The following is a 144,179-nucleotide window of genomic DNA, read 5'->3' as shown; positions in this document are numbered from 1 at the left end:
TGCCACCGGAGACAAACGAGACAAACAACCACACACACGGTCACACTGAACCAGAACCACAGAGGGAATAATTGAGTGCATTGGGTTCATCATCAGTCAGTTTCAGGTCAGACCTCAGAGAGCTCACTGCTTCCCTTTTAGCAGCAGCATCTTCAGCTTTCAGAGATGAGGTTGTACAGTATTAATATTTGCTTTAATTATGTTTCCATGAACACAACTTGTTTGCAAATACAGGAAAACAGGACAATGCGTGGCATACCAGCTTCGTGGGTTTTAATGCTACTTTAATTAAAACATCGTAACACCTTGAAGCATATAGTGTTAACTGCCTAAAACCTCATAGTTAATCCCATATAGATCATATGTTTTAATGTAATTATGATATACAGTGAGTTGCATGCTGTGAGGTGCACATTGCGTGCAGAAAGAGAGAAAGGCGGCTGAAAAACATTCCAGAAATTTTCTGTTAGTCTTTGTGGTGAAAGCCTGGGGAGAGATGAGCAAAACAAAAATCAAGTCAATGCGTGAGAAGAGGAGAAAAACGCTAACAATCCTTAAGCCTGATTTTAACTCGGAAACTAGGTCGTCTGCGTGTGTGTTGCAGTTAACGCAGACACTACGCAGACACTACGCAGACACTCTGGTGCACCTCCTCAAAATTGTAAGGCCAGGCGTCCACTATTCCGGCACGTCAACGTAACTCGCCGGATTGGATGCCTAGTCTCGCCGTGTTGCTGCTGCAGTGGGCGTGTACAGAGGGGCCTGTATACGAAGTTGTATAGAACATACGGGCTCCGGGGGAAAAGTAAATAACTTGTGATTTTAACCAACCGAAGTTTCTCCCTCTAAAAATTTGAGTTTTGGAGGGAAATTAATGTGTATAAATCGTCAGCAATGGAAAATTATTTCGCATTTCACCATGGCTGTGGATCTGCGAGCGAAGAGAGCTGCTGTGCTGCTGCTGCTGCTGCGACACAGGAGATCACATGATCTACAGTCATTGGATAACGCACTCCGTCTGCCGTGGCAAATTTGCATAAACTTCGAGCGGGCCCAACTTTTTGACGTGCCGCAAGTCCCCCGCTCGCCGTGCCGGAATCCCAGCATGCTTTGCGAGCACGGCGACAACGATCGGCCGGATTTCATTGAAAATGAATTGAATGCGTTGGATACGGCTTGACGTGCCGGAATAGTGGACGCCTAGCGTAACTCACCGCAGACAGTGCCGCAGACATCGCCGCAAGGAGGAGAGAAAGGAGGCCTCTGATTGGTCAACTCTACATCCGCTCTACACTATGCGTATTTCCGGTTTGCTAACCGGCTGACGCTAACCGTGCTAACCGTGACGATTCTTTCGCCTCTCTGCCAGCTCCAGTAGTAGCAATATTTCTTCTATTTCTAGATCGATCAGCTGCATCTCAATCAAAGTGCGCATTCGTTCAGTCGCCATTGTTGTTGAATGACCTCCGTAACCGTAACACCCACAATCCTAGCTTGTTCGTGATTGTACCTCTTGCGTTGTGGCGTGGGATTAACATAGCGCAGACAGCGCTTCAAGGCATAAATCAAAAATAACTGTGTCGTGTCTGCGACAAGCTCACTGCGACACAGTGCTGCGAAGTATACACGAGCCTTTAACTAGGCCAAGCCTACGATGGAAAAGTCGCTGCACATTTAACCTACGACCAAACCCAGTGGCTGAGGCTCACGGATCAGGGCCCCGAGTTTCCCCTGAAGAAGCAGTTTTTAAAAAAGAAAAAGCTCACCAACCGTCCAACTCTGTATTACTTTTGGGTTATTTTAAGCAGCAGGTTGCAGCTTTAATGCAGCAGGATGTTGTGTCTGGAACTAAAATGATTGCACATGTTTGTGTTCAAAATCTGAGGCCATGGTTCTCAACTGGAAAAAGGTGGAAGAGATGAGTTCCTGTCTCAGGTGGAGGAGTTTAAGTGCGAAAGACAACGGGCTGATACCCCCAGTCTGAACATATAATACCAACATTTCTCCATCTGTAGGAGCTGGCAGTTGTCTCACAATTCAAGGGTAGAAATTGTCACAGGGGCTGCAGGAACTTGTCATTTTCTCACACAAACATCTTTCTTTGAGCATCTATTTCCAACCATGCAAAACAAATTCAAACCAGAACTCTTCACAAGTGAGAGCAAAGTAAAAAAAAAAGGCATGAATTATGACACAAAGAGAAGTACAAAGTTGAAATCATTGTGTGGAACAGGAGTCAAACTAGCCATCTCTTACATAGTTTCAGCCATCAGCCCTTTTACTCCCTTGCATTTTTGTATGAGTCAACAGGGCGGTGTCAGAGTGAAAGGCAGATAAATGTCAAGACGGCATCAGTAGTGCCATGAAAGCTGCAGTGCAGTACAGAAAAGGGGAAGGGAAACATAGTAACCGTACAAATGTTGAGCTTTTACAGTAAAACTACAAAATTTAGAGCCAGGCTTCAGGTTGAAGGTTTATACACTTGCTTAAGGTGTTTTTGCCTGTTTGAAAGACTAATCGATGCACAGTAGGAGGAATGAAAACAACTCGTATGACTTAAAAAAATTGAAAAGACGTGACTCATCAGCTGTTTCCAGTCTGAGCTGGTAAACAATAAACTGACTGACCAGTGTCCTCCCAGATATTATATAAAATTCCAGATATTCCCAGAGGTTAAAGTTATTCCTAAAGAAGAGCTCTCTCCATTTTTCTCTTGTGGATGTCCACCACAGTTGTTGTTGTTTATTCCTCCTTTGTTTCTGATTAGGACAACTACTTCCTGTACTGAATTACAACCACTAGTAACATAGCTTGTACTGCCACCCTTTAGTAACTCTACACAGTTTAATTCATTAACATCTAATCAGTTCATGGAAATATGAACTGATTAATATGGTCTAATTCACTTTTTTTGGGGGGGGGACTTTTCAGAAGATCGTTTTGGGTTTGTTTGATTGTGACTGAACACGAGGCAACTGTAACGAACACAGCAGCCAAAGCTGAGGCTCATAACAGGTTTTTTAGCAACACTCAGGCTCTGTGTCTTAAAACAGGTTGGAGACATCCCTTTTATCAAATTAAATCAAATTTATTTGTAGCACATTTCATGTTCAAATCAATTCAAAGTGCTTCACATAAACTAAAAGCATTGCAGCAGGGAGTGTAAGAAGCATTAAAAATACATATAAAGATGGATTTATGGACTTTCTGACATTTAAGAAAGAAAACAAGCCGATGAAGTTTACATAAAGTCATCTTAAAGGGGCCACACAAGGCTAATTGCCACTTTGATTTAGCAATTTTTTAGCAGACAGCAGATTTAAACAGCTAAAGACAAGGGTTCAATAGAAATGAGCACTTATTGTTAGTCGTGCTAATTCTGCAGTAATTACTGTTCAGCATCTTTGTACATCAGTGGTGGAAAATGAAAACGCCACGTTCACCCTCTTGTGGTGCGGCGTCAGCAGTGTTCTCGTCTGCAGCAGTGCATCCGGATGTAAACATGAGGGGAGGAGGCTGGGGAATTTCCTTGGGGTGAAAAGGAGTTTGCGTGCATCTAAAAATAATTTTAACTCCCAACAATAACAATTCCAGGGATGGGTGGCGTCAAAGAAGCCCAGGGCAAGCCGACAGCTCTGCACGTATTTAAAGAGGCTGTGGACTAAATTTAGAGCTAGACTGGTGATTGAGACAGATAGAAAAGAGGGAAATGAGAGCTCATTCCGTTTGGGAAGTCGAGTTTAAATCTAAGAAAGGTACTGTGAAGAAAAATCCTGATAATAATCTTGATTCCAATGCGAGATAAGAGGGCAACTGAAGAGCAGTAGCTCCTGACAGTCTGCAGAGATTTTTCAAGTCAAGACAGGAGCGATAAATTTGGAAAGAGTGAAAAACTGAAGGCAGAGGGAGATAAAAGTGCAAAGGACTAAAGTATCAGATCAGCTGCAGGTGAGAGCTAAGTGGGATTTGATGAGGAAGTACCAGTGGTTCGGCTTTCAGTGACAGAACACAAAGAATAGAACTGAAGAAAACAAAAACACTGAGAGACTGGAACAAGTAGGATCTGCACAGTGCAGCTATGCCTTCCTCCTCCCCCTGCAGACCAGCCCCTGTGGCCCTGGGGCCTTTGGAATCACCCAGTACCCTCACCGTGTCTTCCTCCCTGAATCTCTCTCTGACCCGCTTCCGTCGGCCCCGTAGGGTCCTGTACCCGGCCTCTCAAAGCCGGAGGCCCCCTCCAAGGGAGGCCCCGGACTCGGCCCGCCGCGGGCTCCTGCTCCTCTCTGTGCTCGTGTTCCTGCAGATCTACACCGAGGAGACACACACCTGCACAGGTGGGTTCGCACACATCAACCAGTCCCTCAAATTCCATCAAATTCAGACTCAGCAGTCCTTTGGAAATGTCTTTCAGCCATTTTCTAAGTTTAGCTTTAGTTTATCCTGATTTTATCTACAGACACTTAACATGAGATTAAGATTTAAATGTTGTAACTTCTGTGGATCATGCTAAGGACCTAAGAATTAGAGCAATGTATACATAATGTTCAGGTTGAAAGTGTTTAGAGAGCAATAAGGATGATGATGGTTATACACTGGAAAAAAAAATAAGCAAAAAAATCTGCCAATGTAACTAGTGAAAATCGGCTTGTCAAGATTTCTTGAAATAAAATGTGATATTTGGGACTTTTGAGTTAAAAGTGATCTTGAATTAAAGTGATCTTGAAATTAGCTTAAAAACCTCTTCAAATGAAAAAAAAGCTTGTTTCATGTGAAATATGACTCAAAACAAGATGTTTTCAAGACTTTTTCGCTTAACAAAGATATTCCAGATGTATTGTATTAAAACAAGTCCCTATATCTGGCTGAAATAGTACTTGTTAGGCAGTTGTGTCTTATATTAAGTGTAATGAGATATTCAGTGAGAAAAATATACTTGGTAAGATTTAGATTGTTTCCAGTGTATAGATGAGATTATACACTTGAAAAAAATCAAAGTCTTATCAAGTATATTTGTCTCATTTCTAGTCAAAATATCTCAAGATCAGAGTTACAGGCAGTGTTCAGGATGTAAATGAAATTCTGTAAAACATCACTTACATATTGTTTTAGGGCAGTTTTAGTCCACAGCATGAGTAAACACATCCTCTTATGAACACATCTGCACGACCCAGCTGGGATGTGAGCCCACATTCTGTATGGGACAGAGGGAGGAGACAATTATTTAAGTGATGACTTAACTGTTTCTATGGTCTCAACATCCACAAGCTGACGCTCTGCAGCCTCGGAAATGTCCAAAATAAGAACAAAATTAGAAGAAATGGGGTAATCCTGCAGAGAAACACACCGCAACACACCTGGAGTGGATCATAAGATGTGAACTCAGATGTATTTTTATGATAATTTTCTTATCCTGATTCAATCTGTCAAGCATCTCATCAGTTCAGATAGCAGCTCTAGTTTTCTAAACTGATCATTTTTGGTAAATTCATTCTGTTTTGGGAGGCTCAGATGGTATTATACGTTCCCAATCTGTTGATTTTAATTCTTTATTTACTCATATTTTTTTTTTTTTGTCACCTTTGCCGATCCGATTATCAGTTTAAGTAAACATCTCTTCTCTTGTTGCAGATCTCCAGAACCAGTGTACCGAGCCAGGAACATGCCATCCCCGGGAGGGTGATGGGAGCGTGGGTACAGCACATGGATGGACACGGGAGGAGCCCCAGAGGCTCCACACAGTGGGTGGAGCCTGGGAACATCAGATGGAGTGTGTGGTGGCGTGATGGAGGAGTGACACATTTTTAATTGCACAAGTTTTTTTGGCTTCACAGAGACTGAACACATACACAAGGAAGCAAAAAAGAAAGAAAGACGGAAGGTTGGGATTAATACAGATGAACCTGCTTCCATATGTGTGTGTTCGACCGAGCAGAGACAGTGTCATGTGTCAGGATCTCATTCCTGCAGTGTTATATTGTTGTGGAGTGTGAAGTTTACTGATAAGTTAGTTAGTTCTACAGTTCCAGGTCTGGTTCAACAAATATTCGGGTGTTGGAGATGACCTCTCACTGGAAAAAATGCCCCTCCACAAATAAGTAAAAAAAACAAGGCAAGGCAAGGCAATTTTATTTATAGAGCACAATTCATATACAAGGCAATTCAAAGTGCTTCACAGCTACATAAAATCACAAGAAGGCAATAAAATCATTAAAAAGAAATAAAAAAACAAAATAAAGAAATTAAATAATAATAATAATAATAATAATAATAATAATAATAATAATAATAATTAAAAACCCATTAAAATAATCATTAGTTAATTAAAAACAACAAATACAAGACATTTTTGCTTGATATAAGTAAAAAAATCTGCCAATGGAACTAGTGAAAATCGGCTTGTCAAGATTTCTTGAAATAAGATGTGATATTTAGGACTTTTGAGTTAAAAGTGATTTTGAAATTAGCTTAAAAACCTCTTCAAATGTCAAAAAAAGCATGTTTCATATGATATGTGACTTGAAACAATTTGTTTTCAAGACTTTTTCACTTAACAAGATATTCCAGATGTATTGTCTTCAAACAAGTCCCTATATCTGGCTGAAATGGTACTTGTTAGGCAGTTGTGTCTGATATTAAGTGTAATGAGATATTTTGACCAGAAATGAGACAAATATACTTGGTAAGAATTTGATTTTTTCCAGTGCTGACCTCTGACCTCTGACTGTTGACTTCCGTGTATTTGAATGCTCGAAATATTTCTGAAACACTGATGCTTGGATTATGTTTTAACCTGGTGGAAACTCTAAAGCCTTTAAAGCACACCGACTGTCAACTGATTTGCCGATGACGACGTGCTCTGCCTTTGTTTAATCAGACTGGACTCAAATCAGAACTTCTCGAACACAAACGAGTTCTGCAATACATTTCTGTACAAACTGGAGTATGTTTTTGAGGGTTTATTGTTTTTCAGTGTTTTTAATGATGCATCCATTGTGAGAAATATGTACATTAAAAGGCATATAAATCTTTTTTTCTGATGGAGTTTTCATCTATCCTGGTTTAAAGCTCAGGCATTGAGTCTGGTGCCCTGTATGAGTAGGAAGCACAAAGTTATGCACAGACTAAGTCTTGCTGTGTGAATGGGTGAATGTGGCATGTAGTGTTAGAATGATTAGTTTTTTAAACTTCTACATTGTTATGTTTCTTCACTTACATTAACAACAATAAATGATGACTTAAATCCCAAGAAACAGTGAACAACTTCTTTACTGTTCAAGTGCAAATTCAATCATACATATCAATCCACCAAAGGTGCAATTAACCTGTAACTGCATTTATCACATTAGCAAAAGTAGTGCCGTTTTTCCTATTGAAAGTAAAGCTGTACTTTCTAAACATATTGTATTATATTGAACTATATTTTCAATACATAACATACATTTTATCTAAAAAATGACCAACTGTTTTAGTTAACTAGTTATTATATTTTTGATAGATTATAAGAACACGATTTCACTTGTAAAGCAGTATTTGTACTCGTTACTGTTGCTTTAGTAGAAGATATGAACACCTGTTTCACCGCTGGTGTGCAGTAAAAACTCTGGACTGATTATTTCCTGATTCAACTTGCTCTTTGCTCTGAAACCCGACAGCGTTGCCTCTGTTATGAGCCGACTGTCGCGCTGATGGCAAGGAGGCGGTCTGGTATGTGAGGCCTCAGCATGTGAGTATCTGTGTGGGTGTGTTTGCTCAGAGCAGAGGGGTCTTTGAGCTGAAGCTGTGACTCAGAGAGGAGGTAATCCCTCGTTCCACCCACACAGGCTGCGAGTAAAAAGAGATGCACTGTCTGAAGTCTGAAAATATCAAAGGAAATGTGAGCAGGCTGCTGTGAAACTGAACATCTGTACATGCCAGGTATGGGAACTTGCGTGCACCAGCTGACTGGCCTGATACCTTATTAAAACTTCGATATTTGCCATTGCTGCTCCTAGACTGTGGAACAAACTGCCCCCTGACATCCGCACCATCACTGATCTCGGCCTTTTTAAATCGAAGCTTTTTAGACTGGCGTTCGAACTCTGATTAGGGCCACTATGCATCCATTCTATCCGCTCTTTTTTAATTACAGTATCTTAATTTTATACAAATTTTATTTAATTCATTTTATTGCACTTGTGGAAGGCTTTTAATGCCCTGCAGCACTTTTACCATTTCTGAATCGTGTTTTATGTTTTGTTTTATGTATTGTTGTTTTTATCCTGTTGTAAAGCACTTTGAGTACCAGTTGGCTATTGTAAAAGGCTTTATAAATAAAGTTTGATTGATTGATTGATTGATTGATTGATTGATTGATTGATTGATTGACTGATTGATTGATTGATTGATTGATATACCGTATATGCCAGACTTAAAGGGGAACTCCGGGGCATTTGAAGCGCGTTTCCATTGCTAGAGGTTGTCAAATACTGATAGTAGGACACAGACAGGTGCAAATCTGGGCATGTATTGTTGTAATGTTTTAAATACTTGAACGTAGTTTTTCTAGAGAAGATAATTGTTTTGTATATGTGATTATCGTCCATTGACTCTTTTGGGCTTTCACATACGCGAGCGTACAACTAACCGGTGAGTGACATGCTGTTTATAAAGTTGTTTTGTAACGTCCCCATGCCAGTAATGTGAGAACCATGCATTTGGTTTTGATGGTAAGGCTTGTGACTTTATTGTCGGATGGGTTATAAAGTGGTGTGACGTTTCTGCAGTGTGCAAGTTGTTGTTTTACGTGGAAGGGTTAGCGCTTGCCCCTTAGCCGCCACGTATTAGCCTCGCTTCAAATGCCCCGGAGTTCCCCTTTAAGCATGGAAGGTGAGATTTAATAGACTTTTGTTCATGAAATGTATGTTTGTTTGTTTTTTTTGATTGATTGATACATTTTTTTCTCGAACATGTATAAAAAAAGAAAATGTATGTAACTATTTGTACATACAAAGGAAAGAAAAAGGAGAATTTAAAAAAAAAGATAAAAAATTAAATCACATAAAGTGATAATATATAACAAAACACCGCACATTGTTGGAAAAAGGAATGGGAAGAAATACAAATACTTTTTTAGTTTTCCACCCCTTCTTAACTACTCTTCAGTTTGTAAATATCCTACCTATATAAATATATGCCATATATACACTTCCTAAATATTTAAATAAATATATAATCACGAAAATAAATACATACTACACACATATCCTTGTAAATATAAATGTAAATATGAATATATATATATATATATATATATATATATAACTATCCCCATAAATAAATATATACCATATATATTATATACTAATTAAATTACAATATAACTATTAACCCTATTCTATTCATATATTTATCCCTCATCGTCCCTCCTCTTCCATGTACTTGTTTAAAAATATTTTTTTGTACCCTTTCTTAAACAGAATTATATTTGCACTTTGTTTTATTTCTGTCTCCTCTCCATGTTAGAGGAGCAAACTTTTGATTGGTACAGTAATCATGATAAATGCTCAAGGCTGTGGATCCTTTAAAGTTTTTTAGACCAGAAGAAAAGACACAGATGGAAAGACGACCAGACAGAAATACAGACACACATTAAGAGGCTCATACAGTCATCCTGCTATCAAAATGATGTCGATATGGATTTGTAATAATTCTATTTATTGTCCTGTCTGGTTCAGTCATATAAAGTTGTGCATATGAGCTCATTTAATTTTTTGTTGGTACGAAAACAAACATCACGTCACTGCAGATGAAACCGTGTGATGACACACAGACCGTCTGCAGGGCCGCGCTGTGCTGCTGTAACGTCAGCTTCCCCCACGGGGACAAACAAAGTCTTTTCCCCTCATTGCAGGAGTGTGAAGCAGAAGTTTTTGCAGCCACAAAATTTACAAGTTTGCTTCCAGTCTGCCTACATGCACCAGCATGCATGACGCAGGGTGCAGAAAGCATTCAGAGCAGATCAGCTGGACTTCACTGGATTAAACTGATCTGTTTAACTCAGGGTAAATCTCTCCTTCAGGCTTTAAACCAGCTTGTACTTTCAGGAGAAAATTACAGGGGTTTCTCAGGGATAAATTCTGGGCCAATACCATTACTGATTTGACTGATACCGGTTGTTTTTGTGATTCATTTTCTCTTTAATGCCAGGTAAACAATACAAATCTTTGAATGAGCATTAATTGAGTCATAATTGAGGCCTTTCATATAAAAATATCCTTTCTGTAGAATAAAAAAATACATTTTTTGTACCCAATGACAATAAATGTAAATAAATCATTGCAACACAACCAGAACACACTACACGCAGGAACAAATCTAAATCGTACCAAGTATATTTGTCTCATTGAGTATCTCATTACACTTGATATAAGACACAACTGCCTAACAAGTACCATTTCAGCCAGATATAGGGACTTGTTTGAAGACAATACATCTTGAATATATTGTTAAATGAAAAAGTCTTGAAATCATCTTGTTTTGATTCATATTTCACATGAAAAAAACTTTTTTTTTTCATTTAAAGATGTTTTTAAGCTAATTTCAAGATCACTTTTAACTCAAAAGTCCTAAATATCACATTTTATTTCAAGAAATCTTGACAAGCCGATTTTCACTAGTTCCATTGGTAGATTTTTTTGCTTATTTCAAGCAAAAACGTCTTGTATTTGTTTTTTCTTTACTTATTTTTGGAGGGGCATTTTTTCCAGTGCAGGTAAATACGTGCGGCACTGATGTTCGGCCTATTTATCTGTGCACCTACAGATTTAAGATTGACCAGAAAGAAAAATGTAGGATACTTTTTCTGACTCCCTGTGCAAAATTGAGGTGCTAGGCTCTTGCTCAGGGTAACATGAACCAAAGTATAATCTGACAGCACAAAGTCACTCATGCCAGAACACGTCTCATCCCTATTTTTGGAAACTTTTATGAAATGTTCATATGAAACACATTGCTTTACACTATCATTACCAGCTCACCTGGGACTTTGCGGTGGCACGATGAGTAACAGAACGCTCCGTTTACATAACAGGCTTCAGTTCTGTCATCTGAAACAAGTTCAAGTCGAGTCGAGTCAGTTGGGGAGTATCAGCAAGACCTCACAGCGTGCTCACCTCATGAAAGTCGTCTGGTGCATTCATGTCTTCATATTCAGAAACAGTTTTATCATCATTCAAAGTGCTCCAATCTCCTACCTCCTGATATCTTTACATTCAAAGATCGTCCATTTTCTATACCTGCTTAATCTGGTGGGGGGGCTGGAGCCTATACCAGTGGTCATCTGGCGAGAGGCGGGGTGCACCCTGGACAGGCTGCCAGTCCATCACATGAGACAAACGAAACAAACAACCACACACGCTCACACCTAGGGAGCATTTTAGAGACACCAATTAACCTAACATGCATGTTTTTGCACAGTGGGAGGAAGCCAGAGTACCCAGGGAGAACATACAAACTCCACACAGAAAAGCCCCAGACGGGAGTTGAACCAGGAACCTTCTTGCTGTGAGGCGACGGTGCTAATCACCACACCACCATGCAGCTAGGGCTGAGCAATTTTATACTGCGATATATATCGATATTTTGTTTCCCAATAAAGTATCGAATTTTCGGCCACGAGTATCGATTTTTTTATTTTTTTTATTTATTTATTTATTTATTCTAAAGCAAACTTTATTGAAAAGTCAGACGTTCCAATTAGTGAAAACACAGAACATTAAGGTAATACAATACAATGCCAGGGGGTCACATTCTACAAAACAGTGATAAATTAGTTCTAATTTATCAGCTCTAGATAAATTACATTGTTCTTATGTTTTATGCCTTATATTTCGTGTTCTTACTCATGTACAGCACTTTGTTTCAGCCACGGCTGTTTTAATGGGCTTTATAAATAAAGTTGAGTTGAGAAAAGTTAAAAATGTTGTATAAAGTGCACAGCTCTCAAGTTTGTTTCTGTTTGTCTGGCGGTGTTGTCCTTCCGGTTCAAAGGTCGGACCACCAGTCCAATCAGCGATGATTAATGTCAAATCACACTGTCCCTTTTTTTCAGAAAATGATGTAAGTGTATCGAATTGTATCGAATCGTTGGTTGAATATTGTGTATCCTATCGTGAGATTTGTGTATCGCTACAGCCCTACGTGCAGCCCACATTCAAAGATGTATCATGGAAAACATGAATGTTTCTCAGGATTCTTTCTCACAGATTAAACTTCTTGCAAAAACTCCTTAGATCAACTGTACATCAGGGTAAACACACTCCTATTGTGATTCTTACATTTAGCAAGATGCATACTCATATTTTTAAAGAATCTGGTTATCAGCTGCAGATTTACAAAGAGGTCACATAATGAGTCACAGCTTTGTTTAATGGAACGTCTATGCACTTCTCTGTTATAGATGTTGAAAGAATTCCAGTGTTGTCATCTCAGGAACCAGGAACCGTCACGTAAACATCAGAGGGTGGAGACGATCTGGGAAAATGTCTCAGTTCAACAGAGCCATATTTAAACCAACCCACACACACCGGCTGCAGTTAACGGTTGAGACGACTTTGTCACCTTGAGAGTCACTCCTAAAGTGACTAAAACCTGAGGCCGTGCGAAGAAGAAGACATGACATCATTTCAGGGACAGATGACAGTTTGATGAGCACGGCTGTCGGTTTCAGTCAGGATTTATGTGTTCACCATGTTCACTTTAGGTTTGTGATTTGCATGATGCATTTGCATCACAATATCATTCATCCAGTGGTGTAGTCTATGTTGAACGCAGGTATACGGCGTATGCCCACCTCTTTTTTGGGGGGATTTCCGTATACCCACCTAAAATGCTCAGTATACCCAACTAAAATGCTCCGTATAACCACTTTAAATTTGTTTTTCAATATTTAGAATAGCACAGCCACGTTTCATCAACTATATATATATTTCTATGGTTTCCATTGCGACCAACCAATCAGACGCGATTTTATGTCTCGCTGTCAGCCAAAACAAAAATCTAGCATTGGGTGCGTACGTAGGTGCTTAGTGGCTAAGGAAAGGACTTTGTAAAGTCGAGGCTTCTACGAAAAGTCATTGTACATCTGGAATGGGCTGATACGATATGTTCTCCATGTTCTCACCATTCTGATCGGCTTATGGAATTATCATCAACCCGAGAGTTTGCATTTCCAGGGCACACTTTTCCATGGCTGTTGACAGGTATGGTAGTGATTTATTAACACGTTGTCTAACTTTCGTGAACATATATTATTATTATGACGATGATCATTATTATTTGAAAAGCCTCAATGCGTGATGAAAACATGCCAGTGAATTTCGCTAGGTAGCCGACCACGAGCTGCCAGGTTAAACAAAGCAGCAGCGTTCCAGGTTTTTAGTTGGGGACGACGAGGATCATGGCCAGGCGCAAGGGACAGCAAGACCTTAGGAACTTTTTTAATAAGGTTGCCCGACCTGACGTTTCCGAAGGTAAGTTAAGAGTCAAAAACATCATTCAGGCTTTTTATGAGACTAGTATTGCTACCAAGTTACCCTTCTAGGTTGTTTAATTTGTGGACATAACACGATAATAACACAGGCTAGTCATGCTGTAGTCTAGCTTTCGTTCTTCTCTCAATACTAGCAAGCTAGCTACTCTGATCCACGTTTGCCTACTTAGTTTAAAATTCTGGACGTTTGTTTATCTGGGATTCTTCTTTGGGAATAACTCCTAATCGCCATACCTGTCTGTATATGGTCTACATGATGATATGTACAGTGGCTGTCTGGATTAAGTCATTTATCTATCATAAACTAAACTTTATTTACTAGCCAGAACCATGCTATCTCCATGGTATGCATGGATGGGGAGATGTATCTGTACTTAGGCAATGGTAATTACATTATCTACTACACTGTTACTGCGATATAATGTCAGATGCAAAAACCTTTAGTGCATGTGATGAGTTTACAAAACAGGCTATATTTCTATAGGCCTACATTTAAAAATCAGTTCATTTCATTTTGTTTGGGCTTGACTTGCTGTACTTGATAGTAACATTTTTGATTGTCATAGATGAAAATGCTTAAAAATGAAACTTTACATTGGCCTATTTTTTGTCATAGCTTTTAGAGGGCTTTTCATCTGAACTCCTCATATGAAACAGAGTTGTTCATTTTTTCTATAGATGGCAGTGGCAGTCAGCAACAAGGTGCAAGGGGAGCTGAAGGGGACCTTGACACTGAGATGGTGGACCTGCAGCAGGAGCAAGCAAGCACTTCAAGAGCTGAAGAGGGTATTTTTGATGATTATTTTCTATTGGTGTTTGGTTTGCTTTTACATTTAGTACGGGAACAGAAGGGAGGCAGAGAGAGGGGGGGATAACTGGAATAAGGACTTTGCATAAACAGCAGCCCCTATTTAACTGATGTAGTTGTGTTAAGTATAACACCTTGTGTTTGATGCCAGATGAAATCATTTGAGTATGTGTGTGCAGTGCGTGTGTGTGTGTGTGTGCGCGTGCGCACTTGAGTGCAGCAGAACATGTCATCAGACTGACAGGCCTATTATCTCCTTGTTAGATGATGACATAGACGAGTGCTCCTGGCCAGCCGTGTGGACTGAAAGTCAGGCGAGGGAATTTAAAGACAGGCATCCTTGGCTTGAATGGAGGGACAGAAAGTTAGGTAAATGTCAAGATGTAAACAAGCTGGTTCAAACAGTAACAAAAAAAATCACTGACTAAGAAAATTGGTTAATTCATGTTAATGTAAAAAATTAATTAATTTTAAATAGTTTAAAATACTGTGAAAAACATCAAATGTCAAATAATTAGCTATTGAACAGTGTACCTAGTACCTAAAGTGTGCATGATTCAGAGTAAATATCAACTCTTTCTGTAGATGTTATAGGTAACCCTTAACACGTTAAGACAGCATTATAAATGTGCTGTTACCAGAATGGCAATGACCAAGTCGTAGTGCATTATTAAAAGCCCTGTGTTATGTCATAGTATTGTAGTACTATGGTACATAACTTTTCAGTGACTATTACAGCGCGCCACTGGAGGTACGGTGTGCATTAAGGGGCTACTATTGGTCCCGAGGGGTCCCGAGTCCCGACCCCTAGTTTGATACCACGGGCCTATGACTGGCCAACTATACAGTATACCCACCTCAAAAAGGTAGACTACACCACTGCATTCATCCAGAAAAAGTCAGACCTCACAATCGCTTGGCCCTATTTTCTCTCCCTTCGTATCACTGAACGATTTTGTGATGCAAATGTATTACTCTCATATTGTTTTGAGAAGCAAGATGCTTTATTTTTGTGGCCCCAGCCAAAGCCGGACTTCTTTCGTCAACGCCAAAACGAGGCTGGAACTCCGCTCACAGGACGCAGCAGGGGGTAAGAAAATGTTCATAAATGATATTGCTAATATGGGATGTCATACAGCTTCATGTTAAAAGAGGCGAACTATCCCTTTAATGAGACCAGGCTGGACAAAGTGAGAGATTCTACACCAATAATAACACATCTGTGAATACTATATTGCATTTCTTTCAATAAATAGTTCATATATCCTTGTGCAGCATCTCGACATGATGATATTTCTGTTGATGTATCATGAATTTGTGTGACTCATCAGACTGCTCATGCCCGTGTTTTTGTCTGGATTAAAGTCTTGAAGTGCAACAGAACTTTCCCACTGAGAAAAGTTCGACAATAAGTTCTCATCAAGCAACAGGAACCTGAATCCCTGCAGATCATTTGCCGGCTGATCACAGCCACAAATTGGCACCGACAACAGCAGTTGTTTACGTGAGGGTGCACCTAAAAGCCACACCCAAGTTTCCAGCTTCCCTGTTGAGCTGTGCAAGTTAATTACAGTGCAGAGAAAGTAAATGGCACATTAGTGGATAATCCAGACCTGTCACCAGTTTTTTACCCAACAGGTAACTCATCTCTGTGCACGCCGACCCACATTTCAGCCTGTGCAGCTCAGATTTCAGCCGTTGTTGGCTTCAATTCTGATTTGGCAGTTCTCGGAAACCGTCACACAGTATGGTGTTCAGTTGGGATATTCGGTTTTGATAGAAGTAAATCCAAAAAGCTCTCCAAAGGTTGGGTAATAATGGGATGGAAAGCAGATGAAATCTCATCCCCTGAATTAGCCAGAGTCATGAGATGCGTCCGAAAAGGTTTAATGTTTTGCATGTTGTGGCTGTGTGTGAACGTCTATGGATGCATTGGGCCTACAGTTCAAGGCAGTGGACTTATAATATATAAAAAATAATGATCATTTTATATATATATATATATATGTATACATTCATATGTATCTTATAAATCTTGTTTTTGTCTTAATGGTTAGTGGAAACATTTCTTTTTTTATTCTATAATAAGTCATGTGGACAGTGGTGGAACATCAATCAAACGGACATGATGGTGGGTGTTATGTTCCTGGACGTGTTTCTGTGCCATGGGTACGTGTTTCTGTGCCATGGGTACGTGTTTCTGTGCCATGGGTACTTTAGAAAATGTCTTTACTGATGCTCTGACTGATGACTGAAGTAATAGAATTAATTCTGGGCTGTTTTTTTTTCAGGGAGCTCTGCGGAAATCTCAGTGGTTAAAGGCCAAGGACAGAAACCGCTGCTGGATCAGCTGGGAGCCCTCAGGCAGCGCTGCAGGAGAAACCGTCATCATGGGCCACGAAATGTGCTCGGATTGATGCGTGCGCACAGATTCATACATCCGGATATTTTTGTACGTTGGAGGGCTTTTGGGTTTGAGCGTACGCCATGTTTCAGTAGGAAATCCACGCAAGTCTTTGTACATGAGGCCCCAGCTCGTCTCAGATGGACAGAAAGACAGTGGACACGTGTTCTGTGGGCAGACGAGTCCACGTTTCAGCTGCTTCTGGGAAAAACTGCTGAGAAAGAGCATCCAGGCTGTTGTCAGAGAAAGGTTTAAAGCCAGCATCTGTGATGATGTGGGGGGGCATCAGGGTCCATGGCAGGGAGGGCTTCATCTGTGGGAAGGTGCCACTGATGCAGAACTGGATGTTGTGTGAGCTCCACCGGCCTGCCTGCAGCCCACATCTGTCTACATCTGTCTCCCGCTGAACATGTACGGAGCATCATGAAGAGGAGAACCAGACAACAACAACCAGGGACTGCTGAGCAGCAGGAATCTGGGATTCAGCAGGAATGGACCCAGATTCCTCTGTAAAACTGTACTTTAAGGGCTTTTGTTTCCTCTGAGCGGGCGAGATGATGAGAGGAAACCAGTTGAGCTGCCCTTTAATCACCTGCAGAGCTGTCAACAAGCTCAGAGACTTCGTCATACTATGATGTCTGTACAATCATGATGGACAGACTTTTACTGCACAGCTGTAGTTTAACATGTACGCTTATATATACATTGTATTTTCATAGTTAGCTTTTTATGTTTATTCCAGTGAATTTGTATTTACTTTGGTGTATGAGTTATTCGTAAGTCTGTATGCTGCTGGCAGCAAAGAATTCCATCTCCAAATATTTTTTTAATAATATTTATATAGATATTTAGGAAGTGTATATATGGCATATATTTATATAGGTGTATTGTAGTTAGGATATTTACAAACTGAAGAATAGTTAAAAAGGGGTGGGAAACTAAAAAAGTATTTGTATTTCTTCCCATTCCTTTTTCGAACAATGTGCAGTGTTTTGTTATGTATTAGCACTTTATGTGATTGAATTTAAAAAAAATAAATAAATATTTCTCTTTTTCTTTCTTTTGGATGTACAAATAGTTACATACATTTCGTTTTATACATGTTCGAAAATAAAAATCTATCAATCAATCAATTATGTTATGTGCCCTTCTCCTTTATTTTGTCACAAAATTTCTTCCGTACATGTCGTGTATTTCATGAAGTTCCGACACTTACCTGCACCCCTTTCATACATAAATATGAAGCAGCTTCAGTGGCTGAATATCCTGCAAAGGAATCCCAAAATAAACAGACTTCCTAGTATCACCTCAGCATTTCAAGGGTTTATTCTAGGGCTGGGCAACGATTCAAATTTTTAATCTAATTAATCACATGATTTCCCCGATTAATCATAATTAATCGCATTTGTACGCAAAATCCAAAAATGAATTCAAAAGTAGCACTGGAGGAAATGCCCCTCCAAAAATAAGTAAGAAAAACAGCAAATACAAGACATTTTTGCTTGAAATAAGCAAAAAAATCTGCCAATGAAACTAGTGAAAATCGGCTTGTCAAGATTTCTTGAAATATGATGTGATATTTAGGACTTTTGAGATAAAAGTGATCTCGAAATTAGCTTAAAAACCTCTTCAAATGTCAAAAAAGCTCATTTCATATGAAATCCAACTCAAAACCATTTGTTTTCAACACTTTTTCATTTAACAAGATATTCCAGATGTATTGTCTTCAAACAAGTCCCTATATCTGGCTGAAATAGTACTTGTTAGGCAGTTGTGTCTTGTATTAAGTGTAATGAGATATTTTTACAAGAAATTAGACAAATATACTTGGTAAGACTTTGATTTTTTCCAGTGAGTGTATAGCATTTAGCATTTAGTTTTATTTTAAATGTGCTGCCATATGAATGAAAGTGCCATAACATTTGTTGTGCAAACACACTTTTAACATCAGCATCTTTCTGTAGTTTTTATGTAGAAGCCTCGCTCCACTGTCTGTTTCCTTGAATGACTTGCTGCTATCAGTTGTGTGTTTTGCCTTTAAGTGATATTTTAGACTGAAACATGCGTTAATGCGCGATAAGATATTTAACGGCGTTAAATAATTAATGCGTTTATGCGAAAATAATGAGTTAAGCTCTAGTTTATTCTTAAAGCATCATTGATATAATTGTGTTGTATGCAGCTGAAATATAAAAGCAACCCCTTCTACTCAGACGTGTTTCCAGCTTCTAGATTTGATTAGTCATGACAGGGTGTTGCACATTTAGGAGCTGGTCTGTGTTGTGATGCAGTCAGTCTGCCTTGGTCGCTGCCATCACTTCCAAAGTAACGTGTTTCTGACGGAAACACTCGCATTGATGCTTTTTTTCCTGGTGATCAGTCGGTGAAACCTTTGTAAACTCTAAAAGACTTTCCTGCCGGCGATGTGAATACTTACAAGAATAGGAGGGGGAAAAAAAAACAATGACAAAGCAGGTTCTTTTTTTCTTCCCCATTAGGTGAAATGAGCCGTGCAGGGCAGTCTGGCGTTGGTGTTTTCTGACATTGACTGGAAAGCTGGTGATACTCAGAGCCAGGAAGTCGGGCTTTTAGTCTATTGAGATTGAGATTAGCTGTGAAATGCAACACGTGCCTGGAAGATTCAGCAGTTCTTTGTGAACCCCAAACCGCTGGGATTGGCCAGGAGGTTCCTGTCCCCTGATTCCTTAACCCTCTGCGGTAACTCGCTGCTCCAATCAGACCAAACATAGAAAGCTCTCTGCTCCGGAGTCACGGAGGAGGCGAGCGGCCTGAGCTGGCCTCCGTCCAAATGCAACGCTCAGAGGACTGAGAGGCTCTGAGTGCTTTAAACACAAAACGCACGGAAGATTCAAATGAAGGTTTTGCTTCCACAAAAGGTTTCTGCTGACACAAGTTCAGCTTTGGACATGTGACAAAGCCGTCAGCAATTTCAAGCTGAAGCGCCATGCAGGCCTCCAGTTGGATAGAGTTACACAAAAACCAAAGGACATAAAATGGGAATCATGGGACAAAGATAGAGAAGCAAATGTTTAAACTCGAATCCTGGACTGTATTATGGACTGGATCTGAAATGATTTTCCAGTTGGTGCATTTTTAAAAATGATAGGCTCTTGCATTTTAAATGTGTAAAAATTATGTGTCACTGCGTCTAAAAGTTATCAGAAATATATTGCTGTAGTTTAAGTACTCATTCACCGACACTTTGGGGTGTTTGGGGGTCTGTTTGATGGGGAAAAAGAAATAGAAATGTTATTTTGAAAATGACAAACATGAAATTTTAATGTCAAGAATTCATGTAATTGTTTTATGGGATTCATCATTTTAAATGCAATGTAAAGATAAAGTGTTTTTTTTTTTTAAATCTTGCTTGTAATTTCAAGCTTTTAATTGTATTTTTCGGGTCCTAAAACCAGTCAGAAACTCAGGAGTTATTCACACAATCATGTAAAAATAAAGGAAAGGCCTCATTTCAATGTAAGGTTTTACTGGATTTATAAGGTTTAATCAGACCCTAATAAAAAAATCTGGTTGTAATGAGGTCTTACATCTAGGTTAACAGAACCACAGATGAACAACACGTGATATATTACAGCTCATCCAGAACGCTGCTGCTGGAGTTTTAACTAAGAGATCTGAACACATCACAGCAGCTTTAAAATCTTTACTCTGGTTTCCAGTCAGTCACAGAATAGATTTTAAAAGCCTGCTGATGGTTTACAATCTGTGATCTGTTCAGAGAATATAAAGCCAGCAGAGCTCTGAGATCCAAGGACTCAGGTCAGCTGGTCCAGTCCAGAGTCCAGACTAAACATGGAGAAGCAGCATTTAGCTGTTATGCTGCAAACAAGTGGAACAAACTGCCAGTGGAGATTAAACTTTCACCAAATGGAGACATTTTTAAATCCAGGTTAAAGACATTTCTGTTCTCATGTGTCTATGTATGAAATCTGCACGGTATCTTTGAATTTATCTGGACTGTTGCTTGTTTTTAAATTCATTTAAATGATTTTATTTGTTTCTTTTTATAATCTTTTATGTATTTTTAATGCTTCTTCCAGTCCCTGCTGCAATGCTTTTATTTTATGTAAAGCACTTTGAATTGTTTTGTACATGAAATGTGCAAAAAATAAATAAATAAATAAATAAAATAAATAAATTTGATTTGATTTCTTTCAAACATGTTCATTTCGCTTTGACTTCTTATTCTGGATCATCTCAGGCTGCTGAACTCTGATAAACATAATAATGTGTGTGAACTCTGCACCGCACACTTCTGCTTTTACATTCCAGGGAGCTATTTTCTATGTCTAATCCAATTTGTCTAAAGAGAAAAAGTCAGTCACAAACCACAGAGAAACAGTTTCTGCTTCCAGTGAAAGAAGGCCAAGCTTAATGAAACCACAAATTACTGGAAGTTGAATGAATCAAAAAAGTCTGATATAACATAAACACTGCTAAAAATAAGCATGTGACCTGAACCCCCCAACCCTTTTTCTTCTAAACCCCGGCTGTCGCCTGCCAGGCACGACAAAAAGAAAATTCACGCCCCGATCCGCACGTAGGCGGGTTTTCATGGCTGAAAGCCGACAATAAGCACCACTAATCACAAGTGTGTTTGATCACAGTGACTGCCCACCCGCGACCCGCATCATGTGGCTGACCTGACAGCCGTGTGTGTGTTGGCTCGGGACTCTTTGCCTTTCAGGAAACCAGTGGTTGAGCAATCACATGTTGAAGTGAAGCCTTCCAGTGACGTTTGAAACATGACTAAACCGTTTGCTCACTCGTTTAAATGTGGAAAAGCTGTATTTGTGCAGCTGGAAGTGGTTTCATCTGCATCGTACAGTAAAAGTGGAAAAAAACAGGAGGGCTGCAGACAGCAGATGGAGCTGAGAGGGCCTTTCATCGTCTGTTTTCAATCAAACACACACGTTTCCTTTCTGACGTTAAAGTAATAAGTCAGAACTTCTGCAGGTTACACACGAGCTACTGTAAGAGTGGAAAAACCTGCTGAACCCTGTGTCATCCTCTGGTCTGCGCTTTGACTTTTAATGTTTTCCTTTATTACCGAAAACATAGAATTCCCTGTTTTATGAGAGATTCATTCCTCCACTTCATCCATGCACTTAACCCATATCCCTCCATTTTTCAGGGATGAAGCGCTTCTTTTAGGGCTCAAGGAGTAAATATCTTCCCTTTCACCTTGGCAACGGAGGTCATGTGGATGGCTAACAAAACACCCCAATTTGTCTCACTCTTAGACTTTATCCGGAGCCGATTCCTCTGATGTTAACAACATTATATTACAACATAATTAGTAAATCTAAATTAGATTACATGCTAAAACTGCTCATTATGATTGTAAATGTACCCCCTGTAGAAGCTAAGCCACAGCTTTAAGCCACTGAGGTATTTCGATAGTAAACCTAATTAACGCGCTTGGACCAGACGGATGAATATCTCATGAATGCATCCGCACGGAGCACAAAGTGATGCTGCACAGCGGTCAATGGATAGATAGATAGATAGATAGATAACTGTTTTGGGATAGATAGATAGATAGATAGATAGATAACTGTTTTGGGATAGATAGATAGATAGATAGATAGATAGATAGATAGATAGATAGATAGATAGATAGATAGATAGATAACTGTTTTGGTATGGATAGATAGATAGATAGATAGATAGGTAAGTAAGTAAGTAAATAAGAGGGCTGCACAGTGGTGTGGTGGTTAGTACCATCACCTCACAGCAAGAGGGTTCCTGGTTCAATTCCCAGCTGGGGCTTTTCTGTGTGGAGTTTGCATGTTCTCCCCATGTATGCATAGCTTCCTCCACTTCCCAAAAACATGTTAGGTTAATTGTTGACTCTAATTTGTCCCTAGGAGTGAGCGTGGATGGTTGTTTGTCTCTGTGATGGTCTGGCAGCCTGTCCAGGGTGTACCCCACCTCTTGGCTCCAGCCCCCCCGAGACCCTGAATAGACCAAACAGGTATAGATGGATAAATAAATAAATAATAAAAAAGAACAGACGTCTCACCTTTTATGGAGTATTCAGTTGTGTTGGAGCACTGAGCCGCAGCTACCTGAAGCCTCTGTCGCTGTCACTGCACTGAACTCTTTTCCTGGGAGATCCAACCCTACAGCACCGGACCGGTCTGTACTTTGTGTTCTCCTTTTACTGGATACTCATCTTCTCGGACTTACCTGCGGATCCTTCCGCAGATCCCGAGTTCTCAACCCGAGTCACCTTTTGGACTTGAGCTCCTTTCGTTCCTCTTTTTGAATAAATCTGTTTCCTTTACTTTTTGTCTCTTCTCACCGATGTAATAAAAACCCTGATAAATTACAACATAAGAAGATTTTTAAAAAACACACGTCCTCCCACAGATCTTGTTTGAAAACATGTGGACCAATAACATAATTCAAGACTTCTTCTTATTGGATCTAAGGTTGTATTTATATCAGAACTGGAAGTGAATGGAACAACATGAACAAATATTTGGTAAATCGTTTATGAAAACTGAGGAAAAAATAAGTCAGAGTGGGACCCGTTTAAAAAAAAAAAAGTTCAAAGAGAATTATCCTGAGAACCTCTATGAAGTGGAAGAAATAGTCCTTTAAAGAATTGATGATCTCGGCTTCTGCTCTCTTCTGAATGCACCGCGTACATTATTGTACTCTTTTTATTTGTCTTCATTTATCTTTATTTTCTGGAATATAAACGCTGTATTTGATGCTTTCCATCAGCATTATCATACAACCTGATTCTCCTGATTGGCCAACAGGCTAAACATCAAAGACAGTGACAGCAAGATAAGATCACGGGAGAAACACCTGGATGCTCACTGTAAGCATTGAAAGTCTTAGAAAGCATTAGGTAGTCATTAGTCACTTAAATTCTGATGGGTTGTGGTTTCTGGAAGCATTTGGTTCCAGAGAATTTATTCAGTTACACAGATCAGATACACGCTCCTTACTCAACACTTTGTTGCTCTCGTTCTGGTTGACCTTTAATGGGTTGTGACTAATTTCACATTTGTCAAACCCTTCAACAACTTGTTTGCCAAAACGCATTCGTTCAAACATACCGACTGGGTTTGCAGTTGCATTTTTTTTCCCATGTTGTGATGAAAAAGCAGAATTTTGTGGAAAAAATGCAGCCATTTTGTCTTGTGTTTGCAGAGGTATCAGGACACCTGCAGAGATAGCAGATGTGGTAGCTTTGGTTCTACATGCAACATCAGATCAGATCAAAGTGAACAGAGTGGCAGTGAGCAGAATGATGTGTGGCTGCTTTCCTCCTGTAAAATATTCATATAGAAAGCTATTCTTGTTGAGTTTGGTTCCATTTTACTGACTACAGAAGACAAAATAAGGGAAGAATTTGATTGCAATATTATGAAAAGAGCTTTAAGACAACCCCCAGACTGTGTGGAAGTCTGGGGCTCGACATATAAAACAACTGTCAATGCAATAGTTCTCCTACAGAAACGAGCCATACGGATTATTAATAAGGTTGATTACTATGCACATACTTCCCCCACTGTTTATGAAGTCACATGTTATGAAGTTCAATGATCTGGTATATTACAAAATAAGAGCTAAATCAAAGTTACTCCCAGTCAGCATACAAAGGTTTTTCTCATCTCAAGAAACAAAGAAAAATTTAAGAGACGTGCAAATTTACTGTACCAAAGGCCAAAAAAGAAATGAAAAGGAGCAATTTTTGAGGGCTACAAGTATTTATAATTTGTGAAGGATTTTGTGTTTATTTATGATTTTTCTTCATTATACTTCAATTTTTTTTTTTACTTTATTGGATGCAGTTCTGTTTTTTGTCTTTTCTCTTTTCACTATTATTTATTTTTCTTCTTACTTTAGTATTTGTAAAAATATAGGTTGATGGGAAGCTTAATTTTGTTCAACAGGACAGGCTTAAATATAAGCATATAAGGTATAATCATAGTTAATGACCATTTAAAAAGAGCAGGAACAACCATTAACCATGTGCATTACAACGTGATAAACAGATAGTAACAATAAACCAGCCATGAAGTGAGAAGTCTGGCCTTTACTGCACAGACACACTTTCTGTGTCATCATTTCCAACCTGCTCATAACTCACCCTGATGCCACAATCTGGCCTCTGGATACACCCGGCGAGGCAGAATGGGCAAATCTGACCTCAGACGGCCGAATCTTTCCTGCATCGTGTCACATTTCAGGCGAACATCACCTCAGACATGTTCCATATTTGGAAACGCTGAGTGTGTGAATGCTAGCGATGAAGAAACTCACGGCCAGCTGAGAGAAACAGGTCAAATACTTTGTGACATATCTTCCAACCGCGTCCTCGTCGGGCCACACAGACTTTCAGTCAAGATTCCCACGGCGGTGTCTGTCCGCCTTTATGAGGCGTGTTTGACTTTTACAAGCTGAAAGTGAAGGCGTCTCTGGGCCTCTTTGCTCGTGGCCCTGTGCTCACCTGGTGCATGCTCATACATTTCCTGCCAAATGACCAAATAATCAGCACTATTCTATCTTTACCGGTTAAACGACCACAAGGAAACGGATCTTCCAAGGCTCTTTGTCACATTAAAACTTGTCATAAGGTTTTGGGTTTGTCGTTTTAATTGTACTGAAGCACAGGCGCGTAACGATGTGATGTAACGCTAATAGTTTCCTTCTCTTGCAGAATGCTGATTCTTTCTGCCGAGGCTCGTGGGGAAACAAAGGGAGCAGCAATAGTTCTCGGTATTTCAAACACGCAGGAGTTGAAAAGAAGTTTCACTTCAGAGGTAAATGGAACAGGAGAAAAAATGTGTCAAAGGAATCTTTGGCATTCCAATAATGCCTTAAAGGGATAGTTCGCCTCTTTTGACATGAAGCTGTATGATATTAGCAACATCATTTATGAACATCTTCTTCTCAATGAAAAAAACAAAAACATTTGGGTTCTTTGGTCTTGACCTTGCATGAATCACTTAATCCTAAAACAATGCAAACAGGACACGGGACAGATTTCTGTCTGCAAACAGAAACTGGTGCTTGGTACTAATCTATGATCTATCTAATCCCTTTGGTTGGAAATGCAGCTGCACGAAGTAAGCAGTGTAGGGGTTCTTGTTGCTCTTAGGCTTGTGAGGGGGTTTCCTGCTAACATGTGATGCAACAGCGTATCAGACTGTTTATTCATGAATAAAACTTTCTAAACAATAACTCACATTTTTAGGTAAAAAACTTGAAAAAGTATAATAAATTGGTTAAGAGCAATGAGAGGGGCAGAGAGTCGAGGGGAGCATCTCCTCCCTGCAAACTCAGAACTTAAAACTAAGGTTCGCTCTTTTAGTTCAAACTTGCACATTTTAGACCTCCTTTCCTCTTTGCTGCTTAAACTGGGGAAAAGATTTCATCAAAGCAGTAAAATTACACAACAAAATCTCATAAAAGCTGATTCATGCTCGTTTCCTTCCTCATTTTTCAGCCAATTCTTGTGAAAAACTTTCATTAGATGCAGGGCAAGTACCAGCAGCAGCCGGACGTGTAAAGGCAGAGTGAAGCACCCAGAGCGGGTAGAAGAGGGTCTTACCACCAAAGCTGGGGGCGTTTGACAGTGATTATGATCTGATTATCTTAGACTCAGGATGTAGTTATTTATGAAGCCAACAGAATAGTCCAACAACCTACCGCCTTGTCTCTTTCTTGAGCTCAGTGGAAAATTTCATGAAGTGTGGAAATACAATGCAATACAAAAACCACTTCTCTTAAAAAAGAGACTTTATCACGTTGTTTTACCAAGGCTGTGTCATACGTGTCTTATTAGAAAAATAAGAGAGAACTTCAAGCATCCTTTCTTACAGAACCACCCAGTGTTCGGTATGCTAAATGATGTAATAAAGGCAGAACTGAGGCTTTCTTTGGTGTTTTAGAGAATTAAACCAGCTCTCAGGAACCAGCCAGAACAAAAAGGACCTCCTGGTCTTAAAGGCATGTTTGGTAATCCTGTTCAGATGGTAGTTAAGGTCCTGTTCAATGGCAGAGAAAATGCAGCTTCGCGGAGGTGCCACTTTCAAATCTTGCTAGCTCTCTTGCTAGCTCTCTTGCTAGCTCTCTTGCTAGCTCTCTTGCTGGCTCTCTTGGTAGCTCTCCTGCTAGCTCTCTTGCTAGCTCTCTTGCTAGCTCTCCTGGTAGCTCTCTTGCTAGCTCTCCTGGTAGCTCTCTTGCTAGCTCTCCTGGTAGCTCTCTTGCTAGCTCTCCAGGATTACCAACCATGCCTTTAACTATAGTGGAGGTCACATATGGTCATACACATTTATGTCTCATATTATACAAAAATGTGATGGAAAACGTAACACTCTAATGTACAATCACATTTCGTAGCAGAGATTTCATTCAGCATCAGCACCGAGTGCGTGCGTGTAGAAATAAGAGGCAAAAACCTGCAAAAAAAAAAGAAATGAGGATCTGGCACGTTTACGTTTACTGGTTTGAAGGGAATAAACTCTGTGTGGTGTCACCAATCCAGTAGAAGAAGTAGTTAACCTAACCAGAAAAACCATGACGAGGTAAAAAAGGAACAAGTGGACATCCCGACTAGAAAAATGGGTCAAGCTCTTCTTTGGAAATGGCCTTCGTCTCTGGCAATATCTGGAATGTCATATCAGATTTGGGGACACGTGTTTATTTTTTGCTTGCTCAGAGTGGAAATGGTAGATGTTTCCAGAACTTGCTCCATAATCACAACTTTGTTTTCCTCAGCCTCACAGTCGACTGGGGACAGTTGTCTGTGCTTCCCTGGATGCAATGAAATGGGAAACGCTAATAGCTGATTTGGCATGCTTTTACCAGATCCAGTCAGGCGTGACAATATCCCGGTGTGACCAGTTCACTGCAGAAAAACCAGAGCTCTGAACACAACCTCGTTAATGAATGGCAGTCCTGAAAAGCATGCTGGGACGGAGGGGGCTGAAACACAAGGAGGACCACGGCACAAACTTCCTGCTAATTACAGCAGGAAGTTTGCAGAACTTTTGCTTTGTTTTTGATGCTTGAAGATGATTGGTCGAGCAGATTTGTGTTGAATTGCCAGGTTCACACATCTGACTGGATGGTGTGGTGTTAAGATCCTGACCTCCCCCCTGCATGAAAGGTACTACCTCCTGTAGGGGCCCATAGGCCAGACCCCCTCACGCTACCCGCAGTTCAAATCCAGACTGAAAACATCTCTTTTCCCTGGCCTTCCACCAGCTGTAATGGAGTTTACCTTGGCTTGCTACTTTTATTGTTATTTTATTGCTAATTTTATCTCAAATTTTATTTTTTATCTGTGATGAAGTTATTCTTATTGCTATTTTATTGATGACTCTCTTAATATGTGATGCAGTTGCTATTGTGAAGCACTTTGGTCATCTGAGGTTGTTTTAATGTGCTATTTAAATACATTTTGAATTGAATTGAAATGCACAAACATCTAAGGAGCCTGAAAGCTCCTAAACCAGTTAGTCTTATATTACCCTTTCGTTTATCAGTTTTAGACGAAAACACCTGCTTGACTTAAAGTGAAGCTGGAGCAGAAGGAAAACGAGCCGAAAAATCAAGTGCGTTTAAGATTCATATATAAATCGAATATATCGTTGGAAGTTTTAAACGGCTGATCTCAGAAGAGGAGGCGCAGATAAAGCAGCGGGATATCTGAGATGCAGGAATCTAATGCTCCAGGGCAGGATGAGATCGATCGTGTCTCGACCTGATCTGACTAGAATTAATACTGCACAGGTTCCAGGGAACTGAACCAGTGAAACTCAAATATTTCATTAATTTATTCATCACAGTTCTCTGAAAATAACTATTGAGGAAAAATTGACACACAATATTTTTTTTTTTTTTTACATAAGTTCCCTAAACTGGCTACCAACTGTGGGTTGTTTTTCTTTTTTTAAATTTATTTCACACAAGAGGTAAAAACTCTGTGTGGGTGTTTTAAAGAACAAGCTGAAAACACATGTTACTTCCAGAATGTTTGAGTTTGTAAAACTGTCATTAAATTTGTTTATTTGTGTTCTGAAACGAGACTTTTTCTCATTTTAAAAGGGCTAAAAGTCTGTATTTTTAAGTCTAAAGGTAGAATATAAACAAGACCGTTTTTATTTCACATTTAATTGACATGAAGTTGCCCTGGGTGTCACTTCCACTTACATAAACACATTACATTTTCTTTCTCAAGATTAACGCTGACATCAACCTGGAAGTTCGTGACTTCTCTAAAAACGCGGAACAATCAACACTCAGTCTTTCTGAACTGTAACATCCTGTGATTTCACCAACAAAAATGACCACAAGGTCACAACTCTGAGTGACAAAAAGCCCAGTTTGGAAAATATCCAAAACTCCCGCTTCAAAGAAGAGATATTTTTAGAATCCAGTCAAATTCTGTTCAGAATGACATTTATTTAACCTGTGGCTTTTGTTCAAATTCTAGTTTTGATGTGTTTGACTGTTTTTGACAAACTCCCTGAGAAGAAGGAGGACAGATGGATGCTGTATTCACTCTTATTTCTGTTTCCACAGATGTAGACAGTCTGAAGATTGAAACTTAATTCACTCTGAGGATAAGCAGGATGTGTGGAACACAATAAACCCGCAGAATGACTTCTGTTAGTAATTCTGTTGCATTACAGGTCTCTGCCATTAAATCTGTTAGATTGTCCATTTCTTTTCCAGCTTCTAGCACAGCAGGATGTTGTTTAACTGCACTTTCACTCGTTCTTGTCACTCAGCTTTCCTGCATTGAACCTGAATGTATAAATAAAACTTTAGGGGTTATTTGAAGGTTTCCAGTAGAGCAAATGTCACATATTACTGAGCACAAAGTGCGTGGTGTTGTTTTTACAGTAAACTTTATACCACATGGATGACATGTGAATGTGATGTTATCAGAGCAAACATCAAAAAGATGTGTGAATATATGGCTGGAATAAATAAACCTATTGATCAGATCAAACCTTTTAACTTCACATATATATGAAATGTACGGAAGCCCTAAACGGCCATAGATACATACATTTTATTCCATCCGTTTTCCCGTGATTACGAGATAAATAACTTGTGATCTCGAGAAAACGATAACGGCATGATTGGTGTGTATTAATGTTTGATTCATAGGCTACTTTATTCAGTTTTCAATGAAAAGGGGGTAAAAATGGGTACACGTGTACCCATTTTTAGAAAACGGAGGCAAATTATCTCGTTATCACGGGAAAACGGATGGAATAAAATGTATGTATCTATGGCCGTTTAGGGCTTCCGTACATTTCATATATATGTGAAGTTAAAAGGTTTGATCTGATCAATAGGTTTATATATTCACACTTTTTTTTTATGTTTGCTCTGATAGCATCACATTCACATGTCATTTACGTGTACCTTTGCCAGAAATACATATAAACACATATAAACAGGGGCGGACTGGGGAGAAAAAGTGGCCACCATCTGTAAATTAACTCGTTATCTCGAGAAAACCATCAAAAAAAAAGTTTATACATAGCCCGCTCTGGGCTTCCACAGAAGGTAACATCTGCTTTATGATCTGTTATTATATTAATTACGGTGTAATCATTTAAATTATTAAACAGACTAATCAACATTTCTAATGTGACAATTGTGTTTAAGTAGCTACTAACTTTCTCTGTTTAACTGAAATTCCTCCATATGGAGGCTTCACCAAACCCCGGTGACTCACCTGCTCTGCAGCCTGCACAGGGCGGATTCAAAGCGGCTGCCGCAAAGCGCACAAGTATGCACATTTTTCGGTTATTTTCTCTCTTGAGCAATAAAAGGTTCGCTGGCTCAACCTCAGGGAGTGGCCTGCGGTTTATGGGCGTTTCACACCTAAGATATAAACCTGTGCTCTCGGTGGTTTCAGACACATCTGACTTACAAAGATCTCTGAGAGAGTCAAAAAAGGAAAAACTTGACAGAAAAAGCGACAGAAAACTCCGAGAAAAAAAATGTACACGCGGTCAAACAGCATGACTCTGACTGTTCAGGAGAAATTCGCCTTCTCCGGGGTGGCCACCCGGAGCACGGAGCCCGAGGTGTTCACCTTCGAGCGGATACCGGCCCAAGCCACCGCCGTGCGCTCCTACGTGCCGGTCCGGCCGAAGAAGCGCTGCACCCGGGTGATGTACCCCGCTAAAGTCCGCATGCACCTTCCACCACCGGAGAAGAGTCAAGCCAAGCGCTGGTTGGTGATCCTGTGCCTGGTGGTGCTGTGGCAGATCTACACCGAGGAGCCCTGCGCAGACGCGCCTCTGGGAGTCTCGGACGTCTCCATCAGCGACTACCAGGGCTTCTCCTTCCAGTCGGCGGAGGAGCAGGCGGCTCTGGCAGACCTCAGCGTCAACTCCGAGCTGCTGTCAACCAAGCCGAGCAGCTGTGACGAGGCCGCCTCATCCAGCGAGCAGATCATCGCGGACACCTCCGACAGCAGCGGTGCGTTCGAGCAGAGCGCCGGGAAGAGCTACATGGTGGCCCTGCTGGTCTACCACAGACTGGGCAACGACAACTGAGCGTCCCAGGACTGGTTTAACTGTAACCCGCCCGTGTCTGGGCTCCTGGGATCGAAGATGAACCCAGCTGGAGTTGATCTCTGAGGAACAGCGGTGCGTCCTGCGCGGCGCAGCCGGGGAGGGTGCTCCATGCGTCGGCCTCTCCCCCACCAGCAGTCCCCCTCTCAGCAAAGGATGACCTAACAGCCTGGAAAAGGAACACTTGAAAAAAAAAAAAAAAGAAGAACTGTGAACACTAAAATACTGAAACTTGAACTCCAGAAAACTTGAACTGATCTGTGTGATTTTCACAAAGACTAACAACACTTGTGTTATTTTATTATAAGTTGATTTTTTTTGTCATGAAAACTGTCACACATGTTGGCCAACGAGCCTGAAACTGACACTGTCTGTTATTGTCAATGTTTTATTTAGTTATTTATTCTATTTGCTATTTATTGACTGATAATAATTTTAATTAAAAAAAATTACATTAACTTCCTGTTTCCTGCCCCTTCATTGAAGTGTTTGTTGGGTGTTTTCGGTTGTTTTAACTCAATGTTGAATATCTTGCAGCTGCATCATAATCAGCACATATGCATCTTACATATAATTTAAATCCTCTTCCAAAACAGTTTTATATAACAAACCGCAATAAAAACATGTATTTTTTAAAGATATTTTCTGCTGAATCAGTTTAAATCCCCCAAGGCTGCATGTTTCTCCTCTTTGCAATAACAATTGCCCCCCAAAAATCTAGGAAATAAGGTTTTACATGACATATTAAATAAAAGATGGCTTGTTAATTGAGCTTTTGCAAACACTCAGGAAATATATTTAGCTGCAAGCCACATGCTGAAGCATTGAGCCATCAGAGATTTTAAAAGCAAGATTTAATAAAAGGGATTGAAACATAAAGGCTGCCTCAGTTTTCCTTCGTACGGGCTCTTGATGCCTTCGTTTCCATTTTGAAAACAAAGCTTGCTTTTTCCTCTTTCATATGAACCCCAAACCAAACATAAAATTAAAGAAAATTAAAGAAAATAAATCATAAAATAAAACAAAACAAAACAACTGGCCAGTTGGTATAACCCTTGTTTTTAGGACAATACCAGAATAGTCACCGACATGCTGTGCAGCATTAATGAGAAGTCCAGTACCATCACCTTATTTTGCTGTGGAAAAAAAACTTCTAAATCATTTAGAGAACACATCAACTTAACCCCTGAATTTATATAGCTGTATATAAAAAAAATGTTTTGTGTGTGTTTTAGCCTTTAAGTAGATGGTAAATAATGCTGAGATTATTAATTTGACTTTTGCACAAAAAATAAATAGAAATTTTGGTATGTTGCAAATTTGCGACAACAGGCATAATGGTCAATAATAAGATAACAACAAAGGTGAAAAAACAATGTTTTTTTTATTCACCCTTTTTTTTTTTTTTTACATATTTATTTATATAAAGGTTCCTAGGTCCGTACTGAATATGGACTAACCGGCATTGGGGGAATAAAGATGCTATCTTGCTGGTTGATTGAGTCAAACGGTTTGTAGCATATATGCGACAATAGGCGTTAAGGGGTTAAAGATCTCATTATAAGATATTTTCCTAACAGAACACTTTGTTCCCAAACTGCAGGTTTACTTGAGGTTCCCAGAGTTTCGAAAAGTAGAATGGGAGGCAGAGCCTTCAGTTATCAGGCCCCTCTCTGTGGAATAAGCTGCCAGTAAATGTCCGGGAAGCGGACACCCTTTCCACTTTTAAGACCAGGCTTAAAACTTTCCTTTTTGATAAAGCTTATAGTTAGGGATGGCTCAGGTGATCCTGAAACATCCCATAGTTAAGCTGCTGTAGGCCCAGACTGCTGGGGGGCTTCATCTGTCACACCTTTCCTCACTTTACTCTCTTTTTCCCCCGTTTAATTTCTCAAATGATATTATGTACATGTGACATTATTGTGGTCATTAACTCGTGTTTCCCTGTTCCAACAGATATCCTTTGAATGGTGTTACAGTGCCCCCCCCCCTCCCCCCCTTCTGTCTTCTCAAACCCCAGCTGGTGGAGGCGGATGGCCGCCCTTCCTGAGTCTGGTTCTGCCAGAGGTTTCTTCCTGTGCAAAGGGAGTTTTTTCTCTCCACAGTCGCCTCAGGCACTCTCAGGACGGGAGATTGGACTGAAGACAAGTTTCAGTGCAATCTGTTGGTTTCCTTTGCCAGGAAATTGTTTTTGAATTGGCTCTATATGAATGAATTGGATTATTTCGTAAATAATTATGATTACAATGAATTGAATTCCAATTGTCTTTATTATTTAAGTGCCTTGAGATGACATTTTGTTCTATTTGGCGCTATATAAATAAAACTGAATTGAATTGAAAATGAATCAACACAGAGACAAACACAAGACAATGCAGAACAAAAACAAAAGAAGACAAAAACACACACAGAATTTTTGGGAAAACTTGAGAAGTTTCTACGTCTGATTGTCTGCGGGTGTTGGACGTGAGTTATGTTTTAGAGTCTGAGGTAGACGGCATACCGCTCGGGAGGTTTCCACTGCTGCTCACCGTGTCAGCACAGACATACTGAGGATGTTGGAGGGCATTTGGGATTGTCGCAGCATTCCTGAATGGTTCCCACAAACTGTGGGAAAAAAAAAACGTGTGTCTGCAGAGTCGCTTTCATTTCTTTACAGTCTGAGTCATCATAAGCGTGAACTGCTGCAGCTTCAAGTTACATCACAGATTCATCCAGATGAGTCGTGTCTGGCAGCCCTGCAGACTGTTGTTATTTCAGTGATTAATATCCAGCAACTCATTGCTGTTGCATATACATTGGTCATCATTCTCAAAGCATTACCTCATGGGTTAAGGTATTTGATGCATTCATGCTGCTTCCGCTCTCTGACTGAGATAAACCAATCGCCTCGGGGCATCTGGGAAAGACCTTTTTGGTGTTGATGTTGACAGTTACCATGTGCACGGGATCGTCACTGAGTCCCACTCACACACAGGGAACATGACGGGGCTGGAAGGCATGGGGTGGAGGGCTGAGAAAGAAGCTTCTGTTATTCAAATGTTCCAAACTGGATTTCCTTCCATCCATCTGCGCCACAGAGCTGCTTCCACCCGGATACGTTCCCAGGTGTGTGAACAGGACCGAGCCCCGGTCATCACCCACAAAGTTGGTTTAAATTAAACTGTTACGTAATCAATACAAGAATATCTGGGGTCCAGAGCAGATCTGAAGTCATCTCACCCTCAACATCACAAATGTTTTTTATTAGGGCTGGGCAACGATTAAAATTTTTAATCTAATTAATCACATGATTTCCCTGATTAATCACGATTAATCGCATTTGTACGCAAAATCCAAAAATTGTTAAATTTACAATCTTAACTTATGAGGGCCAGAATGACGCCGTTTTGAGAGAAAAAACTGTTAAAGAAATACCAAAGATATTCCACTTACTGCCTTTTGTTGACAAAGTTGTGGCTCAGTATGAATTTTGGTACAATTTATTGTATTGTATTGAATTTAGATAAGATAAAAGTCTTAGTTTTAACAGACAGTTTAACCAATTAAACACTGACAATAGATGTCTTTAATATCTTTCAAACTGCAGCAGGCAACAGGAAGCCACTGTCAGTCACTCTGATTAAAACTAGGGCTGGGCAACGATTAAAATATTTAATCTAATTAATCACATGATTTCCCTGATTAATCACGATTAATCACATTTGCACGCAAAATCCAAAAATGAATCCAAAAGTAGTGTATAGCTTTTAGCATTTAGTTTTATTTTAAATGTGCTGCCATATGAATGAAAGTGCCATAACATTCACTGCATGAAAAGAGGGATTTACGGATGTATGTGGCCCCTTACATGTCCGCATACGTTGAGCCCCTGCATTTGCGGTGGTAAAAGTGAAAACTTGGCCCAAATTGTCGCAAATTGACCTGGCAACTGCTCCCCCATGCCCCCCTCCCCTCCCCTACTTAGGAGAGCCTTTAATATGTAAATGCCAGTGATCAGGTCAGGAGCTGCCACAGTCATTTTCAAGTGGGGTGGGGTGAGGTGAGGTGGGGGGTGGGCAGGCCTGTTTCTACACGTTCCTGACCATCACCTCCAACTCCAGCCAAGTTTGTTGCTGTGTTGTCTTGAAAAAGAAGAGGTGCACGCTGTCTGCTGGTGACAGGTGATGCATATCTGTTTTTTTTTCCAAACACCTCTTTTGTAACCGCTTTTTGTGGGCAAAATTCAAGGATTCAAGGTTTCAAAGGTTTATTGTCATGTGTGCAGTTAGAAACGTGTTTCCCTGAACAATGAAATTATTTTCTTTGTTGCCCGCACTGGATGTCCAAATGTATAATAATAAAGATAAGATAAAGATAAAATAAGCATGCAACAGCAATATTCTAAAAGGTTTCTTAAATAAAATAGAAATATAGAAATAAAAATATAGAAATCTGGCCTGTATACATAATGTGCAGTAGTGCGCTCAGTGTTTTATTGTGTATGGCTTAATTCGGTGTCATAATGGTCACAATATCGCCGAGGTCTTTTCTTTGTCCTTGCAGAGTCCATTTTTGTGTCAAAACAGTGCAAATTGCCAGCTGTGGTCAGACAACATTAAATAGCAAAAGGACGGGAGGTTGTCTCGCGAGTATTCCGTGTAATGACGTATACGCATATGATTGGTGGAGCTTAACGGCTCGCATAAGCTCTCGTTCAATCACGTATGAGAAACATTGTGTCGTGCAGTGTAAACAAAAAGTTTAAGGAGCAGATCTGGCGGCAGAAAGACAGACAGAGTCCCGTACTGTGAAAACTGCCCTGGTTTGTGGCTGGAAGACGACTAGCTTTCAACTCCCCAGCAACTCTCTGCGGGTCTACAGGTTTGTGTGTTTTTTTCTACTTGCACATGACCATTTGATTGTTTAATTTTAGTCTTGTTGACACTGTACAGCACTTGGGACAGTTCTCGCTGATTTTAAATGTGCTGTATATTAAACTTACTTACTCACTTGCTTACAGGCAGATAAAATGAAAGTCCTGTTGAATGCTATGACCGGGATGTCTCGTATGGTGGCCAGCACTGTGGATACGGTCGTGGAGAGGGTGCTGGATGGAATCGACCAGAGATTCGCTAGGTTGGAGGTAAGATGGCCGTCGAGAACGGACTGAAGTTACATTCCAGAGAAGTTGAAGAGCGCACCCCCAAGAGAAGGCGGATACAGAATCCGAAAATCGCGGTAAGAGTAGGTTATTGACTGTGGCTTTAGGCTAAACTCAACTTAATTGTGTCCATCACGTGAAAACCAGTGTGAGTTGCTTTATTTAAAAAAATGAATTTCGTGTTTTCAATTTATAGGAAGCAGTTCGCCGCCTGCATAACTCACCGTGGCATTATAATCCAGGTCAAGGGTAAGAATAAGTGAATGTTCTCCCAATATCTAGTTGAGTTGGACCCGATGTTACGTTAATGCAGTTTTTTTTATTAACCATAGGCCTGTTGTTTTTACAGGCTACTGTCACCTCACAATATGGATGTAACGAGTCGCTTGAAGGAGGCGGTGGCAAACAGTCCGAACTTCAGAGAGGCAGACGGGGACACTATCGAGGGTGAGCGGCGCTGGCTTTTACCCCGGCTGGCACTGATACTTTTAAGCACTGGTCATTTTATTCATTCTTCTTGTTTGTTTTTTTCAGCTGCGTGACGGACCTGTGTGCTGTGCTACAGGCGCGTCTTGAAGCCAACCCGAAATACTCACAGTCTCACCACAGAAGAGTGAAAGAGAGTAAGAACATATGTCAATATGACTTTCGTTACTTTATAGACAAGTTGTCAATATGCTGTGCATGGATTATTTATTGGTTATTCCAACAGCTCCCAGAAACCAGCTTCTGATCCAGGGTGAGGACGTCTGACAACTCCGCAGACTCTGCAGGGACCGGAGGAATGCGGATTCCAAACCGCGGCGTTTAGACTTATTGTGTATATCGTAGGCTACAGCAGTGTGTGTGTATATAGTTTTCAATTCTTTATTATCAACATGGTTCTTATTACAATGTAAGCTATGTACATTGTGTGGTGTGGCAATAAAAGCGCTTTAAAAAAAAAAAAAGTTTTCTTTTTCATTCTCAAGAGAATCACGTCATTCATGCCTGCATTAGCCTAGTCATAGTGCAGCTTATAAGAATGGCGTGAATATATGAAGTACACAAACATCCCAGAAATATTAGTAATCATAATCACAATTATTAATCATAATTGCTGAATGATATGCCCATATAAAGTATGCATATATTAACCTTATTGGCCAATGGGCGGACAGCTTTACAGGAGCTTTTTTATGTAATCACGTGCCTTTTTCGTCCAATACCAGCGAGGCCAGTGAGAGATCCAGGCACTCTCACAGCGGGGTGCTAATGGCCCAGCGATTAGCACCCCGCTGTGAGAGCCCGCCGCGAGTCGGGTTCGTTTCCGACGATTTTCTCGCTCAACAAACTTAAAGTTTGTCTGCCTGCAAGCGCCCAGGTGCGTCCGAAAATTAGGCAAATTCGCGGAAGTTCACTGCCGTCCACAGTGACACAAATCCCTCTTTTCGTGCAGTGATTTGTTGTGCAAACACACTTTTAACATCAGCATCTTTCTGTAGTTTTTATGTAGAAGCCTCGCTCCACTGTCTGTTTCCTTGAATGACTTGCTGCTATCAGTTGTGTGTTTTGGCTTTAAGTGATATTTTAGACTGGAACTACTACGCTGAGAAGACAATTCAACTTGGCAGAGTTTACAGATGACTTTGGTTCTGTCGACTCCGCCGTCTGGAAGAACTTTAAAATGAAAACGGCCGAGTAAAAGTTCCGTACCCTTCTCCATGTTTGGTGGTTTCGCCGATTACTTATTTTCCAGCAGACAGCAACAGACTTTTACAAAATAAAAGCGTGTGAGCAACAGACTTTTACAATAATAAGATAAATAATAAAATCTGTGTTAATGCGCGATAAAATATTTATTGGCTTTGAATAATTAACGCGTTAACGCGATAATAACGATTTAACTCGAGTTAACTCGAGTTAATAACGAGTTAACTCGCCCAGCCCTAGTTTTTATTTACCCCAACACTTAGCCATCATCACAACTCTTATTGAGGTGAGTCTTTAAAGAATAAATTATGTGGAATTATTTAGTTTTAATGAGGAGTAGGACTTTAGTTTTATATAATGGGTTTCTCTCTCTTCTTCTAATTTCCTGATTCGAACATCATGGATTCTTTTCCTCTTCTTCGTCCTTCCCACTTGTGATGCACACACACAGGAGTCGAGGCATTTAACAAACTGAGTCATCATTTTGGTGATAAATGTGAGTTACAGCTGCATCACTTGTACGTTGTTGTGTTAAAATCAGCTGCTGTGTTTTGCGGCCTCTCTCAGTATTAACACTGTTAGTCATGACTTCATTTAAATTCAATGTTCAGTCTGAGTTACCTCAACATTTTTTAATAGAAAACTCCTGTTTAACCTCACTAACGGCTCCTCTAGCAGCCTCCTCTCTCCTCCAGGTCCATTTTAGGAGCCGAGACGTCCTCTCAGTATGTTGGGGACATTAATTCATGTGCCAGAGGATAAAGGAGAGAGCCGGTAGAAATTTGAGAGCTGTTCCAGCTCAGTCCGCTGGCCTAATATGGCCGTTTGTGTATTTTCAACCAATCAGATTATGCCACATCTTCAATAAGCGCCACATTGGTGTAAAATGTGTCATCCATTAAGACATCCTGTCATTTCTTCTCAGTCTTACAGCTCATGACAGAGCAAAATCAACCTAAATACTCCAGAAGTCCAAGAAAACACGAGTAAGCAACGAGGAAACACGAGCAAAAAGCTGCAGGATGATAATCAGACGGAACAACGGAAACCAAAGAACTTATATCTACGGGGAGGTTTGAAGGATTGGTTACATGAAGAGCACTGATATTGTTTTTAATAGGGCTGGACGAGTTAACTCGTCATTATCGTGTTAACCCGTTAAGTATTTAACGCCGATAAATATTTTATCGCAAATTAACACAGGTTTTATCATTTATTTTATTATTGTAAAAGTCTGTTACTTACAGGCTTTTATTTTGTAAAAGTCTGTTGCTGTCTGCTGTGGAACCGGAAAAGAAAGTAATCGGCGGATCCACCAAACCTGGAGAAGGGTACGGAACTTTTACTCGGCCATTTTCATTTTAAAGTTCTTCCAGACGGCGGAGTCGACAGAACCAAAGTCATCTGTAAACACTGCCAAGTTGAATTGCCTTCTCAGCGTAGTAGTTCCAGTCTAAAATATCACTTAAAGGCAAAACACACAACTGATAGCAGCAAGTCATTCAAGGAAACAGACAGTGGAGCGAGGCTTCTACATAAAAACTACAGAAAGATGCTGATGTTAAAAGTGTGTTTGCACAACAAATGTTATGGCACTTTCATTCATATGGCAGCACATTTAAAATAAAACTAAATGCTAAAAGCTATACACTACTTTTGGATTCATTTTTTGTGATTAATCAGGGAAATCATGTGATTAATTAGATTAAATATTTGAATCGTTGCCCAGCCCTAGTTTTTAATTAAAATAGTCCTTTGATCCTCTCCTGAAAACATTTCTCAGAGCTTGGAAACACTTAGCTCAGGCAGCTCCTTCCTGGATGTCGTTCAGTGGAGCCAAACCAGAATGCAGCTCTTCAGGTTCACAGCCTGAACCTCTAAAATTCCTTCCAGTGTCGGAACACTGCAGATCAGCAGCTCTCCATCAATGGAAGGAATTTTTTAGAAAATGTTTAGTTTCTGGCTGGATGGGACACTTTCTTTTAACAGACGAGTCTTAAGGAATTTATTTCAGTGTCTTCTTTGAACCAACTTCATGGTACATAGAACATACTAACTTACCTAGAATGTGATACGAGCAATACAGTCCAAAAAAGTTGGAATAGAGGCAAATTAAGACAGAAAACTTTCCAGTTATATTATGAAAAGAGTCCACGTTTCAGCTGCTTTTTGGGAAAAACTGACGTCTGCTTCTACAAAGAGAAAGAGAAAGAGCATCCAGGCTGTTCTCAGAGAAAGGTTTACAGCCAGCGTCTGTGATGGTGTGGGAGGGGGGGGGGGGGGGGGGGGGGGGGCATCAGGGTCCATGGCAGGGATGGCCTCATCTGTGTTTGCTTATATTTTCTAAATAGAATGAAGTTTGTCAGTGAAGAAAAAATTAAAATAATTTCCTTCAGACTTGTGTCTGTTGAATAAAAAGTTCAAATAAATTCAATTAAAGGTTCTTTTTTTAAAATTATTTTAGAACTTCCCACTTTATTTAGGACATTTGAGTTGAATATTAAAAAAGATCAATAATAATTCTGAAAGAATAACGCGTTTAAAGTCATTTAAAGCGATCCCAGATCTGTTATGCATTCATGAGCTCGTGATGTAATGGCTTCTCACACCCTCAGAGCCTCTCCTCCTCTCTGCTGCACGCGCTGCTTTGTGTTCAGAGGTTGGAGATGTTCGGGGATCCGGTGAGTCCTGCCCGAACATGTCAGAGCCTCATTACTTCTTGAATGCACACACAGCTGCAGTGGAAAACTTTCAGTCTTTTGGTTAGTTAGAGCTCTGTAAGTGTGTGCATGATTGTGCTGAACAACAACAAAAAAGGAATGTTGAATACAGCCAAGGGCAGATAAATCTGCTCAGCAGCCAATTATTCGGTTTTTACTTCTGATTAACTTTTTCAAAGCAGCTGAAAAGCGAGGTACAAAAATAAGTAAGAAAAACAACAAATACAAGACTTTTTGCTTGAAATAAGCAAAAAAATCTGCCAGTGGAACTAGTGAAAATCGGCTTGTCAAGATTTTTTTAAATAAGATGTGATATTTGGGACTTTTGAGATAAAAGTGATCTTGAAATGAGCTTAAAAACCTCTTCAAATGGAAAAAAAAAAAAAAAGCTTGTTTCATATGAAATCCGACTCAAAACAATTTGTTTTCAAGACTTTTTTAATTTAACAAGATATTCCAGATGTATTGTCTTCAAACAAGTCCCTATATCTGGCTGAAATGGTACTTGTTAGGCAGTTGTGTCTGATATTAAGTGTAATGAGATATTTTGACTAGAAATGAGACAAATATGCTTGGTAAGACTTTGTTTTTTTCCAGTGTAGCTGACAGTTAAACTAATAATGTATAAGTAAACAATCGGAAAGTTAAATAACTGAACTAAATACAACAACAGTTTCTTTTTGGGTTTCCAATACAGTCAAAGAACCTCAGCTGTGAGTGAAATGAATTCAAGTCTGTCATCCTGCCAGCTGCTGCTCAGAAGCAGAGCACATCAATTCCTTTGAGAGTTTGTGGAAGTTTTCCACTCACCTTGACTTTTACATATCTTCTAAATGTGACTCAAAAAGCAGCTGTGGTCAAAGCGTTCCCTTATCAAATCAGTCACCAAATCAGCCTTTTATCAACTTAAGAACATATCTAGAATGAAGGGTTTCATGTCGTACGCAGAGGCTCAAGTGAGATTTACAGAACATGCGTACCACACCAATCCCATCGTAAGACCGAGCGGCTGTTGATAAATCCGGCGGCTGAAATCCATCGTAATGATCCTAACCACGCCTTCTACAAAAGGCTGCACCTCTAGAATTTGCGACATGGAAAGACGAAAGGCGGCAAAGAAACGCTGTTGACAGCCGTCCCAGCTGTCAACAGCGTTGGCTATGTAAATCACAGACCGGACGAGTTATGTATTTTCCCCTACTGTGATGGTCAATAAAATGTGATAAACTCCAGATTAAATGAAATCTAAAATTGACAGATGTTTTACTTTTTCTCCAATAAGATTAGGAAGTAGTGGTCCGATATGAAATTTGCAGCTCTCCGACGCAGCATGTCACAAACGGGGGGGGGGGGGGGGGCTCCGATCCAGGGAGAGTGGCTGGCCTGATCGGAGCTACGTCTTTGCGTATGCGCAGTGTTAAAGCGCCTCTCCTGTACGGCTCATAAGCCACTCATCATTTTCCCGAAAGAAATCCTGCAGGTCCCGGAACACTCTCTCGCGCCTGATGCGCGCGTTCAGGTCCTCTAACAAAGCCAGATCTGCCATCGTTTCGCCATTACCGCGCCGCTAGAATCACCTCTTAAATAGGCGGTTGAATAATGAGCCATCACTCTTCCAATTACGGAGTTGTACTTGTTTAATTTTTTTATTTATTTAATTTGCATTTATGTTTATATTTATGTTGAAGTCAAATAAAACATGGGCCTTCTTTGAAGTGATAAGTCTGTAATTTTAACCTAGGGATTTGTTGCGACTCATGAGGCACGCACTAGTGACGCCGCTGTTTATGTATGCTATTGCAGTCACCGCAAGTCAAAATGGAAAAGTGCGTACACGGCTTCAGACCTGTCGTGGCGATTTCATCTTTCCTGCGCTCACGATGGATTTGATAAATGCCAACCTATGCGCAGAAAAGAACGTACACACAACCTACGCATGTTTTTCGTCTTACGCAAGTTTGATAAATGAGGGCCATTGTGCGACTGCTTAGAGCAAGTCAAAAAGTGGATAAACCAAAATTTCCTTCAGTTAAATCAAGAAAAAACTGAGGTAGTTGTGTTTGGCAACAAAGAGAAGAGGTTTGCTGTCAGTAAACACCTTGAGGCACTGTCTCTAGAAACTAGAGGTGCACCGAATATTCGGCAACCGAAAATATTCGGCCGAAAACGCAAAAAAAAACACATTCGGCTTTCGGCCGAAAGACAAATGAGTGGCCGAATCGGAGGCCGAATAGTGGTGACGCAAAATTATCCACTTCCAGACGGCGGAGTCGACAGAACCAAAGTCATCTGTAAACTCTGCCAATATGACTGCGGCAGTCCAATATGCCGCCCATTGATTCAATGCGAGACTCCGGTTCTTTTCACAGATATATATTAACGCCACATCAACACCGTATAACTAAATGTTCAAGTAAACAAAGTAAAAGACAACATTAGTTGTTGTAATCCTTAAAGAAATAGCATTCTTAGCATTGTCGCTGGTACCAATAAATAATCAAAGTAGTACTGGCCACTTTAGCTGCTTCTCAACCAGCGGCAGAGTCATTCCCCAGAGGCAATCTGCAGGGTCAGAACTAGGATTCTTTAACTTACACTTCTCCTCTGCATCACATTCACACAGTTACAGCAAACACCACGAAGCATGGAGTAATAAAATAAAAATAAACTAGCAGGTAACATCACGCTACAGGTGCTCCTCGGTCTCTGTGTGAAGCTCTCGGAGCTAACCGACGCTACTTCCTGTTTTACTCGTTTATACATAAAAGCATGTATTTCAAAATAAATTAAAAATAAAAACTCCTGCATTTACAGCCAAATTGAATTGTCTTCTCACCGTAGTAGTTTCAGTCTAAAATATCACTTAAAGGCAAAACACACAAACTACAAAAAATGCTGCCACTGTTCCTGAAGGAGCAGGCTACCTAGACTCTATGCCAAAAAGGACACTCAGATAATTTGTTATATTGCATGTTTTTACATTTTTGTGTTGGAACGCTTTTATAATATGTTGTATTTTTTGTTGTATGAAATGAATGAAAAAAAACCCAGAATTAATTGAAAATGGGAATTAATGAAACTTATCTGTAGTTATTAGTTATAGTTATTAGTAATAACTTTTGAAGATTTCAAATAAACATTTATTTTCTTTGAAAAACATGTCTAAACATTTATTGTAAGGCGTAGATTTAAGCAATATTTAAAAATGGTGAAAAATGTAACTTTTGATAACTTAACTGAACTGTAATATTCGGTTTCGGTTTCGGTATTCGGCCAAGTGATTAATTATTATTCGGTTTCGGTTTCGGCCACAAATTTTCATTTCGGTGCACCTCTACTAGAAATAAAGACCAAGTCCAGAACCTCGGCGTGCCGATAGACTCAGACCTGACCTTCAACAATCATATCAAATCAGTCACCAAATCAGCCTTTTATCAACATATCCAGAATGAAGGGTTATAATTTTTCACTGAAGTCCAATCAGCCACTGATCGTTATTCATTCCTGTATCATATGAAACTTAAAACAACAGACTGAGTCAGTGTCCTGAGTTTTGTTACAACTTGTTATCTTTCAATCTGGTTCAATACCCAGTTTCCCAATTTCACGTGTCAAAGTGTCATTGAGCTGCATCACTGCCCCCCCCCCCCCAAAGTGTTTCTCACTGTAAGTTACTCTTTAATCAATGTAAAGTCTTTTTCTGGAACATTTTTTGACATATTGCTTGAAATACTCTTCACACCCCCATTGCAACCAATTAATTAAAAGTTTTGACACAAAAATGAGAAGTTTTAGTGGCCTCTAGAACGTACAATCTAGAAAAAACCCTATCTAATCATACTGAACGGACCGTTAACAATGATTGGATAGTGATGCCGTCTATCAAACTGCAATCTGCTCCTCCCTCCCCCTCCTTCCCCCTGTGCGCGTACCCTGCTCCGTGAACGAATTACGCGCCCAGAAGCTTGGCAGGAAGCTAAACTAGAGCCAGCTTGGCTAGCACCTAGCATTATTAAACGTATAGTTAGCATATACTAAATACTAAATACGGCAAGATTGATGCTTGCTGTCAGAACAGTGCTCGTGCACCTTCGTGCTCGTGCGCGTTCATGTACTCTAGAGGCGTGCCTTCGGGGGGAAAGTGAAGAAAGGGGTTGGGACTTTTTACATGTGTATTTTCAAAATGCAGCTTCGCTGGACTCAAAATCCAGGATCTCCTACCCTACCTTTAAGGAGACGGCTGGCTCAACTGCAGCTCAATAGGTGTTTACACCGAAGTGATCCTGCTGATATAGTCGACTTCATCAGTGACCAGCTGAGGGGACCAGGCCGTCTCCATGGTTACCGAATGAAGCACGAGAGGTGCCGTTAAATGCTTGTCACACCAGCGGGATTTGCTTTGTGCATTTTCACAAGCAGAATTGTTACACAAACGCTCCACATTCCATGTTTGATTCATAGACTATTTATTCAGTTTGCAATGAGAGGGGGGTAAAATGGGTAAAAACCTTCGCCAGAAATACATATAAACACATATAAACAGAGGCGGACTGGGGAGAAAAAGTGGCCTCGAAAACCATCGGTAAATTAACTCGTTATCTCCAGTAAAACCATCAAAAAAAAGTTTATACGTACCAAGTCCGCTCTGGGCTTCCGTACTCACAGACTTCCGTAACTATGACGATGTTTCAGAGCCGGAAAACGAACTACAGCCGGGAAAAATTCAACGTTCTGATCGTAACTGTGAGTTGGGTAAACTAATTCATCAGTGTGTCACATAGTGAGCTGTACCTGCTGGTTTCAGGGGGGTGTTTACTCACTTTGGCCTGCTTGTTTCTGTGGTTTTTCTGTGTTTTATGGATGATGCACCGTCCAACAAACACTTTGAGTCTGCTGAGCTTCAACCACAGTATGATGACACACTCAAACCAGCAACATGCCATTTCCTCGGCGTGTGTCAGCACACGCTCTTACACACTCCTGCCAGCTGCTCACATGAAACTGCTGCAGACACTCTGCAACTAGCTGCTCTTTGAAGAAAAAAAGCTGTGAATCTTTGTGTATGAGAGCAACATCAGAGATGGCGGTGACCTCATAACCCACCGGAAGCTTCGGTCACCGTCCACCTACACGCACGTTAACAGAAACTCTCCACCTGGCCTCATGGCGTGACCATTCTTTAAACACAACAAGCAGCCACTCCAAACACACTTCAGCCTTGTTATGTCACCGGTAAATACACACACAGAGTGAAGACACTTTGACACGGCTTGAAACGTGAACAAACATTTTTCCTGATCTCTGGAGTAGGTTTCGAGTCTGTTGCACAACTTTGGTGCCGGTTGTAACTTGTTCAGTTGGTGATGTAAACTTTGAGGTAATGTTAGGGCAGCAGGGGACAAGTCATACACATCATGTTCAACTTTATACTTCCATTCTCACGCTCTGATGAGAATGTAAACCCTGCAGGTTTTCACCTCTTTTGTCAAACCAGTGGGAAGAAGACACCACGTTATTTTAAACACACCATTGCTCATTTAGCATTTGTCAGAGTTAGGGCTGAGCAACTTTATCGATACTACGATATATATCGATATTTCGTTTCCCGATAAAGTATCGATTTTTCAGCCACAAATATCGTTTTTTGTTTTGTTTTGTTTTGTTTTTTAATCACATTTTTGAAAAGTCACAATTAGTTACAATTAGAGAAAACACAGAACATTAAGGTAATACGATACAATGCTGGGGGGGTCACATTATACAAAACAGTGATAGATTAGTTCATAAAAATGTTGTATAAAGTGTACAGCTCTCACGTTTGTGACACGTTCGTTTGTTTCTGTTTGTCTGGCGGTGTCGTACTTCCGGTTCAAAGGTTGGACCACCAGTCCCATCAGCGAGGATTCATGTAAAATCACACCGTCCCTTTTTTCCCCCCAGAAAATTATGTAAGTGTATCGAATCGTATCGTGTTGTATTGAATCGTATCGTATCGTATCGTATCGAATCGTAATGTATAGAATCAAATCGTAACGTATCGAATCGTATCGAATCGTATTGTATTGTATCGTATCGTATTGAATCGCAGCGAATCATATCGAATCGTATCAAATTGTATCGTATCGTATCGAATATTGTTGTATCGTATCGTTGGCTGAATATCGTGTATCGTATCGTGAGATTAGTGTTTCGCTACAGCCCTACTCAGAGTTGCCATTTGATTCCTAATTTTCAAACCACTTCAGCATGGATGCACATCCTTCACGCTTAAAGCTGTGCTAAGAACAGGGTTGTTCCCGTTCAATTAAATTCAGGACAGATTTTAATTTGATCGGATATAGGAAGTGTTAAATGTGTAGTCGTACCTTCTGAAGGTAATTGTTTATTATTCAGTTTAAACTAAAGTTAAACTTGTTCGGCGTACTCGAGGTGTTCTTATAAATATGGTGTACAGCTCATATCTAAACACACAGGTGTATGGAAACTAGTTACTAGTTACTAATCTGAACTGTCCCTCATTTTGTTTTGAGATCATAAAATCGGGGAATTGTTGAAAATTCCCGGTCTGATTCTTTCAGTTGAGGCATTGGCTTCCATTTGAGGAAATACGGCAAGTTGGTTGTTCATTTCCCTCAAAATGTGTCAGTGAAACAGTGTCCTGCAGTGCGTCAACACTAAATATCTCATTATAGAAAGTCTGGTCTTCCATGTTAACTCTATTGTTGCTTCGACAAAAAAAGAAAACATTGCATTAGCTTTTAGAATTTCCCCAAAGATACGACTGAGTGGAGGCTCTCACGAGAGCTCCAGCAGGAGCAGCCTGGCGCTGCCTTGTTCAGGCTGCAACCAGCTCAATCCCGCCCGAAAACACACGTGACATCATCATGTCAAAGAGGGTAGGATGCAGCCTGAAAAGCAAAACCAATTTGGTAGAAACTTTGGGTGTGATGATAATGCTGCAGAGACTTGTTTTTCTAAGAAGAGGCATAACTTTACCAGGAATTAAGAAAATAAAAACCTGCGCTATGCAGCAGTCTTTTTCCAAAGGGGCCTCAGGTTCATTCCTTTCTCCTGAATGAACTCGACTGCATTGGATCTCCGACTTTCTCCGGTGTCTTTTTGCCCGTCTTCAACAAATACTCATTATCATTTGTTCATCTATAGACGGATATAAGCTTTTAGTTACAGCTGATACAGTAAAATGTGCATCGTCTCAAAACAAATAGACATTTGAATTTAGTTTCACATAGTGTAGTGGACAGCAAACTTAGATATGTACAATTACACAATTCCTATTTCTTCCTGAAGTGACATTGATTTGGACGAGTTTATCAAAAGAAAAGGTCAGCTTACACATTACAACTGTTAGTCCCAATCAAGCTAATCAGAGAGAAGGAAGGCTGTTCTTATCCCTGGTGCAAACATCCCAAATGGGAATAAATAGATGAATAAATACATACATCAAGTTCAGTCAAAACAAAACTGCACAGTCTGTGAACAATGTTTGCAATTCAGCGCTTTCTTGCTTTATTATTTCACCATCTGTTGCTGAAATTTGACATTTTCTTTGCAGTTTCTTCCACTTTTATCCATTTTGCCGACACCGCATATCATTAGCAGACGAGATAAATGCAAGATACCACGAGAGGGTGAAGATAAGAAGTGAAAAAGATTAAGGAAAGAGGTCTTCCTTGCCCTTGACAGTCAGCTGAGGAGAAACCAGATTTTTCTGTTCACCATCGCACTTCCTCCTCCCTTTTTCTTTCTCTCCATACTAACACAATGAGTCACCGCTGGCTGACCAGCTCTAACGGGAGAGTGGGAGGGACTGGAGCTGAAACCTGAGAAGGACGAGGCAGGGGAATTAAATGGGAAAAAGAAGGAGGGTATTCAGGGGAGATTCCCATTCTGTATCACTGCGGAAGCAAAAATTGACCAAGTCAGGATTTCTCAAGAAGGCTGAGCCACCGGCGACGTCACCAAATAGAAATGAATAAGGTTCTTAGTTGTTGAAAGGGAGCCTGAACCAGATAAAGCCAAGAATGCCAGAATCTGAGCGGGGAGTTTTGATGAAGTAGATTCAGACAAAAGGTGGCCAGATAGCGCCTGAAAAGAACTCCCGAAGCCCTCTCTGTGCGTCTTCTACAGTATATGGACAGGGCAACAAGGCAGTTTTGTATTGGTCCCCCTTCTAAACTTCAGTTTACAGTTAGAAACCAGTGTTTATCACGGCCACTGATAACATTGTGTGGTGTCCGATAATTACCAGCTGTGCAGGGGGAAGATGAGAGATAACGAGTCTAAAATAAAACATTCTGGGAATAATTCCCCAGTTAGTGCGTCCAGGGGAGGCTCCATGGATAAGTACGCGTCTTCAAGGTCACCAAAAAACAGGTTTTACCCAACTTAATGTGAGAAGTGAGGCAGATACGGACCTGGTTGGCAATAAGTTTCTGTGTTCGACCAAGTCTGTGTCAGCAGAGTTCTTCCTGCACCATCCACACATCGGCTGTTTTGAAGGCAACCATCCCCAATACACCACAAAGCGCCTATGCCAGCACCTTTAAATCCAGTTGGCCAGAATTTAAACCTTATGGGCCCCACATGGACATGCTGGCTGCCTGCCGGTGCTTTACATCTCAAAATTGAACAACCATGTTGTAAAAGTCGTGCTGAAATGTCTCATTTAACATACTCAGTCCACAGTAGGCGAGGTGGATGGGGACATTAATGTCAGGACTTTAAATCCTAGGACTGCAGTTAAAGACTGAGACGCAACATTTTTGTCAGGATCCAAGTATTTTTGGTGTTTTTTCTGGTTAGTCTCTGTTCACTCCTCCTCTTTCCTCAGTTCCTTCCTGCTAGTCATCAGCTCCGCTTCCTTCACCTGTGCTCATTATCCTCAGCTCTCCCCACAGTATTTAGTCGCCCAGTTATACTCGTGGGTTTCCCCTTCTGTCTTGTTCCTGCTCTGAGTAATGTACGATCTGGTTTTGTTATCTCCTTTGGTGTTTGTTGTTTTTACTAGTTAAGCATTTTGGTATTTCCAGCTTGGCTGTGATTTTCATCTCTATCCGGTAACAAAACGAGTTTTAAGTTACCTCCTGGCTCCTGCCCCGTATTCTGCACCTGGGGCCTCCTTCCTCTCATCCACTGCAAACCGTGACACATTTAGTCACCTCCTGGTTTATTTAGGCAAAAAAAATACATAGTTGGGCTGAGAAAAAGTTCACATTACATATAATTCCCTTGTGTGAATGAATAATCAGGAGTGTTATGTTAGCATTCAGCTAAGGTGGAACAGGTGCTGATTTGTTTGCATTTATTATTGTTTTGGAAGTAAAATATTTGAATCTGGGAATTAATAGCAGGAAGCAATCAGGATCTTGAATGGCCGGGTTCTGTGGTGGTTCGAACCAAGGTTTCTGTTACTTTGCACATATTCAGTCCAGTTGAGATTGATTTCAAACTTCACTGCCTTTTAGATAACATACTTGTTGTCATCAGTGATGTTATCTCTGTAATTTTGTTGCATTACTACCAGCAGCACCAACTTCTCGTGTAATAATCAAGACCAAATGATCTCAAACAAAGTCTAATAACTCTGTTTCAGGAGAAACTGCTAATGTGAAGGGAGTTTATAACAGAAGACCGAATAAATGCGCTCTGCTCTCCCAAAAAACTTCCGTAGTTCAGTTTGTGTGGTTTCTACACATCTTACCAAAATGTATATCTTTACAACTTCAGCTATTTATTCTGAAGTTCCATTTACAGCTTTTCACATCTGTAATTTTTGTCCTGATTAAACAGAGAAGTCCAACTAATTGAATCAGGTGTGAAAGCACCCACATAGTTATTTAACTCTGACGTTGCAAGCTTGCATCTTTGGTTGCTTTGCAACCGCTTTTTAAAACGATATTTCTACACATTTTAAATTTTTCGAATAAGAGAAAACAAGGTTAAAAAGTTGTATAAAAAAATTCTATCTCACTTTATCAGAGCTGACGGGTGAGTTTTCTGATAAATCATTAACGTACGTCTTATTCCTCCACACCAACTCTAAAACATATCCTAACGAGCCAACTCCCAATTTTTACATTGGAGTGTCAGATGGGAACAAACATGAACTTGTTTGTTCACATTTGAATGTGTTTTCTTCCCACTTGTCCCTGTAAATCGGTGCTAAATAGATAAAACTGGATTGAACAGAACTGATTCAGCTCATTTGAACTGGAGCAAACATGCATGATCTCTTCAGAGGCCAAAAAATATATCCAAATAGCCATGATTTAATTTCACAAAGCTGTGAATTCAGCAGCAGATCAGGAAACAAACAAGTGGTTTGACTGTGATTTATTTTGAGACATTTTTAAATCCAGGTTAAAAACATTTCTTTTCTCATGTGTCTATGCATGAAATCTGCACGATATCTTTTAACTTATCTGGACTGTTGCTTGTTTTTAAATGAATTTGAATTATTTTATTTTGTATTCTTTATATTCTTTTATGTATTTTTAATGCTTCTTACACTCCCTGCTGCAATGCTTTTATTTTATGTGAAGCACTTTGAATTGTTTTGTGCATGAAATGTGCTAAAAAAATAAATTAGACTTTGACTTTGACTGTGATATAACGTAAAAACCATGTGTGTCATCACCGAAGGTAAAAATTGCAATAATGATTTAGTTAGATACATAAATTAGGCTTTTTAAACATTTGATTTCATCCCTAATTGGCAGTTTGGGGATTACGCAGCATGAAATCAGAGCCGCATTTCATGAATTCTTGAGGACATATTCAGACTGTGGGACCAATGTAATCATTCGTGTTTTAAATAGCGCAGAAGTATCTGTTTGAAAAAGACTGGCTGAGCGCCAACACTTTGATGTTAGATTTCATAAACAGTATTTTCACTCTACTTCCTTTTTTTTTCTCAGTGTGAAAAACACAGTTTTGTATTTGTTCATTTTGCATATTAACTGCCAGAATGAGTGCAGCTGACCCGTTGCAGTCGGAACCTGAATGGATTTCATTACTGTTTACATTACAGGAAATGTGTCATGAGTTTAAGGAAAAAAAAACTTTCACCTGAGATTTAGAGCAGAATGTGTTTGGTTTGCGCACCTGAAGGTCACACTGACGCTGAAAGGAAAGAATTCATTTCTGATTCTTTGTTCTGTGCATGTTATTCATCATGTATGACAGCTGAATGATCTTCGGATCTTTTAATGAGTTATTTTTACATCACCTGAGCTCATTTAGCCTCAGAGCTAAAGAAATGCAGAATTTCATCGGTATTTCAGGTATTTGACATGTGGGGAACGCCCGGAGGCCCGGCCAGGCGGAGCTGCAATTAAAAGCAAAGTCATGCATCCAACACCTATTCTGTAAACTCTAAAACAAACACGAGGCCCTTTCCCACACTTTCCACTCCCTCAGTTATACATTTTCTCAGGCCAATCAGGAGGACTCATAGTTCCATTCATAGATGAAAGGCCGACATACCTTTGACATGATTACAGGGATGCCGCAAATACCGTACGAGGCAGACAGTGCTGCCATGACACCACAGTTTCTGTGACAACAAAAGAATACTTAAGACTTTACCTGCCAGTTTCACTGGTTTGCAGCAGCTTCCTCTTCTCATTTAAACCTTAAAACAACTGTTGGGGTGTGTCTTTCATTCTATAAATATACTTTTAAAACATACCATCAAATTCTGTAACTTTAGGTTTCCTCCTCCTGCAGGACGGCGAGACGAACCGAAGGCGAACACAACTTTACATGGCTGCATATCCACAACTTTACATGGCTGCATATCCACAACTTTACATGGCTGCATATCCACAACTTTACATGGCTGCATATCCACAACTTTACATGGCTGCATATTCACAACTTTACATGGCTGCATATTCACAACTTTACATGGCTGCATATTTAAATTCAAGTAAAGAGAACTTTATGCTACTGTTTGGACTTAATACAGCAGCACAGGAGCATAAAATCAGTTAACAAACGGTCACATATGGCCACTCGGAAGCACTCTTGCTCAACCTTTTTAACTCGTAATGAGGGTAACTCATCGACACACCCTGCCCGCACTGACAAAAGAACTCAGTTTAATCAGATGAAAGGTGTTCTGCTGTGATGAAACAACCTTTTGACATAAAGATGAGTAATAAACTTCCCTTTTTTTGTTTTATTTCCCACCAAACATTCCTTTATTCACCTTGAAGGGAAAGGAAGAATAAAATCCACACATTTTTCCTTCTCATTTAACGGTTCTTTTAAGCTTCAGCTCAGGTCTTATGTACTTTACTTTAACATTTAACATTATATTCAATATATTCTTTATATCTTTTCTTTGTTAACATTTCTGACAAACCCGTGATGGTTACTGAATTATAAGTGCTAGTTTTACTGACATGAACATTAAATAAAGCATTAAAAAGTCATTTTTATACTTAATTTTTATGTTTATAGCTTTTGCAACTATAATCTTTCATCATCATATTTAACATGCTTTGCAGCCATTCTGACCTCTGATAAGCACGATATTTCAGGTAACTTCAGATGTTTTATTGTCTGAGGTGATTCCTGCAGCATGCTGAGTCAACATTCTGTAAACATGGTGAAACTTCCTAATAAACCTGTGTTCTGTGGTCTTGTTAAGCTCTTATTCAGATAAACCTTGACAGGAACAGCAGGAATGTTGGCAAAGACAGAGAGATGGTGAAACGTGCGGTGCAGGGGTGACTCGCACCCTGAACGGTCAGGTTCTGCCACTGGAAGCGGCTGAAACATGAAACTGGAAGTGATGTCATCTCTGAGCCTGCAGCAACAGAGAGCAGAGGCATGGAAATCTACAAGAGGGACGTTCATCAGTTTAAACACATTTAGTAATACTGAGGTAAAGTATTACTCGCCTCTCTAAACATTCCCTTCTGGTATCAGCTCCAGACTTTCACTGAGTTTTCCTGGGGCTTCTCTCGGGTTTTTCTCGGCTCTCGGATGTTGTGTTGCAAACATTCAGCGCACTCTGACATCCTGCTAACTCTGGGAAATGTTTCCTCTAACAACTGCTTCATGCTTTTCTGCATCCATCCTCCCCTTTAGGTCTACCTTAAAAGTCAGTTAGACAACTGCAGCTCATTCAGAACTCTGCTGCTCGAGTCCTCACTGAGACCAAAGAAGTGGACCATATCAGTCCAGCTCTGAGGTCTTTATACCGGCTGCCTGTCCATCAGAGGACAGACTTTAAAGTTCTGATGCTGCTCTATAAAGCTCTGAATGGTCCAGGACCAGAATGCATCAGGGACCTCCTGACCCAGTATGAACCTTTCAGACCCCTCAGGTCATCTGGATCCGGTCTTCTATCAGTTCCCAGAGTCAGAACCAGACATGGAGAAGCTGCATTCAGCGTCTATGCTCCACATGTCTGAAACAAACTCCCAGAAAGCCTCAGATCAGCTGAAACACTCAGTGTGTTTAAGTCCAGGCTGAAGACACACCTATTTTCAGCTGCATTTGAATAAAGCTCCAAATCTGAAGCTTGAGTTTCAAAATTAATCACATTTTAACTCCTGATTTTATGTATTGTTCTTATTTCTTTCTTTTTTGTTTAAAATTGAAATCATGCTTTTTATTTCCACTGTTTTAATGTCTCTGTAAAGCACTTTGAATCGCCCTGTGGTTGAATTGTGCTGTACAAATAAACTCGCCATGCCTTGGCCCTCGCTATTATTCAGTCTCCCGGTCCCTGTTGCAGAAAAACATCCCCACAGAATGATGCTGCCACCACCGTGTTTGACTGTAAGGATGATTAAGGTGATGCTCTGTGCCTGGTTTGCTCAGCACCATTGGGAATTGTGGCCATGGTTCAGAAGATTTGGCTTCTGTCATCTCCACAACACAACCTCTGGATCTAATCCAGGGGTTTTTACTATCAGGGTTTTTTGTTTTATTCTTGTTCACTTTTAGAAAACGGTTACTTCCACCATCTTAGTTACTTTGCTTCCTGTTTTATTTTGCAGAACTTGCCTTGCCACTTGTTACTTCCTGTTCCTGTTGCTCATCTTGATTTATTGACTGCGACACACTTCCTTTGCACTTGTCTTGAGTTTCCCCCTCAGTTTATATTCCTGTGAAGATTCATGCCTCCTCCTTGTTACTCTGACTGATGTCGGTGTAAGTTTGATGTTCAGCCCCAGGATATCCTGCCTTTTTGTTTATCACAGATGAGCCTTCTGTTTATTCATTTTTGCTGCTTTCCCCTCCACTCAACAAGCATAAAAAAGGGAGATTGAAGTGGAAAAGTGAAACGACTGTGGGAAATGTCCAGAATGGGGGTCAAACTTGTGCTCTCTTACATGAAAGTCTGCGTGATAATTTAAGGATGATTTATGTGCTGTGAGCTGAGTGAGGAAAATGTAGATTATGTAGAGACTGTTGATGCAGGGAAGCTGTTACCTGCTCAGATCAGGCTTTAATCAGACATTAACCCTCAACTGGCAGCTATCTTAACAGCTGTGTGCCTTCTTATTTGTATCTACTGAGTTACTGAAGGTCCAAGTGGACTCTGCTCATGTTGTAGGATCTTGAAGTTTAGGCAAATATCAATTCAGTTATTGCTGATGGACCAATTAAGCTGTTCAACTATTTACCCTCATTTTGTTGAATACGGTGAATTGATGCATCAAGTATTAGTCTGAAGTTTTCATCTGCAACCCTTATTTTCTGTATTGTTTAGGTTTTTATATTATTTTTCAGACTTTTCTCTTAAGTAAAATATACTTTAATATAGTGCACTACATTTTTTTTAAAAATCCAGGTTAAAAACATTTCTTTTCTCATGTGTCAATGCATGAAATCTGCACGGTATCTTCTAATTTATCTGGACTGTTGCTTGTTTTTAAATTAATTTAAATTATTTTATTTGTTTCTCTTCTTTTATGTATTTTTAATGCTTCTTACAATCCCTGCTGCAATGCTTTTATTTTATGTGAAGCACTTTGAATTGTTTTGAATTGTCAATCATCTGCTTCAGAAGAGTGCAGACGTGTCTCAGATTTGCTCCACTTTCTCAAAATCCTGACTCTCTAAAAGAACGCTCATCTCCCAAAATCGGAGAAAGGTATGAGGCTAAATCATATGCTAAAAGGCCACAGAAAGAGCTAACCACTGGGCCTCAAACTCTGATAGTGGGTGACGGAGCTGTGAATGAGATAAAACGTTTTTGCAGCAAGAAAAAGACCAAAATACTCTGTTTTAGTAACGACATGGTGTCTGATATCTCAAAGAAGATCCTGGACATTGTTGCTGAGGATCCAACACTGAAATCTCTCATCATACACACAGGAGCCCTTGATGTTGTGAAGCAACAATCGGAGGTATTAAAACAAGACTTTATGGACCTGGTAAACAAAGTTCGATGCACCAGTACAGAGGTGTTTTTCAGTGGACCTCCACCAACAGTTTGGAAAGGAGATTAGAGATTCAGCAGACTGATGATGCTAAACAGATGGCTCAAAGACATGTGTGCTGCTCATTCAATGAATTTTATTGACAATTTCAACATCTTTTGGGGACGCAGGCACCTCTTTAAGGCAGATGGATTTCACCTTAACAAGTCAGGAGTTCAGTTGCTAAGCTCCAACATTTTTTACTCTCTGCGTCACACACCAGCAGCCCCTATCAAGGACAAGACAGGACAAGACAGGACAAGACAGGACAAAACGATCCAAAACGACAGATAGGACCATGCTCTGGTGAGGGCGCTGAGACAAGGACTGACCATGAAGGACAGCGGATCCAGAAAGAACCTGCAACGTCATCATCCTCACCCCAAGATAAGGAGTCTGCAACGTCATCAGCCTCACCCCAAGATAAGGAGTCTTCACCAGCCCCGGCAGTCCAACAGGCGGAGTCTATGGAGTAAATGGAGAAAAACTAAACTTCAAATTCACCATGACATCTACAAACAAAGTCTTTGTAATTTTAACCACGGGTTACTCCGCGCTAGACAGCAACACTTACCTGAAATGATTAATAAGAACATCAACAACACTCATGCTCTGTTTGCTATGGTTAATAAGCTGACAACCCCCCCAAAACAGATAGTTTCAGAACTCTGTTCCACAGAAAAATGCAATGAATTTGCTTGTTTTTTCAATGAAAAAATCAAATCTATAAGGCTAAATATCAACATAAATCAGCAAAATAATAAAATGACGCAAACCTTAAAACCACCTAGGAATCAATCAACTATGATGTCAGAATTCAATACAGTTGACCAAAAAACCATAGAAGAAACAGTCCAGCATCTTAAACCATTGACATCCTGTCTTGACACAATGCCATCTGACTTCTTTAACTATTGTAAGCTCTGTCCAAACAGATTTGCAGCAAATAATAAACTGCTCACTTCAATCAGGCACGTTTCCTAAACCCTTAAAATTAGCTGCCATCAAGCCACTCCTAAAAAAGACAACATTGGATGCTTCGATTTTAACCAACTACAGACCCATCTCAAATCTTCCTTTTATAGTCAAGATTGTTGAGAAAGTGGTTTTTAATCAACTCAGTAACTTCTTGAACTCCAGTGGACTCCTTGACAAATTTCATTCAGGCTTCCGACCTCACCACAGTACAGAAACGGCTCTTATTAAAGTGTTAAATGACATAAGGTTGAACACTGACTCAGGCAAGGTGTCAGTTCTGGTCCTGTTGGATCTCAGTGCTGCATTTGACACTGTGGATCACAGTATACTGCTGAACAGGTTGGAAACCTGGGCAGGACTCAGCGGGACAGTCCTAGAATGGTTCAGGTCCTACTTGGAGGAGCGGAGTTATTTTGTGACCATTGGAAGTAATCAATCTGATCGAGTGGCTATGACATGTAGAGTTCCTCAGGGGTCAGTTCTTGGACCCCTTCTGTTCACCCTATACATGCTGCCTCTGGGTCAAATTCTGAAGAACTCTAAAGTCAACTACCACAGCTATGCAGATGACACACAGATATATCTCGCACTGTCTCCGGATGACTGCAGTCCTATAGAGTCATTGTGCGACTGCTTAGAGCAAGTCAAAAAGTGGATGAACCAAAATTTCCTTCAGTTAAATCAAGAAAAAACTGAGGTCATTGTGTTTGGCAACAAAGAGAAGAGGTTTGCTGTCAGTAAACATCTTGAGTCACTGTCTCTAGAAACTAAAGACCAAGTCCGGAACCTCGGTGTGCTGATAGACTCAAACCTGACCTTCAACAATCATATCAAATCAGTCACCAAATCAGCCTTTTATCAACTTAAGAACATATCCAGAATTAAGGGTTTCATGTCCCAAACAGATCAGGAGAAGCTGATTCATGCTTTCATCTCCAGCAGACTTGACTACTGTAACAGTCTTCTGACTGGACTCCCCCAAAAGAGTCTCAAACAGCTGCAGCTCATTCAGAACGCTGCAGCCCGAGTTTTAACCAGAACAAAGAGATCAGATCACATCACCCCAGTTCTCAAGTCTTTACATTGGCTCCCGGTCAGATACAGAATAGATTTTAAAGTTCTGCTGCTCGTCTACAAATCACAGAATGGTTTAGGTCCAGAATACATGAATGACATGCTAGCTGAGTATAAACCCAGCAGAGCTCTGAGATCTGCTGACTCAGGTCAGATAGTGGAGCCCAGAGTTCAAACTAGACCCGGTGAAGCAGCTTTTAGCTGTTATGCTGCACACAACTGGAACAAACTACCAGCAGAACTGAAATCAGCCCCAACTGTAAGCACTTTTAAATCCAGGTTAAAAACATTTCTCTTTCGGTGTGCTTATGGTTGAGTTTATATTTTTCTTTTTCCCCTCTTCTTTGATTGCTTTAATTTTTATTCTATTTTAAATTTTTTTCTTTAAATTGCTTGTTTTTATGCTGCTTTATGCTGTTCTTTTAAATGCCTTGTCTTTATGTAAAGCACATTGAGTTGACTGTGGTATGAAATGCGCTGTATAAATAAAGATGCCTTGCCTTGCCTTGCCTTGTACATGAAATGTGCTACAAATAAATTTGATTTGATTTGATTTGACTACATGCTCGAGGTTAAAGTATCCCACAGTGTGTCATGAAAATGAGTGAAAATGGATCAAATCAGAATCATGTTTGTTGGCCAAGTGTGTTAAACCACACAAGGAATTTGGTTCTGGCTGTTGGTGTCTCTCAGGCAAAGTCTGTCCTCGAGGGCCGCTGTCTGCAGGTTTTAGATGTTTCCATCTATCCAGCTTCAACACACCTGATTCAGATGAAATGGATCTCTTTAAAATATTATTAAGTTCTGTACAAGCCTGCTGATGATGCATTGATTTAAATCAGGTTTGTCTAAGCAGGGAAACATCTAAAGGATCTCGAGGACCAGATGTGGACATCCCTGGTATAGAGGATTTTATATACAGATGTGCAATACAAACATTATATACAACATAATACAAAAATGCTGGTAATCAAACAGATATCAAACAGACCTGCAGCAGCTCCAAAACCCTTTGTACAAACATAAATATTATCCATTTGCATTTTGAAGATATTTCACTTTTTTAACCTCTTTCTTAGCAGTAGTAAGTATGAATTAACATCACTATATATCCATCCGTCCATTTTCTATACCCGCTTAATCCGTCGGTCGGGTCGTGGGGCGGCTGGAGCCTATCCCAGCTGTCCATCACGATATAATTATGTAAAATAACAGATCCATCAGTTTTAATTTGTTATTTAAACTGTAGGGAAGAGATGGAGAAATATGCTGTAGCACAAAAATAAATCAAATCAATGTCAACAGAGCAGAATTTTGCAAAAAATGTGCAATAAGTTCATGTATTTAGAATTTATTTAAGATTGAATGAGATTTAATACACTCAGAACATCAAAAAATACACATTGTTAGTCACATTATTCACAGAGCAGATGACCTGACAACTTTCAATACGATGAGTCCACCACACAGTTCTGTGTATACAACTTCTTATGGTCAGTAGTGATTAGTGAATGAGTGGGGGCACAACCAATCTCATCACAGAACACAAAGAAGGACTAAATATTCAAGCTGCCCTGTTTGTCTTTAGAGGTCGGTACGTCTCGTCACCGGTGAATCATACAACGAGTAAATATGTTCCAACCATGCACCGCATGTTTACTGCTCTGATCATTCAGCATGTGTAATCTTTATGTAAACAAAGGGCCCTAAATAGACTGGAAGATAGAATAGAATGGAATAGAAATAGAAAACTACGTTATTCATCCCCCAATGGGGGAAATTCAAATTAGTCAAGTAGCTCAAAAAATGATCAATATTTACAATGATTGTATATAAACAACAATAATAAAACCAATTCTAATAAAAATACTACTACTAACTAATAATAATAATAATAATAATAATAATAATAAATTACTAAATAAATACAATAAAAAAATTTAAAAAATAAATCAATCAATTAAAAAAATTTAATTGGATAAAAGATGGCCCAAATCTGAAAAACATTCAACTGTAAGTGTGGCTGAGGAGATCTGTGCGTCCATCCGTAGAAATGAAAAGCAGAAGCTCCTCTTCCTGCTGGAAACCAGCATGGATGAGGAGCTTGAGCGTGGACTCAGAGAGATGATGATGTTATCATCTGTGCATTTCCTTCTTCATAGAAGATGTCATCATGGATTGTATATGCAGAGAGTTATTACCAATCCGAAGCCGTATTTACATACAGTGACCTCTGGTGTCAGACAGCATCAGTGGGTTCAGCAAAGCCTCTAAATCATTCCAGAGACCATGTCCTGTAATCCTTACGGGTGCAAGAGAGGAAATCATATGACACAGTTATAAAGCCCCAGAGTTAGCATAGGTGCGATGTTGGGATGAATGACTGGGTTGACGAAACATTTTGTTTCTATTAACCGTTAACTCTGCATGACCACTAACTTCCTGTTTACCTGTTAACCGACATAACTGTGTCGTCTTCTAATCAGCTCTGATGGATGTGCATTTAGCCCTGTTTTTTTCTGTTTTGGAGAGTATGGGAAAGGTTTTAGGTCTAAAATTTCAGAGTTGTGAAATATGCATTTGATAAAGGAAGATTCAGATGATTTTACACATTTACATTTGGTTGTGTCAGTTATCAGTAATGAGAGTTGAACCTTTGACCTCAGAGTTCTGTCGGCGTGTTATTTCAGTGATTCAGCTTCCAAACACCTGAAATAACTCCTAACTCTGGATGTTTTTCCCGCATGTTTTTCGGTCCCGCTCAGGATCTGCAGCTGGCTGGAATGTTTCCAGAGGAGTTTTTTCCTCTTGACCCGCAGACTTCCTCCTCCGCTCTGCTTGTGTTGGTCTGAATGAATCAGAAAGTGTTCGTGTTGTCGGTGACAACAGCGTGCGTTCGTTCTTTGAATGCCTCAGTTGGAAACTCTGCAGCTGCACAGCATGAGGATTACTACTCATAACCCAAACATAAACTCCTGTCCTCCCTCATTTTGAGTTAACATTTTCTGAAGACGCAGTCATGACTAAACGACTTTTTTTAAGGCTGTAGAAATGTTGGAATTTCGGAGTGCACGTGGATGATGGGATATTCTAACTCACCCTAAACTGATTTATTTATTTTGCCATCTCCCCTTTTTCTGACTTTTAAAATTTGACTCACTGACTGGGATAACTTTTCTGGTTTACAGAAGCCAGGTTTGAAATCAAATCTAATGTCTCATCAGTAGGGCTGGGCATCGATTAAAATGTTTAATCTAATTAATCACATGATTTCCCTGATTAATCGCATTTGTACGCAAAATCCAAAAATGAATCCAAAAGTAGTGTATAGCTTTTAGCATTTAGCTTTATTTTAAATGTGCTGCCATATGAATGAAAGTGCCATAACATTTGTTGTGCAAACACACTTTTAACATCAGCATCTTTCTGTAGTTTTTATGTAGAAGCCTCGCTCCACTGTCTGTTTCCTTGAATGACTTGCTGCTATCAGTTGTGTGTTTTGCCTTTAAGTGATATTTTAGACTGGAACTACTACGCTGAGAAGGCAATTCAACTTGGCAGTGTTTACAGATGACTTTGGTTCTGTCGACTCCGCCGTCTGGAAGAACTTTAAAATGAAAATGGCCGAGTAAAAGTTCCGTACCCTTCTCCATGTTTGGTGGATCGATTACTTTCTTTTCCGGTTCCACAGCAGACAGCAACAGACTTTTACAAAATAAAAGCCTGTGAGCAACAGACTTTTACAATAATAAAATAAATAATAAAACAGGGGTGGTCCGTGGCGTAGTGGGTTGAGCAGCCACCCCATGTACAGTGTCACACCCATGGACTCACGTTTTTAGTTTCATGTTTTAGGTCATGTTTGTGTGTCACTCCATGTTTAGTTTTTGCCATTTTAGTTTCCCTGTACTCTGGTTATCAGTTTCACTACCTTCACCTGTGTTTTTTCCCTCAGCTGCACTCACTCCCCAATCACTCTCACTCCCTATTTAGTTTCCTGCCTCCCCTGTCAGTTTTGCCGGATCTTCGTTGTTGTTGGTTGATTGTCATGTTTGCCATCCATGTTCCACGAGCCCGGTCAAGCTAAATATTTATTATCCATGCCATGTTAAGTCCTTTGTTTTGTTTTGTTTTTCCAAGTATTTATCAAGTCAAGCATGTTGAATCCGGCTCTGTCGCGCTTTTTGTTTTTACTTTGTTTTTGTGAATAAACCCGTTACCTTTTTTGAAAGTCCGTGTCCTCCCTTCCACACCCTCAACCTGACATACAGAGGCTACAGTCCTCGCTACAGCTGGCCCTGGTTCGAGTCCCGCATCGGATGGCCCTGTGGTGCGTGTCTTTCCCCCTCTCTCTGCCCCCTGCTTCCTGTCTCTCTGAACTTTCCTATCCATTAAAGGGATAAAAGCCCCCCAAATTTTTAAAAAACAATTTAAAAATTAAATGAATAAATAAAATCTGCGTTAATGCGCGATAAAATATTTATCGGCGTTAAATAATTAATGAGTTAACGCGATAATTACTAGTTAACTCGCCCAGCCCTAATAAAAATGGAACTAACCATGTAATGAACTAAAGAACAAAAACAAATCGTCTGCATTCAGCGAACCGAAGAAAGAGGTTGAAGTCAGGAGCGTTTGGCTGACACACATGTTTAGAACCCCAGAAGAAACCGTAAAATAACCTGCTGTGTTTATGTGGGACAGATCGTGTGACTCGGATCAGGTCGAGCTGGTAAATCGTCACATTATCTAACAGATGGCTTCGGCCCAACCGGCTGCAGACTGACACAGTTCTTGTCCTCATTTCTCTTCCTCAAACAAAGACGCAATTCATGCCAAACAGGAACTGTTGGAAAATGTTCTCAAATGTCACAGAAGACAGCATCGTATCAACATTTGGCTTCTCATACACAGTAAACATGGAAAGGGGGAAAAAAAAAAAATGGGGGTTTTCATAAGAATCAAAGCGATTATTCAGCCGAAGTTTACTTTCGTTCACGGATGAGTCCGAGCCAGGTTCATCCAGGCCTCTGTCCTCCTGCCTCCCACTCAGTCCCATTCATCCAATCACAGCCGCTCTTCTCATCGAGCCTGTTTGTCACGCAACTCCACCAACCAGCAGCGGAGCTCTGATCCTCTGCAGCCTCGGCCCATCTGAGCCAAAACATCTCCAACAAATCATCTTTTCATCGGATCCCAAATTAAGATGCAGTGTGCCCTAAAGACACATTTTAAGTGATTTTGTGCTGAGACTATCAATCTATTTCCATGTCTTCACATGTTAATTGAAGCTGCAGCTCCACTAGGCCACTTAATTTGCCCTTTTCTCATGGGATGGGAATGGATTTCATACGTAACTCAATGTTGAATGCTTTTTAGTCTTGTCCCTTTGGACTTTGATCCAATCACACGTTCACGTCGATACCGTGTCGAGCGATAAATTGTACAGGATGCAGCATGACACTCTGTCCAGTTATTACTCTCTGAGTTCTTTTTAGATTTACATTTTCTCTGTGGTTGTTGCTTCTTCCATAACGTCCGAGCCAAAGACCGCGATGAGAACTGCGGCGCATGAGCAACATGCAACAGGGACTTTTGGGTGCGTTTCTTTAGATTATGAGTAGGGCTGGGCGAGTTAACTCGCGTTAACTCGTTGATTATTTAACGCCGATAAATATTTTGTCGCGCATTAACGCAGGTTTTTTTTAATCGTTGCCCAGCCCTAATTTTTATAAGAAGAAAAGCAGCAAATCTTAACCTTTGAAAGAAAGGATGGGGTGTTTCTTAAACTGCGTTCTCATTTATTTCAGATATTCAGGATCTGAGGTCGGGTGGCGGAGGCAAAAGGTCGTCCAAACCGGTCGACCTCCTCTAACATCCTCTGAGGCCTGAGCCCAACCACCCACTGAAGGAAACTCAGCGTTTGTGTCTATGACCTCATTCTCTCCGTCACCACCCAGATCTGTGACCACAAGTGAGGATTGATGTTTTAGATAAGCAATTAGATAAAATTCAGTTTGCAATTTATCTGGATTAGAGCTATTTTAAGAGCTCGGAAGTGTAAAAAGTTTGATTTTTCTCACACTTAGTGCGCTCCTTCAGTAGAAATCATGAAGAATCAGTTTAATCTGCGGAGGAAGTGCCTGTTTCCTGCTGCAGACCGAGCTGAGACCACCACGCTGTGACTCTGAAAGTGAGTAAACTGATGATGAGATTAAGGAGCGATGACGACAATGCTTTCAGCGTGCGGTGAAAGGAGTCGTTCTCATTCAGGAAAGTTCTCAGGAGTGCGTCACATGTAAATATTTAGACAGCGAAGCTGCTCACGGTCCTGGTTTGTTAACGGATGTTGGAGTTTTCCTCCTCTCTGAGGACCCATACCTCTCATTTTATTTGTTTATACCCTTGAATAGAACTCATAATTCTGTCCAGTGCTCATATTCCTCATATAATCCTTTCCATATCAGAGCACATATCATTTAAGAAGCTGCTATTATTCTCATCACATCAGTCACTATACCAGCAAATTGTGACGTCAGTACATGTGTCTGATGGGTCGGACAGATTTTGGACGCCTGCTATTGTGGAGCCAATTTAGAGGACCCGGAAGCATAAAGCAGTCATATGGTGGTGGTTGGATTTCATGAGAAATTCTCACATGAATTATGACGAGCGTGAGGTTAGAAAATGCTTTCATTTGCTGTCAGTGATTATGTCAATCAGCACCTCAATCTGCTTACAAACCACAGCTTTAGTTTTGTCTTTAATCTGATCAGATAACTCAAAGCTACTTTGAAGATAAAGATAAAGAGCCTTATTTTTTCTTTTTTTTAAGATTCGTTTGACAGAAAAGTATGTTATCTCAGTGCAAAATAGTTTCGAAAGCAAAGAAGAAAGAAATGGGACAGAAATGGAAAAACACACAAACTGTGGCCCAGTGGTTGGAGAGGGCTGTTCAGTAATGGGAAGGTTGGTGGTTCAATTCCCGCTCTCACCACTCAAAGGTTGGTGAAACTGACAGCTGGAGGGGTATCAATCTACCTCCTTTCTGCCCACTGCTCCAGTATATGTCATCTGTCTCTATGTGTGTGTTTCACAGGTGCCTGGATGGGTTAAAAGCAGAGGACAAATTTCATGTATGACTGTACATGACAATAAAATCTGATCTTAAAGAAAGTTCACCTTTTTTGACATGTAGCTGTATGACATCCCATATTAGCAATATCATTTATGAACATTTTCTTACCCCCAGCTGCGTCCTGTGAGCCGAGTTCCAGCCTCGTTTTGGCGTTGACAAAGGTAGTCCGGCTAGTTGGCTGGGGCCACAAAAATAAAGCGTTTTGCTTCTCAAAACAATATGTGTTCAAAAGAGTAATACATTTGCATCACAAAATCGTTCATCCAGAAAAAGTCAGACCTCACAATCGCTTGGCGCTATTTTCTCTCCCTTCATATCACTGCGTGCTGTGTAGACTGTGCAGACCGAAGTGCAGACCGAGCAGTAAACACGGTAACAGGCGCGGCTGTCGGCAGGTGGCAGCCGGCAGTGATACGAAGGGAGAGAAAATAGGGCCAAGAGATTGTGAGGTCTGACTTTTTCTGGAGAACGATTTTGTGATGGAAATGTATTACTCTTTTCAACACATTTTGTTTTGAGAAGCAAAACGCTTTATTTTTGAAACCCCAGCCAAATAGCCGGACTACCTTCGTCAACACCAAAACGATGCTGGAACTTGGCTCACAGGACGCAGCAGGGGGTAAGAAAATGTTCATAAATGATGTTGCTAATATGGGATGTCATACAGCTTCATGTCAAAAGAGGCAAACTATCCCTTTAATCTCTCCCCTGGGCCTCCCAAGGTGTTCTGCCCCGGGGCAAACCTCCATTTGGAGACAGAAGAAGATGCATTTTGCTGCCAGAAGCTGCGCTTTGCTAACCAGCTCAAATTTTCACATGTGCAGCTCTAACTTATAATTTATGAGTTTACATATATATATGTTGACGTCATTAATATTCTTAAGGTGATTTAGTTTGGGCTGGGTGTGTAGGGGTGCAGAAGTTCAGAGAGCTACACTGGGGCAAGACCATTTAGAGATTTAAAAGCAAATAAAAGAATTTTAAAATAAATTCTAAAATGAACAGGTAGCCAGTGGAGTGAGGCTAAAATCAGTGAGATGTGCTCAAACTTTCTTGTGCCAGTTAAAAGACGTGCAGCTGCGTTTTGTACAAATCATGGGAATCCTTCAAGCTTCAGCAGAAAGCAACTGGCCCTCCTTCTTTGGATCTTCAAATCAAACAACCGTCTTCAACATCGGTTCTCAGAGTAACACGACCTGTGTGGTGTATAGAGTGATGTGAAGAGGAGAGAAAAAGTTTGTGTCGGTGTCGGATGGAGACGGCAGGCTGGAATAACAAGGCCAGAGGGACCGACCGCTCCAGCCGTGGTTTCCAGACACTATTAGGTTCCTCATGTCAGGAAGCCAGGAAATCTCCCTCTTCCGCTCCCGCTGCACGTCAGCACGATGACCTCCGGGTCTGTGAGTAACATCGAACTTTCACCGTGAGCGGTGACATCACAGCCTGTGACTGCTGGCCCCATTGTGCTGCATGAGTTTACCAGAATCTTTGGGACACATGTTTAGTGCTTCTGCAGCTTCATGTCAGGGATGTTTTTATGAACTATATTCAAATAGACATTATGTCAAGATTTCAAAGCTTTTTGGTAGGGCTGGGCGAGTTAACTCGTTACTTATTTTACGCCAATAAATATTTTATTGCGCATTAACACAGGTTTTATCTATTTTATTTTTATTTTTAAATTAAAAAAATTTTTTTTTGGCCTTTAATGGATAGGAAAGTTCAGAGAGAGGGGGAACAACATGCAGCACAGGGCCATCCAAAGCAGGACTCGAACCGGGGCCAGCTGCAGCGAGGACTATAGCCTCTTGTACATGGGGCGCCTGCTCAACCCACTACAATCACCCTTGTTTTATTCTTTATTTTATTATTGTAAAAGTATGTTGCTCACAGGCTTTTATTTTGTAAAAGTCTGTTGCTGCCTGCTGCCGAACCGGAAAAGAAAGTAATCGGCGGATCCACCAAACATGGAGAAGGGTACGGAACTTTTACTCGGTCATTTTCATTTTAAAGTTCTTCCAGACGGCGGAGTCGACAGAACCAAAGTCATCTGTAAACACTGCCAAGTTGAATTGTCTTCTCAGCGTAGTAGTTCCAGTCTAAAATATCACTTAAAGGCAAAACACACAACTGATAGCAGCAAGTCATTCAAGGAAACAGACAGTGGAGTGAGGCTTCTACATAAAAACTACAGAAAGATGCTGATGTTAAAAGTGTGTTTGCACAACAAATGTTATGGCACTTTCATTCATATGGCAGCACATTTAAAATTAAACTAAATGCTAAAAGCTATACACTACTTTTGGATTCATTTTTTTGTGATTAATCAGGGAAATCATGTGATTAATTAGATTAAATATTTGAATCGTTGCCCAGCCCTAGTTTTTAATTAAAATAGTCCTTTGATCCTCTCCTGAAAACATTTCTCAGAGCTTGGAAACACTGAGCTCAGGCAGCTCCTTCCTGGATGTCGTTCAGTGGAGCCAAACCAGAATGCAGCTCTTCAGGTTCACAGTCTGAACCTCTGAAATTCCTTCCAGTGTCGGAACACTGCAGATCAGCAGCTCTCCAGAGAAAGAGAAAGAGCATCCAGGCTGTTCTCAGAGAAAGGTTTACAGCCAGCGTCTGTGATGGTGTGGGGGGGCATCAGGGTCCATGGCAGGGATGGCCTCATCTGTATTTGCTTATACAGAAAGATGCCGATGTTAAAAGTGTGTTTGCATAACAAATGTTATGGCACTTTCATTCATATGGCAGCACATTTAAAATAAAGCTAAATGCTAAAAGCTATACACTACTTTTGGATTTATTTTTGGATTTTGCGTACAAATGCGATTAATCGTGATTAATCAGGGAAATCATGTGATTAATTAGATTAAAAATTTGAATCGTTGCCCAGCCCTAGTTTTTAGTCATTCTCAAACTGTGCAGTCACACACTTTCTGTTCGTCTTTAAACAGGGATGAATCCAGAATAAGTCAATCTGAGGCTAAATGTGTATAAAAAACAAATTTTACTCATAATTCTACACTTTTATAGACATGATCCAGTCTGTTTGTAGCCTGTAAAGTGTGTATTATGAATGTTAATCAGCCTAAACAAGAAGCCTAACAAGAAGTCAGCTGCTAAAACAATGTTTTTGCAGCTGACTTCTTGTCCGCAGTAATATTCCAGCAGCTACACACTCATCTTATGACGTTATAGGAACTGAGTGTGTTTGTGTGTGTGTGTGTGTGTTGGGGCATGATCTGATGTCACGGTCACGCTGTGAGAGCTCGGTGATCTTCTAAAGACAGAATCTTTGGGTTTTGGTCTGAGGATTGTAATGTTGGGGTGATTGTCCGAAGCGAGCAATTAAAAAAAGAGGTTCAACTCCAGAGGAGAAAGGGTTACATGAACGCGTGGGCGTGTGGTGGATTCCTCCATCGGCCATCTTTGTTTTAGTGAACACAGCACAGAGGCCTCTTGCGTCATCACACAGCGAGGGGGGACCCCTGTCAATACTGTCAGGGACAGAGTGGCTGCAGAAAGGGAAGTCAAGTGTGAAGGGAAAACAGAGGCTTTAACTGGAGAATGAAAATAGGCAAAGCAGCGCCCCCTGCTGGGGGATTCAGAGCAGAAAACTTAACCAAAGGAGCTTAAATCAGGGCAACTGGACCAAGATTCAAGCTGATATGATGATCATTACCTGGATGAGTGAGAATCTTCTTCAACGAAGAATTTAACAGTCAGATTTTATCTTGATGTTTGAGCAGGAACCAGAAACATTAAAAGCTGGCGGGAAGTTAAGATAAAAATACACATGAAACGGAAGAAGAAAAGGAAAACATCTGTGGGTTGTGATGTGATTTCAGAGTTAAATAGTTCACCTTCATCACTTGATTCACTGGAAGGGGTAAACCTGCATGTGCATTCGTTATTTTTAAGGAAATCATATTTTTCACTCTTCAGAAAATGATCTGGAGTTCATAAAATAGGATATTTAATTATGAAGTATTCACAAATGAATTACACATATCAGCAGAGACGTATTGTTGATTTTTGGTGCACTTGTTTGAGTTATTTTGAACAATTTTTACACATTTTGAACACGTGAATGCGTCACTTGGGTGTGTGAGTTATTGTCTTTAGAACTTGTTGAATTTTTACAAACCAAAACAGTTACACTCATATCTTCTTCTTCTGCTCCTTCTTCTTCTTCTACTTTCGGCATCATCGATTTGTTTTGCACCGGATGCCCTTCATGAAGCAACCCTCACCATTTATCTCAACGCAGTATTTCATTCTAACTGAATAGTTTGGCACTTCTGCTCAACTTGAAAGATTTTAATCAAACTCTACCGCCACCTGCTGGTTAAAGTTTGCACACACACACTAATTTAGATTCAGACTCAGGGTTGTGTTGCGGTGTTTCACTTCTGTGCAGCAGAAAGTGAACTTTTCTTAACAATTTACTTCATTTCAGAAAGAAAAGTTGACACGTCATAGTTCCAGCCTCTGAAATGTGAAGATTTACCACTTTTCATTTTGATTTTTTAATTATAAAAATTGAAGTTGAACAGATAAATGGTCGATCTAACTCCTAAAAAAGAAAATAACTATCCAATATACACATATTAAGAACATCTTGTTCATAATGCTACACCACTGAAGTACAATTTCATTTTCAGTGTTGTATTTCTACTTCAGTGCTTTATAAAAGTAACTCTAGAAATATATCATGAACGAATAGATAAGGAGGTGAGGCATCACTTCATTAGTTTGGTTAATTATGTCTGTACAGGAATAACTGCTTGTTACTCATGATAAGATTTATGTTCATCTGATGTTTATTTGAGACTCTTCTTATACATTTATTTCATACATCAGATCTGCCGCTAACTGCCGGTCAGGGAAGCCACTGTTATCTGGCTCCTCGAGGTTAATCCCCTGAAAACAACACCTTCTATTAAAAACACTGATCTGTGTGTATTAAATACTTTATAGCGTAGCTAAAATTCTAGTGGTAATACATTAATGTTTGTGTTATTCTGTAATTGCACATTACTTTGTGAAGTGCATCTGCACAATGTGCCAATTTATGCATTTTAAAAGGTGTTCACATGAGGCGATTAAATTAGATAGAAACGAATCTGGTCTTGCAGTGTAGAAAATAGAAAGTTAAATCTACTTTATTTATATGGTGCTTTCATACAAACTGAACGTAGCACAAAGAACAGTAGAAACAGTGAAAGTTGGTATGAAAAACAACACATCTCACCCTGTTAATGAGCTTCCTCACGAACTGAAAATCTGTAATTATGTGTTGACGTTTCTAGCCTGAGGTCTGAAAGTTTTCTCTGTTTCTCTCCAAGCAGCCAGACTTTCCTGTAATCTTTTTTAAATGGTCTTGTTTAAATCCAGGCTGAAAACAGTTCTATTTAGCTGTGCACACCTGAAAGTATTTGATCTGCACTCTTAACTTTTAAATTAATTAATTAATGGTTATTTTTTATGTTTTTTTGGAATGATTTTATTGCCTTCTTGTGATTTTATGTAGCTGTAAAGCACTTTGAATTGCCTTGTGTACGAATTGTGCTCTACAAATAAAATTGCCTTGCCTTGAATCCAGATTTTTTTTGGTCTTTCAGAGTTTTTCTTTGGACACCGACTGCTTTGTCACTCATTTTCAGTCCAGTCCCCATACCTGGTGTGTTTTTTTCTTTGTTTAAGCCACTTAACTCTGACCTATGAATCATTCAAGCAGAAAAAAGGCTCCGAAATCAAGGGATGAACCAGTGTTGTGTCGACACATAACAGACAACTTAGCAAAGAAGCCATTTAATTTATTTTTTTTTTTATTATTTTTTCTATTTTTTTTATTATTTTTATTTTATTTATTTTATTTATTTTATTTATTTTATTTAATTTATTTTATTATTATTTATTTATTTATTTTTCTCAGTGTGTTGAAGAACAGTTGTTTTTGTTACAATTTGGACTTCATTTTAACATTCTTATAGTTGTACTCTGCACAACAATTCTAATTCCATAGATCAAACCTGAAGCCATAAGTTGCTGTGTTGATTGTACATTTCAACATTTGATTGGTCATGTTTTTTGCTCTGTTTAGCTTCTTTTAAGAGATTGAACACAAGACCAAAGTTGTCATTGGTTAGAATTTTGCTTTAAAATGTACATTTCTATACTTAACCCTGGTAGTAGAAAGAAGCCATTTTAAATTGGATCTTTAGGCACTTTGTAACTAGCAACCTGTCACAAAGACTGGGCAGATCAGCTCAATAGATATTAGTAATATCTATTACTCAATTTTACTAACACAAATGTCAAATAAAGTAAACTCACTCACCGAAGCACCGTCACCTGTTGGTGGGCATGGCTGATCTGTCCAATGGAGCGTAACATGATTGGCTGCCGTTGGATGAATTGAGACGGGGATCGATTGCTTCTCCGTTTACCAGGATGTTGAGTCTGGTTCTTTTTCCACTGAATTTTTTTAAGTTAATTTTTTTCCACTGAATTTTTAGATTTTGATTTTTTTCCACTGATTTTTGTTTTTAGAGATTGATTTTTTTTTTACACTGTTGGTTTTTCAAATTCAAAGTCTCATTTTGATGCTGTAAAAATTCAATATTCAATATTAGATTCAATATTAGTATTCAAATTCTGATGGCACAGAAAAACTTCCATAAAAGACACATTAAGAACTATTCCCTGAGGAAGTGACATAAAGCTCGTCTCTGAAAAAGTGTGCTTAAATGTCATTTCTTCATTTCACTCCTGGAATCTCTTTGTTTTATGAGTTAATCTGCCGTTTAATTTAAGGAACATGTGTAAACACTTAAAAAAAACACGCAAAAAAGTGTTTCAGCAAAACTAAAACATTAAACTTGGCAGTGAGCTGGTGGAAACGTCCCCTCGGCCCTTCGTAGGGCCCTCGGTAGGCTTTCCTCTAAGTTCTCGGATGTCAGACACTCAGGGGGCTCATGTTGCCTTTCTCCTCCTCCTCCTCCTTCTCCTCCTCCTTTTCGGAAACGGGATGTGATGTAAATAGACAGAAACTTTTTTTATCCCTCTGTCTTTGGAGTGTGGACATCTTCTTCCTTTCACACTTTTAGCGTTTGTAACAGAGTCAGAAGAAGACTGACAAAGCTCAAACCGAAGTATAATAAACCCACCCGGGCGATAAAGGGACCGTTAGTTTTTCTTTTTCTTTTTTTTTACCCACCATGATCCTGTGAGTTTCTCCTTCTGTCCGCCTGTTTCCCCGACTTCCAACTCACGAGCTGCCGGACCGAACGCCGTGAAAAACGGATCGAACCGGGGAGAGACTCGCTGGGAAACTGCGGACAGGTAAGCGGCTGCCGCGCGCTTTGCGCCGCTTTGTGCGGCTCAGATCGGGCCAGGCTCCAGCCCGCTGGGAACTTTGCATGACAACAGAGCTGCAGACTGAGGCCTGCAGAGATGAGACTGCTCAGATATGTCTGCTTTGTTGTGTGGAGGAAGCTGCAGCACAGATCAGATTAAATAACATCCATTAAAATCCAGCTTTTTTTCACCCCAAAAAAACACAAGAAAATCCTTAAAATGCACCACGAGAGCACAGGAAATGCTCAAAGGAAGTTGCAGTTTCTGAGCAGTGATAGTTGTGACAGCGTTCATGTGGAAAGTGTTGTTATATAAGAGGCATTAACCTGCTGAGAGAGGCCTCACTGACCCAGTACATGTGAGCAGCCGGACACAGACCGGTGCTTTGTATCGATCAGGCCTGCCTCTGGATGTCACTGAGTTCGCTTTATTCATTCATTTTACGTCATTTCATTAACTGCAGCGCCTTTAAAAACACACCAAAGAACACAGTAAAGACAGTAAAAAGGAGAATCCACCCTGTCTCAGGTCTTAGGCTCAATGTATCAGGACATAAAGAGAAACATCACCTGGTCCAGAAGAAAAACTCAGACCAAACACAGAAGCAGAGTCTGAAAAACTAAGTGAACCCCTGATCCAGCAGCTGGTAGCAGCAGAGTGTGAAAAACTAAGTGAACCCCCTGATCCAGCAGCTGGTAGCAGCAGAGTGTGAAAAACTAAGTGAACCCCCTGATCCAGCAACTTGTAGCAGCAGAGTGTGAAAAACTAAGTGAACCCCCTGATCCAGCAGCTGGTAGCAGCAGAGTGTGATAAACTAAGTGAACCCCTGATCCAGCAGCTTCAGCAGCAGTGTGTGAAAAACTAAGTGAACCCCCTGATCCAGCAGCTGGTAGCAGCAGAGTGTGATAAACTAAGTGAACCCCTGATCCAGCAACTTGTAGCAGCAGAGTGTGATAAACTAAGTGAACCCCTGATCCAGCAGCTTCAGCAGCAGAGTGTGAAAAACTAAGTGAACCCCCTGATCCAGCAGCTTGGACCAGCAGAGTGTGAAAAACTAAGTGAACCCCTGATCCAGTAGCTTGGAGCAGCAGAGTGTGATAAACTAAGTGAACCCCCTGATCCAGCAGCTGGTAGCAGCAGAGTGTGAAAAACTAAGTGAACCCCTGATCCAGCAGCTTCAGCAGCAGTGTGTGAAAAACTAAGTGAACCCCCTGATCCAGCAGCTCGGGGCAGCAGAGTGTGAAAAACTAAGTGAACCCCCTGATCCAGTAGCTTCAGCAGCAGAGTGTGAAAAACTAAGTGAACCCCCTGATCCAGCAGCTTGGACCAGCAGAGTGTGAAAAACTAAGTGAACCCCTGATCCAGTAGCTTGGAGCAGCAGAGTGTGATAAACTAAGTGAACCCCCTGATCCAGCAGCTGGTAGCAGCAGAGTGTGAAAAACTAAGTGAACCCCTGATCCAGCAGCTTCAGCAGCAGTGTGTGAAAAACTAAGTGAACCCCCTGATCCAGCAGCTCGGGGCAGCAGAGTGTGAAAAACTAAGTGAACCCCCTGATCCAGTAGCTTCAGCAGCAGAGTGTGAAAAACTAAGTGAACCCCTGATCCAGCAGGTTGTAGCAGCAGAGTGTGATAAACTTAGTGAACCCCCTGATCCAGAAACTTGTAGCAGCAGAGTGTGATAAACTAAGTGAACCCCTGATCCAGCAGCTTCAGCAGCAGAGTGTGAAAAACTAAGTGAACCCCCTGATCCAGCAGCTTGGAGCAGCAGAGTGTGAAAAACTAAGTGAACCCCTGATCCAGTAGCTTCAGCAGCAGTGTGTGAAAAACTAAGTGAACCCCTGATCCAGCAGCTTGTAGCAGCAGTGTGATAAACTAAGTGAACCCCTGATCCAGTAGCTTCAGCAGCAGTGTGTGAAAAACTAAGTGAACCCCTGATCCAGCAGCTTGTAGCAGCAGTGTGATAAACTAAGTGAACCCCCTGATCCTGCAGATGGTTTCCTGTGGGACGTTCTCAGTCTCTCTCGTGGTTCTGGATGAATCTCGGCCCACTCTTCTCTCCAGCGCTGTTTCAGCTCATTGAGGTTTACAGCTCTGGTTTCTGCACAGCTCTCTGAAGGTCCCACCACAGCATCTCAGTCAGTCTGAGTTCTGGACTCTGACTGGACCGTTGCAACACCTCGATTCTTCTCTTCTTCACACATTCTGCTGTAGATCTGCTGCTGTGTTTGGGATCTTTGTCCTGTTGGTGAGCCAGTTTCAGCCCAGCTTCAGCTGTCGGACAGACGGCCTCACATCTGACTCTAGAACACTTTGGTATCCAGAGGAGTTCATGGTGGACTGGTGTGAGGTGTTTGTGCTGATGTGCTGTGTTTGGTTTCCTTCAAACGTGCTGCTGTGCATTCTGAGCAAACAGCTCCACTTTGGTCTGCTCTGTCCAGAGGACATTGTTCCAGAAGTCTTGTGGTTTGTTCAGATGCAGCTTTGCAAACCTAAGCTGTGCTGCCATGTTCTTTTTAGAGAGAAGAGGCTTTCTCCTGCAGCCCTTCCACACAAGCCATACCTGTTCATTCTGTCTCTAACTGTGCTGTCATGAACTTTAACCTTTAACATGCTAACTGAGGCCTGCAGAGTCTGAGATGTAGCTCTTGGGTTTCTGACCTTGGGGTGACCTTGCTGGGACGTCCACTCCTGGGAAGATTGACAGCTGTCCTGAATGTTTTCCACTTGTGAATAATCTTTCTCTCTGTAGAATGATGGACTCCAGATAGTTTGGAAACGGCCTTATAACCCTTCCCAGGTTGATGGGCAGCTTGTCTAAGATTGTTGCTGATGTCTTTCCTCCTTGGCATCGCGTTAACACACACCTGAATGCTGCAGAACTTCTGCTTTTATCGAGCTGCTCACACTGACTGATGATCAGTTAATCAGAGCATTGATTAGCAGCAGCTGGCTGCTACTGACCCTCTCAGTTCCTATGGAAGCAGTAAGGGTTCACTTAGTTTTTTTGTTTAATAAATAATGACACGGTTTTCTGATGCCTGAGAACTGAAAGAAAGTGTTTTTTTTTCACATAACTTTATTTATTCAGGCTGTTATATTCCACAGTATTGTTTATTGTTTATTGTTTGTTTGTACTTTAATAAAACATTACAAACAAGAGTATATCACATAAAAGAAAGAAATAGAATAAAATAAATGAATAAATATATATACAATAGATAGTAAATGATAAGATGCAAGGAATCAGTGCTGGAGAGGTTAGAAACCCTGGGAGGGCGTATCGAGAACCTCACCATTACGGTAAATAAACTAAATTAAATGTATCTTATCAGGATAAAAAAACAAATGGATTAATGAGAGAGAGAAAAAAAAATCACAAAAATCTATGTTGTAAAGCAGCAGCAACTGAAAGTCATGGCTTAGGACATGTAATTATTGGTTTTTAGCTTCTCTGGTTGAAAAGTTGTGCTGAATGTCCCTGTTTTTCATCACTGACACGTGAAGAAAAGGCTTTGGACGTTCAGCTGCTTACTAACTGTCAGAAAGCTACAGCTTAAAATCACATCTGCGGGAATAAGACGGATTGTTCATGAGAAGGTCCACGATGTGGCTTTGGGAGACTTTCTGTGCTCTGACATCAAAGGCGCCTGTTACAGGAGGGATTCAAACACGGACCGTTTGCAGATTATCACCTAATGACTCTCTACTTTTGATGATAATACATATCAGAGCCATGCTGTGCTCCCTTTGGAAAGAACAATCTGTGATTCAGGTGTCAATAAAACGTCTTATCAAGCAAGCTCAAGATGGTTTCACACACAAGACGCTGCGAATGTTGAACATACTGCAGTAATAAAAACCTTCCGTGTGTTCATCATTAACTCCTAAAGTTGGTTAATGATCCTAACTGCGTTTGGAAACTGCGTTTCGTGACCTTCACTGAATATTTCCTTCCAAAGGAACAGAAGTTTCTGTATTTTCAAGCCTCCTCCAAGTTTTAAAGTGTTTAACACAATTAGCTGTTAGCGTGGCTGGAAACATGAGTGGTGTCGCTAAGGTTACGCATAATTCAGTTTACTGTATCATGAGCAGTGAGTTAACTGACAACATGAACTGTGTTTGAGGTGAACAGACATATAACAGACTTATGATGGTTTTGATGGGGGATGTGCTCATCTTCAGATAAGTCTGCAGAGTTATCATAAGTTCTGTGTGTGTGTGTGTGTGTGTGTGTGTGTGTGTGTGTGTGTGTGTGTGTGTGTGTGTGTGTGTGTGTGTGTGTGTGTGTGTGTGTGTGTGTGTGTGCGTGCGTGCGTGTGTGTGAGCGTTGCTGACCTTTTGACATGCAGTGTGATCTATGAGGGATCATGTTTGGGTTATTTTCATGCTCAGAGCTCTGTCAGCTTTTCTATAGGCACAAGCTGACAGCAGAGTTTCAAACGTCTAAATACAAACTCCTCCGAAGGAAATCTGTCTTCTTCAGGCTTTATTTCCCTCTATCGTACATTAAACTAAATGTGAATGTTCTTGTGATTCTGCAGCTCATTTTACACTTTATGGACAGTTTCCTGGTTAAATTTCATTCATCAAGCTTCTCCTGTGAACATCAAGCCTTACAGCTTTCTTTTTCTGAAGCTAACCAAGCAGTTGTGATGCCTAAACCTAACAGAGTTCACATTAAAGTAAACAACGAAAAACAAGGAAGTAAAAATAAAATGGTCCGAGATTGTTTTGAAGCCCTGTGACTGGCTGTATTCGAAACCACATACTGCATACTCATCGATCAGACAGTATGCAGAGCGTTTACCCACAATGCATTTCGCTCCTGCCCGAGCTGAAATCATCCGGCCTGATTTCCCTTAAGCTCTAAACTCTGTAAACTTTAGCAACATTTGAAACATTTTCAGGCGAGAAAGTAGTCGTTTAGATCCCCAACGTGTTGAAAATCTGACAAAATACCGACTATTTACAATATTGTTCCCACGTATTCGGCGCTACAAAAGCTAGCCGCAGTGAGCAACGCACTTCTGGTTATTTTCACAAAATAAAATACCCGTTGCCTTTTATCATAGGGAAAGCCATTACGATACAATTGGTGCTTTTATTTTGAAAACAGGAAGTGAACCTACCCTCGATGTAGCTAGCTTGAAAGTGCCGTTTTGACAGGAAATGACGATCGGCGACGTCACGTTACTTTGCATCTTGGGTAGTTTGAGTATGAGTAGTAACCTCATGATGCATACCCAACATTTCGGAGAATCTAGTGTGCATTCGGGAACTTCTCGCTTACTCAAACTCGCATACTAACTCAAAAAGTTAGTATGAGTAGTAGGAGAAGTAGGAGAAGTAGGACTAGTGTGCGGTTTCGAACACAGCCTGTGTCTTTCGCTTCACCTCCAGACGCTTTATGGTGGGTAACCAGGTATCTGCAGTCCTCCACCAGGGTGTGAAAAGTGTTTGATTTATTTCCTTTAAAGCTGGGACACATTTAATCAAAGCTTTTTCGATTCCCTAATTTCTGGCACACTGGTAACACTGATGCACACACTGGTAGTAATGCACCTAAAGTCTGTTTGTCAGCTGCCAAGAAGACGCACAGGATGCATTTAGTGACGTCAGTGCGCAAGAAAGTTTGGTGATCAGTGATAGAAGACGAGACTGTGATGCTTGGCACCTCAATGCTAAACGTGTCACTGCGAGCATGGACACAGGCAGACGGTGTAGCCAGCTCACAACAGACCAGACGATGGGGTTTAGAGCCAAAATAAATCGGTCTCCATCTGACAAATGAACAAACTAATGCGCAGATAAATACAGATGAGAAATAAATCACATACATGTCATTCATTTATTCAGTTGTCAACCAAAGAGATGTGCTTATTGTGTCATAAAAATGCGATTAATCAACAAAGCCTCTAATTAATTAGATTAATTTTTAATTGCATCCCACCACTAGTTTAATTATAACCCCAATTTAAAAAAAAGTTGGTCAATAACATCTTGAATTCGATGGGAGCTAAATGTCCGATAAACAGCTCGGGGAATATGTTTTATGTTTTAAATAATTATGTTAATTGGCAACAGCTCAGTGACATGATTGGGTATAAAAAGAGAACCTTAGAGAGGCAGAGTCTCTCAAGGGTAAAGATGGACAGAGGCTCAGCAGAATAATGTTACTCAGTGTCCCAACTTTTTAAAAACAAATATCTTTTTTTTTCACATTTACATTTCATCCTGTCCCAGAAAAACTCGGCTTATTAACCTGATTTATAGACAGACGCTATGTCCACATAAATGTACCGAATTAGATTACTCCCACGCTTTAAAAAATACTGAAACCCTGGAAAATAAATCAGCTCTAATCATGATAAGTGGTTAATAGTTGAAATTAAAATGAAGAATGTGAAACAGTTTTGTGTTCCAGCTGTAAGAAAAGTGCTGTTTTACATCACAGGGAACAGATAGTCAGACACAGAAGATACCCAGAGCTCAGAAACGGTGTAGATGAGTGTAGATTAATCTTGGAAAAATACCCGATGGATGAACACAAACAAATCGTCTGAGACTCAAACGGTTAGTGATGGCTGCCAGGCCTGCAGGTACATTTGAACGGCTTCATGTGTGTGATGTGATTTGATAAAAATCTGATTTATTGTTCCTGGAACGGACTGAGAGAGCAGCCCGGAGCTCCAGCGAGTCTCTGAGTGATTTCACAACAGCAGCAGCTCGGCTTGGCTCGGGCTGTGAGAGCTCCGCTCACTCACAAAACAAAGCAATGGAAGTCACGTCGTCTCGATGCTGCCACCCGTCTTTGGGTTTCAGGTTGTACGAACGGCAGAGTGTCTGAATATAAGTGTACGTCAGGTTTTTGTTGATGTGACGGAGTATGTTTCCTGATCCAAAACTCTCCTGCTGCTGCTGTCCGGTTTATATTCCTCATAAGATCACATGACGTCTATTGTTCTTATGAGAACTTGTATTTCTGTTTGTCTTTGACCGTCTAACCGACCGCTGAGGTGAATTACTGCAGATTTGCCCTCATTCGCTGTCTTGAGAAAGAAAAGTCCTGTACTTCTTGAATAATACTTTGCTCGGGTCGTTGGGTTTGCTGCGACTGTATTTGTCAGTTAAGTAACCACACAGGACTGAAAAAGTACTTCAAAATGACACATGTTGTTACTCACATTTGAGAGACAGGAAACAGAAATGATTCACCTCATTACAAGAACACGTTGGTGTTTGGGACTGTATATTCAGCACTGTGCAAAAGCCCCTCATTTCTTTGCATTTTGCCAGGAAAAGAGTAAATACATGCAGATATTTGTTGAAATGTGTGCAAACATAAATATAAACACAGAATATGAGGCAGAAACAGAGTTAGCTCAGTTCTGAGCAGCTTTAAAGTGAATATCTGCTCTGAGCTCCTTTCTCCTCCAACTCAGCCTGAACCCTCTCAGACGAGCTTTCTGTCCTTTCTTTAAGGAGTCTTCAGGAATAGTTCTCCAGGCTTCTTGAAGGACATCCCAAAGCTCTTCTTTGGATGTGGGCTGCCTTTTGTTCCGTTCTCTGCCAACATGATCCCACACTGCTTCAGTAATGTTGAGCTCCGGGCTCTGGGGAGGATTCATCCCTCCATCAGACCTGCTGCCACTGATTTTCAGCCCACTTCTTGTGTCCTTTGGCACAGCTCAGCCTTTTCTCCCTGTTTCCCTTCCTTAAGAACGGCTTCTTGACAGCCACCCTTCCATGGAGACCATTTGAGATTGTATCCCAAGTAGGGCTGGGTTACATGGGAAAAGGTCATATCAAAATATTTTTTCTTACCATCAGTCGATATCAGTATATAGCATCCACTTGAACCCCTTAAAGGGGAGATCTGGCCTCGACAGAAGCAGCAAAGCTAACATAAGACTACCACCACAGATAGGCTGTAATCAAGCTATGTGACAGACAAAACATCAACAACATGTAAAATAACTGTGACCTTTCAAGGGAACCAACCATACATTTAAATCCATAAATAGATGCAGGGCTTCTGATTTCTGTTCTTTCTCCAGAACAGTCCATGTCCATGGTGCACAACAGGAAGATGCAGTTTCCCCTCACTTCTTAAAGTCTGGGCTACATTAAAAAGCAAACACTCAGCAGAACGTAATCCTAAGAGCTTGAATAAGGGCAACTGGACTTCTTCTTGGATCTTGAAGATGTTTCACCTCTCACCAGAAAGGCTTCTGCAGTTATAAACTAGGTCACATGTGTCACTGAACCCCGTTTAAGTCATTCTAACCTATAAATTATCTATCTGTCTGAAAGATAGGGCTGGGTGATATGGGAAAAAGTCATATCACGATATCTTTTTTATATCAGTCGATATCAATATATATCGGGTCCATAACTTTCAGAATCCACTTGAAACCCTTTATTTTCCACTCTGCTTATTGGCTGCATGTGTAATATCACGGTGTCTCTTAGACTTTGTGTCATACGGCGCTGGATGAATCAGACTCTGTGGTCTTCTGCTGCTGCACAGGCGTTGTTATCGGGGGAAGATTAGCACCTGTTCCGGGCTGTGTTGGTAAAAGTTTGCATTCTCCGAGCTCAAACGGGTGGAGCTGCTTCAGGTGATGGAACAGATTAGCAGTATTCCCGGTCTTTGTCGGAACATGTGCTCGACATAATTCGCAGTCCACACTATTATATTTTGTGTCGGACTTCAAAAAGCCAAAATACCTCCACACCACTGAACTTTTCGGGCCCTTCTTATCAACAGTGTCATCAAGTATGTCCCATACGCCTTGGGCTGTGTCTTCCATCGTTTCCTCCGAGGGGGATTCATTGGCTGTGTTCGAAACCGCATACTTCTCTTACTACTCCTACTTCTCCTACTACTCATACTAACTTTTTGATTTAGTATGCGAGTTTGAGTAAGCGAGAAGTTCCCGAATGCATACTAGATTCTCTGAAATGTTGGGTAAGCATCATGAGGTTACTACTCATACTCAAACTACCCAAGATGCAACGTAACGTGACGTCGCCGATCGTCATTTCCTGTCAAAACTAGTTTCAAGCTAGCTACGACGAGGGTAGGTTCACTTCCGGTTTTCAAAACAAAAGCACCAATTGTATCGTAATGGCTTTCCCTATGATAAAAGGCAACGGGTATTTTATTTTGTGAAAATAACCGGAAGTGCGTTGCTTACTGCGGCTAGCTTTAGTAGCGCCGAATTCGTGGGAACAAAATTGTAAATAGCCGGTATTTTGTCAGGTTTTCAACACGTTGGGGATCTAAACGACTACTTTCTCGCCTGAAAATGTTTCAAATGTTGCTAAAGTTTACAGAGTTTAGAGCTTAAGGGAAATCAGCTTCAGGCCGGCGGATTTCGGCTTGGGCAGGAGCGAAATGCATTGTGGGTAAACGCTCTGCATACTGTGTGATCGATCAGTATGCAGAATGGAAGTATTATGTAGTATGTAGTATGCGGTTTCGAACACAGCCATTTTCTTTATTTATACGGCTACAGCGCCACAAACAAACACGCCACTGATAGTTGCAGGCATGGCTCTAATCCAGCCACGTGACTGGTTCAGTGCGGCGCAATTCTGGTTGTCATTGGCTATTTGTATTGTCTGTCAAAAGATGGACGAATGTAGTCTATCGAAAAGTATATCGACCGTATTTCATATCTCTATCGAGGAAAAGTTATTCCTCCATAGCTATCGTTTTATCGCCCAGCCCTTATCCCAAAGCTATTAGTTTTCTGCAGAGCAGCATTCATGTGACACGACGGGATTAGTATCGTGAGGAGTAAAATGTGTGACACGTAACCACATGGAGCTAACCCTAAACATCTGCAGAAGAGAGAGCAGTTGGAAAAGTAAGGGATTACAAGTGTGGGGGAAGCAGAAGAGCCCAGTGATTGTGTGCAGGAAGAGTCCCGAAACAGCGATCTGTTGCAGGAAGTAGAAGCCCGATCAAACCCTGTTTATGAACATCTGCTTTTGTCCTCAGGGAAACTCGTGCAGTCAGCACTCACTGCATTTCATTTCTTCAAACTAATGTTTCTTTTTACCTGAAAGACGTCCAGAAACTGACGCAGTCGTTGGTGCTCTTTAATACAAGGATAGATATTTTTTAAATTAAAAGTACATCTCAACAATTGCTTCTTTTGGTTATATACAGCATTTTCTCGCTGAATACTTGGAAGCGTTACCCTTTTTCAGCTCATAGTCATTAGACGGATGTGCACGGTTCCCTTATAAATAACAAAAGAGGAAAGTAAATTACCATTTGGTTGTATCCACGCCGTGTAACAGAAAACCTTTTTTATTGGAAAGATACAGTTTCCCTCTCATTTAGAACCAAATTGAGTTACATTGAGTGTAAAAGCAGCACTGTGTTAGTTTTTGTAGGGATGCATCTCCTTTAATGGAAACCTCGCTGTCTTCCCACTGGCTTACATAAAATCCACAAACTGTCGAGCCATTGGCTGCACGTTCCAGTGAATAAGCAGAATAAAGACGTTCGGATCGTTTCATCTGGGTCTGGCTCATTGGTGAGGCCCGTAACCTTCGAAGTGCGCCATCACTGCGTGGATGGAAAGCAGCAAAGCTCTGTTTTCATCATATAGGATGCTGCGGCCTCTGGCTTCGAGGGGTGAAAGTTAACAGGATGACATCAGACTGTCTTTGGCTTCCCAATAAAAGACTCATCCTGATATCTACAGTATGTGCGCTATTACATCCAGATCTCCTTTAAAATGGATCCAGCTCAACCTGGAGCCAATGAATTACTTCTGTCTGTGAGATTTTAGCCAAACATGGAACTATTTCATGCACGTTTGCAGGAGACATACAGGAAGATATTTAAGTACATCCTTCCAACAAAATCCTTCAGAAGTTTAGGGAAATATTTCCAAAGACGCTCATCCTCAGGTCAGTAAGCCACCACATAAAAGTTTACGACCCTCTTATCAGGAATTAGTGATTTGAGAGGCTCTGGTGATACTTTTTTTTAATATAAACACTGGCTCGGCCCTTACAGGAAACAGTCAAAATGGCTCCAGGATAAGTGTGTGCAGATAAAAGCTGTGGTTGGAAGGGAAGGAGCAGATTACAGATGGTTGTAAATAAAACGACTGTGTTGAGTTTCCATCAGCCGAGCTGCGGCCAGCGCCTCATTAAACCATTAAGAAACCGCACAGAGGATCTGTTAGAGTGGATCTGTTTGAGGTACGTGAGCTTGGAGAGGAAAGAATGCTGAACATGGCTGCTGCTGCAGAGCAAGGGTGATGCAGACGGAAACCATCTGTGAGATAAAGGCACACATCAGAGCTTTGAATATCTCTTGAATTGTCTCTTTTTGCTTGTTACTTTCCAGCTCCTGAAGCCTGGACGGTCAAAAATGTTGCTGCATGCATTTCACGTTTCAGAGATCTTCTTTTCCAGTTGGTTGTACCCAGGCTACAGAAACTCCTTATAAGGGTGATGGCAACATCTTCAACCAAAGAGTTGGCCAATATTTTGTCTTGAAAATTACGCTCTAAAGCAGTTATACTCACATAGAGCCACATTGGCAGAGGAAAAAAATCAAGGGAAGAGACACTTTTACAACAACATACTAAGTTCCCCTTTTGCAAATATGCATTTCTACATATAAAACATCCCACAAAAAAGAAACAGCACAGCCAATACATTTTCAATTAAGACCACGTTCACCTTAATACTGGGATGAGCGGAAGCTGGCATGCATGTCCTTGACTTTCTTCATGTTGTATTTGTAGTTTGTTATTGTAATCATAGTGAGACATTCAGGATGAGCATGGTTTTTGTGCTGGTTTTTGCCCTTTTTTAATTAAAAACTGATCCATTGTGCCTGCATCTCGCGCCGGCTAAAGGAGCTAGCGTGCACTGCGGTCAAGTGTGATGGTGATTTAAGCGGGCTGCGTTGCCAGGTTTAACAGAGCCCCCTTTTGGAAACACCATTAACACTTAATTAATACTTCATAAAAAATACTAGGGCTGGGCAACGATTAAAATTTTTAATCTAATTAATCACATGATTTCCCTGATTAATCACGATTAATCGCATTTGTACGCAAAATCCAAAATTTAATCCAAAAGTAGTGTATAGCTTTTAGCATTTAGTTTTATTTTAAATGTGCTGCCATATGAATGAAAGTGCCATAACATTTGTTGTGCAAACACACTTTTAACATCAGCATCTTTCTGTTGTTTTTATGTAGAAGCCTCGCTCCACTGTCTGTTTTCTTGAATGACTTGCTGCTATCCGTTGTGTGTTTTGCCTTTAAGTGATATTTTAGACTGGAACTACTACGCTGAGAAGACAATTCAACTTGGCGGTAAATGCAGGAGTTTTTGTTTTTTTTTATTTTGAAATACGTGCTTTTATGTTGAAACAAGTAAAACAGGAAGTAGCACCGGTTAGCTCTGTGAGCTCCGGTGATGTTACCTGCTCGTTTATCTTTATTTTATTACTCCATGCTTTGTGGTGTTTGCTGTAAGTGCGTGAATGTGATGCATTCAACAGACTTTTATGCGTTAATGCGCGATAAAATGTTTATCGGCGTTAAATAATTAACAAGTTAACTCGTTATTATTGCGTTAACTCGCCCAGCCCTAAAAAATACTTAATACTACAAAAAACGCAAACTTAATAAAAATACTTAATACTGTGCAGTATTTGCTGTGTGTTATTTGAAAAAATGTATTGTTATTGTTATCATATTGTTATAAGCTACTATGCGAGTGCGAGCAACCGATTAAAGCTTGAGGAGCCGCACAATGAGTATCTCTGCTCTAAAGGATGCTTTTGAATGTTTCCTTGTTGGACTTCTCATCACGTTTTTCATGCAAGGATTGCAGATGTTGGATGTTTCCGCTGGGCTCCAGTTATCGTCCGCCCATTGAAGACATCTGGGACAGCAACACTAGAAAACACAATAAATTTCAATCACACGGTGACGTTAAGGGAGAAAAAATAGTTGGTTTCCATTGAATTGACTTTATTCTAACCCTGGGCTGGTCCATAATAAATAATACCTTTACATTATGTCAAGTTTGGATCCTTATTGCAGATTCCAGTTCGTGAATGAATGTGTTTTCTCCTGATATAAACAGACATGAAATGTTGGGATTCAGCTGTTAACTTTGATTTAAAGTTGAGTAATGACAGACCCTTTACCCCAAACCTCATGAAAGATGACCGTGTCTGGCTTTGGGAGTCTGACATCAGCTGATTCTGATGGGGTTAAATGACTCATCACAGATGGTGTCAGAAATACTTCAGAATGTTGGACATACCTCTTCTCTTGCATTAACTTGTTTTTGTGCAGTAATTACCATAAACTGAATCACTACTGTTGATTTTGTGAAGCTGAGCAGTGATTTAAACCTCAACCATGGAAAAGAGTTCTGGTTGGAGCCCACTGACAGGCCTCCGGGTCAGGACTGATGATGGGACTTAGAGAAGGTTTTGTTTATTTCACATTTAAGAAACATCTCTTTTGTTCATTTTTCCTGGTAAAATCAGTAAGTGTAGGATCTATTCCATGTGTCATAGTTAGCTGGGAAGTACCGTACTGCTCGAAAGTCTTGGGCAACCCCTCTTTTCTTTTTATATTTTCAGAAAAAAACAGGAAACAGGTGCAGTGGTTAACAGGAACATCTGCAAACATAAAAGGATAAATGGGATATGAGATAAATTTGTACAATTCTGAGCAGCTTTAAAGTGAATATCTGCTCTGAGCTCCTTTCTCCTCCAACACAGCCTGAACCCTCTCAGACGAGCTTTCTGTCCTTTCTTTAAGGAGTCTTCAGGAATAGTTCTCCAGGCTTCTTAAAGGACATCCCAAAGCTCTTCTCTGGATGTCGGCTGCCTTTTGTTCCGTTCTCTGCCAACATGATCCCACACTGCTTCAGTAATGTTGAGCTCCGGGCTCTGGGGAGGATTCATCCCTCCATCAGACCTGCTGCCACTGATTTTCAGCCCACTTCTTGTGTCCTTTGGCACAGCTCAGCCTTTTCTCCCTGTTTCCCTTCCTTAAGAACGGCTTCTTGACAGCCACCCTTCCATGGAGCCCATTTCTGATGAGGCTTGGGCCAACAGCAGATGGATCAGCTGAAGGTCCAGATGCATCTCTCAGCTCCTGTGTCAGGTCTTTGCTGGATGTTTTCTTCTTTCTTAAGGACATCACTTTCAGATCCTGTTCATCTGCTGTAGATAGTTCTTTAGGCCTGACACTTCTTCTTCTGTCCTCCACTTGTCCAGTTTCCTCAAATGTTTTAAGGACACACTGCACACCATGCTGAGATATGCCAAGTTTTCAGCTAACAGCTCTTTGGGAATCACCTTGTTGCTGCAGAAATCCTGTTTTCTGTCTGTCAGACTGTGTTATCTTTGCTGTTTTTCACAGATGCAGCTAAAGAAATGGGAACAAATGATGTGTCTCTGTGACAGGCTGCTGGGAACAAAGTGCCTAAAGATCAAATTTAAAATGGCTTCTTTGCTAATTTGTCTGTTATGTGTGGACACAACACTGGTTCATCCCTTGAGTTAGGAGCCTTTTTTCTGCTTGAATGATTCATAGGTCAGAGTTAAGTGGCTTAAACAAAGAAAAAACAGGTCAGATACAAGGACTGGACTGAAAATTAGTGAAAAAAGCAGAAAATGTCCAAAGAAAAACTCTGAAAGAGCTTCAGAAAGCCTGAAGAACTGTTGCTCAAAACCACTTTAAAGATTAGAGGAAAATCTGGCTGCTTGGAGGGAAAATATAGGGAAATTAGGGACTTTAGCAGTGTACTGTAAGTCAACATGACATTAACTTGTTGTATTTATGGTGATTAATGGATGAAATAAATAAAAAATGTTGCTTTAGGTCCTAAAAGTTGGCAGCCAGACCGCTTCATAATAATTTTAGGCCCATGCATGTTTCTTGTCTGCAAACTCTTGTCTGTGAGCTGCAGAAAGTAGTTCTGTTTGGAACACAATGAGTCAACATGAAATGCAACAGTTGTTTAATGTCATAAACAAATGTTCCTGTAGAGTCCCTCGGCCTCAGTATGTGTCTGTTCGGAGATAAGTCGACTTCACTGGGCCTCCGCTCCCTCCACCTCCACCCACTGCTGACAGAATTATGATCCCCTGCATACCTGTATCTGTCTTTATGTTAGCATGTAGACGCATGCATGTGCACAAAGCTGGACTACAGCACGGATATATGCTCACGAGTATGTTTTAAAATGGCCCCAGGGGTACGTTGGCATTTGTGTGTGTGTTTTAAGAAATTGTAGAGAGCAAAGCAGCAGAGTCTTGAGTGACACTTTGACGTCAGAGGAGTTACTGGAAAGATTTAAAGTCTCATTGTGAAATCCAAAAGAGCTGCTCTGAATCCACTAAAAACAACATGTGAGTGAAAGAGAATAACAACCAGTTTTATTTAGAGTGCCCGTATTTTACTCACTTACAGGTTCAGCGTTTTACTTTGGGCTCTGCTACAATAACTCACTCAGGATTTTAATTAAAGAATCCTAAAAACTTCTTCCACCATGGATTTGTTTATGCAGGCATTCAGAAGGATATCTTTGTGAAGTATTTGTGGATCTTTTTAAGCCTCTCTGAACATATTTTTGTTGGTTTAGCTGCCGTAACCAGTCAGTGAGAAATCATTTATTCAGGCTGGGTGTATAGATAGATAGATAGATAGATAGATAGATAGATAGATAGATAGATAGATAGATGGATGATAGATAGATAGATAGATAGATGGATAGATACATCTATCCATCCATTTTCTCAGTGGTGACAAGTTTTTAATTGGTGATATTTTAGGTGATTTTCAGTCTGGTTTTAGGTCTGGCCACGGTCCTATAAATACTGGTATGGCTGTAACAAATGATCTCATTGGTTTGATTGATTGAAACAAACATTGTGCTGCACTTTTAGAAATGACCTCATCGTTCAAACACAGTAAATATGTCGAGCCACAAACTGACTTTTTTAAGAAAACAACTGAAGGAATTCCCCAAGTTTCCATTTAGGGACCATTTATTTATCATTTTCATCAATGACTTCAGGCGGAAAGTAGAAGCAAAATGCACCTTTTTGCCGATGACACTATAATCTATATACATGTTGCATCTGTAACGTGTTGTTCACAGCTTCCTCAAATACAAGTTCAAGTGATGATGGTAACATCTGATGCTTGTGGAGGTTAGAAAAGTGGATCTGATTTAATGCTCATTTTACTAATTTAGTAAAAACACCTTTGTTTGTTTAACATTTGAAAGTCACCTTCCTCCCTGTGATTGATTACAGCGATGTTTCAATGTGCCTGCAGCCTCCTCTATCCTCCGGAGCTTTGATTCAGTGTTCCATGCATCCCTGCGTTTCTTTACAAATCCAAAGTCTTCTACTTATCGCTGTATTCTTTATGACTTGGTGGGTTTGACATCGTTAACTGCTCTCAGACAAAAGCAGTGGTATGATTTTGTCCATGAAACAATCCTGGGAAAACTTCCAGCTTACCAGTGTTTCCTTCAGCTACATTCTGCCGAGGCTGAGTGGCTACACTCCCCTGGCAGTTTCACAACCATTCACACCCAAAACTAGCTCTTTCAGTAGGGTTGGGCGATAAAACGATAACGATAGGTATGGAGGAATAACTTTTCCCCGATTGAGATGGGAAACATGGTTGATATACTTTTCAATAGATTACATTCGACCATCTTTTGACAGACAGTACGAATAGCCAATGACAACCAGAGTTGCGCCACGCTGAACCAATCACGTGGCTGGATTAGAGTGATGCCAGCAGCTAGTCATGGCATGTTTGTTTGTGCTGCTGCAGCCATATAAATAAAGAAATTGAGTGCTCCCTCGCAAGAAACGATGGAAGACACAGCCCAAGGCGTAAGGGATGACATTGTTGATGACATTCAGTGGGTCTACGTGATGAGATTAATTAAATTACAGCTATAGTTGGGTTATGCTCCTTATTTGAGCAAGGGTAATTCTCCTTGGATATATGGCGGTGAATGAATGGGATCAGAGGCACAAAGCGTGTCATACCCCGGTATGATAGGTGGCGCTGTACCCATTCCAGCTGTTGCTAATAGAGCCACTTCCTGTTGACCTCTTCACCACCAACAACAACAACAAACTCAGGCATTGGAGAAAGATGGAGAACGCAGAGCAAGAGGAAGCTACGTCCCTCTACATTTGGTCTGTGATGAGCTGCTTGTTGCACAAACTCGATGCCCAACGGAGCATTCTCCATCGCGTTGTTTGTTTCTTTCTGACGGCGACAACAACAGGAATATCGTCTGCTTTGACTTCCGGGTCACGACCCCGGGAAAACATCTGGAGCATGCGCAGAACGCAAAGTCTGATTCACCACGAGCTTCAGCGTCTACAAGCAGGTTTAGTGTGACTTTCAACCCAGTTATCTCGGGGTCTTAATCCGATCCGATCCAATTTCTTGTCAAACTAAGATGTATACATGAACTTAATAACAGTCTTATTGTAATTTAGCCAATAATCCGATCCTTTCAGTGCCATGTAACCGACGGTGAATACCACTAATCTGTTTCATCACCTGAAGCAGCTCCACCCGTTTGAGCACGAAGAATGCAAACTTTTACCAACACAGCCCGGAACAACTGCTAATCTTCCCCCGATAACAACGCCTGTGCAGCAGCAGCAGAAGACCACAGAGTCTGATTCATCCAGCGCCGTATGACACAAAGTCTGAGAGACACCTTGATATTACACATGCAGCTTATTGTATTAAAGAAGACATGCAGCCAATAAACACGGTGGAAAATAAAGGGGTTCAAGTGGATGCTAAAAGTTATGGACCCGATATATATCGATATCGACTGATATAAAAAAAATATATATCGTGATATGGCTTTTTCCCATATCACCCAGCCCTATCTTTCAGACAGATTTATAGGTGAGAATGACTTAAACGGGGTTCAGTGACACACGTGACCCAGTTTGTAACTGCAGAAGCCTTTCTGGTGAGAGGTGAAACATCTTCAAGATCCAAGAAGAAGTCCAGTTGCCCTTATTCAAGCTCTTAGGATTACGTTCTGCTGAGTGTTTGCTTTTTAATGTAGCCCAGACTTTAAGAAGTGAGGGGAAACTGCATCTTCCTGTTGTGCACCATGGACATGGACTGTTCTGGAGAAAGAACAGAAATCAGAAGCCCTGCATCTATTTATGGATTTAAATGTATGGTTGGTTCCCTTGAAAGGTCACAGTTATTTTACATGTTGTTGATGTTTTGTCTGTCACATAACTTGATTACAGCCTATCTGTGGTGGTAGTCTTATGTTAGCTTTGCTGCTTCTGTCGGGGCCAGATCTCCCCTTTAAAGAAGATGTTTTTTACTTTTTCTTTCAACCCTGATAGCATTTTTTCCTAGTTAATTAGAGGTTGTATAAATCAAGTATTCTGCCAGCACTGGTCCTGTACTGGCAGCTACAGGCAGCTTTTAGGTGTAATAAAAGTCAACAATGGTGGGTCTTATTCATTAATGGGCTCTGCTTGCAGCCCTCGTTTAATCTAGTTTCTAAAAGTTTGTTTCATCTCAACAGATGCTTCACTCAATTAGCTGCCAAGTATTTTCTTTTAAACTGCTTACCCTAAACACCCTCTGCGCAGGGTTTCCCAGATCCTGGAGTGTTTGTAATAAATCATCTGGCACGACAGGTGAAGTAAAACTACCAGCAGAATCCAGAAGTTCAGTATTAAAATAGAATGAGTAATACGCATTTGAGGCTTTATGAGCAAAGTAAAGTAAGAAAAACACTTATTTTCCTGAAAATATGTCCCTGAATCAACGTGCATTTTCTCTTTGGAGCTGCCGTTTGCTAATTTATACCCATGGTTGCGACCCAGGGGACGCGGCCCCCATCATTCAGTCACATGACAGTCGCAAAGGTCATCACATGATTGATGGGAGAGCGAGGAAGAAAACACAAAGTTCTGTCACGCAATCTGTTTTCACTTTCAGCTCGCAGCCTCTGCAGAGTGCTTTACACGCTCCTCAGCTCGGACATGCGAGTAAAACGGCTTTGGGACATCAGGAGTTTCCCTGCCTCCAGCTGCATCTCCTCACCCTGTTTGCATAACCCGCACGCTCCCGTTGTCAGGTGTGTTTGATTGCGTTTACCCCGGTGTTTCCCGTCGGTTCGAGGCTCTGCGTGTTAAATCAAGCGCGCCTCACATTCTTCAGATGCCAGCAGCTCTTTTTAAACCAGCCGCTGCTGCGCTTCAACTTCAGACTCGTCACCTGCTCTCAGGTTTCTCTCCCACAAGTTAATATTCTGCTGATTCACATGTGCAGATTCAAGCCCAGCTGAGACAGCTTTACTCTGAACAGCCACCTGGAAGCTCTGGGCTCACAGAGATGGTGGAAACAGCAGAGTTACAACTGAGAATAAAGACCCAATCTTTGCTCATCGTTGCTCTCCATTACAATCTTCAACGCCTCTTTTAAAAACAACTTTCTCATTATGCTTCGAACGTCTTCTGTGGGTCGTTGACCCGGTTTTCTGTTGCATGTCGACATCTTGGGACCTGCGTGTCTCTGATGGTAAACTGTGCTATTATTTAGTTATTATCGCATTAACACATTGATTATTTAACGCCGATAAATATTTTATCGTGCATTAACGCATGTTTTTATTTATTTATTTATTTATTTATTTATTTTATTTTTTATTAAAAAAAACAATTTTTGGAGGGCTTTTGTGCTTTTAATGGATAGGAAAGTTCAGAGAGACAGGAAAAGAAAGTAATCGGCGGATCCACCAAACATGGAGAAGGGTACGGAACTTTTACTCGGCCATTTTCATTTTAAAGTTCTTCCAGACGGCGGAGTCGACAGAACCAAAGTCATCTGTAAACACTGCCAAGTTGAATTGTCTTCTCAGCGTAGTAGTTCCAGTCTAAAATATCACTTAAAGGCAAAACACACAACTGATAGCAGCAAGTCATTCAAGGAAACAGACAGTGGAGCGAGGCTTCTACATAAAAACTACAGAAAGATGCTGATGTTAAAAGTGTGTTTGCACAACAAATGTTATGGCACTTTCATTCATATGGCAGCACATTTAAAATAAAACTAAATGCTAAAAGCTATACGCTACTTTTGAATTCATTTTTTAATTAATAGCGATTAATCGTGATTAATCGGGGAAATCATGTGATTAATTAGATTAATTCTAATCGTTGCCCAGCCCTAGTTTTATCAGGCGAAACGGACCGCTGACACATGCATCAGGTGATTGTTGGGGGTTTCTACATCGTAATAAAGCACTTTTCAGAGGAAACAACCTGGTGCAGAACGCTTTCGCAGTGAGCGCACATCTGAATTTGGTTTCTCGTGCTCGAATTCGATAAGAGAATCCGTTCTTGTGTCTAATTCTAGAAGTTTTATTTCTGTTGCAGCTGCTCCGTTGTTTCTGTTGATAAGCAGCTGGAGTTATTTACTGTCTGACAGTGTGTTACATTAAAGACATCTGGACCCAACTGGTCTGTGTTGCATAATCAGACGGGCTGGAAGTCTCTCAGAACCACCCTAAAAAGCACGAGAGAGACTGTTGAAGCCGCATTCCTGGTCCTCCTAACTGTAATTACACTGTATTTACTGTGCATAGTTATATATTTACTCTATTACTGTAAATTTGCTGTGGCTATAGAGCAGTGTTTTGCTGTAATTCCAACTCACAAGATGAATTTAAATCCTCCTCTGGTAAATTATCAGTAAATGGTGCCAGTAACAGTGCAGAACTTTAGTTTATGAACATTTAAACTGTGTGTTTTGAACACTCAGCCCCCTTATTCACCTTACATCATGAGTGCAGCGTGTTGCTGGATTGATGCCGATTGTTTTGGCCCTCAAAGTTGCCTTTTGGTCAGCAGAAGATCTCACAGCTTGATGACTTATTCTTCTACAGGAGATATAATAATAAATAATGTAACATGGTCACGTAATGCATAAAAGAGACTATGAGAAAATCATTTCAGGGCTGCAGCTCACTAATATACACCCGTTTATACACTAATATGTTTCATCTTAAATGCTTATTGTGTGGTCTGTAGTTCCGTATAGATTTCCCACATTTGGTTGCTTCTTAAAGATGATTAAACATGGCAGTATCATTTGTCATCCTACATTCCACTAGACTCTTTTAACACTGATCAAAACACCTGGTCACATCTGGCTTTCAGTGCAGTAAAAAGAGTTTGATGGTTCTTCAGTCCAGCGTAAAATGACCCTGCTGTAGTTACAGGTTTTTATCCAAAACGCAACATCCGCTTCACACTTCCAAAGAGGGTGCTGCACTCGAGGCTAAAAGAGTGGGCACAGCTAACATTTTCCTTACAAAACACCCTTTTACAGTCAGTTAAACTGACATCAACAAGTGTCTGACATTAAGGAATGGGATCGATTGGTTGACTGATTGTAATACGTGCAGAAAGCTGGCTCACTGTGGGGCTGACATCTGCAGTCCAGTCAAAACCAAAGCTACCAAGCTTATTAGAAATTTGCAGCCAATCTACAGCCTGAAATATACAGTGTAATGGCATGTGGTTACAGTTGTCTGCTGGGAAGTAGTGTGAACAGGAGTCAGGTTCTGTGTTCGTTGTGGCTTTTACAGAACTGAGGGTAAACGCACAGTTACTGGAAAGAAGCTAATACCCTTGTTTTAGCAGGTTTACCCGTCTTTTTGAAACCAGTTTGGGGTTGAAAAGAAGGTTTTGTGCAAGAATTCTGTTCGCTCGTGTGGTCACATGACCTATCACGTGAGCAAACGGCTCTTTCTGCTTCAGAGAATAAATGTGGCCAATACTCGCTGACAGGAAAGAATAATCCCAACAGGTGAGAATGACCAGTGAAAACCTTCAGTTTCCAGTTTGTTTGTGTCGTCTTCCTCCTCTCAGTCGCCTTCAGCTGGTGCAGAACGCTGCTGCCCGTCTTTTAACCAACACCAACAGACGTGTGCACATCACTCCTGTTCTTAACTCCCTCCATTGGCTTCCTGTCCTTTTATAGAATTGATTTTAAACTTTTAATGTTTGTTTTTAAAGCTCTTAGCGGCCTCGCCCCATCGTATTTTTCTGAGCTTTTAACAGTCCTGGTAGAGCTCTGAGGTCAACGAATCTAGGCTAAAAACCTACTTATTTAGGATGGCTTTTAATACCCAGTAGTATGATGACACTTTTATCTTATTTCATCTTATTCGATTTTGTTATATTTTATTGCTTTCACTGTTCTTTTATTGTTTTTATTTGTTTTTACTTATTCTTCTCTTTATTTATTACCTGCTGTAAAGCACTTTGGTATATCGTAAGGATTGTCTGTAAAGGGCTGTAGAAATAAAGTACATTTACATTTACATTTCCTCCAAGTTTGGTTTGTCATCGTTGACGTGTTGTTCCAGATGTGTGGACGCCACCTGCTGATGGAAACGACCTTGAGTAGCTTTTGTTTTTGCTTAATTCAAAGGTTTGCTTCAGAGTCTGATGATGTGATAACTTACATCTGCTCACCACCTAATTACGCACCATAAAACCGTAAACTCAAGCGGAGGAAAAGGTAGATGCAAAACTAAAAAGAAGAAAGTTTCTCCAGCAGATGCTTGTTTGTGTGTTTTCCTCTCCAGCTGTTTAATCCGACTGCATTTGGGAGGATTTAATATGGAAAGAGGTGTGGAGGAGTTGCAGTCGTGGAGTCTGTGATTCTGTAGCTGGTAAACATGATGTCATACTCGGCCTTATTAGTTCCATGTCACTCGGTGGGGCTTGCACTGAATGTTTAAGGTTGCTGACGTCTCTCCGTACATTTGGATCGAAGAAAAGTCCAAAAAATGAAGATGATTATGATTTGAGTGGCTTGAGGCTGAATTTATTAGGCACAGAAGCTGACATCGCTGTGGTTTCTTGCGCTTCGGCGTGCCCAGGAGTGTGCTCACTTCTGTCACATTTCCAATGTGAACGCAGTAACTGGGACAAACGGGGTAAAGAACTATCCAGGAAGTTGCCTCTGACTGACGGAGCTGCCAGTTCAAAAGCTGAAAAACTTCCCAGACTGTGTTCTTGGGCGATATAAAGTTTAAAACATGGAACATAAAAGAAAAAATATTGTTGACTATGTTGTTGGCAGCTAGTAAGAAATGTGTCACTAGGAAATGGTTAAAAGTGGAACCTCCCACCATCGACGAATGGATTGAAATTGTTTACGAGATTTATGTTATGGAGAAGATTTCTTTTTCCCTCAAAGTTGAGAAAGAAATTTTTTATAAGATCTGGACCAAGTGGACCGAGTATGTAAAACCAATCAGATCTGATTTTATCTGACTATACTCGTGCTTAGTTTCAACCTACCCTTTTTTTTTATATATATATATATATATATATATATATTTTTTTTTTTTTTGTGTGTGTGTGCGATATAGATAGATAGATAGATAGATAGATAGATAGATAGATAGATAGATAGATAGATAGATACTTTATTCATCCCAATTTGGGAAATTATTGTGTTGCAACAGCGTACAGTATAAAAGATATGTAAACAATTAAAGGAAAAACAAGCAAATAGAATAGAATAAAAATAGAGAATAAACATCAGCTATCAGACAGTAATCTGAGATGTTTGACTTTGTTTTATTGTGTTTATATTTTAATTACTTTAGTACTGCTTTTATACTTGACCTTTCTATGATTGTATTGTATTTTATAGTACTTTGGTCCTGTGGGTGTTTAAAGTGCTTTATAAATAAAGTTGGTATGGTATGGTATCAGCTATAAACAAATATACAGTATAGAATAAACATCAGAAAAATAAACCTTAGCTATATACAAATCTATTTTCTATTTTTATTCTATTCTATTTGCTTGTTTTTCCTTTAATTGTTTACATATCTTTTATACTGTACGCTGTTGCAACAATAATTTCCCAAATTGGGATGAATAAAGTATTGATTGCATGTAGGGGTGCGCTCCCCAATTCTGTTGTTTTTGTGTTATTACTTCCACCTGGAATGGTTTGAGTCCGTGGGACAAAGATCCAGAAGGGCAGTATGGACTACATCACTGAATCCTTGGCAAACTGAGTCCTCGTACATGTGTCGTGATGTATGTGATGGAGATGTGCCTTTCTGAATAAAAAGAGAATTAAAAAAAAATAAATAAATAACTCACAGAGAAAGTCAAAATGTTCCACCGCCTTAGTGTTCGACCCTAAACGTGTGCATCTGGTGCTGAAAATCGATGCATTTAATGTTTAATGATGCAAAAAAAGGTGATGCAGAGACATATTCGCCTCACCTTTGTGTCTGTGCCCTGCAGTTCTCTCCTGTTTTGCTCCCAGTGAACTTTGTCTCATTCACGCCGTCAACCAGAGAGCGACAGACATGCAGATTCCTGTGTGTAACAGTCAGAGAAGCGCGACCGGGAGAAAGGCATGTGGATTCCTGTGTGTTTGTGTGAGAGCGAGAGTCGAAGGCTCAGACGGGCAGAGAAAGAGAGAGAGAGAGAGAGCGCTGGGTTGCGTTGAATGTTTGGAATGTTGAGGCTTTTGGCTTCGGTTTGCACTGATGGAGGAGGAGGAGGAAGAAACGAGGAGGGACAGAGGGAAGGGAAAAGGAAAACAGACAAAGGAGATAAGAAGCCGGAGAAGGAGAGGAAACAAAGATGGAGGAATGACTCCTTAAAACCAGGAAAATGGAACTAAAGAGAGCTTTTAAAAGTGGCTCCTGCGAGTATCGCCTAAATGTTGTTTCTCAAACTGATTTCTTCTGATTATGAATAAGTGTTGGGGGGGCATTCATAAAAGGAAACAAACCCACGTCAGTCTAATTGTTCAAATGATTCCAAGATGTGACAAAGGCTGTGTTCGAAACCACATACTACTTACTGCATACTCATTCGATCAGACAGTATGCAGAGCGTTTACCCACAATGCATTTCGCCGAGCCGAAATCAGCCGGCCTGAAGCTGATTTCACTTAAGCTCTAAACTCTGTAAACTTTAGCAACATTTGAAACATTTTCAGGCGAGAAAGTAGTCGTTTAGATCCCCAACGTGTTGAAAACCTGACAAAATACCGGCTATTTACAATTTTGTTCCCATGAATTCGGCGCTACTAAAGCTAGCCGCAGTGAGCAACGCACTTCCGGTTATTTTCACAAAATAAAATACCCTTTGCCTTTTATCATCGGGAAAGCCATTACGATACAATTGGTGCTTTTGTTTTGAAAACAGGAAGTGAACCTACCCTCGCTGTAGCTAGCTTGAAACTGCCGTTTTGACAGGAAATGACGATCGGCGACGTCACGTTATGATGCATCTTGGGTAGTTTGAGTATGAGTAGTAACCTCATGATGCATACCCAACATTTCGGAGAATCTAGTATGCATCCGGGAAAAAAGTCAGTATGAGTAGTAGGAGTAGTATGCGGTTTCGAACACAGCCAAACTCTCACATTTGAGAAGCTGAAGCCATTTTACAATTTTTGCTTCAAAACAATCACAGCAGCTGTCGAACGATTTTCTTTTAATCACTTTGAAAATAAGTTACTTGTTGTTCTAAAGTTTTATGATTTTGGGGGAATTTCTCTCTCAGAGGTCTGAGGGTTTCTGCTGTAGTTTGCTCAGGATTTCATCTTTGCTTTTTGCAGATGATGAGCTTCTGTTGGTTTCATTGAGCAGAAACTTCCCCAACCACCGGGGCAGTTGGAGGCAGCTGGAGCAGAGTTAGCCCCTAAGGTCATAGTCCTCAGTCAGAAAAGTCTCGATTGCCCAATGTGGGCTGAGATTTAGTTGATTTTAAGTATCTCAGAATCTTGTTCACAAGTGGCCGCAGAACAAGCCCAGATCATCGGCCCTCCACCACCGTGCTTGACAGCTGGTGTAAGGTGTTTGTGCTGATGTGCTGTGTTTGGTTTCCTTCAAACGTGCTGCTGTGCATTATGAGCAAACATCTCCACTTTGGTCTGCTCTGTCCAAAGGACATTGTTCCAGAAGTCTTGTGGTTTGTTCAGATGCAGCTTTGCAAACCTAAGCTGTGCTGCCATGTTCTTTTTAGAGAGAAGAGGCTTTCTCCTGCAGCCCTTCCACACAAGCCGTACCTGTTCAGTCTGTTTCTAACTGTGCTGTCATGAACTTTAACCTTTAACATGCTAACTGAGGCCTGCAGAGTCTGAGATGTGGCTCTTGGGTCTTTGACCTTGGGGTGACCTTGCTGGGACGTCCACTCCTGGGAAGATTGACAGCTGTCCTGAATGTTTTCCACCTGTGAATAATCCTTCTCTCTGTAGAACGATGGACTCCAGATAGTTTGGAAACGGCCTTATAACCCTTCCAAGAAGGACGGGCAGCTTCTCTAAGATCCCTGCTGATGTCTTTCCTCCTTGGCATTGTGTTAACACACACCAGAATGCTGCAGAACTTCTGCTTTTATCGAGCTGCTTACACTGACTGATGATCAGTTAATCAGAGCATTGATCAGCAGCAGCTGGCTGCTACTGACCCTCTCAGTTCCTGTGGAAGCAGTAAGGGTTCACTTAGTTTTTAACTCACTGCTTCTGTCTTCTGTCTCAGTTTTTGTTCAATAAATAATAATTAATTAGTCTTAATTGTAAGATTTTTTTATTTTTATTATGTTCTGATTTGTAAAAACTTGAAATAGATGTACTTTCTTTATCATATTGCTTTAATTCAAAATAATTATAGAATCTCCCTTGTTTTTCTGACCTTTACCAGATTAAACCCGACTGCAGAGGTCAGTGATTAGATGCAGAAAGTGAGGTCCTGGTTACATAACCCTACATTTCACCGAAGCGTGCAGATATTGGACTAAAATCTCATTACTTCATTTTACAGCTTTTTATTCCCATAAACACGTTTCATTAGCACTTTTAAACCTGAAATACACTTTTTTTGCTTTTCTTTTAATGCACCTATGCGGTCAAAAATGTCACAAAATACTCAAATCGTCGGTCGTCTGTCTTTCTCGCCCTCCATGTTTTTTTTCTCTCCGTGTCTTTTTCTCTCCCCGCGGTCATGTGATTCTGCTGTCGAGATGAGCAACGGTGCAGGAATCTGAGCCGCGGCCAACTCATTACATAAAGCTCCCTCTCTGCCTTTCTCCCCCGAATCGCTGCCAGAAAATAAACGGGAACCAGTTCTGCTGCCGCCCGGCTGAAGTGAACGAACTCGCTTTCCTGAAGACGGGACAGAGAGTTGCATCAGAAAAAAAGAGATAGATTGTTTTCAGTGTCCTCCAGAGTTTAAGAGCAGTCTATGTGCAGCAGCTGATTGTTGCATCAGGCGACCGATTCAAAAACATTCACTGTACTCAGGCTCGTGTTTCCATTCAGCTGGATGTCTCCAACAGAAACATCCAGCTTTGAAGTTCACATTTGGAGCCGAGCGTCAGTCAGATTTTTTTCCTGGAGAAATCCCCGCAGCACTAAAAAGGGTGTGTTCTATGTGGTCGTGCTCCCTTACAGCTGCTGTTTACAGGGATTCATTTACTTTGTGATGCAGAACAATGATGGGAAGCTTAGCCCCGTTTTAATAAACATGAGATCTACGCGGCGTCTGCGTTTAAGTCGTTTGATTCTGCGCGGTCAGAGGGAAGTGTTTGAGGCCAGAAAAGTTTCATGTGGAGGTTTTTGTTACTGGAAAGTTATTTTCCAGCCTGTTTAAACTCTCTCCCTGTCGTGGCTGTTGTAGCAGAGGTGGCTTGTTTGTGGGAAGTTACTTAGTGGCTAAAGAAGGCAAAAATCCATGAACCGGACTCAAAGATGGCGCCTGAATGCCTGGATGACCAACCTCACGCATGAACTGACAGAAGAGGCTTTTGGGTTAGATATTCGGCAGCACACTCAGTTTGTGTCCTGATACTTTAGAATTAACCTTTCATGAACTGGTTCATTCAAGCTAAATGATAAAAACTCTTCTCACTTCACTGGAAAAAGTACCCCTCCAAAAATAAGTAAGAAAAACAACAAATACAAGACGTTTTTGCTTGAAATAAGCAAAAAAATCTGCAGATGGAACTAGTGAAAATCGAAAATCTTGAAATTAGCTTAAAAACCTCTTCAAATGTAAAAAAAAGCTAGTTTCATATGAAATCCAATTTGTTTTCAAGACTTTTTCATTTAACAAGATATTCAAGATGTATTGTCTTCAAACAAGTCCCTATATCTGGCTGAAATAGTACTTGTTAGGTAGTTGTGTCTTATATTAAGTGTAATGAGATATTTTGACTAGAAATGAGACTTGGTAAGACTTTGATTTTTTTCCAGTGATCACAGCGTTAGAGGAGAGAAACACAGAAGTGTTGCGTCAGCGTTTCCTCTCAGCAGTCCCAGGATCAGTTTTACATGAAAATAATAACCTCTCTGTTACATCAAAGGTGGAGAGGCTGCTGATTATATTTCTAATCCTTTTTAGGAGTATTATATACATCAAACTAGTTTCATCTCATCAGCTCGTTAGTTGTGAGACAGAGCGTCCTGTGTTTGGACGAATTTATCACGTCTCACATGAATGTTACAGACTTTGTGTGTTTTACAACAATCGGATTGCACTGGAACTTTTTACTTTAACTTTTACTATTTTTATTCTCTTGTATATTATTTAGATATCTTTATACTGTGTGCCTTATATCTTTTGTGTATCCAAAGCCAAGAGCTCCTGAACTAAATTTCATTATGCCTGCATAGTGACAATAAAGATTCTTTATTCTTTTATGTATATTCAGTCAGAATTCCTCATATTTTCAGGTCTAAGTTGGATGAGTCTGTGATCACGCAGCTTTAGTTTTTTAGTTTTTGTTTCTTACAGCGCAGGTTGCTTTGAAATGTTACGAGCTGAGAGCGAGTGAACCTTTTCCAAATGTCACTGCGGTCCTGAATGAGCTTTAAAAGCCTTAAAAAGTTCAGGTTTCAGCCCCTCTCTGCTCTCCTCTTCCGTCCTTTGTTCTCCCAACGTTTTCTCTGCGTTTCCCCTCTTGAAGCCACGTCTTTCTTATCAGCGCTCAGCCTGCCGTCTGCGACCGCTCTTCCTCTCTTTGTCTTTCTCCTGCTCCATTTTCTCTTTCTCCTCTCTTTCACCCTCTTGGCCCACCTAATTATCTCTGTTATACCCCCCCATCCCCCCGTTTGCCCAGCTTTTCTCTCCAGAGACTCGAAGTTCGTCATATTGAAACAGAAACTGGACCACAGGAGACGCACTAAAGACAGAGTTAATCCGCTAAAAGAGGAGAGGAGGAGCGGGATGCTGTTCATTTTTATTAAAAACTTCATATGTGTTAAATACGTCAGGATTGTGTCTGTGTGCGTGTTTGTTTCGCTGTTATGTAACTTTTCTGTGAGTGGGCTGCTGCTTGTGTCCAGTGCTTATGAGCTGCTCCGCTCCAGCAGCAATGACATTGTGAAATCGCACACTCGGTCCTTTCCTAAATGATGGGAGGAGACATTCAGGCCGCTCCATCCTGACAGCTGACTTTGTATGGAAGCCACAGCAGCTTTCTGTGTTTCTGTGGGTCAGACAGTCGCTTACTTTTCTCTCTGCCTGTTTAAGATCTCCTAAAATAAGGCTCCTGTGTGCCAGTTTGAGGAAAGAAGAGAAGAAAGTCAACAGTAGATCATTCCTTTGTCGACCAAACGGTTTTCTGATGGTCGTTGTATTTTTGGGAAATAAAAGGGACCGGATTGGGTCCCTGGATTAGATTTCTGGAGCTCATGAACACAAACGTAAATGTTGATGGGGTTGTGCTTTTCTGTTTCTCTCAGAGATGTAGCATGTGTATTGGTGTGATTGCCGGACCATAATGCACCTCTTCCTGCTGCTGATCCTTCAAGCTACAGCAGCCATCGGACAAATTGACCCAGGTACGCACACACAACTTTCCCTCCACCGGCATCGACCCCGAAAAACAAATCTTTACCTCTTCAACAGCAAATTAAAGCAACAGAATAAAACGCTTGGTCCAAGTCAAACTGAGTGCGGCTGCTTTGTGTCTTGTGTCTTCAGTACATTGTCGCTTTCCTTTGGGCATGGAGGATGGGCGGATCAAGGATGAAGACATTACAGCATCCAGCTACTGGCACAATTCCACAGGACCACAGTTTGCCAGGTCAGTGTGGGACGTGATAAAGGAACGGCCGTGGTGATCTCTCACCTTAACTGCTGCAGTGAAACCCCAACAAATGATCCAGAGTGCAGCGACTCATCTGGTGTCACTGGCTACACACACTTCCTCACCTGCTCTACTTACACTCTATTCTTAGGAACTTATGAATAGATTTACTACTTAAAGCTTCCACTTGTGTTTTTTACTAGGGCTGGGCAACGATTAAAATGTTTAATCTAATTAATCACATGATTTCCCTGATTAATCACGATTAATCGCATTTGTATGCAAAATCCAAAAATGAATTCAAAAGTAGTGTATAGCTTTTAGCATTTAGTTTTATTTTAAATGTGCTGCCATATGAATGAAAGTGCCATAACATTTGTTGTGCAAACACACTTTTAACATCAGCATCTTTCTGTAGTTTTTATGTAGAAGCCTCGCTCCACTGTCTGTTTCCTTGAATGACTTGCTGCTATCAGTTGTGTGTTTTGCCTTTAAGTGATATTTTAGACTGGAACTACTACGCTGAGAAGACAATTCAACTTGGCAGTGTTTACAGATGACTTTAGTTCTGTCGACTCCGCCGTCTGGAAGAACTTTAAAATGAAAATGGCCGAGTAAAAGTTCCGTACCCTTCTCCATGTTTGGTGGATCCGCCAATTACTTTCTTTTACGGTTCCGCAGCAGACAGCAACAGACTTTTACAAAATAAAAGCCTGTGAGCAACAGACTTTTACAATAATAAAATAAAGAATAAAACAAGGGTGGTTGTAGTGGGTTGAGCAGGCGCCCCATGTACAGAGGCTATAGTCCTCGCTGCAGCTGGCCCCGGTTCGTGTCTCGCATCGGACGGCCCTGTGCTGCATGTTGTTCCCCCTCTCTCTGCCCCCTGCTTCCTGTCTCTCTGAACTTTCCTATCCATTAAATGCACAAAAGCCCCCAAAAAATAATTATTTTTTTTTTTTAAAGTGTTAATGCGCGATAAAATAATTATCGGCGTTAAATAATAAATGCGTCAATGCGACAATAATGAGTTAACTCGCCCAGCCCTATTTTTTACAGTAATAAAGCGTGTATGCTGCACTTTATTTGTTTAAACTTTGACTTCTGTGAAATGATTGAATAGAGAATGAGATAAATATAAAATGTCAAATAAGTCAAAGATCTGGTTTAGCTCGGACGTCTGTGTCTTTGAGGAGCTGTGAGGGTGTCTGCAGACTCTGTGTGTGTTTTAACTGTAACTGTGTGTGTGTGTGTGCAGGTTGAATCGTGAAGAAGGAGACGGCGCTTGGTGCCCGAAAGGACAGGAGCCTTCAGACAATCAGTACCTGCAGGTTTGTGTCCGCTATAAGCTCTAAAGACAGAACAAAACTGCCTCTAACACGTCCACTCATGCCCAGCGAGTGCTTTATACCTCAGTCTGAGGCTGTGTTCGAAACCGCACACTACATACTTCCATACTTCCATACTGCATACTCATCGATCAAACAGTATGAAGAGTGTTTACCCACAATGCATTTTGCTCTTGCCCGAGCCGAAATAAGCTCTAAACTCTGTAAACTTTAGCAACATTTGAAACATTTTCAGGCGAGAAAGTAGTCGTTTAGATCCCCAACGTGTTGAAAACCTGACAAAATACCGGCTATTTACAATTTTGTTCAGACGAATTTGGCGCTACTAAAGCTAGCCGCAGTGAGCAACGCACTTCCTGTTATTTTCACAAAATAAAATACCCGTTGCCTTTTATCATAGGGAAAGCCATTACGATACAATTGGTGCTTTTGTTTTGAAAACAGGAAGTGAACCTACCCTCGTTGTAGCTAGCTTGAAACTGCCGTTTTGACAGGAAATGACGATCGGCGACGTCACGTTACGTTGCATCTTGGGTAGTTTGAGTATGAGTAGTAACCTCATGATGCATACCCAACATTTCGGAGAATCTCGTATGCATCCGGGAACTTCTCGCATACTAACTCAAAAAGTTAGTAGGAGTAGTAGGAGAAGTATGCGGCTTCGAACACAGCCTGAGTCTCTGAGGATTCTGTCATCCAGCTCAGAGATGCCGTCGAGGTCTAAATTCAAAGACTCCTCAAAATCGGCAGCGAGTCCATCTGGTTTTGACAAAATGTTTGAAGTGGGAGTGAGGAGCGGTTCCGCCGGCATGAGGAACGTGATGCAGCTTACTCGGTGTAACAGAAGAAAGCGTAGAGTTCACAGAGCTGCAGGGAGGTCAGAGGTCAACATTTCAGGGTGTAACACAATATTTCAGCACTTTGCACAGAAGCAGAAGGAGGAAATCTGCTTCTGATGCATCGTTTCTCTTCTACTTGTGCTTTTTGCACAAAACTGCTTCTCATATAAAGCTATAAAAGAATGGAATGAACTCCCCCAACACATAAAGTCCTGCATAAACATCAAAGATTTCCCCAAACAAATTAAAATGCACCTACTATTAAAACATACTTCCTCCCACTGATAATTTGGTTGTTTTTCAATCAGGCTTCTTAAAGACTTTTTTAAGGAAAATTAAATTCTTTATTTTCCACATTCAGCTCAGCTCAAATTCATTCAAATGATCTTTATTGACATTAGATACGATGGTAATACAGTCAGGGCTCCGTGTAAACAGGTCCAATGGCCTGAAAGTGATTTAAAGACAGACACAAACTGATTCTATAAGGATCATTTATTATTCATCTCCCCAAAAAACGTCTCTTTAGAGTTAATTTGGTGCTGAGATGTCAGATGTTCATGAATTTAAAATATGGGGGTGTTTTGGGTGTTGACTTCCAAAGATTTGATGCCAAAATTCAGAAGACATCCCAAAAACGAAATAAAATTAAATAAAATATGAATCAGAATGTATAATTCGGAAATTAACAAATTAAAATGATTAAAATAGACCCACTGGTAATTAGGTTGTTTTTTTAAATAAAGAAAGGAAAAAAATTATAATAATTGAACTCCTTACCCCATCCCCCTTTAAGGACTACGGATGGAAAATAGCACTCGTGCTAAATCCGATGTAACCATCTTGTTGTTGTTGTTCATGAAATGGCTGATTTATGGTATTGCATGCTGTCCTTTAAATAAACTCATTCAATCATTCATACTGTCAACAAACTTTTCTACACGTGACGTGAACATGTTCCCGAACAGAGAAATTTCACAGCTTCACGCCTCACTGATCTGCGGATCTCTCTCAGTAGTTTTGATGCTCGAAGTAGAAAAACTGAGACTTTCAAAGAGTCCTCAAATCTGTTTCTCTCAATAAATGCCTCGAACTTGTCGGCGGTTCAGTGAACAGGTGCCAAATCTTATTTTCTTTGCAAGTGAACAGGTCTGAAAACAAAGTAGATTCTCGTGTGAACCAGTTTTCATGCATGTAGTTGAATTTTTTTGGCCTCTTTAGGGACCAGTCCCTTGTATTGTGTCGGGTGTAAAGCCGAAACCTTTTGATTGGCCTGTTTTTCAGGTGGACCTGAGCAGACTCACCTTCCTGACGCTGATTGCGACTCAGGGACGATATGCCAGAAACTTGGGGAAAGAGTTTGCCCGAGCGTACCGACTCAACTACAGCAGAGACGGCCTGCTGTGGAGGCCGTGGAGGAATCGTCAGGGAAACGTGGTGAGTGACCCGAAAAAATCAAAAGACAAAAGACAGCAGCTGCGAACTCACAACTGGAGGCCGGAAGAAAAGTCTGGGCGGCAGAAAGCGTAAAAATAGGAAAGAAAATAATCTTTCCACTGATTTACACTCAGCACTGCTTCTGGTCATTCACGCTCATATCAAGGGAAATTACATCAATGCACTGACTTCCTGTTGGCCTTAGAGCTCCCTGGTGACCGTAGCAACGGTGTTAGCAATCAGTTTAAACCCTGAAATCATGTTTTTTTAAGTAAGTAAGTACAGCGCCTTTCACAGATAAAATAAAAGCAGATTGTGCTTTTTGTTCAACTTTTACAGTTTTTTACATCTTTTTTTTTTTTACAATATCTGTATTGAATTTTCTTTGTAAAAAAGACAACAAAAAGAAGAAAAAACAACGGACAAGAGTGTAAAATAATGCAGTTCTTTGCTTCTTAATTTGAATGTAATTCAACTGCAAAAATAAAACGAAAGAGAAAAACTTAAAAGAAAAAACGGTGAATTGCTTTTAATGTGCTTTTAATTCATTTCCAGCACTGACGCTCAGTGTTTCCTGCCCTCATTTTGTAACGTTCTTATTCTCTCGCAGGTGATGGAAGGCAACAAAAACACTTACGCCTTCGTCTCCAATGATCTTCACCCTCCCATCATCGCCCGATACGTCCGTCTGATCCCCATCACCAGACTGTCCACCACCATCTGCATGAGGGTGGAGCTGTATGGCTGTCCGTGGGAGGGTAGGAAACGCCAAAAAAACAAGAAAACACACACATTTAGTGGTTGTTTATTCTTTTATGACTTCTCTGAAAAGTTTACTCTTCCTCAGAGGAAAGTAAACCCCCTTGTGTCAACATAAAACCTTTTTACAACCATTTTCCATCTATCAGCGGCGGCTTTTGATTACGAAGAAACAGCAGTTTTATCAACAATCAGAGATCGAAACGTGCTGTGGCGTTGTGTCTCCTTTCATAGTGACAGTGATCTTTTCTCCAGACTGAGAACAAATCAGAAAGACTTGAGCTGTGCAGAAGGATTTGTAGCTTCTCCTCTCTGCTTTCTGCAGACGGCCTGATCTCCTACAGCGCTCCAGAGGGTCAGCTCATGATGCTGCCTGGTTATTCCATCGTCAACCTCAGCGACTCCACCTACGATGGAGTGCACAAAAGAAGGCCAGTCTCACTCATCGCACATCAGCAGCTCTGTTTTCCAGGTTCTCTGTGACTCACGGCTTTCTCGTCCAACAGGAAGCTGTCCGGCGGGCTCGGCCAACTGACAGACGGCGTGATCGGCCAGGACAACTTCCTGGTTACCCGTCAGCATCCTCAGTTCCTGGTGTGGCCGGGATACGACTACCTGGGCTGGAGGAACGACTCGCTGGGAACTCAGGGATATGTGGAGATGGAGTTTGTGTTCGACAGGAAGAGAAACTTCACCTCCATGAAGGTTTTTTTTCCTTTTTTCTCATCAGAGCAGCGAAAAAAAAGGCTTTAAAAAAAAAAAGCTGAATAAAACAAATCATCGTCTTAAGCCTGATCGTCTTAAGCCTATTTATTTATTTAGATAAACGGATATTTATCTATCCGTTGAGACCGCAAGGGTTGTGATTGGTCGGCTAACAGCATCATTTCCGGAATCACGTTTCCGGTTTAGCTCCTTCCTCTCATAACAGCAACGCTGCCATTTTTGAAAGAGTTTACTGTGTGCTGGTCAACATTTGGTCAAAATTATTTGCATTTCAATATCAACAAGCTCCAACTCCAACAACAGTTTTTCGCTGTGTTCGAAAGCACATACTACATACTGCATACTGCATACTACATACTACATACTACATACTACATACTACATACTGCATACTGCATACTACATACTGCATACTGCATACTACATACTGCATACTACATACTGCATACTACATACTGCATACTACATACTGCATACTACATACTACATACTGCATACTGCATACTACATACTGCATACTGCATACTACATACTGCATACTACATACTGCATACTACATACTGCATACTACATACTACATACTACATACTGCACACTGCATACTACATACTACATACTGCATACTACATACTACATACTGTATACTACACACTACATACTGCATACTTCCATTCTGCATACTACATACCACATACTACATACTTCCATACTGCATACTACATACTACATACTTCCATACTGCATACTGCATACTACATACTTCCATACTGCATACTGCATACTACATACTACATACTTCCATACTGCATACTACATACTACATACCACATACTACATACTTCCATACTGCATACTACATACTACATACTTCCATACTGCATACTGCATACTACATACTTCCATACTGCATACTACATACTACATACTTCCATACTGCATACTACATACTACATACCACATACTACATACTACATACTTCCATACTGCATACTACATACTTCCATACTGCATACTACATACTACATACTACATACTTCATACTTCCATACTGCATACTACATACTACATACTTCCATACTGCATACTGCATACTACATACTTCCATACTGCATACTACATACTACATACTTCCATACTGCATACTACATACTACATACTACATACTACATACCACATACTACATACTTCCATACTGCATACTACATACTACATACTTCCATACTGCATACTGCATACTACATACTTCCATACTGCATACTACATACTACATACTTCCATACTGCATACTACATACTACATACCACATACTACATACTACATACTTCCATACTGCATACTACATACTTCCATACTGCATACTACATACTACATACCACATACTACATACTTCCATACTGCATACTACATACTTCCATACTGCATACTACATACTTCCATACTGCATACTTCATACTTCCATACTGCATACTCATCGATCAGACAGTATGCAGAGCATTTACCCACAATGCATTTCGCTCCTGCCCGAGCCGAAATCAGCCGGCCTGAAGCTGATTTTGCTTAAGCTCTAAACTCTGTAAACTTTAGCAACATTTGAAACATTTCAAATCAGACTTTCGTTGACGCGCCCTCACTTCTCTCCATCTCTTCCCTCCAGGTTCACTGTAACAACATGTTCTCCCGCGGCGTGAAGATCTTTTCCTCCGTTTCCTGTTGGTTTAAGTCCCGCCTTGTTGCCGGCTGGGAGGCGGAGCCTGTGACGTTCAACACGGTGCTGGATGACAGGAACCCGAGCGCCCGCTACGTCACCGTGCCGCTAAACCGCCGCGCCGCCAAATCCCTCCGCTGCCGCTTCTGTTTCGCCGACGTCTGGATGATGTTCAGCGAGATCTCCTTTCAGTCGGGTAGAACGCACACGCACACATTCAAAACGTGCGCGCTCGTTTCTGTCAGGGGGAAAGAATAAAATGACGCCCTGTTTTTTGTCCATCAGAGGACACCATACTCCCAGCACCCACCTTTATTGTCGGGACCTCCACTCCGGGAGACGACGAGCTCACCATGACAACCTCACCAAAGACAGGTGGGCCGAATTATAAGAAATATATTAAAGGCCTCATAGACTTCCTGCTGAAACTGGAAATATTGTAGATTTTTGGTCTTCATCTCTTAGTTTTCCTCCATTTCTCTCAGCAGCTGTTCCATCACCCAGCGCCACGCCAGACGAGGGGAACACACCCGTCCTGATCGGCTGCCTGGTGACCATCATCCTTCTATTGGTCATCATCATTTTCCTCATCCTGTGGTGCCAGTGTGTCTGCAAGGTGCTGGAGAAGGTGAGGCGACAAACCGCTGATAAAAACCAGTCAGCTGTGGCTTGTTTATCAGTCAGCTGTGGCTCCTGGTTCAGTGTGAATGAAGGTGGAATGTGTTAGAGTAGGATTCCTCTGCTTTGTGAATCACACATTAGCTGCTGCTGGAAGGATAAGCACACAGATCATCAATCTGGGAGGGTTATTTTCAGATTTAAAAGACATATTTTAGTCATTTTACTCTAATTTATCTTATTCTTTTACATCAATTAGTTGTGTTTTTTGGCCTTTTTAGGACTGTTCATAACTGGTTTACCTCACCTCTGTGAAAGAAAATGCTTGACTGCTGAGGTTAGCTGGGAGGTGCCACAAGGGTCAGTTCTAGGACCATTACTCTAACCTGAACCTGCACATGCTAAACCAAGGACACATCGTCTCTTTCCTCGTCTATGCGGATGAAACGCTGCATTATGTGGCTAACGTGTCTAACTCGGATCCTGCAGTATGATGATGACTGGCGTTAACAATAAATTAGGGCTGGGAGAGTTAACTCGTTATTATCGCGTTAACGCAGTAATTATTTAACACCGATAAATATTTTATCGCGCATTAACGTATGTTTTATTTTTTTACTTTTTAAAAAAAATGAAAATTTGGAGGGCTTTTGTGCCTTTAATGGATAGGAAAGTTCAGAGAGACAGGAAGCAGGGGGCAGAGAGAGGGGGAACGACACGCAGCAGAGGGCCGTCTGATGCAGATTTTATTATTAGGCTTTTATTTTGTAAAAGTCTGTTGCTCACAGGCTTTTATTTTGTAAAAGTCTGTTGCTGTCTGCTGCGGAACCGTAAAAGAAAGTAATCGGCGGATCCACCAAACATGGAGAAGGGCACGGAACTTTTACTCGGCCATTTTCATGTTAAAGTTCTTCCAGACGACAGAGTCGACAGAACCAAAGTCATCTGTAAACACTGCCAAGTTGAATTGTCTTCTCAGCGTAGTAGTTCCAGTCTAAAATATCACTTAAAGGCAAAACACACAACTGATAGCAGCAAGTCATTCAAGGAAACAGACAGTGGAGCGAGGCTTCTACATAAAAACTACAGAAAGATGCTGATGTTAAAAGTGTGTTTGCACAACAAATGTTATGGCACTTTCATTCATATGGCAGCACATTTAAAATAAAACTAAATGCTAAAAGCTATACACTACTTTTGAATTCATTTTTGGATTTTGCGTACAAATGCGATTAATCGTGATTAATCAGGGAAATCATGTGATTAATTAGATTAAACATTTATATACATTCATATGGCAGCACATTTAAAATAAAACTAAATGCTAAAGGCTATACATTACTTTTGGATTCCTCGGTCCACTTCCAAACAAACATACCAAAGACATGCAATCATGGAGCTTCAGTCACTTTATTCCAAGCTTACTTCCTTCTTATAATCACATCAGATTCGCTGTTGTCTTGCAGTATATTTTAATTTAAAATAAATACCACCTTAAACACCCTCATTTAGAATTTACACAGGTTATATGTGCGTTTTTGTGTTGATTTTGAAAGTTTTATGTGTTTATGAGGCAGTGCACAGATCGCTCAGATCCTCCGGATCTTCTCTCTTCGCTCTGTGCGTCAAACCGTTGGAGCAGAAGATAAAAGAGGAGCTTCTTTAACCGTAAAACCCATTTGTTCAGTCTGGCTTTTATGTTGTTCCACTTGTATTTTTATGGGTTATCATGATTTTATTGCTCAGTTTTATCATGTCTGTTTGCATTAGTCTCACAATTCATTTGGATTTCCTGTTTATCGTCAATCCTTTTTAAACGTATTCGTTTGAAAGCTGATGTCTGAATCAAGTTTGACTGGCTGGCTGATTCCTCTCCTTTTCTTCCAGGCTCCACGTCGCATCCTGGAGGAGGAGGTGACGGTTCGACTGTCGTCTTGCAGCGACACCATCATCCTGCAGACCCCCCCTGTGCCCCCCCGCTCTGGACACGCCCACACAGGTAGACAGTTACTCTACATTTTCTTCTATCACAACTAACAGGTTGGAAAATGCTCGATACTGTTGATTTATCTAGTTAATTGAGTGTTTCCGTGGAGACATTTATTCTTAAAGGGGAGGTTCCTCTTTTTTTAAACCTGGACCTTATTTCTGGCATAAAATAAGTTCATCTACTCACCGATAACAGTTTGGTGAAAGTCGGCGTCCTTCGGAAGATATTTAGATCACTGGAGATCGGCGTATATCCATATAACGGGAGAGAACAGGGCAGAGACAATACAGCCTCTAAATAAGGCATTATCTGTCTTTATTTCACCAATACTTTAAGACCAATGAATGAATGAACGCGTACTATTGCACTGTTAGCTCAGAGCTGCCGTGTTGTTGTTATTGGGGGCTATCGGGGGGCTTATAGGGAGCTTTCTACACACGTGTCTACTGGGATGACTTCAGCACAGCTCATTCACTCTGGTAAGGATGTCCATTGTACTCAAAGTCGTCGTCCACGTCGTCAAAATCTGATAAATATTCTGCCATGTTGCACAAAACTAGCAGTTAGCGTGTGAAGTTAGCCGACTGTCACAGAGCACGGAGTGAATAAGCTGTGCTGCAGTCATCCCAGCAGACGCGTGTGTAGAAAGCTTCCTATAAGCCCCGGATATCAACAACACAGCAGCTCTGAGCTAACAGTGCAATAGTACGCGTTCATTTATTCATTCTTAAAGTATTGGTGAAATAAAGACAGATAATACCTTATTTAGAGGCTGTGTTGTCTCTGCCCTGTTCTCTCCCGTTATATGGATATACGCCGATCTCCAGTGATCTAAATATCTTCAGGACGCCGACTTTCACCAAACTGTTATCGATTAGCAGATGAACTTATTTTATGCCAAAAAAAAGGTCCAGGTTTAAAAAAAACAAACTTCTCCTTTAATGATTGTGATGGTCTGGTCTGAGTCAACGGGGGGGCTGAATTACCTGCTGAGACTTCCCCATAGCTACAAAAAGCTGTTACTTCTAATCATGATTACCTCTGAGCAGCTGCTGCAGTTTTAATGATTCAATGTTTTCAGGGTTTCATCTGTGCAAAACAGTTTGCAGCCTCCTTTGTCCTTTTTTGTCCTTTTTTGTCCTTTAGGTTTCATAAAGTGACGAGTCTGGGCTGCAGAAAGCTCAGTTTCAATAACGAGCCTTGCTGTAAATCATGTTTGTGTTGCTGAAAGAGAATCTGAACGCTCTGAAACCTGGGGACAGTGGAGAGGTTTTCAGAAGTGTTTTTAATGCTGAAGACCACCAACGTTCAGTACAGTTTCAGCTCCATCCCTTTTGTACACAGATTTCTCACATTCTTTGAATCTTTAATGACGTTAAGAACCATTGTAAATACTGTTTATTGTTTATTGTATTATTGTATATATTGAGATTTTCCTTATCTTATTCTTATTCATCCTGAGTTAATATTTTTTCTTTTTTTCTGTAAACGAGGGCACTGCAAAAAAGGAATTTCCCGCAAGGGATTAATAAAGTAATTCTGATTCTGATAAATGATGAAATCCTCAAGTTTTACAGGGAATTAAGTTTGAATCTTCTTCAATCTTCTTCGGACAGGTTGGTTTTGTCATATTTTTGAAATGAGTGACATTTATTTTGGACATACAATACTGTCACTCTTTTAGCTAACTTGATATTTTTCAACATGTTAAACATTGTTTATCATGTCTGAGAATGTTCCAGTTTTTAAAATGAAATCGACTTCATGCAGAAATTGCCTGCTGGCTCCGAGCACAGTTATATTCCTCTGATGGCGTTTTTGTTGTTACAACCTGTTTAAAAGTTCATTATTGGGCTTTTGTAACCAGGTGAATTAAAAGCAGGACAGTTGTAGCAGTTGTCTGCACATTAGGAGCTTTGATAAGAGCTAAAATCCTTCCTGAAGTTAAGATCTTTCCTCATCTGCGCTGGCGTCAGCTTCTTCTGTGCAGAAACGTCTCCCAGGACCCCTGCAGGGGGATTTGGTCGCTCTTCATCTGACTGATCAGTTGATTGAAATTGCTTTGATCCTCAGGTCCCAGCAGTGACCCGCACTATGAGAGAGTTTTCCTGTTGGACCCTCAGTACCAGAACCCGGCGGCGCTGAGGAACAAGCTGCCGGAGCTGTCGCAGAGCGCCGAGGCTTCAGGTGAACACCCACGCCGTTCCCCGCCGGGGCCTCCTGTCCGTCTGTCGCCTCCGCTGTCGCTCAGTGTTTCTCTGCTGCCTCCGGAACACGTTCCACTTTTCTCTTTTTTTTTCTCTTTTTCTTTATATTTTCCTGATGATGCATGCTCATTCATTCTGCAGTGTTTCTTTTCTTTTCCTCCCAGCTCCCTCTGCCTCTTTCCATGTTTCCTCTTCCTCCAGCTCTCCTCCTCAGCAACCCTCTCTATGACCTCGTCCTGCTGACTTCCTGTCACATGACACCGGGCTGGCTGCGTGGTAAGAGCTGAAAGGTGTGACTTCTGTTCGGTGCCGTGGACCAACGTCGTTCTTTACCAGAAATAAAAACATTTGAGGTTTGGAAATCATAAAAAAGTTGATAAACGACATCACACCTGTCGCTCCTATATTTTTACTGAAAGAGCTTCGTCTCCCTCAGTCATTCTGCCTTAAACACTCACTTTCATGCACAGTTTCACACCTCAAACCCACTCAGAATGAGTCTGTATCCTCTGAAGAATCATTCGGTCATATTTCCAGCACCATTTCCACCTTTTACTGTTGTTTAGTTGTTGTAACTTTTTATTTTTTGTTTACTTTTTATTTGTTTTTACTTGGTAACATACACATATGTGCCAGTTGGGCACAAAAACATAACATGACATGACGAAGGGAGGATTGTGCACTAAGTAAAACGGCAGAATCAACATAAGCACATCATACATAGAAATATAAGGATGCTGCTCGAAAATAGGGGGAAAAATTTTGAAATAAAATCTTAATAGAGGGTTTGAGCTCGATCTATATGGATCTATATAAAATCAGGTCTTACAGTTGACATTTTGACCAGTTCTCTTCAAAAATATCAGTTTGGTTTCTTAATTTCAATGTAATTCTCTCCATAACATCTATATTATATGACATCAATCCACTCATTTATTGTTGGTTTTTCTTTCTTTAGCCACTTTCTGGTCAGAGCCTTTTTACACCCCACTAACAACACTCTCAAAAGGTATTTGTTCCGCTTCGTGTATTCAACTCCATCCAGATCACATCGGTACATAACTTTGAAGTTTAGAAACATTTTCCTTTCAAAAACAGTCTCCAGGACCCCAAGAATCTCTCCAAAATGGAGCCACAGAGGGACAGCCCCCAAAAAAGTGAAAATGATTTGCTGAAGTATTCCCACAGGAGCTCCGGGAGGCAGTCTGATCGGAATAGTTGGTCTTTTATGCTGGGGAGCGAAAGAATCGAGTCACGTTTTTCCAGCTGAATTCCAGTTGTTGTAACTTTTAACATTTTTGCATTAAGCTCTTTTTTACAGTCGTGTTATAGCCTCCCGGCGGCCATTTTGGTTTAAAGTCACAAAAATCTGGAGGAGGCGATTTGACACGTTTGCAGCAAAAAGAAGGCTTGATGATATTAACCTGATTTTGGTGTAAAATTTTGAACCTTAAACTCCATTTATTAAAGATTTCATGAACGTAACAGCTGTTATGTTCAGTAGATTGTTGCCGAGAGTTTTACTGTTTAAGTAAATTAGTTAGAATAATATAGCTGCAAGCAGCAATGTGGGGGCCTAGCATATTGGCACAATAGGGAAGGCTTGGGCTGCTCAGGAATGCGTCTTGAGTCCATGCAGCAAGTTTGGCCTCGATACATCAATGGATCGCAGAGATTTGGCCAAATGTCACGTTTGCGTGTCGGCGTAGAGTTTGATTGGCTGTCACGGGCAAACGGAAGTGAAATGAGAAAATCCACCTGATAACTTATGTGTGGCTTGGTCTGAAGATTCTATGTGCCAAGTCCCGTCGGGATTGGACAATAGGCGTGGCCTTAAATGTGTTTTGAAGGTTTTCGATTAAATTCAAAATGGCGGACAATCCAAGATGGCGCAGATGACGTCATGAGGTGCAATATCCCCGACTTTATCGAGTGATTCCATTGGTACCTCATGTGTGACATTTGGACCAAAGAGTCCAAAGATATAAGCAAAAAGACATTTTGGCTACATATAGCGCCACCTATTGGCCAAACGTCATCAAACTTCTTGGGCCTCTTACCTTAGCGGTCTGGAGTCTGTGTTAGAAGGTTGACGTCATAACATCAAATGGTTGCCACGATATGACCTCACTTCCGGTTTGGCGGCGTCAACCTCGATTTTGATTGGCTTTTATGGAAAATCGGAAGCCTAATTAAAAATTCCACACGATAACTTTTGTGCGGCTTGATCTTAAGAGTCTATGTGCCAAGTTTCGTGAAGATTTGACAATCTGTGTGACCTGAAATGCTTTTTTAAGCTTTTTGATCAAATTCAAAATGGCGGAAAATCTAAGTATACGCAAATTGACGTCATAGGGTGCGTTGGACTCGTCATGATCCAAGGATTCCAACGATGCCTTGTTTGTGAAATTTGGACCAAGTATTCAAAAGTTATTAGGCTGAATGCACTTTGAACTTTGACATGTTGGTGGCGCTAGAGAGTAAGCTCTTGGGGCTTGAAATTTCTTGACTTTGGCTTTGGCACTTGGCTGATTAAGTGTGCCAAATTTCACAACTTTCTCGCATTGCGTTAATGGGGCTGCCATAGACTTCAATTGCAGCAGAAACGGATCAATAATAAGAAAAGCTACTAACACAATGGGTGCCTTCGCAGCTTCGCTGCTAGGCCCCCAATAACTAATCGTTGTCAAGCACAGTGTCGCTGTATGTAGGAATAAGACCTTTATTGTTACTATTCCTACATATTTTTTGTCCAATAACTTGTTGCACACACTTTGAAGTGCGGTTCAAGCTCCAAAACGACCGGCTTTGTTCACAACTTTTCCTGAAATAATCAAGGGTTCATCTGAAAACATGTTGTCAGAATGTTTAAAGCCGGGTGTCGCTGAAATTATCTGTGAAGAGAACGTTTCTTTAACCTGCTTCAGCACCCACAGTTTTTACTCTAAAGTCGTGCGTTTTTTAACAAAATGTAGGAAAACTCGTCTTCTCTTTTCAAAAACCAATCAGACTTTTTCTGCTTGGAAAGTTTCCAAATGACAGCAAACTGCCAGACTGTCCCAAAAACCTCCAAATACAACGTAGAAAATAGAACTGACTTTTCAGAGAAATCCAAAAGTTGCTCTTTTTTATTTTGGACATCAAGAAGCAGTGGTCATCCTGCCCTCCAAGTGGCCCCCACCGCCCTAGTTGAAGGGTTCGATGGCCATTACTCCTTAAGGGGCAGCATAACTGTACAAAATAGAAGGTTAGGGCCTGGGATTGGCGGTTTCAGAAATCCCACTGCAATTTCTCCTGTAATTGCATAGTCTAGTGAACCATGATTTACTGTAGAGTTACTGTAAGAATGCCTTATGCAAAGATGTGTCTGTTTCAACAAATATATAAAAAAAGGAAGTGCTTCTCTCAAGGCAAAAACAGAAACGGCATCAGAACTAAAACGCAATTCATTGTAAAAGATTATTGATAATTAGGGCTGGGCGAGTTAACTCGTTATTATCGCATTAACTTGTTAATTACTTAACGCCGATAAATATTTTATCGCGCATTAACGCAGGTTTTATTTTGTAAAAGTCTGTTACTGTCTGCTGCGGAACCGGAAAAGAAAGTAATTGGCGGATCCACCAAACATGGAGAAGGGTACGGAACTCCAGAAATCCATTTTTGGATTTTGCGTACAAATGCGATTAATCGTGATTAATCAGGGAAATCGTGTGATTAATTAGATTAAAAATTTTAATCGTTGCCCAGCCCTGTTAATAATTATTAAAGACTTGGCTGTTTCCAATCAGTCCTGCACTCGTGAGTGAAGTAAACATCAGAGATGCTTTGCTGCAAGCAGAAAACTGCAGGAGCTACGATGTGGTGTTTGAAATTCTTCCCTACGGCATGTTCCTTGGGCGTGTGGTCGGAGCGTTCTCATTGGTGGAAACCCTTCTGCATCCTCAGCAGGTATCTCAGGTTCACGCCTCACCCGAGTGGGGCCGTGAAGATTAACCTGCAGAAGGGTTCCATTTGTGATCTCTGGTCAGCCACAGCCATCTTGAGCTAGTTTCAGCTGCCATGGCCATCTCCCCAGAGGCTTTCTTCAGATGCTTGGGTTCCAAGCCAAGCCTCTGATGCTGTTGGGCAACCACGGCGGCCGACTTCGATTGGGTATAAGATTGCGCGCCATCCTTTACGGAGAGCCTCGTCAATCAGGTCTCAGTACTTTGCGTCCTTCAGTTGGTGAGGGGGGGTGAGTTGGTTACCGGATTACTGCCATTCAAAGTGAATAGTTGCACAGAAAGCAGCTAGGAAAAGTTAAAAAGTTCAAATTTATTAATTATTGTCTTTGCCGTTAAACATCCTATTTATGCATTATTGGTTCTTTATTTCTTTATTAAGTGACATGTCTACAAATACACATGAAATCAATGTTGTGGGACTCAATGCATGAAACCATAAAACATAAAGCAAGTTGTATTGATTTTTTTTAAAATAATCTCATCGAAAGATGAGACTCTGATACTGATAGCATCTCCTCTTCTACAAAACCAGCAACAAGCTCATTAATTTCCCTTGAACTGGCAGCTTTAGATGAGTTGAAAGCTAACCTTTGTTTTTTTAGGGGCTGTAGCACCGGCGGCATCTCCAGAGTTATGTTTTTGTTTGCAGTTGCTTCTTCAGATATGAGTTAAGATTCTTCTCCGCTGTCAGACACTTATGACCCAGGCATAGTTTACATTTTATGACAATGTTGTGTTTGTTTTTTTCCCCTATACCTTTATTGTCTATTGTGACACGCTAACCTGCTTCAGTGTAATACGATTGGGCTATTAAACGAAGAAAAGTAAGGAAATATACTTGTGGAACTGATAGGGTAAGACTGTTATTACAAGTGATTCAGGATATTATGAAAAGGATGTCATCAGAGACGGACCAGGCTTTGCTTCTTCTTCTTCTCTCGGTGGTTTCTCTCGCTCTCACAGGGGAAGCCTCATTTCCACGTTACACCAGCGATTCCACAGCAGGACTGTTTGCATAATGTTGTCAAACCTTCAAAATGAAGATGACCCCCCTCTACTTTTCTTGTTGCTGTTAAGAGGTTGCTGGTTGAGGCCTTCTCGATCAGTACGGGACAAAGAGTCCGTTAAGAAATTAAACCCAAATGCAGAGAAGAATAGGGCTCAGGAGTTTTTCTTCAACCTCTTTTCTGTGAATAGTTCAATAAGACAGCCCACATCTTTATTAAAGAATACGATTGAAGTCTGGGGGAGATTAGATTAAAAAAAAGACTTGCTTTGCTTGCTGGAGTTGTTCCTGCAGCAAACTTCCTCCTCTTTTTTCTCCATTTTGCTCCTGCTCTGCATCCCAGACGTCCTCTCTTCAACTCCTCTTGATTCGGGGTCTCGTGGTGAATGTTTCATAAAATGTTTATTCTGTTACTTAGAATGCATTAAATATGTGTAATAATCAACTATATTTATATATATTAACAGTAAAATATGTGTTAGCTGTATTTTTACTTTGTTGTTTTGGTACTTTTATTCAAGTAAAGCTCTTACTAAGTACTATAACTCTGATACTTTGATTGACAGCCTGCGGGGGAGGCTACGCCGAGCCCGACGTCACCCAGTGCACGCCGCACCAGTGTTTCCACAGCAGCGCGCCACACTACGCTGAGACGGACATTGTGCGGCTGCAGGGCGTCACCGGCAGCAACATGTACGCTGTGCCCGCCCTCACCGTGGACTCTCTCACCAGGAAGGACATCTCTGCCGCTGAGTTTCCACGGCAACAGCTGATCTTCAGGGAGAAGCTGGGGGAGGGCCAGTTTGGAGAGGTGAGCGCCAGCGTCCATTGGTTGGAAGTTCTACGGTGGGAAAACCCGGCGGCGCATTTACCACCTCTTCTTCCTCTGCAGGTGCACCTGTGTGAGGCGGAAGGACTCCCAGAGTTCCTCGGGGAAGGGTCGCCGCTGCCCGACAGGGACGGGCGCTCCGTCCTCGTGGCTGTTAAACAGCTGAGGGCCGACGCCACCAGTCAGGCCAGGTACTCAGAGAGAGGGATGTGTGTGTTTCTGAGAGAATAAAATCAAAAAGGCATCAGGATGTTGATGTGGTGATTTGACCCTGATGGTGCTGCTGTGTGTGGGCATCCATCACCAGCTGGTCATGTAGAAATCCTGCTCAGAACCAAGTTTAAAGGGATAGTTCGCCTCTTTTGACATGAAGCTGTATGACATCCCATATTAGCAATATCATTTCTGAACATTTTCTTACCCCCTGCTGCGTCCTGTGAGCCGAGTTCCAGCCTCGTTTTGGCGTTGATGAAGGTAGTCCGGCTAGTTGGCTGGGGCCACAAAAATAAAGCGTTTTTTGCTTCTCAAAACAATATGGATAAAGAGTAATACATTTGCATCACAAAATCGTTGTCCAGGAAAAAGTCAGACCTCACAATCGCTTGGCACTATTTTCCCTTCCTTCGTATCACTGCGTGCTGTGTAGACCGTGCAGACCGAAGTGCAGACCGAAGTGTAGACCGAGCAGTAAACACGGTAACAGGCGCGGCTGTCGGCAGCAGGCAGTGATATGAAGGGAGCGAAAATAGCGCCAAGGGATTGTGAGGTCTGACTTTTTCTGGATGAACGATTTTGTGATGCAAATGTATTACTCTTTTGAACGCGTATTGTTTTGAGAAGCAAAATGTTTTACCTTTTAAGCCCAAGCCAACTAGCCGGAACTACTTTCGTCAACGCCAAAACGAGGCTGGAACTCGGCTCACAGGACGCAGCAGGGGGTAAGAAATTGCTAATATGGGATGTCATACAGCTTCATGTCAAAAGAGGCAAACTATCCCTTTAAGACATAACAAGACGTTAAAAATCAGTTTCTTGAGATTAGGAATTTGTTTAACATTTTTCTTAAACTTTATAGACTTGAAAGTAATATTGTAGATTATAAACAGCACGTGAAAAAAGCTCCCCGATCTTTTCTCTGTTGTCAGGGGAGGGAAAATCACGGCAGATCCAAACAATTTGGTGCCAAGTATCTGTTTCCAGGGGCTTCTTTTATAATGTCTGCCCAAAATGGGGCCTAAATGAAGCCCACTCAACTTTCCACATAAAAAATTGTTGGGTGCCAGCTGGTTGAGCGGCAGGACCGGCACTCATGGCCAGATGTGAAGCTGCAGCTCCTTTAACTTTTATTTAATATTCAGCATGATTATTGAGTCTCGTCCACCTCTAACATTAACAAGGCTAACAAAACATCCGATATCATTAAAGAATGACAGAACAAAGTAGTAGTTTTCAATGTTTTTTTTTCCCAATAATGTGCATATATATTCAGGTGTTGCACATTTGCTGTCGCTTTATGTCTGTCTCACAGCTTTTTTGGCTTTAAACTGACTCCGTTTCAAATAGGTTGATGTAAATTTCCCTTTCAGAGTGCAAAATTCTGGGAGGAGAGTATTTAAACGGATCAAGCGGACTGATTTATTAATCTTTGCATTACAATCAACACTTTTTTGCATCTATTCAGCTTTTGATCTTTCTTTTTCCTTGAATCGCTGCACGATAAACCCCACAGGGATGGCATCATCCACATTTTTAACTGGCTTTGTCCATGAATGCGGGGCATAAATGAAACTAAATAGGATTTATGTGGGTTGCGCTGCTAATATCTCCGCTGTCTCCATCTGTCCGCCCGTTAGAAACGACTTCCTGAAGGAGATAAAGATCATGTCTCGTCTGGACGACCCCAACATCATCCGGCTGCTGTGTGTGTGCGTGTCCTCCGACCCGCTGTGCATGGTGACGGAGTACATGGAGAACGGAGACCTCAACATGTTCCTGTGCCAGCGGGAGATCGAGAGCACGCTGACCCACGCCAACAACATCCCTTCAGTCAGGTTGATAAACCAAACCATGCACGCAGCGTGCTGTCGGGTTCATTTTCTGTTGTGCTGAGCTGTCTAAACCATCTGGTTTCAAATCAAATCAAATCAAATTTATTTGTATAGCACTTTTCATGTACAAAACAATTCAAAGCGCTTTACATAAAATAAAAGCATTGCAGCAGGGAGTGGAAGAAGCATTAAAAATACATAAAAGAATATAAAGAGAAACAAATAAAATAATTCAAATGAATTTAATAACAAGCAACAGTCCAGATAAGTTAAAAGATATTGTGCAGATTTCATGCATAGACACATGAGAAGAGAAATGTTTTTAACTTGGATTTAAAAATGTCTACATTTGGTGAAAGTTTGATCTCCACTGGCAGTTTGTTCCACTTGTTTGCAGCATAACAGCTAAATGCTGCTTCTCCATGTTTAGTCTGGACTCTGGACTGGACCAGCTGACCTGAGTCCTTGGATCTAAGAGCTCTGCTGGGTTTATATTCTCTGAACAGATCACAGATGTAAACCATCAGCAGGCTTTTAAAATCTATTTTGTGACTGACTGGAAGCCAGAGTAAAGATTTTAAAGCTGCTGTGATGTGTTCAGATCTCTTAGTCCGGGTTAAAACTCCAGCAGCAGCGTTCTGGATGAGCTGCAGATGTTTAATGCTCTTTTTGGGAAGCCATTACAGTAATGGAGTAACGGTTTGTTCAGTTTCGATGCAAACGTCCTCACCTCCGTCTCTCTCCTTACCTCCAGTCTGTCTGACCTCCTCCACATGGCGGTGCAGATCTCATCGGGGATGAAGTACCTGGCATCTTTGAACTTTGTGCACCGCGACCTGGCCACCAGGAACTGCCTGGTGGACCGCCGCCTCACCATCAAGATCGCCGACTTCGGGATGAGCAGAAACCTGTACAGCAGCGACTACTACCGCATCCAGGGCCGGGCGGTGCTGCCTATACGATGGATGGCCTGGGAGAGCATCCTGCTGGTGAGGGTGGAGGAGGTTCCCCTGGAAGATCCAAATTAAACAGCAAAAGCTTTCATTCAAATTTTTTGGAAACAATCTCTCGGGTTGTTCCATTTTGTTGCATATTTACTTTAGGGCTCGTTATTATCGCGTTAACTGGTTAATTATTTAACGCTGATAAATATTTTATCGCGCATTAACGCAGGTTTTATTATTTATTTTATTATTGTAAAAGTCTGTTGAATGCATCACATTCACACAGTTACAGCAAACACCACGAAGCATGGAGGAATAAAATAAAAATAAACTAGCAGGTAACATCACCGCTACAGGTGCTCCTCGGTCTCTGTGTGAAGCTAACGGAGCTAACCAGCACTACTTCTGGTTTTACTTGTTTCAACATAAAAGCACGTATTTCAAAATAAAAAATTTTAAAAACTCCTGCATTTACAGCCAAGTTGAATTGTCTTCTCAGCGTAGTAGTTCCAGTCTAAAATATCACTTAAAGGCAAAACACACAACTGATAGCAGCAAGTCATTCAAGGAAACAGACAGTGGAGCGAGGCTTCTACATAAAAACTACAGAAAGATGCTGATGTTAAAAGTGTGTTTGCACAACAAATGTTATGGCACTTTCATTCATATGGCAGCACATTTAAAATAAAACTAAATGCTAAAAGCTATACGCTACTTTTGGATTCATTTTTGGATTTTGCGTACAAATGCGATTAATCGTGATTAATCAGGGAAATCATGTGATTAATTAGATACATTTTAAACATTTTAATCGTTGCCCAGCCCTAATATTTATTCAAATGTTATACATTTATTAAAGACTGCTGGTGAAAAGACAAGCAAACTGGAATGGTGAGGGACATGTAGAGATGGAAAACCAGCTGCATGGATGTCAACCAATTCAGAGTGAAGGATTCAGGATGCTGAACAGAGTTCACACATTCTTACAGAAACCTCATAGTGACAAGCCAGTTTCCTTTTCTGAAAGCGTCCATCATAAAGCAGATCTTTGTCTATAACTTTAGTTTTTCCCACATGGGAGTAAATCTGTTCCTGCTCCTGACAGAAAGTTCTTGTTTTTCTGCTGTAATGTTTCACTGGAATAACAGCATTACTATTATTATCAGGCTTTGTGCTGCAAGTGTGGGAAGCAAAAGCAATTCTCCACTTTTAAATTATGTGAAAACGTGTAGATTCTCATTATTTTATAGTTTTCAGGGACTCTAAAACATTAAATCGTATTAGACTGATTTATAGACACAGAATAGACCTGTCATTATTGTTTAAGTTTTAAAATCTTCTTTTTTAGGGATCAGGATCAAGTTCAACCTTAAGTTTAGCCTTTAATTAACATGTTTTTTGTTCAACAATTAAGACCTTTTTTGGTTGTTGTTCACTGAACTGGTAAAGATCTGTAGTCTGACTCAGTTAAACCACAAATTCTGTCACTTTGTTAAACTCCTTGCAGACGTAGAGTCATTTCTAGAGACTTAGACTTGGGAAAACTGTCTCCTGAAATGCTGTAATTCTCTCCAGGGTAAGTTCACCACGGCGAGCGACGTGTGGGCGTTCGGAGTCACCCTGTGGGAGATCTTCACTCTGTGTAAGGAGCAGCCCTACAGCCTGCTGTCCGACGAACAGGTCATAGAGAACACTGGCGAGTTCTTCAGGAACCAGGGCAGACAGGTGAGACGAATCAAACGCACCCACACAGGAGAGAGCCATAGGATGCAGTGTACACATCCAGATCCATGACCTGACCTGTGTTTAGGGTTTTTATTCCACAAGGGGGAGCTGTGTAGTCATTCTTCAGCTCCACTTTGAGCAGTGGTTACAAACCAGGAAGTTGAGACGCTCCCAATATAAATCTGACGGGTGTAATCCTAAAGTTTCTTCCTTTTTTGTGACTGATGTTTGCCGGTTTGTAGCCGTATGAGAAACTGAGCTTTGTATCTGTCACCTGCATTGTCGGGTATAGTTACTTTGGAAAGCAGTTAATTAGGTTATAACGTTACTTAAAATATAAAAATATAACGTCAATTAAAAGTAATCAGTTACGTTACAGCGTTACCTATTAATAAAAGTAACGCGTTAGAGTACTCCTGCGTTACAGAAAATGAAAAGCCGTTTGCAGCGCCTCGCACATGCTGCAGCTTAACTGACGCAGACACACGGCCTACTTTAAATGCACCGAGACGTCCTGACAATGAATAACATCAGTCATCCAACCAAATTAACTCTGCAGGATAACAATAACAAGAAAGACAGTCAGTTATATGCCACATAGCATTTTATTATTATTTCTTTTTAAATCACAGAACATGTGATCAAAATTCAGGAGTTGCCTAACGTTTGGTACCCAGCCCAGGCAGCCGATATGATGCAGTTATGAAAGTAAACAGAATCTGAGGTAAACAGGTTGCAGATTCAGATCCATTTATAAATTAACGACCAATCAACGATCTAACAAAAATGCAGAATAAAACGAACAATAAAATCGCTCACTGGCACACAGCAGGCAAATGACAAATGTAGCCTAATAGCTGAACTATGAAAATTCAAGTATCACAGGCCTAAACTCACTTTACCTTCGTCCACTTACATTTACTCTTCAAAGTAGGGATTGAAACGTAGCGAAAGAAGACCAGCGGGATAGAGTGGTGCTTCCATGCAAGATGTTTTTTTTTTTAATTCAAAGTGGAATTTTTTGATGTCGACAGAAGCTCAACAACACAAAGAGTGCGTTTTACCGTTATGCTGTTCTTGTCCTTTTCGCTGGTGAATTGAAAAAAATGTGCGTACTTCCACGATGAAAATGCTGATCTCTCTGCCATCTTGCCGGGGGTTCGAGACACTCACACACACACACAGGTGATGTAGGTCAGCAGCAGACGCATCACAGCGCTGCGCCTCCGCCGTCACATCCGCAGGTGGCACAGACCTGTCTGACAAAAAGCAGGCTGCAGGCGGGATTTTAACGGATTACTTTTTTTTTTAAATAACTAAGTTACTGATTACTGAACGCACGAAACTAACGCGTTACGTTACTCGATAAAAGTAATTAGAGTACTCTAACGCGTTACTTTGTAAGTGAGCTTTGTATCTGTTACCCTGACTGATGTGTCTGAATGTCCTCCATTTTCCACCCAGATCTTCCTTTACGCCCCCCCACTCTGCCCACCCTCTCTCTTCGAGCTGATGATGCGCTGTTGGAGTCGCAACATCACAGACCGACCCACCTTCGAGGGACTGTACCAAGCCCTGAGGCCCCATGTCAACCAGTGAGCAGGGGCCCCGCCGGTGTGTGGCTCCCGGGGCCGCTGGGACTCCTGCGAGACGACAGACTGACATGAGAACAAAAAGGACTGAAACTACACTGCGAGAGCTGTCAGAGAGGACGGGGAACCCGACGGGGAACCCGACGGGGAACCCGGCGGCGCTGTGGTCGGAGGGGTCGGTTCGCTTTGTGGTTTTCTCTCTTCTGAGAGACGAGGTGGAGACGGAGAGAAGAAATGTTCTGCGAGATCCAAACCTTTCAGTCTGTAGAGATTAAAGATTTCTATCATTGCTGATTTCACAGCTTCCTCCAGCTCTTTAAAGCATAAATGTTTGTGTTGGAGCTCTTAAACGTTTCTTCTTTTGTGCCAAAAAGTTGCCTTAAACTTCATTTTTCTCTCTTCTCTCTCGGCTTTCTTGGATGCCATGAACTGGACAGACGTTTCAGTCTTGGTAGCTTCTCCTGCCCCTGTGGTTTTTTCTTATTATTGTAAAGCACTGTGTCTGTGTCCTCAGTTACTCGTGTTTGTATTTTAACCCACACTGGAGCTAGGGTCAAAACGTAGTGTAGGTTTTATTTTATTTTTCTCGTTTTAAGGTATTTTTGACATCTGACATTATTGTGGACGTGAATGTTGCTAAGCTGAGGTTGCTGTGGGAGCCTTGGGGGAACAGGAGGAAAAATTGAAATCACATATGAAAGAAACTGAGCTGTGCTTTTTTTTTTTTTTGGCTGCCAAATAGGATCAAAGTGTCCAATGAAATTACTCAGCAATAACATGAAATTCTGCTAACATCCGGTGAAACAACGATGCTTTTATTCTAAGTGCCTTACATTTTGAATTTCACCCATTGGGGGATGAATTAAAGTATTTTTCTATTCTATTTGTAGCAGGGAAGCATCACCGTTACCGTAGCAACGTGGGGACTGATAGTGGGAGCAAGGACAGAATCCATCAGCATCCTTTAAACAGTACACGTTTGTCTCCTTCAGCTCTGATCTTTCTTGATGTCGTCGGGGATTGCTTTGCACGTCCAAAGATGAACGAGTTTGACACTTAAATTAAGTTTTAAAATTTTAAGTCAGACCATGTAAGACAACATTAGCCACAGAGTCATTTAGACGCATTTCGATCAACTGGTTCGAAGTGAATAAAGTTGCTGGCGGTCGTAAATGGGTAAAAAGTCGTAAAAGGTCGTAAAAAGGGTTTCTACTCAGAGGGCGGTGTCGTGATTTCTGTGCAGGGGTCACCTACGTTTTTTACTTTTAAGGGAATAGAGAGTCCAAAGCATGGCACCGTCAAAATATTAACTCTGAAGAAACCCGATGACACACAGTTATGAGATAAGAAGTCTGATGAATGAAGTGGAAACTCATCTGCTTTCGTAATTAGCATCTTAGCTGTGGACATAGCCACTTTTTACTCAAGCCTGTTGCACCAACTATATCCCATTGATCACTGATTGCGGTCATTTCAGCACGGTGTCACTCAGTTAACGTCGGCGTGTTTTCCAAGTGTTTTAAATCCTCTTTATGAGCAAAAAGCAAGTAAAACAAGACCAAACGAGTTGATTTTGTGAACGTTTTTCAGTGTTGTTACAGAAGTGTCTCGCCACTTGTACTGTATCTTACACTTCTGTGAGTGTGTGTGTGTGATTGAGAGAAAATGAGGTGATGAATTAGTGTTTTCAACATTCCTTTGGGCGCCGGGAGCTAGTTGGGGTTAACGTGGTTAACTGGAGTTGCTCTATTCTGCCAAAGTATGTGATAAACTGAGAGGACAAAACAAAATAAGAGAAGGAAACCACTATACTCAATCTCCCAGAATCCTTTGCTACAGTGAGCCTGTGTATTTTGTTCTGGTTCCTTTGCAGAGGTCTTTAAGTTTGGTCGTGTGCAGTGTGGCTGATCTATAATACCGCAGTGTGTGAATGCAGATTAGGTGTGGTAACTGTTATTACTAATTGATTATCTATCAGAATTTATAGTAACTATTTCTGATCATTTCTTATGTGGGAAGGTGTGGGTTTACTCTGTTTCTTCCAACAGGAGTTCAGCAGTTGTGGACATTTCTGAACCAAATGTTCGGTTTGTTTTCCTGCTGCGTTGGCTCCCGTTTCTCCTCCACACTGTTCGACCTTCACTTTGTTTCACACATACTCTGTACATAGGCTAGTGGCTGTGTATATTAATATATTGGGAGTTCTCTGATCCCAAGTCAGTTTCAGTCTGTAGTCTTTGTTGTTTTGGTTTGTTCTTCTTATTAATAAACAGTCAAAGTTGTCAACAGAAGACTCAATATTGTGTCTTTTTTGTTTCATTATTATTATTATTATAGTCCAGGCAAAGTAACTAATTTTTTAGCCAAAAATGGAACTAATTGTAAAAGATTTTTTTTCAGCATAAATCATTTCTATGGGGTGTCCAGAACAACATACTAAAAGTCCTAAGAAATCCCAGTTGAGGAAATATGTTACATTTTCATCAATCCGAGATGTGTGCCAGTAGGGCCAAGCAACAATACATCCCAATGGGGTTATTTTTTCCCCTTACTCCTATCAAAATGAAACTTTACACAATGAAAGTACCCATGAATAGTACATTTTTTGTATTACAAGTTTCCTTGAAAATAAATTTTAATATGCAAATGAGCTATACACTAATCGAATATGCCCAAAATACACCCCAATGGGGCTATTTTTTTTCCCTTTACTCCTATCAAAATGAAACTTTACACAATGCCAGAACAAAAGACACAGTCTTAGTAGGTGATGACACAGACTTGTTAGTACTCTTGTTGCATCATGCTGATCTGAATGCACAGGAGCTGTTTCTGGCACCAGAACCAAAGAAAGCAACAAAAACAAGACGGATATGGTGCATAAAGCAAATGAAGGAGTTACTTGGTCCCAAGGTGTGTGACAATCTCCTCTTTATCCATGCCATTTTAGGCTGTGATTCTACATCTCGTCTTTTTGGCATAGGAAAGGGAATGGCACTGAAAAAAGTCAAGAATGACACTAGCTTTCTTGAACAAGCTAAGGTGTTCAGCCAGTCACAGGAACATGTGGGAAAATGCATCATTATTGCAGCAGGTGAGAAAGTTCTGGTATCACTGTATGGGGGCGAAAAAGATGAATCACTGGATATGCTGAGATACAGGCGATTCTGTGAGAAAGCCACTCAGAACTCGTCTCAAGTGGAACCTCAAACTCTCCCTCCAACATCAACAGCTGCAAAGTTCCACAGTCTTCGGGTCTTTTACCAGATAATGGAGTGGAAAGGGGAAAGTGAACATATGAACCCAAAAGACTGGGGGTGGTATGTTTTGGATGGGAGATTTAAGCCAATAATGACAGATCAGCCTGCGGCACCACCAGAGATACTCGATGTAGTCCGCTGTAGTTGCAGGAAAGACTGCAGCACAAAGAAATGCACATGCAGAAGACATGGACTCCCTTGCACTACCATTTGCGGAGAGTGTCGTGGTACTAGCTGCACAAACTCACAGTTGCCTGATTTATCAGATGAATAGGAAAAAAAATAATAAAAAATAAGTAAATAAAAAAATCTAGAAAAACCAAAAAAAAACCTCCCCTGTTGTTGCTACCTTGTTGTGGTGGGGAGGCTTGTGTGCCTCCGTGACACTGAAGACTATACCGGCGGGGGTTATACCCCTGGCAGGTACTACCAAGCCAGGCAGTTTTCAGGTTAGAGGCCAGTCTAAGAGCAGCATTGCCATCACCCATTGGCAGTAGGATGATTGGATGAAGATTGGGCCGATGTATTTGTCATACATGAATGGTGTTTCTGCCTGTGCAAATTAGTATAAGGGTGGAGCTCATGTGCATGTTCAAATTCATTTTCAAAGAAACTTCTAATACAAAATGTTTTACTTTTCATGTACACTTTCATTGTGTGAACTTTTATTGTGGTTGGAGTAAAAGAAAAAATTAGGCCTATTTGGATGTATTTTGGGCATATTCGATTAGTGTATAGCTCATTTGCATTTTACAATTTATTTTCAAAGAAACTTGTTATACAAAAAATGTTACTGTTCATGGGTACTTTCATTGTGTAAAGTTTAATTTTGATAGGAGTAAGGGGAAAAAATAGCCGCATTGAGGTGTATTGTTGCCTGGCCGTATTGGCATACATCTCAGATTTATGAGAATATAATATATTTCCCCAACTAGGATTTCTTAGGACTTTTAGTATGTTGTTCTGGACACCTCATAGAAATTATATAAGCTGAAAAAACTTCTTTTACAATTAGTTTGTCGTAAAATGCTGCTTTCCCTGGACTATTAGAGCTGGGCGAGTTATGTCGTTAATTATTTAACGTTGATAAATATTTTATTGCGCATTAACACAATTTTTTACTGAAATTGAATTTTTTTCCACTGAATTTTTTTTAGAGTTTGAATTTTTTTCCACTGATTTTTGTTTTTAGAAATTCATTTTCTTTTTCACACTGTTAGTTTTTCAAATTCAAAATCTGATTTTGATGCTGTAAAAATTCAATATTAGAAATTCGTATTCAAACTGATGGCACAGAAAAAACTTCCATACAACTAAAAGCCTCTCTCACACTGGTTGATGTTCAGGATCCCATCACCAGGATAACACTCACTAACAACTTCAATACACATCTGACTGGGCAAACTGTAAATAACACCATTTCACCAGAGCTTTCAATCCAATCCGGATGAGTCGTGATCAAGCGTTTCTGATGCTCTTCCAGCAGGGGGCAACAGAGAGGCAGCGCATCCATCAAACTTCAGCTCAGTCTGCACAGAGTGTGCTGACCCCCCCACCGTCTGCACAGTGAAGACCCCTCAATCAACTCAGATCAAGAAGCATCAATGTATATGATGTCTGACACCATTTCTGCCCGGCCTGAATGTTCACTGACTGTCTGAGACGCGTTGCTGCTGCGTTTATGTGTTCCACTTAAATAATGTTCATGGGGTGCAGGAATGTTGCTGTACTTTTACAGCTGATTAATAGGGATGCAGTTGAGACTTTGAACTGACTGAAACCTGAATGAATTTATTAGATCGGTGAGTCGTTCCTGCTCTTATAGCTCTGGTGTCCACCTCCTCCCTCATTTGTTTGACAGCTGTGTTTCCATAAGAAGGCTTATTCGATTTTTCTCACATTTTGCTGTGTTTGTAACTGGCTTCAAAGCTACAAGAGCAGAGATTTCAAACAGAGTTAACTATCGTGCTCTTTTTCCAGCCTGAGCTGCTTACTTTATGGTCGTAATCATCTTTATCCAGGGGCTCAGTGTCTCACAGCCGGCTCTGTTTAAAGCCATGAAACAAACACAGCAAATGACAAAAGACATAAGATGACCTCAAAGTGACAAAACAAACAGGCATGAATGGTTGAATGGTTACAAAGATGCATAAAATAAACACAAAAAGGACAAAACTTTCATAGTTCTGACAAATATTGGAGGATGATGCCCTACTTTTTTACGTCTGCACCTTTGGTCAGTCGTGGTTCATGTAGGATCTTTTTTCGGCCCTTTCATCAGACTTTTCTTTATGCAGAATATCTGTGACTTTAACTCTATGTTGACTGGGACTGACTGCCTGAGTGCACATGCAGTGATCGGAGTAAAGGAAAGAAAAAACGCTGCTCACATAACAGCAGTTCTCAGGGCCCTGACACGCCCTGCTGTGTCTCCTCATATCGGCTGTCTGGGCAAAAAAAGCAGCATTTCAAAACACCACAAAGACGTATGACCTGTGCAAGAGGACATGAGTTTGCAAGGCTGAAGTGAGCTGCAGTCTGTGCATTAAGACCATTAAAAGATGCTGTGTAGTTCATTATCAGTTCATTTAGCTCCTGACAGTTCCAGTTCAGGTCGAGGTGTTTTAATGTGTTCAAAGTAATCAGTAACCTGAATTTACAAAGATTGTTTAGTATATAATTATATTTAAGCTTCTAGTGTAGAATTATAACTCAAACTGTTGACGTGACTTCTCTTTAAAGGGATAGTTCACCTCTTTTGACATGAAGCTGTATGACATCCCATATTAGTAACATCATTTATGAACATCTTCTTACCCCCTGCTGCGTCCTGTGAGCCGAGTTCCAGCCTCGTTTTGGCGTTGACGAAAGTAGTCCGGCTAGTTGGCTGGGGTTTAAAAAATAAAGCGTTTTGCTTCTCAAAACAATATGCGTTCAAAAGAGTAATACATTCGCATCACAAAATCGTTCTCCAGGAAAAAGTCAGACCTCACAATCGCTTGGCACTATTTTCTCTCCCTTCGTACCACTGCCTGCTGCCGCCTGCTGACAGCTGCACCTGTTATGGTGTTTACTGCTCGGTCTACACAGCAGGCAGTGATACGAAGGGAGAGAAAATAGTGCCAAGCGATTGTGAGGTCTGACTTTTTTCTGGAGAACGATTTTGTGATGCAAATGTATTACTCTTTTGAACGCACATTGTTTTGAGAAGCAAAACGCTTTATTTTTGTGGCCCCAGCCAACTAGCCGGACTACTTTCGTCAACACCAAAACGAGGCTGGAACTCGGCTCACAGGACGCGGCAGGGGGTAAGAAAATGTTCATAAATGATATTACTAATATGGGATGTCATACAGTTTCATGTCAAAAGAGGCGAACTATCCCTTTAAAGTGTGAAACCCAAAAGAAGGAGAACTTTCGCTGATGTCCACATGTTCGTTACAGTGACAGTAAATCTTTTACACTATGTTTGTCTGGTTTGTCTCTGTGTGTTCCTGCGATGGACCGCCGGCCTGTCCAGGGTGCAGCTGCAATAGACTCCGGCCCCACTGCGACCCCGAGTTGGATGAAGCGGTTATAGAAAATGAATGGATGGATGCAAGGATCCATTTCACTATAAGACTATGGGTCGGGAAATCAAAGCGTTCTGTTTTCAGGTTGAATACGATGGACGAGGCTATCGGTTCAGGGTCGGTCCACATGTGGTCACATCACATTTTGCTACTCGAAAATGAGCAGATATCAATTTGTGTGACTGCCATCAATCTAATAAAATATTAATAAACTCAATATTAAGACCATAAACTCATTGTGTGAAGGTTCACTTCTAAGCATAGCACCCTCTGAGCTGATTTGGTAATGACATCAGCTTATCTGGGATGATGGTTAGTGAATATTTGGACGCATCGAGGAAGGAGTGAAGGAAACGATGCATCCTCTCACACACCCGCCTCTGGATAATATCTAGAACATTTCAGGACTGTAGTTCATGTCTCGGTGTTATAATCCGTCCACGGTTTCGGTTTCTGAATGAACTTATTGAGGTGTTTGGAAACCTTTGCAGCACCCTCACCTGTGAGAAAGTCACGTGAACCCCAGATTTTGTAACTGTCCTTGGCAGAGAAAAGCAAAATTTAACAGACAAAGAAACATAAAGCAGGGGTTTGCCTGCAGATGTGGGCTCAGTGACAGCAGCTTTCATAAGGGTGGTTCAGCAGTGGTTCATGGCCAGAAGGCGGTCACAGAGAGATAAACAGGGGCCCAGGTTTCATTTCCATAAATACAAAGGCTTTAGTGGGTTATCTCTGCACCGTGCACCTTCAGGTATGAAGAAACAAGGACCGTATGAGACATCTAAAAACACAGAATACATATTGGACAGCAACAAAGACTTTCCAGATGTGTGAACATTTACACAACACCAGGCAAGGTGACAGCAGCTTTCGTAAGTGTTCTTTTTTTTCAGATGTGTGATAGCAGAGTAGGCCCAGCCAAACCCAACCTGGCTGTAATTGCTGAGGTTTGGTTACAGTCGGGAGTATTTTTATCTCCTCAATGTGAGAAGTGTCACGTCCACAGATGAATCTGTGAAACTGAAAAGAGCCAAAGTTAAAGATCGTTGGGTCATCTTCAGACTTCTCTTACTTTTTATGCAGATTCATTGATGACAAAGAGAAAAACGCAAACTTTAGTGCAAGAAACTGAAGACTGAATCCTGATTAACTGTGACCTGATGACAGTACGTCCCCTCACCTGGGAAGGTAGATAATGCAAAAAAAATCAAACTTTGACTTTTATTCAGAATCAACATTCACGTTTTGTCTCATCGACTTCATTTAATTTCTTAAAGGGATAGTTCGCCTCTTTTGACATGAAGCTGTATGACATCCCACACTAGCAATATCATTTCTGAACATCTTCTTACCCCCTGCTGCGTCCTGTGAGCCGAGTTCCAGCCTCGTTTTGGTGTTGACAAAGGTAGTCCGGCTAGTTGGCTGGGGCCACAAAAATAAAGCGTTTTGCTTCTCAAAACAATATGCGTTCAAAATCATTCTCCAGGAAAAGTCAGACCTCACAATCGCTTGGCGCTATTTTCTCTCCCTTCGTATCACTGCCTGCTGTGCACACTGAAGTGCAGACCGAGCAGTCCCCTGCTTCCGAGCAGTAAACACCGTAACAGGTGCGGCTGTCGGCAGGTGGCGAGGCTGCATGCATTGTCATACAGCTTCGTGTCAAAAGAGGTGAACTGTCCCTTTAATATACATCAAATTTTGTTCTGAAATCCAAATCAAGCCTCTACAACCCCCTACCATCCCAGATCCTGGCCTTCTGACATAGCAGACCGGTCTGGGCCAGATCTGGCATCGAACTGTGACTTCTGGCGGCATGGCAGGTGGTAAGTGAACCGGATGTGGGCCAGTAAAGGGTAAAGAACGCAGTTCCAAGAACGCAGTTCTAAGAACGCAGTTCCAAGAACGCAGTCCTAAGAACTGTCCACCTCAAATTTTGTTCTAATAACTGTCTTTCCCCAGGGGAATGGTTTCAGTTTGCATTCCCACATGAGTCGGGACCTTGATAGAGATTGATGTGACGCAACCGTCTGCGACAGCTACGTGTTACTTTAGCGCCACATTCAACAACAAAACAGAACAAAACAAAACCCACGAAAATTAAGGAGAGAAGAAAAAACACCACCAAGAAGCTAACATGGAGAGCGGGGAGGCCACCGTGTTCATGGTCTGCATGATGGTGATATTAATCATGGACGATCACATCGGGCATCTAACATGGAGGCTGGAAGAGCTCACAGAGAGAGTCAGGAGACGAAGGATGGAGCGCAGGCCATACTTCTTGGTTTCATGAAGGAAGGAGAGCAGAGCGCCGCAGACAAAGGAGACCACGTGGAGGTTTAACTTATTAAACACGCGCAGGTTGTGTCTGTGTCGTATGAGGAAACATTTCAGCCTGACAACATGACAAGGGGCGGAGCTACCGACCACCAAACACCTCCGTCAGATGTGTTCCTATGGAAACCAGAACAGACCCAGCTGAGGAGAAGGAGCTGAAATGGTTCCAGGAACTGAGGGCGATGGTCCCGAGTTCCTGTATGTGCGAATGAGGGAAAACCCGGCCCCGTTCCTGAAAAGGTTCTAGGAACTGCAGAAGGTTCCTACAGGGGGAATGCGGCTATTAATGCATCATGTGGACCAGGCCAGGTTCACTTACCATTGGCCTTGCCAGCCGTAGGCCTGTAGTGCTGGCTTGATGCCAGATCTGTCATGAACATGGGGCGCCATGTTTTTAGTTCTTAGTTTTGTGTTTTATCATGTTTTAGTTTCTCATGCTTTGGTGTTTAGTTTTTAGTTTTCTAGCTCATGTTTAGTTTTAGTTTTGCCATTGTTTTCCCAACAGTTTCTCTTTCCTCAGTCACCATGTTCAGGTCATTAGTTTCACTCACTTCACCTGCACTCATTCACTCATCAGTCCCCACAGTACTTAGGTTCCCTGTTTGCTCTCAGTCATTGTGAGATCCTTGCGCCATGCACATTTACCTGCCGCGCCACGCCACGCCGCGCCACGCCACGCCACGCCACGCCACGCCACGCCACGCCAAGTTTAGTTAAGTTTTTTCCAAGCCATGTTCTTTGTTTTGTCTTAGTCATGTTTTGTTTTCATACTTCTAGTTTTGTTATCCCGCTCAGCCACGTTTTGCTTTAACCTTCTGTTTTTGATTAATAAATCAAGTCTTGTTGTTTTTAAGTCCGCTTTCGTGTCCTTACGCCTCGCAAACCATTGCAACTTAACAAGATCTGGCCCAATTCAGTTCATTTATATAGCGCCAAATTACAACAAATGTCATCTCAAGGCACTTAAATAATACAGTCCAATTCAAGCCAATTGGAGTTCCCAGACCGGTCTTTGGTCCGGAGCACGCGGCGTCCATTTCGTCCAACATCGATCTGGATCTCTAACTGTGTTATGGTCCAGTCCAGATGTCTCCGAGCCCAGAAGAGTCACTCTAATTTTCATTACCAGCCTTAAATTGCCCAGTTTTCAACTTTTTTTTGGAACGTGTCGCAGGTCTGAAATGCAAAAACTGACAACTTAAATTAATTTGATGTGACAAAACATGAAATTTTGCTGATTCATAATGAAGTAAAAGTCAGAGTAAACGTAGGAATCACTGTTTTTTTTCTGATTTGATGTTTGTTGTGAACACTAAAAGGAAAAAGTTTCATCACCTCAGGTGTGCAACTGGTTTAGATTATCTGAGATTTTTATTGGATCAAGTTTTTACAAAAGGTTTAGGTAAAAAACAGATTTGTTTATCTTCTGTAGCCGAAGTTGAGCTGAACTCGTGCTTTTATGGTGCATCAGTCGGGTTTAGATGAGCCCAGAACTGCAGTTGAAATCAGTTCAAGTTTCAGTTAAGACCTGTTCTTAAACACAACTTAGATAGCCAGAAGCTAAGAGACAGAAAACCCATCCCAGGATGTTTAGAAGCCGCTGTGGGCTCTGCTCATGATGAAAACACATAAACTGTGTGAACGCTTTGCTGAACAGGAGCTCAGAGCCATGTGTTGTAAATCTGAAAGACGCAGGTTGGAATAACAGTCTTTATTCTGCAGGGAATCAGACGAGCAGATGACAGGTGAGGAGGTCTCACATTAAGGTGGAAATACAAAGGGATCAGGACAGTTAATGCCAACTGTGAAGCTCACAAAGCACCAAAAACAGAGAAAAAAAGAGTGTTGTTTAATGGGAACTGTGTGGATCTGTCCTCGAGCTGCCTGATCTTCAAATGCCAGAGGTCAGGGGTCACCTGACTGATCCACAACACACTCATATAGTGTTGTGGTCCCTTTTTTTTTTTATGAAAGCTGGTTTCCTTTTAAAGAAGCTTTACTGGCCAGGACTGAAGTGTGGTGCTCCGGATGATAGAAGCACAAGTTTTTCTGTTGATTATCGTCTTATTTTCCACCTCAGCACTCTACAATATTTGCAAATGGAAATAAATCTAAAACATGTCCATCAAGCAGCATAAAGACTTCTGCAGACACGCAGCAGAGCTGACTGCTTCTTTCATCAATACATTGGTTTGTTTTACCGATTCATATCATCAATGTTTAGTGAATTTACTGAATTGTTAATTAACTTACAGTTAAAACAGAACTTCAAATAGGAAATAATTAAGTTTTGAGACATGCAAATTAACAGAAAACAAAAGTATCACCATGGGATGGCTGCTGACAAAATAACTGCTGCCCAAAACGCATACACCGTTCCTTGGACTCTGAGTCTGGTCGGTGTGCTGAAATGTCCACCTCAAGGAGTCACCATCCAGACATCTTTTACATGCACGCTGAGCCCATATAAGCTTCCTACATGGGGCTGTGCAACCGCTACCACACAGCGGCTCTTTGGTAGCACCAGCTGGTGACAGTCACAGAGGAAACTACTGATTTGTGTAAAAGTCAAACCTTCAAGGCCCAAAGCGATTTTAGAAAATGTCCTCATTTAAATGGGGCAGCAGTGTTGGACTTTGAGGGTTAATTTTCCACCGCTGGAAAAGACCAAAGTGGCATTTTAAAATTCTTGTCAGGTCTGGTGAGGATGGTGAAAGGGAGGACACGGATGCGGACTTCAAAAAGGAAAACTTTGTTTATTTAACAAAAAACAAAGTACAAACAAAAGGCGCGGCTAAGCCGGATTCAGAAAACGTGACTGTGGAAAAACAAAAACACCTGGCAGGGCATAGAATAAATAGGTACTTAACTTTGGAAACGCAGGTAGCATGGGTAAGTAGACATGTAGGGAAGATAAGCAAAGATCCGACGACAAGACAGGGGAGACTGGAAACTAAATAGGGAGTGAGAGTGATTGGGGAGTGAGTGCAGCTGAGGGAAAAAACACAGGTGAAGTGAGTGAACTAATGACCTGAGTGAGGGAAGTGAAGGGAAAACTAAACATGGACTGAAAAGAAACATAACCTAAACATGAAAACCAAAAAGGTGAGTCTCTGGGCGTGACAGAGCCCCCCCCCTCAAGGGGTGGATCCCAGACATCCCCTAAAAAGTCCAAGGGTGGGAGGGAGGGGCTCGAAGCCGGTCGGGGAACCAGAAACAGGCGTGGTACCGGCTTCGGGCAGCAGGAGGCAGTGGTCTGGCGGACGCCCAGACGGCGTAGCCGGAACAGGCGGTGGTCTGGCGGACGCCCAGACCGCAGACGGCGTGGCGGCAGGAGACGGCGGTGGTCTGGTGGACGCCCAGACCTCCGTCGGCGTGGCGGCAGGAGACGGCGGTGGTCTGGCGGATGCCCAGACTTCCGTCGGCGTGGCGGCAGGAGACGGCGGAGGTCTGGCGGACGCCCAGACTTCCGTCGGCGTGGCAGCAGGAAGCGGTGGTCTGGCGGGCGGCCAGACATCCCGTGGCGTGGCAGCAGGAAGCGGTGGTCTGGCGGGCGGCCAGACATCCCGTGGCGTGGCAGCAGGAGGCGGTGGTCTGGCGGGCGGCCAGACTTCCCTCTGCGTGGCGGCAGGAGACGGCCCGGCGGACGCCCGGACCCCCGATGACGTGGCTGGAGGAGGAGCCGGGGACCGTCCCAAGGTCGGACGGACCTCCGACGGGGGGGGAGCCCCCCCTTTAAGGGATGGATCCCAGACATCCCCAAAGTCTGGGGGTGGGAGGGAGGGGCTCGAACCGGTGAGTCCATGTCGGGCTCTGCCGCCTTATGGTCAGGCCCGGAGGCCTCTTGGTCGTGGTCAGGCCCTGCGGCCTCTTGGTCAGGCCCTGCAGCCTCGTAGTCAGGCTCTAAAGCCTCGTGGTCGTGGTCAGGCTCTAAAGCCTCGTGGTCGTGGTCAGGCTCTAAAGCCTCGTGGTCGTGGTCAGGCTCTAAAGCCTCGTGGTCAGGCTCTAAAGCCTCGTGGTCAGGCTCTAAAGCCTCGTGGTCAGGCCCTGTGGCCTCTTGGTCTTGGTCAGGCTCTAAAGCCTCGTGGTCGTGGTCAGGCTCTAAAGCCTCGTGGTCAGGCTCTAAAGCCTCGTGGTCAGGCTCTAAAGCCTCGTGGTCAGGCCCTGTGGCCTCTTGGTCTTGGTCAGGCTCTAAAGTCTCGTGGTCAGGCTCTAAAGCCTCGTGGTCAGGCTCTAAAGCCTCGTGGTCAGGCCCTGTGGCCTCTTGGTCTTGGTCAGGCCCTATGGCCTCTTGGTCATGGTCAGGCCCTATGGCCTCTTGGTCATGGTCAGGCCCTAAAGCCCCTTGGTCAGGCCCTATGGCCTCGTGGTCAGGCCCTATGGCCTCGTGGTCGAGTTCGGAGTCAGGCCCGGAGGCCTCTATAGCTGGGACCAGCTCTGGAACGGCTGGGACCAGCTCTGGAACGGCCGGGACCAGCTCGGGAACGGCCGGGACCAGCTCGGGAACGGCCGGGACCAGCTCGGGAACGGCCGGGGCCAGCTCGGGAACGGCCGGGGCCAGCTCGGGAACGGCCGGGGCCAGCTCGGGAACGGCCGGGGCCAGCTCGGGAACGGCCGGGGCCAGCTCGGGAACGGCCGGGGCCGGGGCCAGCTCGGGAACGGCCGGGGACGGGGCCAGCTCGGGAACGGCCGGGGACGGGGCCAGCTCGGGAACGGCCGGGGACGGGGCCAGCTCGGGAACGGCCGGGGACGGGGCCAGCTCGGGAACGGCCGGGGACGGGGCCAGCTCGGGAACGGCTGGGGACGGCTCTGGGACGGCTGGGGCCAGCTCTGGGACGGCTCGGACCGGCCCTGGAACGGCTGGGACCGGCCCTGGAACGGCTGTGGCTGTTGGGTCTCTGGACTGAGGATCTGTGGGCTGAGGTGATGAAGAGGTGAGGGGGGATGTGCACAGCGTGCCTACCTTCTCTGGTTCCAAACCGAAAAGTTCCATCAGTAAATCACGCTGCACACTCCTCGCCACCCGCTGGAAATCGGGCAGATCCTCAGTCCAGTTGAGGAGGGTCCGCTCTACTGAGAGGAACTCCAGCAGCTTATTAGTTGCCTCCAGCCTCTGCCATGAAGTGGTGGTCCAGAAGGCCTCCATAAGGTCCCAAAAGAGGTCAGAGTCCGCCGCGTCCATAGTTTGGTCGGATCTTTCTGTCAGGTCTGGTGAGGATGGTGAAAGGGAGGACACGGATGCGGACTTCAAAAAGGAAAACTTGGTTTATTTAACAAAAAACAAAGTACAAACAAAAGGCGCGGCTAAGCCGGATTCAGAAAACGTGACTGTGGAAAAACAAAAACACTTGGCAGGGCATAGAATAAATAGGTACTTAACTTTGGAAACGCAGGTAGCATGGGTAAGTAGACATGTAGGGAAGATAAGCAAAGATCCGACGACAAGACAGGGGAGACTGGAAACTAAATAGGGAGTGAGAGTGATTGGGGAGTGAGTGCAGCTGAGGGAAAAAACACAGGTGAAGTGAGTGAACTAATGACCTGAGTGAGGGAAGTGAAGGGAAAACTAAACATGGACTGAAAAGAAACATAACCTAAACATGAAAACCAAAAAGGTGAGTCTCTGGGCGTGACAATTCTACACTCTTTTGACCGTATGGATGAAAGTATTTTATCTGGCAAATTGTGACTATATTTGTAATTTGTTCACATCTTTTTTTTTTTTTCAAACCAAAACAGAGCCGGGGAACCATGTAGCAGAACTGGTTGAATCCATCCTCCGTGTACAGAGGCTGCAGCTGGAACATGTCCAAGTCTTTGCTGCAGGTTATTCCTCCCTGTCTTTGCCCAAACTCCTTTGGACCAGCTGCTTTCTATCATTTCCCAGGGCGGATCTTCTTATATTCTGATAGTTGAATGTGTCTTGAGGAGATTCAAACATACAGAAGGTGCTACTGTCTATAAACCCTGAACCATCCCTCATTTCTTTATATAATGTCAGTAAAACAAGAAATATGTGTAACAAGTTCTAACCATATACATACATAATATAGAAAAATGAAAATATTTTGTTAGCTTAAGATTTAGTCTGAGCTCCTTTCTCCTCCAACACAGCCTGAACCCTCTCAGACGAGCTTTCTGTCCTTTCTTTAAGGAGTCTTCAGGAATAGTTCTCCAGGCTTCTTGAAGGACACCCCAAAGCTCTTCTTTGGATGTGGGCTGCCTTTTGTTCCGTTCTCTGCCAACATGATCCCACACTGCTTCAGTAATGTTGAGCTCCGGGCTCTGGGGAGGATTCGTCCCTCCATCAGACCTGCTGCCACTGATTTTCAGCCCACTTCTTGTGTCCTTTGGCACAGCTCAGCCTTTTCTCCCTGTTTCCCTTCCTTAAGAACGACTTCTTGACAGCCACCCTTCCATGGAGACCATTTCTGATGAGGCTTGGGCCAACAGCAGATGGATCAGCTGAAGCTCCAGATGCATCTCTCAGCTCCTGTGTCAGGTCTTTGCTGGATGTTTTCCTCTTTCTTAAGGACATCACTTTCAGATCCTGTTCATCTGCTGTAGATAGTTCTTTAGGCCTGACACTTCTTCTTTTGTCCTCCACTTGTCCAGTTTCCTCAAATATTTTAAGGACACACTGCACACCATGCTGAGATATGCCAAGTTTTCAGCTAACAGCTCTTTGGGAATCACCTTGTTTCTGCAGAAATCCTGTTTTCTGTCTGTTACACTGTGTTATCTTTGCTGTTTTTCAGAGATGCAGCTAAAGAAATGGGAACAAATGATGTGTCTCTGTGACAGGCTGCTGGGAACAAAGTGCCTAAAGATCCAATTTAAAATGGCCTAACTCAGTTAGGAGCCATTTTTCTGCTTGAATGGTTCATAGGTCAGAGTTAAGGGGCAAAAGTGAGCAGCCAATGTCCAATGAAAGCCTGAAAAACTATCGTTCATGACCACTTTAAAAGATTAAAGTCTGGTACACAGGTTAGAGGACAAATATGACAGAACCTGGTCACAGTTCATAACTCATATCAAGAGCCTGCCTTTTGCCTGACTCCTTGTTTTTATTCATTAATGTATTTATTTTTCTTTCTTCCTCTTTGACTGCCGTCCTAGTCTTCTCGATGCCCATATTCTCACTGTTGGGACTTTTGTCTTTCTTCCTACGCCAGAGGTCCAGAATGTTGGTGTTATGACCATAATGATCAACATAGATTGGTTTGAGTCTTTTCTGTCTATGTCTGTTTTTGTATTTATATATATTTGTTTTCTTCTTTTGGTGTTCTGTTTGCACGTTTGATACGTGAGTGTTTTTGTGGATGTGTTTGTGGCGAAGCCACCTGGAGGGGGGGGGGCGGGTTCACAACTTTTGTAAGAAATGCTTAACTAATGATGTCAATGTTTTCAATATGGAAAAATGATAAATAAAGTTGAATAAAAATTTTAAAAAAAGATTAAAGTCTGGCTGCTTGGAAGGAAATATGAAGAAATTTCGAGTGGATCGGGACTTTTATCAGTACTGTATATTGATTTAGAAGTTGCATAAACTTTACACACAGATTATGCTTTAACTTGTATCTAGGCAACCAGTTCCTCTACCTATTAGGAATAGTAAATTCAACATGGCTTTAGTTTAGGTCACAGCACCATGACTGATAACCCCAAACGCCATGTCAGCACATTCAGACTGAAACTGTTTGCCTGTTGAGGGATCAGATGCGTGTTCACAAAGGCCGAATTTTCCATTTTGAAGGGAAGGAAGCTTGCTGGTAAACTTGTAAATAAGAATGCTTGTTACCCCTGTAACACTGCAGCTCGACACATGGCTGGATTTCAGAACAGTCACGTGTGTCACGTTTCTGTTTTTTTTTTAATGCAGGAGGGACGTGCATCCACATCGCTGGATCAAGTTTTTCACAACATCCTTATAGACCTGCCTGGGGAGGTTTTTTTGTATTAAATATAAACTTTTAGCCACATATACACATTCAGTCACATCTTCTCCCATAAAATAGCTGACAGGCTGAGCTTCTGTAGCATTGCTGCAACTCTTTGCTCCATTGTCTCCCACACACACACTCAGTGTGTTGCTGGTGATGGAGTGTTGACGGTGTTTC

The 144,179-nt window shown here is 41.3% G+C and overlaps 2 protein-coding genes across 3 annotated transcripts; both read left to right on the top strand.

The window, feature by feature from the left end:
• Positions 1-30,662: 30,662 nt before the first annotated feature.
• Positions 30,663-31,810, top strand: ier3 (immediate early response 3). The gene has a single exon (XM_075468912.1). It carries the CDS (start codon positions 30,774-30,776, stop codon positions 31,332-31,334), a length of 561 nt encoding a protein of 186 aa, XP_075325027.1. The 5' UTR covers positions 30,663-30,773; the 3' UTR covers positions 31,335-31,810.
• A 40,791-nt stretch (positions 31,811-72,601) lies between these two features.
• Positions 72,602-129,184, top strand: ddr2l (discoidin domain receptor family, member 2, like). Of its 2 annotated transcripts, none has more exons than XM_075467205.1 (19): positions 72,602-72,914; positions 102,766-102,864; positions 103,007-103,109; positions 104,371-104,443; positions 106,585-106,737; positions 107,348-107,495; positions 107,822-107,927; positions 108,003-108,201; positions 109,877-110,123; positions 110,213-110,302; positions 110,413-110,555; positions 112,433-112,544; positions 114,609-114,722; positions 120,322-120,566; positions 120,648-120,775; positions 122,438-122,635; positions 123,387-123,621; positions 125,152-125,301; positions 126,766-129,184. In XM_075467205.1, exons 2-19 carry the CDS (start codon positions 102,804-102,806, stop codon positions 126,898-126,900), a joined length of 2,640 nt encoding a protein of 879 aa, XP_075323320.1. In that variant the 5' UTR covers positions 72,602-72,914; positions 102,766-102,803; the 3' UTR covers positions 126,901-129,184. The 2 variants fall into 2 exon arrangements, with proteins under 2 accessions (XP_075323320.1, XP_075323321.1); XM_075467206.1 differs by having other exon boundaries at positions 72,603-72,914; positions 110,416-110,555.
• The last annotated feature ends 14,995 nt before the right edge of the window (positions 129,185-144,179 follow it).

Source organism: Odontesthes bonariensis, chromosome 6, assembly GCF_027942865.1.
Source record: "Odontesthes bonariensis isolate fOdoBon6 chromosome 6, fOdoBon6.hap1, whole genome shotgun sequence".
Lineage (NCBI taxonomy): Eukaryota > Metazoa > Chordata > Actinopteri > Atheriniformes > Atherinopsidae > Odontesthes > Odontesthes bonariensis.
This window is presented reverse-complemented; position numbering and strand designations above follow the sequence as displayed.

Bases quoted from the DNA above. Each gene is read 5' to 3' on its own strand.
- ddr2l (XM_075467205.1), top strand. From the start codon at position 102,804: ATGCACCTCTTCCTGCTGCTGATCCTTCAAGCTACAGCAGCCATCGGA. The intron at 108,202-109,876 runs GTTTTTTTTCCT...TCTTCCCTCCAG, and splicing joins GAAACTTCACCTCCATGAAG to GTTCACTGTAACAACATGTT. The intron at 110,556-112,432 runs GTGAGGCGACAA...CTTTTCTTCCAG, and splicing joins TCTGCAAGGTGCTGGAGAAG to GCTCCACGTCGCATCCTGGA.
- ier3 (XM_075468912.1), top strand. From the start codon at position 30,774: ATGTACACGCGGTCAAACAGCATGACTCTGACTGTTCAGGAGAAATTC.